The sequence below is a fragment of the Hippocampus bargibanti genome, linkage group LG04 (assembly GCF_051943395.1).
Source record: "Hippocampus bargibanti isolate YZ-2025 linkage group LG04, ASM5194339v1, whole genome shotgun sequence".
Lineage (NCBI taxonomy): Eukaryota > Metazoa > Chordata > Actinopteri > Syngnathiformes > Syngnathidae > Hippocampus > Hippocampus bargibanti.
The window spans coordinates 13,402,198-13,545,225 of NC_142737.1; the positions used below are offsets into that span (position 1 = coordinate 13,402,198).

General features: G+C 40.9%; 8 protein-coding genes and 1 long non-coding RNA gene across 20 annotated transcripts in view; 2 read left to right on the plus strand and 7 right to left on the minus strand.

Moving 5' to 3' along the window:
- ccser1 (coiled-coil serine rich protein 1) overlaps positions 1-18,787 on the minus strand; it is a 136,612-nt gene extending 117,825 nt beyond the window's left edge. For both annotated transcript variants that reach the window (XM_088994123.1, XM_088994124.1), the window contains exons 1-4: positions 18,597-18,787; positions 11,594-12,552; positions 8,891-9,278; positions 4,429-4,613 (exon numbers count right to left, since the gene is read on the minus strand). In XM_088994123.1, coding sequence (XP_088850249.1) covers positions 4,429-4,613; positions 8,891-9,278; positions 11,594-12,532 — 1,512 coding nt within the window. In that variant the 5' untranslated portion in view covers positions 12,533-12,552; positions 18,597-18,787. The remainder of the gene's footprint in view (positions 1-4,428; positions 4,614-8,890; positions 9,279-11,593; positions 12,553-18,596) is intronic.
- Positions 18,788-20,381: 1,594 nt separating this feature from the next.
- trim36 (tripartite motif containing 36) lies at positions 20,382-55,042 on the minus strand. Of its 4 annotated transcripts, none has more exons than XM_088994129.1 (15): positions 54,792-55,042; positions 47,735-47,969; positions 38,603-38,668; positions 36,306-36,368; positions 34,514-34,860; positions 33,201-33,347; positions 32,270-32,365; positions 30,756-30,893; positions 29,795-29,910; positions 29,399-29,520; positions 28,112-28,229; positions 27,832-28,034; positions 24,956-25,139; positions 24,745-24,858; positions 20,382-22,952 (listed from the first exon to the last, which is right to left on the minus strand). In XM_088994129.1, the coding sequence occupies exons 1-15, from the start codon at positions 54,852-54,854 to the stop codon at positions 22,598-22,600; spliced, it is 2,367 nt and encodes a 788-aa protein (XP_088850255.1). In that variant the 5' UTR covers positions 54,855-55,042; the 3' UTR covers positions 20,382-22,597. The 4 variants fall into 4 exon arrangements, with proteins under 4 accessions (XP_088850255.1, XP_088850252.1, XP_088850253.1 ...); XM_088994126.1 differs by lacking the exons at positions 47,735-47,969; positions 54,792-55,042 and adding exons at positions 44,784-45,018; positions 47,093-47,159 and having other exon boundaries at positions 38,639-38,668; XM_088994127.1 differs by lacking the exons at positions 36,306-36,368; positions 47,735-47,969; positions 54,792-55,042 and adding exons at positions 44,784-45,018; positions 47,093-47,159 and having other exon boundaries at positions 38,639-38,668.
- Positions 55,043-58,687: 3,645 nt separating this feature from the next.
- pggt1b (protein geranylgeranyltransferase type I, beta subunit) lies at positions 58,688-71,319 on the minus strand. Its single transcript, XM_088994139.1, has 9 exons — positions 71,186-71,319; positions 70,719-70,837; positions 70,408-70,472; positions 69,782-69,933; positions 69,319-69,451; positions 68,852-68,897; positions 68,272-68,456; positions 65,694-65,802; positions 58,688-63,081 (listed from the first exon to the last, which is right to left on the minus strand). The coding sequence occupies exons 1-9, from the start codon at positions 71,311-71,313 to the stop codon at positions 62,939-62,941; spliced, it is 1,080 nt and encodes a 359-aa protein (XP_088850265.1). The 5' UTR covers positions 71,314-71,319; the 3' UTR covers positions 58,688-62,938.
- Positions 71,320-71,634: 315 nt separating this feature from the next.
- Positions 71,635-85,296, minus strand: ccdc112 (coiled-coil domain containing 112). Of its 5 annotated transcripts, none has more exons than XM_088994134.1 (14): positions 79,024-81,516; positions 78,483-78,592; positions 78,055-78,176; positions 77,869-77,958; positions 77,126-77,201; positions 76,888-77,014; positions 76,688-76,807; positions 76,454-76,591; positions 74,568-74,668; positions 74,367-74,487; positions 74,168-74,299; positions 72,464-72,562; positions 72,269-72,387; positions 71,635-72,119 (listed from the first exon to the last, which is right to left on the minus strand). In XM_088994134.1, exons 1-14 carry the CDS (start codon positions 79,084-79,086, stop codon positions 72,089-72,091), a joined length of 1,449 nt encoding a protein of 482 aa, XP_088850260.1. In that variant the 5' UTR covers positions 79,087-81,516; the 3' UTR covers positions 71,635-72,088. The 5 variants fall into 5 exon arrangements, with proteins under 5 accessions (XP_088850260.1, XP_088850259.1, XP_088850263.1 ...); XM_088994133.1 differs by having other exon boundaries at positions 78,483-78,595; XM_088994137.1 differs by lacking the exons at positions 78,483-78,592; positions 79,024-81,516 and adding an exon at positions 85,177-85,296.
- On the minus strand, positions 85,176-112,331 carry fem1c (fem-1 homolog c). Of its 3 annotated transcripts, XM_088994131.1 has the most exons (7): positions 111,670-112,316; positions 110,876-111,515; positions 103,697-103,866; positions 103,420-103,608; positions 100,224-100,735; positions 97,276-97,452; positions 93,673-94,859 (listed from the first exon to the last, which is right to left on the minus strand). In XM_088994131.1, the coding sequence occupies exons 2-7, from the start codon at positions 111,417-111,419 to the stop codon at positions 94,595-94,597; spliced, it is 1,857 nt and encodes a 618-aa protein (XP_088850257.1). In that variant the 5' UTR covers positions 111,420-111,515; positions 111,670-112,316; the 3' UTR covers positions 93,673-94,594. The 3 variants fall into 3 exon arrangements, with proteins under 3 accessions (XP_088850258.1, XP_088850257.1, XP_088850256.1); XM_088994132.1 differs by lacking the exon at positions 93,673-94,859 and adding an exon at positions 85,176-85,293 and having other exon boundaries at positions 110,876-112,331; XM_088994130.1 differs by having other exon boundaries at positions 110,876-112,316.
- On the plus strand, positions 85,307-91,872 carry LOC148899098 (uncharacterized). 2 transcript variants are annotated; one of them, XR_016114688.1, is made up of 4 exons: positions 85,307-85,521; positions 86,778-87,556; positions 90,352-90,435; positions 91,244-91,872. It is a non-coding gene; the product is annotated as an uncharacterized LOC148899098 (long non-coding RNA). The 2 variants fall into 2 exon arrangements; XR_016114687.1 differs by having other exon boundaries at positions 90,352-91,872.
- Positions 112,332-114,020: 1,689 nt separating the features above from the next.
- tmed7 (transmembrane p24 trafficking protein 7) lies at positions 114,021-119,741 on the minus strand. The gene is made up of 4 exons (XM_088994140.1): positions 119,655-119,741; positions 119,192-119,399; positions 116,806-117,051; positions 114,021-115,261 (listed from the first exon to the last, which is right to left on the minus strand). The coding sequence occupies exons 2-4, from the start codon at positions 119,351-119,353 to the stop codon at positions 115,025-115,027; spliced, it is 645 nt and encodes a 214-aa protein (XP_088850266.1). The 5' UTR covers positions 119,354-119,399; positions 119,655-119,741; the 3' UTR covers positions 114,021-115,024.
- Positions 119,742-121,375: 1,634 nt separating this feature from the next.
- On the plus strand, positions 121,376-131,144 carry LOC148899100 (RNA-binding protein MEX3B-like). Its single transcript, XM_088994141.1, has 5 exons — positions 121,376-122,100; positions 124,927-125,165; positions 126,817-126,862; positions 127,833-128,521; positions 129,098-131,144. The coding sequence occupies exons 1-5, from the start codon at positions 121,530-121,532 to the stop codon at positions 129,497-129,499; spliced, it is 1,947 nt and encodes a 648-aa protein (XP_088850267.1). The 5' UTR covers positions 121,376-121,529; the 3' UTR covers positions 129,500-131,144.
- A 30-nt stretch (positions 131,145-131,174) lies between these two features.
- On the minus strand, positions 131,175-142,937 carry LOC148899101 (SMAD family member 4-like). The gene is made up of 10 exons (XM_088994143.1): positions 142,720-142,937; positions 141,499-141,809; positions 141,156-141,330; positions 140,802-141,056; positions 139,854-139,961; positions 139,703-139,753; positions 139,018-139,201; positions 137,782-137,950; positions 135,928-136,066; positions 131,175-134,405 (listed from the first exon to the last, which is right to left on the minus strand). Exons 2-10 carry the CDS (start codon positions 141,736-141,738, stop codon positions 134,194-134,196), a joined length of 1,533 nt encoding a protein of 510 aa, XP_088850269.1. The 5' UTR covers positions 141,739-141,809; positions 142,720-142,937; the 3' UTR covers positions 131,175-134,193.
- Between the last annotated feature and the right edge of the window lie 91 nt (positions 142,938-143,028).

The window sequence follows — 143,028 nt, forward strand, 5'->3', positions numbered from 1 at the left end:
AGTGAAAATAGGCTGGAGTAAATGTGAGACTGAATGTGGGTTTGTATACATCTGCGCCCTGATAGATTGGCAAACAGTCCACGGTGAACTCAACCTCTTGCCAACGTCAACTGGGATAAACTGTGGTGAAGACAAGTGCAAGAGAAAATGGACGAATGTTTCCTCTCCCAATAAATGCTTCACGCTAGTCGAAAGAACTTGGTTCAACTCTTGCTGTGGAGAAAAACTAAATCCATGCAACTCACAAGGGACTCGGAAAATCCAATATGTGACTTTGTTCAGCTCTCATCACCGCTGTTTGGACTAAAAACAATGCAACAGCCTCATTCCGTATTGATCAGCTGCACCGATACATGAGGGAGGGTGTGAATTGTAAGAAGCAGCTGCTGCCCATATATGAAATATTCAATGATACAGTTCTTTCTCAGTGAAGCTAATACAGACGCACTGGATTGTCAAAGAAATGTAAACCTTGAGAATGTAAAGCCGCAGCATGCATTTGAGGCTATGAGCCATTTCAACCAGTAGTATCAGCAGAATATGAGCCATATGTAGAACACACAAGGAATTTGTTTCCGGTAGAACACGCTGCACTAGTAAATAATAAAATTAGTAAATAAATAAGTAAATAAAAGTATGGCTTCTCTATGCTAAGATGTTGTTGTTTTTTTAACCTTGTTTATCCCGGAAGTGCCAAGTGGAATGACATCCACAATAAAGTGATGACAGTCCTGTCCTTTTGAGAAGCCATACTTGACATTTACAGTAGATTCAATACTTGGATTTGCAATTGTGTTCGGGCGTAAAGAAGAAATATTTGCAGTCATGAGAGCCTGGAGCATGCAGAACTGCAAACTAGCTTCCATATTTCCACCTTGTGTTTGATATAACGCACCCTTGGGGTGGGGTGAACTGAACGCCGACAAATGTAAAATCCATTTCTTGAACGAGGAGGTATAAAAAGGAACGTTACGCACTCGGTACTAAGGTCCTTCCTCACTTATTCACTTTTACAGCCTTTATTCTGTTTTAATCAATTCTTGCATTTATAAACCTTCTCCTTTGTTTTAGTGTGGGGGTTTGATATTTTAGCACGCTGCATTCACACTCACAAGTGGTGAGGAGAACTCACAAGTAATTCATTCAGATGTAACGGGATGAAAATAAAACTACTGTGTTTTAAAGTCACGGCACAGTGAGGGAATAAAATATGGAACGAAAAAACTGCTTACTCTGGCATCAGGAACACAAGGAACACATTTAATACGCATCTTATGTTGCACGTAAAATGGACCCATTAAAAAGTTTCAAACTCAGCATGAAAAGTTGAGTTTCAAGATAGAAAAGAAATGTATTATGTAGACCGACAGACAGACACAGACAGACAGACAGACAGACAGTGATGCCATAAAGCGCATAATTAGCTTTAATAAAGTTTTAATGATTCAAAAACTTTTCAAAGTTGTAGCTAAAAATCACAGCTCCTCGTTCACGGAGTGATGAAGCAGGGGACACAACAACCAATTGGAGCCAAAAGTTCGGCATTAACTGTGAATCAATCAATAAAAAAACTATTCAAAGCGGCGGGGCTCATACCAACAATAAATGCAGAAAACCTCTGGAGAAATGTTGTGTGTGGTTATCTTGTCAACTGCAAGTGGGCGCAATCGCTGGCGGGCCCGCTTTATTATTATTATCACAAAGAGGGTACAGCAAGTCCTGAAGAATGAATGTCTCTCTGTGTCTTTGTTTTGTCATATTGTCTCTATGCTGTCATATTATTTGTTATTTAGTTTTTTTTTGTTCTTATGACTTCGAGACGGCGCCGCGAGAGTGGCTGCCTTTCCAGCAGCTCATGTATTTTGTTTTTCTACTTCCATTCCTTTCATCACTTTGCTGCTGTGAAATGTAAATTTCTCCACTGTGAGACTAATAAAGGCATATCCAATCCAATCCAATTATCCGGCTGTCAAAGGTGACGAAAAGGTGGGAGAATCAAAAAAATAATAATGCGATAAGTATGACAAATATCTCAAAACTGAACCTCACTCCCGTCCCCAGCAACTAAAAGGAATGCCAAGACAACAACAAGAACATACAGAAATACATAAACAGATTATTTCATGTTTTATCTCAGTAAGTTTCATAAATATGTCTAATCCATCACTCCAAATTGATATATTAGGTGCGATTATCAGAACGTGGGCGATTGTGGAACAGCAACGCAGCCACTTAAAAAAAAAAAAGATATGTTGTCGACACAAATGGCGATTGTGATAAGCAATGAAAATGCAAATGTTCCCACTCTCTTCTTTATCAGTAAAGTCTTACCTGCGACCCTCCAATACCTTCACGCATGTATAAATTTTGAGTTTGGACAAAATTTCAGGAAACGTAAAGCTTCAAAGGTACATAATATAGAAAATGTACTTTTTGCAGTGGTGGGCCATCAAAGCCTGCAAAGCCTTCTCTGCTGGCCTAAAAGTATCTGAATCACAGACTAATGTGAATTCTATTTTGTCCATGAATTCTTATTAAATCATTCCAAATTGTCTTTCAGCTTCCTTTCATTGCTTTTCCCCCATTGTGCTGCTTAGAGATGTGGGCTTTCATATTTAAGCATTTAGCCAATCACAATTCAGCCATCATTTGTTACCATGGTCAGAAAAGGACGCCTTCACAATCAGTTCTACAGGCCCTGGAGCATAAAATAAGTGTCGATGAAACTGTTTCTTTAACCAATCCGATTTTGAGTTGGCAACCCAAAGCCTGCTGGAAGGCGCTGGCAACGTCAGAGTTTTCGCAAATTATGATTGGCCACTCACATGATTGGCTAGTCACTCGCAAACATATTTTTGTGTTGATTTAAGTGCAGTTTTTGTCAACCCACAATGAAGGAGGAGAAGAAATGGATTTGGTTGCAGATATACTGTTAAAGTCATTTTCAAGATGGACTTTTCAAGAATAGATGGACGTCAATAAGAAAAGTTGGACGGTTCGGCAGCGAGCAAAAATAGCAAATAATATTGCAATTTTATGAGGTTATCATGAATCCACATGTTCATAGTAAAATTGTCAACAGTTCAATTTCATTATTTCCTGGCCAACAGGACCCTCTGATAGACGTGTAGTAAATCAGATCACACTCACAGCTGTAGCACTACTGAAGGCCTAGGAGTGACACGCACGACCCGCCACTCATTTTTTTGTATTACTTGTATGCAAATGTTAGAGCCTTTGGAGAAAATGTCCCGTCATCAAATGTGACACTGGACACACTTTGTTTGTCGTATACCGTATTTGTATCGTACTTGTACGTATTTTGATCTTCTCACATTCTATCACCTGTTCGCGTGAGCCATTGACCGGTACGCTGCCATACGCTTGTCAGTTATAATGTGCAGGGTTTTGTTTGAAGTGACAATCGGTTTTATTATACAGTGATACCTCAGTTTACAAACTTAATTGGTTCCCATAAAGTGTAAGGCGAAAAGTTTGTCTGCCAAAAATTTATTTCCGATAAGTAACCATTAAAAATGAGAATAATCCGTTCACAGGTCCCCATAAAACATCATTTTCTACTAATTAAGCCTTAAAACTACACAAAATATATCTTATTGGACGTATAATAAATGCTATTGTATCGTCATTGAAGATAAAAGCTGTACTATATAAAGTCATTTTATTTACCTTTGTGATAGTAGTTGTCAATGGATGTCAAACTTCCAGGTTGCCTCTTGATGATAGTGAAGTTGCCATGCTTTCTCGGCGAAAATACCCTCACTCACAATGTAGACTGCTAGCTGCTTTTCGTTAATCAAATCAACAGAAGTTTTTCAACCTCCTTGAAAACAAACCACTTATGCACTCAAATGAAGGGGTGATGAAAACTAGTCCGCCAGCCACAGTGGCACTGTTCGACCGTGTGGTTTGGTGCTCTTCCGCCGAAAACTAGTCCGCCAGCCACAGTGGCGCTGTTCGACCGTGTGGTTTGGTGCTCTTCCGCCGAAAACTAGTCCGCCAGCCACCGTGGCACTCCGTGTGGTTTGGTTTATTATCTGAAAACAAGTTTGTATGCCAAGATTCTATTCTCGCAAATTTAATGTTTGTAAGGCAAAAAGTTCGTAACATAAAGCATTCGTAAGCTGAGGTATCACTGTATACTTGAAACGGTCAATGTTCATCTTATTTAATCGTTCACTCAATCATCATTAAATTTAAGACTGTGTTTCAAGAGTGCTTTATTGTTTCGAAACATCTGCATAAACGAAAGTGTCTAAAACAGTTAATGAAGCTTTTACAACGGCGACAGTTTATCCTCTGAAACTAATGATTCTAAATATAATTGATCACAATGGGAAATGCTCTTCTTATTACTTCCTGGGTGAGTGGTACCTAGGTTATATGAACAAACTCACATACACTTACCAAACTTCCCAGTTTAGAGGATGACGAGTTGTCCCTGTGTTTCAGGAGGCCGCATCCTTCCACGCTGGGGGCGTCCCGGTGGTTGCCGTGGATACGAGGACCGCCAGCCCCTTCTGAGGAGGAACGCAGGCGCCTCTCCAAGCGTATCACTTCGTGGTAGGGGCTGACACTGCTGCACAACGAGGCTGAGCAAAGGTACATGAACGTATTAAACATTTATTTAAAATGTAGTCTGTTTTTTTGTTTTATTTTAGTTTAGAATTTAAACTAAGAGAAAGGGAGCTCTGATAACGTGGCAGAGAGATGTATGGTTATAGTGAACAAAAGACAGCGGAGACAAACAGGAATGTGAAAAGAAATGCTTTGGAAGGGGTACACAGAGGCCTCCCACAGCACAAATTTGCATAATGAACAGTGTTTACAAAATGTGTGTGTGTGTGTGTGTGTGTGTGTGTGTGTGTGTGTGTGTGTGTGTGTGTGTGTGTGTGTGTGTGTGTGTGTGTGTGTGTGTGTGTGTGTACACTTCTTTTGTGTTCACAAAATAAAAAGTGAGGGTGCGTAATAGCATTTTTGCCCTCATCCTGAAGAAGCCTTTCAAATTTTAAAAGCATTCAAAAAAGGCAAAGAGGCCGAGACTCGCTTTTTACACTACGCAAGAGCCGTTGTCGTATTTTTTTAGAGAAACGCAAAGAGTTCATAGGAACATTCACCAAACTTTTCATTAATGAAAAATTAACATCAGATTTTTTTTGCAAATAAGACAAAAAAAAGATTTTATGTTATTTATTAGATTATATATTTTTATTATTATATGCACATCCTGAAACATCCAATGTTACTTATTTTCTACTCATTTGTATTTGTCTAAGTTTAGTCTAAGTTGTTACTCTATATATGTGTGTGTAGTTTATCTTATAACCGTACGTATTTGTAGGGTGTACTGTATTCAACCATTCTTATTTCAGTCTAAGATCATATTTCACCTTTCTATCTCGTAGCTGATAGGCCCCTTTTGAAATGATGTCAATCCCGCCCTCTGTATAAATAACATCTCGGGTGGGGGCAGACCAGAAGCTTCTACCTCACAATGTCTTTCCTGTCCAAGATTAAAAAAATCTTTCTGTTGATCACCTTGATTCCTGCTGATTTTACTACCATCTTCTAACACCGTGAAGACCCATGAAGCAGAGAAAACAACCCAAGAGGGTGGCACTGTCGGGCCCCGTTGGTCGTTTTAATCGATGGCAGTTAAAAGGACTCCCGGCATGTCCATTCAGTGTTGGGTCAATGTTTGTTTCACCCTGTCAGGTTTGTTTCATCTTGTCATGTTTTACTCATGGTTTTGTTTGCTACTTTGGACCTTTTTGTTGTCATGACTTTGCTGTATAATATGTTGTACCTGCTGACTTTCTTTAATACAATTCGGCAAATGCACCCTACTCTTCCCTTCTGCCTGCTTTTTTTGTGGCCCACCACTGCAACCGCCTTGGAAATCGTGACAGCGCCATTCCCAAAGTTGTTCGGGTTTTGTTTTTTTCTTGCCGATAAAGCGCTGGTCATAACTCTGGCAATGTTTTTCCCTTCCACAAAGGGGCAGCATTTGCCTTTTGTAGCTCAGATAACTCCAGACCCATATAACTAGGGAATTAACTCTTTTTTTGATGAAAGAAGAGAGTCTAAGGTTTCTTACGCTGCCTTGAATGTTTATGTAGTCCTAAAACTCAATATTCTGTGGGTCCTGCAATTTGAGTAAAACTGACAAAAAAACTGGCATTGGCGTGTACACATTTTTGCACGGCTGGCAGTGAATGGGTTAATAGTCTCACAAAGGGGAAATTTTCATTTAAAAAATGTTATTAAAAACAGAAACACAATTCGTATATTTCTTTATTTTGCACAAAAATAACAGTGATGGCCCAGAGGACGTGTTATAATTAATTGTTATGTTGAGTGGAGTGTGTCGTAACCTCCATGGCAGAGTCAGCATCGAACCCCCGAGACTGATTCACTGAACCACTAAGGTTCAATCGAACCGAGGTTAAGAAGCACTGCACTAGAGCAAGGGAATATTCACCAGAATTATTCACATTTTTTTCTGGCTGGATTTCTTTCGGGCAGTGCTGTGTTCTTGGAGGTTATCACATTTTCCTCACAGTTTAAAGGTTCTGAGTTTTACAGCTGCATAAAAGGGGCTTCTGTTACGCCCTAAGACTGCCAAAACTTGCTGTGTCGACGTTGCCCCTCCATTCCAAGTCATTGCCTTTTATATGCAACACTTATTTTCTATTAAAAAAGAAAAACAGATGGGAAATGACGGCATTTAATAGATAGTGACAGCGGGCTTTTTCATGCGACCTTAGAAAAAATTGGTTTGGTTTCCAGGCAGTGTAAAAAGGGGCTTCCGAATACGACCTCAGAAGGCTGAAAATCGCCTCGTCAACATTGTCCGGAACGATCCTTCGATTTAAACACCATGCCAAATCTTGACTTTTACAAGCCGCACAAAAGGGGCTTCGAAAACTACCTTGAAGGCCCGACCTTGGCAGATCAATGTTGTTCACCTCCATTCATATTCATATAGAAAAAGAGAAAAAATATTTGGGGTGGGGGGTTTCAGGAAGTGTATAAGAAGCTGAGACGAGGTGTTTCGTACTGATGCAGTTGATGTTTAAGTCATTCACTGCTATTCCTGAATGTATTATTTTTTGTTGTGGGGAGATGACGATAAACTGTTGGTCAGACCTCCTCTGGCAATTTTTCCCTACCACAAGGGGGCAGCATTTGCCTTTTGTCCATGTTAGCACTTAGTTACAGCTTCAGTTGTTAAAGCGCAATATAAATTTAGTTTTTTGTAAAGCCACCCTCATTTCAAGCTCATATATATATATATATATATATATATATATACAGTGATACCCTGGCTTACGAACTTAATTGGTTCCCAGACAGTGTGTAAGGTGAGAAGTGTGTATCCCAATAAATAATTTCCCATAGAAAACCATCAAAATGAGAATAATCCATTCCCAGGTCCCAATAAAACATAATTTTCTACTTTCTAATTTTCAAAGCCTTAAAACTACACAAAATATACCATATTTTATGTATAATAAATGTGCTATGGTATTATAATTAAAGAAATAAACTGTACAGTATAATAAAGTCGTTTTATTTACCTTTGTGATGGTCGTTGATGGCTTGATGGAATGGAGTGGCCGGTTTCATTAGCATTAAATACTTGATGAGGTGCATAGCCTTCTTCTTTCACCATCTTGAGGAATGATCCCTTGGAAGTGCTTTCTCGGCAATAATTTTACCTTTTTCCTTATCAATTTTGTTCTGTTTAGCTGGGTTGATAGCTTTTTGCATCAAGTGTACAGATGGCTTGTGCGGGTTATTTGTGGAGCCTGATTGATGGGATATTTTAACCTTCTAATCTACACTCTGATTTTACACTATCAAAGTTAAAACAAGTCCAAATTTCACTAGTTTCTATCCATTTTCTCACCATTTGACTTTTGTTTTTTGTTTCAAGCTGTCGTCTCACTTTTTGTGTGTGTGTGTGTGTGTGTGTGTGTGTGTGTGTGTGTGTGTGTGTGTGTGTGTGTGTGTGTGTGTGTGTGTGTGTGTGTGTGTGTGCTCACTCTCTCTGTCGTCTGACTGTCTCTTTAATGTTTAATTTAATGTTTAATTTAATTTAACCCCCCCGCCCCCTCACTGCTGCATTCTTGACCAATCACATGGCTTTAACCGAAGACGCCATTTTGTTTTTGGGAGAACAGCCTCACTCAATCTCTGCCTGTAACCCCCACGCCCTCACTGCTGCGTTCTTGACTGACTGGGGGCGGGGAATAGAGGACAAAACAGTCTGCCACCATTTTCTTGTTAGGAGAACGGGCTCGTTCGCGAACGACACATCACTCATTGTGGCAGCTCTGGATGTATCCCGAAAAATAGTTTATATGCCAAGGTAAAATTTTCCTCAATGTAACATTCGTAAACCGAAAAGTTTGTAAGCCAAGAGGTTCGTAAACTGAGGTATCACTGTACATAAAAAATACCTATTTTCCGCACTAAAAGCCATACCTACAAGCCTTCCATTTTTTTTAAAAGCTGACCTTGCGCCTTATAATCCAGTGCACTTTATATATGTAAAAAATTAAAATATATCATTCATTGAAAATGCACCTTGGGTAAGAGTAAGAGTAAGAGTAAAAATAAAAATAAAAATAAAAATAAAAATAAAAATAAAAATAAAAATAAAAATAAAAATTAAAAAATAATAATAGCATTAATGATAATGATAATGATAATGATAATGATAATGATAATGATAATGATAATTTAAAAACAGAATTCCTGCTGTTATTGCAATCTTGGTATCGGAAGTGGGAAAATAAGCATTGGTACACATTGCAAGGAAAATATTATACTTGACAGTTGAAATGGGTATTTTGCTTCCTACCTGTGTGCGGCTTCCTTAGATGACATGACCTGCTGTCACGACAACCACAAAAGCTTCCTCTTTCGTGAACTGACAGCGTGTGTCTCGCCTTCCTCTCTGTCTGTTCCGGGTACGAGCGGCAGCCGTCACTTTTTGGCACTACGGCCTCGCTCTCGCTGGTGGTCTCTGTATTCACCGACTCCTGTCCAGGCGGCCCAATCCCGGCCCCATCTTGAGTTTTTTTATGCTCCTTGTTCTTATCCGGCGATATTTGCTGCGGAGACGGGCAGAGTACGGCGGTTTCCGGTTCTGAGAGGGAGATGGCCGTCTCGTAGTCGGTGTTGTTGGTCGTGCTGGAGTCGGGTAGTAATGGTTTTTCAATGGCAGACGTAGCCGGAGAGAAGAAAACCTGAGAAGATAACATTGAACTTTATCTTGCATGGTCATGTTTAGTAATTTCACTACAGGTGTTTTTTTTTCCTTGTTCTCAGAAGAACATAAAATAAAACTCTTGAATTATGCCACATAGGTATAGGATGTGAAGGGCAGACGTTTTATGTTCTTTTAATAATAAAAAAAAATCTCATGCTGGTTGCTGACATTCGATTTCACACATTTCAGCGTAAATATTCCTCCTCCACCTTCTCTTTTATTTTTTTTGTTCTTCACATCCAAGAGCACCCGGGGTCCAAGTTACCCTTTTCAAATATCCCCTTTTGCGTGTTTATAAGCTGCAAATGTTATTGAAGTGGATCCTTGAAAGGCATCATGGTGGAAATAGAAGTGAATATAACTGACTCACAGTTTTAACTCATTCGCTGCCATTCCCGAATTTATTCAGGAATTGAAAAACGTGACAGGGAGCGCCATTCCCGAATTTGGTCGATTTTTATATTTGGAAAACATTTGTTTCCTGTATTTATATATTATATTTTGATTTTTTTTTCCATTCAATAAAGGTACATCTTATACTCTGGTGTGCCTTATATATGGAAAAAGTTTGAAAATACACCATTCATTGGGGGTGCGCCTTATACTCTGGTGTGCCTTATCAGAATCAGAATCATCTTTATTGCCAAGTATGTAGAACACACAAGGAATTTGTTTCCGCTTGATGGAAAAATTCTGAAAGTGGAGCATGTTGAGCTTGTTTTCAATGCATTCAGAGCTGACAAAATCTTGATTTTTCAGAATTTGGAACCCTTATTTGAAACATCCATCCATCCATTTTCCGTACCGCTTATTCCTCATTAGGGTCGCGGAGGGTGCTGGAGCCTCTCTCAGCTGTCTTTGGGCATGAGGCGGGGGACACCCTGAATTGGTTGCCAGCCAATCGCAGGGCACATAAAGACGTACAACAGTCACTCGCACACACACACCTAGGGACAATTTGTAGTGGTCAATCTGCCTGCCGTCCATGTTTTTGGAGTGTGGGAGGAAACCGGAGGATCCGGAGAAAACCCACACGGGCCCGAGGAGAACATGCAAACTCCACACAGAGAGGCCGGACCAGGACGTGAACCGGTATGCTAACCACTCGACTACCGGGCCGCCTAATCTGAAACATTTGGTGATTATTACTCTCCTGTGATGTGTGTCAAATTCATAAGACATTAGAATTTGTATACAGACGCTGTGTGTGATGCAAAGGGTCATTCGTAAGGTGAATTTGTTCATAAGTTGCTTCAGTGCTATATTTTGTATGGACTGTATGTTTAAGGCTTATATAAGTATGTTTAAGGCTTGTATAAGTAAGCTGTATTGGTTTGTACTGAAAAATAAAAAAAATATAAAATATACAGACGCTCCCCAACTTACGAACGAGATGCGTTCCGAACGGTCAATCGTAAGGTGAATTTGTTCGTAAGTTGCTTCAGTGCTATATTTTGTATGGAATATATGTTCAAGGCTTATACTTTAAATCCGGCAGACATTTAAACAGCTTCTTCTCCCAAGCCGTTAACTCTTTGAACAGTAGCCCAAATGGAACTGTATAGTGCCTCTTTGCAATTTTTTGATGATGATACTAGTGCAGTGTATTCGACCGGAAACAAATTCCTTGTGTCTTCTCCATACTTGGCAATAAAGATGATTCTGATTACTTCACATATAAGGTGCACCTGCTTCATTGAAGAAAATCAAGGCTTTATACACCAGAAAATATGGTATTTATGAATTTGTTGTGCGTTCATATGTAATATGTGGAGGAGATGAAACATGGTTTCCACAAATTCATAACGGCTCTTGGGGTGAAACGGTAACGGTAATGTGACCCACGCCAAAAAAATGACACATCAATGTTCTTTTTGTGACCATTTGCTTTGGTTAAGATTTTTGAACTTGTGCTTTGACTCAATTAAGTTTGGGAATTGCTGCTTTAAATGATGATGATGTTCTGGACGGCAGCCACACGCAAAGCTTGAATAAGTAACCTGTATTGGTTTGTACTGAAAAATAAACATGGTCTAAAATACATGGTCTGTAAAGATATATACATGTACAACCGGAGAGAATTCTACATATGTTACCACAAATATGTTCAGATGTACCGTTGTTCGTAACTCGAATGGGAGTCTCTGTATTGCAGGGATACAACAATACATTTATTACTTATTCTCAATTATTAAATTTATTTAATATATATAATTATTAACTGCAGTTGAAATCATGGAATGAAATGTTGATTCACGGTCAAGAACATTGAGCAAAATCTGCCATACTGACCTGTGAGGACGAGAAGGCCCCGCTGATTCTCTCTGGGACAGATGGACCCTCAGCCGAGAGAGTCTCGGTGGTCAGTGCAGACACAACGGCGGGTCCAGGACTGGGAGCTGGCAGAGCTTCGGCCTCAGAGATAGAGTCCTCAGTGATTGGGGTGAACTCGGAAGGGGTGATGGCCGTTGTACGGTCCTCTGATACCATGGGAGACTGGAGGGAGCTCTCCAGGCCGGCGTCGCTTGGACAAGACCCCGGGGTGAGACCTCCGGCACCTTGGGTGACGGGAGCAGTGATGACACACTCCTGATTGTCCCCTTGGGGTCTTTGGTGAGAAAATTGGTGGTGGGCCGAGAGGGACTTGGGCAGCAAGTGCTTCTTGTGTCGCGACAAGCGCTTGCTGCCGTTGCCGTATTCTTCGATGAAGCCCGAGTCATCGCCCTCGTTGACCGCCGAGCCACTGAGGCAGTTGATGAATACGTTGCGATTGGTTGTGGAAGAGGACGCAGACGACTTGTCGAAATCCTGCGTCTGAGAGCGGGTGATTTTCTTGTGTCGGTGGCTCCCGAAGCCAAAGGAATGTCGCGACTTTGGGTGAGCATCGCTAAAACCCACCGACTGTGCCGTTGTAATCGGCTGCTGGCTGTTCCCGTTGGCGTCAGTCGTCTGTGCCGGCGGAGGGGATGGCGCGAGATTCAAGTTGATGGGCTGGACGTGAGGGTGGCTGCTGCGCTTCGCCGAAAAGCTCAGCGATGGGGCGCGGAAGAGGCTCCGCCTTTTTCCAGTGCTCCCCGAGCTTGAATTTGTGCTGGAGGGAGATGAAGTGTGCACACAGTTGCCGCCTGATGACGGGGACGAGGGCAAGGAGTCTTGCCGCTTGCTGGTGCTCCGGCGGAAGATGGGCAGGCGGGAAACCAGCGTGGAGCGACGCGAGCCGGATTCACCCATCGATAGGCTGAGGGGGTAGTCTGCGGGCCACACAAAATACATAAATAAATGAATGGATGGATGGATGGATGGATGGATGGATGGATGGATGGATGGATGGATGGATGGATGGATGGATGGATATGGATGGATGGATGGATGGATGGATGAATGGATGAATGGATGGATAAATAGATGTATGAATACATGGATGATGGATGGATTAATGGATAAATAAATGGATGGATGATATGACTGGTGAGACATTCTAGACAGTTTGGACTAGCAGACATGAAGCTCAGGATGCATCATGTGATCAGCTTCCGATGCAAAATGCTCACCACAAACCTTTGGGGTTAAGTCTTCCGCCACCTGTTACCCACACCACATCCACAAAACAGAGACCGCTGTATATTTCTAATTTGATGTAAACTGACGCATAAAGCCTCCATAAAGCAAACTAAAGCTACAAAAAGTGAGGTTTAGGCATGCCTCAAGTGACACAATTCAGATATTTTGCTCTCAAGTGGCATATTTTGAATATTAATCTTGGCAGCATAAATGTGGTGGATGAAATGCCAGCAATGGGAAATGTAAATATCCTTCTCGGGCCTCCGCTAAATGTGAATAAAAATCTGCAATTTGAAGAAAGAGGAAATGATAAGGAAAACAGAGAAGACCCGCAGTGTAAGTCCAGCCTAACATGTTGCGAATCAATCAGAAAGTTGTATTTTCCCCGCTGAAAAGATCTTTTCCAAAACTTGACTTGGCCCAGATATGCCACCGGCGCAACGAGACGGACCATGTGGGTATGGCAGTAATCCCATTAACAGACAGACAAACACAAAGCAGCAAACATTAACTTGCAGCTTAAATGCCACGTTAACATTTCGCTATCACGCCGAAAGAAGCTTTATGGAAGCAAAATGGTCGACAGTGGATTTACCAACCCTTTTATAATCATACCGTTAAAAGTTCGATTACTCACATTTTCATTCTTTGCTGCGCTTTATCATCTGGAGACACCCAAAGCAGCAAGGGAACCAACTCAAGTGTTTTGGTTTTAGATCTGCCTGTAATAAGCTTACTTTAACTCCTTGTGCTGAGGTGCTGAGGTGAGTGCGTCACCTCCTCCAAAAGCAAATTTGATCAAGCGACAAACGATTTACAGTACAGTAAATTTGGCAGTCCCATCAACACTTTTCAATGAGGGGCCCACATGCCAAACATTGATTGGCATTCAAATGTCAAGTGGTATTTACGTCCAAACTGTTTGGATCCATTTGAGCGGTTACTATCCATGAATCAATCTATTTTACTCATAATGGATTGTGGGTGAGTTGACGACTACCCCATGTGACTTTGGCGGATAGGCAAGGTCCACCCTGAACTGGTTGCCAGTCAATCACAAAGCGATTAAAATGTCTGTCCAAAAAAATATAAGGGTATTATTGTGATTCTCCAGTGCAAGCTAACCTGGAAAATGTACTCTGATCGATCACCTTTAAACAAGAAACATCCTCGATCTGATTATACACAGATTACAGACAGATTGAGAGCGCAGGTTAGGAGTGGTGAACGACTATAGACGCTCCCCAATTTGCAAACGAGATATGTTCCGAACGGTCGTTCATAAGATGAATTTGTTCGTAAGTTGATTCAGTACTATATTTTGTATGGAATGTATATTTAAATGACAACCGACATCACTTGTTTTATGTCATCTAAATTACCCAAAAGACGCAGTATATTTTTAGTCAAATGCAAAACACCAATAAAAATGACTTAAAGTGTCCAAAATATGCAAAAAAACCAACCCGGAAGTGGCTAGTTTCAGAAGGTCCCGCCCCCTTGTTCGTGGTGTCACCCCAAGACGTCTTACCCTGCTGGAGAATCAAAACAATGGCTTCAGATTCGGAGAATATGCTTTTTTGTTACTCATCTAGTTATTAATATGATTCAAATAGTTCTGAAGAGGAAACCATACATGTTTGCAATTGATTAAAGAATTTATTCTGTGCCATTTTGAGGTATCTGGGGGCGGGAAATGTAGCACCAAAAAGAGGCAGAAAATGGCGACAAACCTCCGTGTAAGGAATTAATCAGCCCGTTTCCACAGGCTGTTTAATTCCTTACATAGAGCTTTGTCGCCCTCTTCTGCCGCTTTTTGGTCCTACACGAAGTTTTCAGACCAAACAAAGTACCGCAAAATGCATTGAGGTGATGCAAGATATGTCCTTTCTCAGTGAGGGGCGTTCCTTCAGTGACGTAGGGTGAGGACTCGTCACCAACTCAAAAACAAGACTTCCGGAATATTAAGCGCGAGTCTTAAAACGCAAAATATAGCTATATGCGGTGGAATCTTTGTAAAATACGCTCAGTAGAAGTCATTTGAAGCCATTTTACAAATTATGGACACAACTTGTCCGGAGACGTCGGTTGTCTTTAATAGACATGGTGAAAACTGGTTTACACCAACGCCTGAAACCTGAAAACTGGGTGTGAATTTCAACACACCCTGGACTGGCTGCCTGTCATATACATGGCACACATTGGCAACTATTCACACTCACAGTCCCAAATGTGAACTAAACATACATGTTTTAGGAATGTGGGAGGACTACCTTGCGAATATAACCTCCAAAAGAGATCTCAACCCAGATCTCCTGAGCGTGAGGCATTTATGCTAAACATAATTGTACCACGCTACCATAAGCAAGGTTACCAAAAATATATCTACTGTATATTAATAGAAATATTTTTTCAAATAATTTGTGACCCGCGTGTTAGGTTTACTGTGTTGTTTTGAATCAAGAGCTCGATAACTTGTTGGAGCCCTCTGCCATGTTCTGAATGATACCATATGTTAACAGATTAGCTGCAAATCTTGTCCCAGTACTTTGGCTGATGCACGAGCAAACACAAACACACACATGGTCAATAAATCACAGAGTGCCAACTTGCTGCCTATTTAGCACTGATTGTCATTTTCTGTGTGTGTGTGTGTGTGTGTGTGTGTGTGTGTGTGTGTGTGTGTGTGTGTGTGTGTGTGTGTGTGTGTGTGTGTGTGTGTGTGTGTGTGTGTGTGTGTGTGTGTGTGTGTGTGTGTGTGTGTGTGTGTGTGTGTGTGTGTGTGTGTGTGTGTGTGTGTGTGAATGTCTTAGCGTGCGTATGGGGTGTGACTGGCGCTTCCATAACAGGTTTGTGACTCTACCTCTTTGCAGACAGGATGCTTTCCTTGTGCCTATATCTGACATAACTAACTTCATAAAACAACAGCAGAGTAAAATCCCCCGTCCTTTGAAGTCACTTTGAAGACAGTAATGTAGAGGAAACAAGACGTTTGCAAGGAAATACTGTCATCTTGTGGTCTTCACAGGGCTTTACTGGATTACCAAATTTTCGGGACAGAAAGGCGCCGCTTTTTTTCCCACGCTTTGAACCCAGCATTTTTTAATGTGACGTAGTTTTATTTTTATTCAAGCCATTAATAGATTTTCCCAAAATCTCATCACAGCTGCCCATGAAATGACCAGATCAATATGCACACTAAATATTAATCAGCCATTTGCCATTGGGGTTATCCATTCTTTCTTTAGCCGTTAATGGATTTCTCTAGTTAAAGGACAACCGACACCTCCGGACAAGTTGTGTCCATAATTTGTAAAATCACTTCAAATGACTTCGACTGAGTGTATTTTACAAAGATTACACCGCATATAACTATATTTTACGTTTTAAGAGTTGCGCTGAATATTCACGAAGTCTTGTTTTTGAGTTGGTGATAATTCCAGACGTCATGTCACGGTAGATATTGTCACTGACCGAGAAAATGACACACACAATGCATTTTTAGGTACTTTGTTTGGTCTGAAAACTTTGTGTTGAACCGTGTTGATGGCGAAATTAGAAGGAAAACATAAATAAAATGATGGTGAATCGTGTGTTGCACCAAGACAATCAAATTCCCGACAGACAAATCAGCCCATATCCAACGGAGCTTGGGCGCCATCTTGTGCATTTTCTGGGACACTACATTTCAGTCCAGATGCCTCAGAATGACACGGAATAACTTTTTTAATCGATTGCAAACATTGATGCTTTCCTCTTCAGAACTATTTGAATCATATTCATATCTGAATGAGTAACAAGAAAGCATCTTCTCCGAATCTGAAGCCATTGTTTTGATTCTCGAGCAGGGCAAGACGTCACGTCATGAAGAAGGGGGCGGGACCTTCTAAAACTCGCCATCCCGAGATCATTTTGAAGTAGTTTTGGGACACTTTAAGTCATTTTTATTGGTGTTTTTCATTTGCCTAAAAATATCAGCCTGCGTGTTTTTGGTATTTCAGATGCTACAAAACGTTTTCCTGATGTCAGTTAGGAAACAAAGAAATGGTGTTGGTTGTCCTTTAAAGGTGTTCCATTCTTTGCAATATTAGTGTGTGTGTGGAGGGGGTTGCGGGGATAGACAGGGAAACACTCACTCTGACCATGATCATTTTGAAGAAAATGGATAATGTACCACAAATGCCACAAAAGTCACTAATAAACAGGCTCACATAATGGCTACACAAGCAGCAGAGCAGCTTTCCATCCCACAATAATCATTATTTCAACAGTTCAACATATTGACAGGGATCGCAAAATATTTTAGTTGCAGCCAAAATTGATTTCTGTCATCCCATCACAGGTAAATGTGCATTTGGGAAATCCTACTGTTGTAATGTATTGATCGATAATGTCATTGAACAATCGGCGATTTTTAAACTATTAAAGAATGTCAAATAAATGAAATGTTTAGAAAATGCACAGAATACACCTGACCAGGGGTGTCCAAAGTCGGTCCTCGAGGGCCACTGTCCTGCCTGTTTTCCAGCTCACCCAGGAGCAACGCACCTGATTCAAATGATCAGCTCATCAGCCAGCTCGGAAGCAGCATCAAAATGGTCCTGATGATTTGAATCAGGTGCATTGCTCCTGGGAGAGCTGGAAAACAGGCAGGACAGCGGCCCTTGAGGACTGACTTTGGACACCCCTGGTCTATAGGAAAGTTGAATAGTAGATTATTAGTCCTGTGAAATTGAAAGCTGTCAGATATGTTAAGGTAAATCCCTTAAAATGATTTTTAACTCATTCACTGCCATTCACGAATTTATGCGGGAATTGAAAATATGACAGAGTGCCATTCCCGAATTTGTTCGGGTTTTGTTTTTAATGCTTGGGTGCCGATAAAGCAATGTTTTCCCTTCCACAAGGGAGCAGCATTTCCCTTTTTTCCATGTGAGCGCTTTGTTCCAGCTTCAGCTCTAGTAAAAGCGAGATATACACCAATATCTATGTAGTACATTGGATTTTGGACATTTCAAGCTCATATAAGTCAAGACCCGTAAAATTTAGGAATCAACTATTTTTTTTCTGATGAAAGAAGAGAGTCTAAGAAATTTCTTACGCTGTATTGAATTTTTATGCAGTCCTAAAACTGCATATTCTGTGGGTCCTGGAATTCAAGTGACAATGACAAAAACCGTGGGACTGGAGTGGACACATTTTTGCACATGTCTGGCAGTGAATGAGCTTATTAGACTAGCTAAGTATTTTATTGTGTAACATTGCAAGACTGTCCAGGTATATGGAGGAGAAATATGTGGAGGCGTGGACTATACCACGATATTTTCCTATTCGGAGCACGTTTCCCCTCGCTCGCGAATAACGGGGGTTGACTAAACTGAATGTGACACCGATGTCAGGGCCCCCTTGAGCGGACATAAACGTCACCCCCATCCCGCTTGCCTGCACACCTGCCCGCCTCAACAAGTCCCTGGAGGCAGTCTTTGCACCTCGAATGCGGGCCGCTAATTCATTATACCAAGAGCAAATCACAACGCCGAATGCTTTAATCATGACAGAAGACATGCTCGGAGCGACCTTTCCCGAGTGCGGTTCCGCATCGACGAAGACACACGTCACGGACACGGGCGATAACACGTCACGATCGCTGAAATAACATGTCACAGGTGTTCAGGGGAAATAACACAGACCGGTAAGGCTGCCATTCTAGCTAGCCGGCCGCTAGCTGTGGTACCTTTCAACGGATTCCCAGCGCCTCTCCGGCTCGGCTCATAGGGGCTGTGTGGAGCCTCCAAGCGGCGACGTGAAACGGGGGCCGTCGGTAGGGTGCTGGCTGTGGTGCGGAGCTATCAGCTCACGATAACCTCGTTGTCCCACTTGACGTGGAGCGGATCATTTCTTTTCCTCCTGCGCTTCTGTTGCCTTCCGCGTTGAGGTGACAGCGATGTGACGTCACGATTCGGCCCCGCCCCTACTCTTGCGCTTCACCATTCGTCTCGTTCAGGTAGAATATGATTGACAGGTGAGGCTTTGGAGTTTACTAAACAATTATATTCACACGTATCATACTGCCTCCATGACAAAATAATAATAATAGGTCGGCAACATAACATAAAAGTCATGTTTCAATATTTTCATTTAAATAAACATTTTTAGAACACCCATTGATATCAAGACAAAAACATTAATCAGATCGGAGAAGAAGCAACAAGGAAAAGACCAAATCGAAAAAGCACCAATGTGTTTGTTTTTTATGGTTTTCCAAAAATATTGAAAAATAACTTGGGTATGATTAAATGATTAAATTATTTCATTTAAAATTGAATCGCCATGTGCAATATACTGTATAAGCATAATTTATCCATCATCGAAATTAGAACATTTTAATATACATTGATAATTCTCAGACCACACTTCTTATTAATTTTGTGTTAACATTAACATACATATATAAGTATTGTACTCCTTGACTTTCATCAATGTAATTAGATTGTCTTCGGGCAGTAGGCGGGTGCCACCCTGAACCAGTCGCCAACCAGTCGTAATGTATTGTATCTCCTAGTGTATAAGATGCACCCAAAAGCCTTCATTTTCTTCAAAAGATGACCCTGCGCCTCATAGACAGGTGCGCCTTATATGTGAAGTAATATTGAGCCAAATTCCTGTAACAGTGTCACTCTGTAAACTACTTCCTATTCCTGATAATTATGTAGTTTGTAAGTGGTTTTGCTTTTGAGAGTAACTGTACTTTATAGTTTTTTATGTTAGGAAGGACAGAGACCATTAAAAAAAGTTTATTTCATGACATCCTCACACATACACAAGAGTCCAGCCAAGAATACTTCTACTTACATTTACGTCACCCATACATGAACCCACTCCCTCCACCAACTTGAGGAAAACGTTTAGAAAGTAATTGTATTTGACATACTGAATATTAAAATTGCAACCCTAATTACTAATAGTGCAATTTAGTGTCATTCTAAGCAAAGCTAACCTTTTCTCTCCTTAAATATTATTGCACTAGGTTAGCATACATGTGTAACTGACATGCAATGGTAAAGGGCTAGCTAGCTAATGCTAATGCTTTTCAATCTTGAGTACACGAAATGCTTTACACTGTTACCACATTTACCGACTGATGACGCAGCATCAGGAGCAAGTATGGGCTCAGTATCTTTCTCAATGATACTTTGACCCAATGGCCAGGGCTAAAAACAAATTAAGAAAATAACCTCAAGTTTGGGACATTGCAGCATGCTATCTTTGCTTTATATTAGCTTGCCTGTAATTTTGGTTTTCAAATTGATGATTTTATCCTCAAAAATAAAATGGGGACAACACGGACATTCAGCTGTTGGTTACATTCCACCAGTGAAAGCTGCCCTGTCAGTTTTTAAATGCATAGAATTCCCCCCACCCTCCGGTGGAGATGCATGGAATCAAGTTTAGACTTTTTTTTTAGTAAAAAAAAAAAAAAAAACACTAAAGAAGTTTGCAACATGTCTACACGTTCAAATGTAAGAAAGAAGATTTATATAATGTATTTATTCATAATTAACCAAGTAGATGCTTGTACATATGAGGAGAAAATGTGGCCGCAAGTTGCTAATACAGTACTATTGTTAAAAAAAACAAAGGTGAATTTACAGCAGTCAGAACATACATTACAACACAATTGCACAGAAAACAACTTCATGGATATTGTGGTGGAGGTTTCCAGTGTACAGTATAAACACATTATATAACCCGATGTAAAAAGAGAAGGCATGTCGAAGGCGAACACTGAAAGTGACTAAAACAAAATAGTGGATCTGCAAACGTTTGAGAAAAAAAATCCAGTTTTAACAGTCAGCAGGTAGGTCATATTTTTAGGCAAAGCACCATTGGTACCCTAACACCCTCTTGAAATAAAAACTAACCATAAAAGTGTCCATGCTGCTCCACAACACTTAATTTCCCCAAGGTAAACTACCGTTTGTGATAGTGAGAGTAAACTGTGGTTACGACATTGAAGGAAGTCAACGGTGTGTTTTAAAAGGCTGCTTGATAGCACCAGATTTTTAGGCTGGATGTGTCTCGTGTTGACATTCTGACACATAAGTGAGTAATGCTAAATGACTTAAGTTATGAACAGTGTTGTAAGAAAAGAAAAAAAGTGTTTTCGGTGGTAAAAACAAAAACAAATTGACAACTGTTATCTAATTAACCCGAGTGCATGTGACACGAATAGTGTTCCAAAACAATTGTGCAACTCTCTCAAAGGATTGTTGAGCAAACCGAAATGAACTGAAAGGCACCTTGGCGCTAGCGCAAAAAAAAAAATTGCTACGAAGGCTTTCTCCCATCAGGTCCACATCGAAAAATATTCAACTGCTACACAATAACACCACCACCACCAATTACACGTTAGCAACAGGATTCCTCCCAATAAACATACCAGAATTAAATTAACAATTAAGAACACAACAGACAACCAGATAAAATTCACTCATGGGCCCAAATATGGGAAACCCTGCTCTGGAACCAGACGAGCATTTTTATGTTAAACACAAAAGATTTAAAATGGCTGCTGACTAAGTTAGCAGGTAAATTCAACATTAATTAAAAACCCGACTTTGGTACGATATTTCATGTCATTGCCTCGTACGCTGACACAACCAACAACAATCTCAGTGTTATCAGAAATTTTACCGACCGAGAGCCACCTCAACCAGCATCGGCCTCTTGTCAAAATAAACCTATCGTCACACACGTCAAACTGTCATATTTATGTTATCATAACATTCCAGCTCGGGTTTCACAGTTTGATAGTTGAACTGAATAATAAAAAAAGGACCCAAAATAAACCCTGCTGAGCGAATGGGGTAACAAAGTGTCATTTAAAATAGCAACTCAATTTTTAGTTTAGACCATACCCTGTTCAAATCGGCTTTCAACTAGCCAGGAGAACGCTCAAGGTAATAAAGCTCCAGTTAATAAAGCCCACTCAGTGATTCTTAACTGTTACCTTTGAGTTGATAGTAACAGAAGAGCTCCGGTTTTACATCTTGGATCAATCTAAGATGTCTAAACACGCCTGATGGACGGCTGTGGAATTGGAAATTATCTGGATTGTTCAGAAGAGCAGCTCCGCTTTCACAATTCAGATCAAAGATCTTATTGGATCCAATATATTCAAATGGACTTTGTCTTCAGCACGTCAGGGGGCTGCTCAATATATAGATAAAATGCATGCTAGCCATCATGCCAGCAAAGCATATTAGCGTAGCTTACACAATTTATTTCAAATAATTAAATGGGGCCAGGTCAACGTAATTCATGCTCTAGTGTCATATTTGTGTTGACCATAACCTTGGTATAAATAGTGTTCACCGTTTGGACCAACGACATAAAGAATCCAACTAAACAACCCAGGAGGACTCTAGTTTCGGAAGCCTGTGCACTGTAACTCGTTTCTTAAGTGTCATTACACCATACAAGCGCACTACTCTTGACGAATGAAACCTGCTCCAAGTATGTCATTCCAGGATTCATATTTAGAACCCTTGATTGAAACCAGCCTGTCATTGAAAAACATCATATTGATGTTGAGCATAAGATTGCAGATCAAGTTTTACAATTTGGACCAAAGACCATCAAAGCCATCAGAAAAAACCCTCCTTCCACATGTGATGCTAAAAGTAAACTCACTACAAAAGGTGCAAATAGAGCGCTGAGCGGGGTTTGTCACCCTCAGAAGGTGAGCCTCTTGGCAGTGACAAACTCCTCCAGTTGGACCTTGCCGCCGCCCATGAGGCCGAACGCCGGGTACATGATCCCCGAACAGTCCACTTGCCTCTCGTAGAGACATCGCATGTTGTCGGCGTCATAGAAGGACACGCGGGCGGCGTCGTGATCCAGGCACACGCCCAGACGTTGCGGCATGGGTAGCGCTCGGTTGCCTGGGTCACCCGAGGCAACTGAAGACGAGGGTGACATCTTGGGGATGAAAAGCTTGCCCATGCCTACGGTGAGGAGGGTGAAAGGTTGCGAGAGATCGTAGCTGGCGTCTTCGCTGCCGCTGTCGTGGCCGCTGTCGTGGTCGAACCTGGGCGGGAAAGAGTGGTTTGACGCATTGTAATAGTGCTGCTGTTTGGGTGAGCATGGTTCACTACTGTTTTTTCAATGAATAGTCAATTATTTGTTGTCAATAGTGACAACTGATGGACGACATTAATTCGGTTTTAGTTTGAAATGAAAAAAGAAGTCAATATGGTCACCTTCAAAAGTATTGGAACAGCTATGTCAATTCCTTCGTGTGTATACTGAAGACATTTGTTTTTTTTCTTTCTTTCAGTATTTAATAAACCTATCAATATATCGTAATCTTGATTATATTGTTCTTTGCAAATACCGTATTTTTCAGTGTATAAGGTGCACCCTCAATGAATGATGTATTTTCAAACTTTTTCCATATATAAGGCACACTGGACTATCAGGCACCTTCAATGAATGAAAAAAAGTTATCTAAACACAGTGATACCTCGGCTTACGAACGCTTTACCTTACAAACATTTCACCTTACGAACGCTTTACCTTACAAACTTTTCACTTTACGAACATTACATTCGTGAGAATATAATCTTGCCATACGAACTAGTTTTCGGCAAACGAACCAAACCACACGGAGCGCCACGGTGGCTGGCGGACTAGTGGTCGGCGGAAGAACACCAAAACACACGGTCGAAAAGTGCCACGGTGGCTGGCGGACAATTTTTTCACACCCCCTTTGAGTGCAGACGTGGTTTGTTATCGAGTGGAGTACTTTTGCTATTATGGGACAGAAAAAGACCCCACCACAGGCTAGTGTTAAGCCTAAGAAGACATTAAAGAAAATTACGATCGAGCAGAAGAAGGAGATCACACTGGCTGGCGGACTAGTTTTCGTCACCGCGCGGTTTGTTATTGAGTGGAGTACTTTTGCTATTATATATAACGATTTGCAATTATATATAACGAGGTGTGTGTTTGTGTGATTTAGCTGTCCCAGTACCATTACGCTAAGTCGACCATTGCTACCATCCATTGACGACTGTTATTTTGGTATTTACAAAGGTAAATAAAACGACTTTATTATACACACACACACACACACACACACACATACATACATACATACATACATACATACATACATACATACATACATACATACATACATACATACATACATATAGTACAGTTTATTTATTTACAATACAATATCACATTTATTCTACATAAAATAATGTATATTTTGTGTAGTTTTAAGGCTTATTTCGTAGAAAATTATTTTTCTAGTTTTCTGGGGACCTGGGAACAGATTATTCTCATTTTTAATGGTTTCTTATGGGAAATCAAAGTTTGGCAGATGAACTTTTCGCCTTGCACACACTTTGTGGGAACCAATTTAGTTTGCAAGCTGAGGTATCACTGTATATAAATAGATACATTTTCCAAATAAAAAAAAGGCCCACCACATTCTAAGGCTGTCTGTGGCTGCTGACAGTTGGTGCGAGACCTGTTGTGGCTCACTCAATATTACTTCACATATAAGGCACAACTGCATATAAGGCGCAGGGTCATCTTTTGAAGAGAATAAAGGCTTTTGGGTGCACCTTATACACGGGAAAATACAATAGTGTGAAAAGTAGGAACTCGTTTGTTCCCAGTAAAAAGAAAAAGTAACAGCACTGGGATACAATTATTATGGAATCCCTAAGCGAGATTACACGAGCACCATACAAGGGCATCTGTCTGGGAATATAAACTCTTTCCAATCATATTGCGTCTTATGTCACAGGCTTAGCTCGGAGCTTCACTGGTAAAATTGTGTAATATGCAGGATGGTTGGAATATACCTCGGACTGCTTGTGTCTCTCGGATTGTGAAACCACTCCAGCAGCTTTGTGTCCGAGGCCACGCCCACCTTGACCATATACGAATACGGCTCTACTTTGAAGGCCCAGTAGTGTCTGTAAAACATTTGGAAGATTGACGTTTCATGGCATTCATGGTTATTTGAGCAAATAGGGCAGATGCTACACAATAACTATTTGTGTTGCGGCGTACCTTCCCTGAGAGATGCCCGTGTCACCGATGATGTAGTCTAGGCTGACATAACCGCCCGTCTGCACACGATCCGCAGCGAGCAAGAAGGCTGTGCCGGCCATGCTTTCAACTGCGTCCCGCCGCTTGCTGAGAACGAGACGCTCCGTGCTGAAGCCACACTTGTCGTTGAACAGGAAGTCGAATACTGCGCGTTGAGAGAGACCACAGATACGATTAAAAAATGTGGATTGAGTCAGGAAGTAGTTCATCACTCAGCTGTTTTGTTGTTCGACCAAATACCAATTTGAACCCGTTTAAAACCCAAATGACAGACGCAGAAAAAAAATATATATCTCGTGACTGTAAAGGGTCCTGGAGAGTTTTGAAAGGCGCTCAGAAATAGAATGTATCATCATTATTATTATTATTATTGCACTGCATTGCATGAGGAAGTCTGGAGTGACGTAAAAGTATGTCAGAGCGGTGCAAGACATGTATCATGACTGTAAGACAGTTGTGAGGTGTGCTGTCTGTGTGACTGAGGAATTCAAGGTGGAGGTGGGACTCCACCAGGGGTCAGCTCTGAGCCCCTTGTTGTTTGCTATGGTGATGGACAGGCTGACAGACGATGTTAGACAAGAATCTCCTTGGACCATGATGTTTGCAGATGACATTGTGATCTATAGCGAGAACGGGGAACAGGTGGCGGAGAAACCAGACATGTGGAGATATGCCCTGGAAAGGAGAGGAATGAAGATCAGTCGCAGCAAGACGGAATATATGTGTGTGAATGAGAGGGATCCAAGTGCAAGAGTGATACTACAGGGAGAAGAGATAAAGAAGGTGGAGGATTTTAAGTACTTGGGGTCAAATGTCCAGAGCAATGGAGAGTGTGGAAAAGATGTGAAGAAGCGTGTCCAGGCAGGCTGGAGCGGCTAGAGAAAAATGTCATGTGTGATGTGTGATAGAAAGGTTTCATCTCGGATTAAAGGAAAAGTGTATAAAACAGTGGTGAGACCAGCCATGATGTTTGGACTGGAGACAGTGCCACTGAAGAAAAGACAGGAAGCAGAGCTGGAGGTAGCAGAGATGAAGATGTTGAGGTTTTCTTTGGGAGTGACCAGGTTGGATAGGATCAGGAATGTGTACATTAGAGGGACAATTCATATTAGAGGCTTTGCAGAGAGAGTCAGAGAGGCCAGACTGAGATGGTTTGGACATGTCCAGAGGAGAGAGTGTGACTATATCGGGAGAAGGATGCTGAGCCTTGAACTACCAGGCAGGAAACCTCGAGGAAGACTGAAGAGATTTATGGATGTGGTCAAAGAGGACATGAAGGTAGCTGGCGTGAGAAAAGAGGATTCACAAAACCGGGATAGATGGAGGACATTGATTCGCTGTGGCGACCCCTGAGGGGAAAAGCCGAAAGGAAAAGAAGATTATTATTATTATTATTATTATTATTATTATTTTTTTCTCATAATCTCCAACGCCAGACAAGTTTTAAAGGTGGACACATGAGGGTGCTATAACACAAAAGAACTACTCAGTTGGCTTACTACCATACTCCATCGTGTGTGGATACAGTATATTCATCATTGGATGGAATTAATTAACTTCTATAAATAGTTAGTAGGCCAACAGGATGACATCATAACATAAACGCACCCTGTTCAGTCAACCATTGTGTGGAAAGGGCAATATATGGTCTACTTCTGGGAAGTGCTCGGCACAAATGGGGCAGAATAATTCTAACGTCTGCCTACACATAAGAGCAGGGCTACGTTTCAAGTTGACACGTGACGATAGTATAAATGAAGCAGGAACTGCGTCTCGCCGGAAATATGAAGGTGCACATAATAGGCCAAAGAAGTGGTCCTGGATGTGTGTCCACCACATAAGTTATTACATTACATGAAAAATACGAGCCGTTCCGCATTGTTGCGAGTGGGATAGGTATGTCAGGTCCATCCAGCAAGTTATTATGGCATTTATAGGTAACATCAGATCTGAAAGGCCCATTTGGATAAATTTCATCTCACCTTTGTGAGAAAGAGAGCCACATTTTGCTGCTATGAAATGTAAATTTCTCCACTGTGAGACGAATAAAGGCAAATCCAATACAATACAATGGGCTCTGTGTGTGTTCTGTGGCTTGAAATTCCTCCTCATTACTGATGCTCAGTGAATCCTTCCACAATCCACATAGTTCAGGAATGCGCCAGTCACAACATATGTCAAAATCAAAGTCTTAGCAAAGTGACCGAACATCCCAACCGCATTGACTTGAAAGGATGATCAACCAGAGCTGATATTGAAAAATGTTAGTTAATCAAGAAGTCCAATCAGGGTTGCATTCGAATCCATCTGTTTGTGAAGAAGAAGCACCGACTGAAGACGTTGACTGCCACATTAGCATCTCACGCTAGCTGCTGCCCACGTGTTTCTTTAAACGGTCCCTCCCACACAATTCACCCCCACACACACTGGTTTGAGTCATGTGAAAGACAAAACAAAAAGTCTCCATGGTGATCTGCAAAACATCATTGTGCTCCGTTGCCTCTATTGTGTCCCTCAGAAATGAAAACCAAAACAGCAAAGCATCTGTCATCTTTTCATCTGCCTCTGAGTACAAAAAGGGGATGATCTGTTATTCCAGTCATTGATTTGACCGAAAGAGACATAAGAGTGACTTAAATAATGTGCATAATTATATTTAGGGATATGAATAACCTGCAGCAACGCCAAAACAACATGGCCATCAGGAATATTACATGCCATGTAATCAGTGGTAAGAAGTAACAAAACAAAAATATGTTGGATCATACTTAGTACAGTGCGGATAGTTTTGCCACCACCATAATAATAAGAGCATTAATGCATATGATGTTTCTTACCGGGTGCAGGTGGTGTATGGAATGTGACCTCGGGGCTGTAAGGGCTGAACACGGAGTTCCTGCAGGTGCGCACCCTGAAGGCATACAAGCTGTCGGCATCTAGGGCGGAAACGGTAGTGCAGGGTGCGTGGATGCTCTCCGTCGCTTGCCAGACGCCAACCTCTACATCATCTTGGGTCGGGGAATGCATTGGTCCGCCCAACCTGAGCACGGGGTTTAGCTCTATGATGTGCTTTAATGCCGATGATGTCAATGCGTTTAGTGAGCATGCGGGGCCCACCTGCGGTACTCCAGCAAGTGCTGGTCTGTGGGTTGGTGGTCGTCGGACAGCCGCCAGAAGATGGTGGCCTCATTGTAGACTCTGCTCTTGGACAGGTCAATCATTGGTGTGTCCGGAACTAAATCGGGGGTAGAGGCAAATCTCTAGATTAGAGGGAGGGGATCTGTCAAAGATGTTCACTCGGACATTGTGAAAAAAAGCTCAAACACAGGAAGATTGTCTTTTACTCAAGACGTCGGTTGTCCTTTAAGCATTATTTTGAAACATTCTGTCCAAAATAATGACATTCCCATATGAATTGCAGGACAGCTCACTGTTTAGATTTGGCTGACATTCTAATGAAAGCAAAACTCTTGACAGAGTTGATTACAACGTGTTTAGTACCAATATCTACAAAGTAAAACACTCAAGTATCAGCCATGCACGCGTTGACACTGAAGAAATAATGCAGACTGTTTTCACATTACTGACATAGCAAACACAGCTGAGGCCTCTTTGGCCCACCCCCAGTCCCATTTTGGGTGAACTCAAGTCAACAGCTGACAATTGCCACTGACCGTGAGCAGAGTGACAACCAGACTACAGAATTGTCATTTTTAGTTTGCTTCTTTCACCTGAGAGAAATCAAATACATTGCAATGGTCTACTAGCCTAATGTCATTTTTTTCAGCATGATTCAGATTGGAAATGTTTGCATAATTTTATTTTCATAAATGTTGAATTTATTGAATAATTCACCAATACTTTTTAAATGAGTGCATAATAGTTAAATGTACATGTGTTTTTTTATGAACAAATTATACTGTACAAAATTTTCTGAGAAATGGATCACAAACTTACAATAAAAGAGTAAGGCAAATGTGACATATTTAAAAAATGCTCAGTAGGGCAGATTAAAAGTAGCGGGTCAAATGTGGCGTGGCGCGCACTTCGGGAATTCATGCTTTTCACTTTCCGAATAAATTCGGGAATATCAGTGAATGAGTTAATTTAAGAGCATTGAATAACGTTACATAAACCTGTTAACGCCATTTCGAGGGCAATGAATGTACTGGTATTGACCTTCCGGACATTACTCTTAATGATTCTTGGATGATGATGTCGGATGGATGAAAGATATGAAATGAACTTGGTGAAAATACACCCTGTTTTTTTTTCTCCTCATTTATCAGCTTGTTAACCAGGCCTCAAAATTGATCCAGCATTGATCCGTCATTGTCTTATTTAAAACATGTGATATCTGCACTTCACTCCACGAGCTAGTGTTGAGTATGTTATGTGACCAACCTCCGCCGAAGCACAATTCTTTGAGGAGGGTCTCTTCTCTGGAAGTGTCCAGTACAAACTCATCAAAACAGGGGTCAGCTGACGGGTGGAAAGTCCTTAGAGACTCAGTGGCCTTCTGTATTCTGAACACACACATACACAATCTTGTACTTGTGGGAATTTGAGGCATTTTCATTTTTCTCTTTCCTAAAGGAGGATTAAGAATAACGCAAGAATGAACAGTATCATGTTCCTGCAAGTGCAAAGGTTCCATTCTTATCCAAAGCCGCTAACTGAGATCAATAAGCCATCTTAAGGTTGCTTTGGTAACCTGGCTCCACACGGTTCGGCATGTTTATGTTATTCAGTCTCACAAACAAGAGATATGTAACTTGAAAATGTTTTAAATATATGTACCTGACATGCAGCTGCTTGGCAGTCTGTACAAAGCACGATTGGTCAGTCTCTTTGAGTACCTCCTGAGCATAGCCCACCAGACCACTGTTCTCCAGCATGCCCTGGTACTCCTCCATCTACAAATATACCAATAAAAGCACATTAAACCAGAGGAAAAATTGCCTTTGATAATCAATTTGAGAACACAGAATAGGAATTTAATAAAATATTAATAAAAAAAAAAAATCAACTCATAAATAATAATATGCATCATTATAATTGGAAAAATTGCTGTAAAGTAAGAAGTAGAATTATTAACTCATTCACTGCCATTCATAAATTATTTGGGAATTGAAACGCATGACGTGTAGTGCCATTTCGGTATTTGTTTTTCTTGCAGGAGGGTGCGGATAAAGCGCTGTCAGACCTCTGGCAATGTTTTTCTCTCCCACGAGGGGGCAGCATTTGCCTTTTGTACAGCTGTCCCTATTTCAAGCTCTGATAACTCCAGACCCATATAACTTCGGAATTAAATCTTTTTTTTCTGATGAAAGAAGAGGGTCTGAGGTCTCTTACATGGCGTTGCATGTTTATGTAATCCTCAAACTCGATATTCTGTGGGTCCTGCAATTTGAGTGAAAACGACAAAAACCCTGGCACTGGAGTGGGCACATTTTTATACATTGTCTGGCAGTGAATGAGTTAAGAACAACTACAATAAACAATAAAACAAGTAAATAAGAAATTAAACTGGAATTCGAAATTTTCAATTACACCAACCATCCAAATAAATTTGTAAATAAAATTGATGAAAAGTATTTTTTAATCATAAACGCAGCAAAAATGAAGAATGAATACAAACATAAAAGACTAAAAATGCAAAATGAAGCATTATGAAAAAATGTTGAAATTATAAAAAAGACTAATAAATAGTTTGTAAAATATCACAATCAAGTGTGAGCAAGAATGCCCACAAACCTACCTGTGACTTGAGCTGTCCCATGCGTTGGTTTCGAGATTGCTCAATGGATTTGAGCATCTCCAATTTTCTCTCTTGCAGGGTCTCAAACAGACGGTCAAAGTGCTCAGTGGCCTGCCGCTCTGCCAGCTTCCCATTTTCCTTTGAAACAATCATGAAATATTATCAACGCTCCCCGGGATTTGTGAAACCGTATGTCTCTGTGCGCATTTTATTCTAATTCAAGCACATCTCAGGTTTCACAAGACAACCTAAAACTGCATGATCAAAATGTTTACAGGACGTCATCATCATTGTTGATCAACAGAAAAAATCCAGAATTGATTAATAGTCTAAATTGGCCTAAAATCCGAGGAAACCTTATCCATGCAGTGACCATTTAATCTCGATTACAACAAAAATGTGTTTTATGACACTGTGGCTTTGTTTGCACAAAGGAGTACACACTCTGACATGGGCTAGTCTAACCCTGACGTGGCATAAAGGAACTCCATCTGCAGTTTCCTCATTTGTGTGGTTTCGCTAACGAACCTGAATGCCTTTAACATACAGTAGACAATTACACATTGCTATTCAACTCAACGGACAGGTTTTCAAACAAGATGGTATACTTTATTCCCTTTAAAAGATGTGTGTGTGTGTGTGCTATAAAAAAAATTGCACATAAGCCAAAAGCCTTAATTGTCTTGAAAAGATGACCCTGTGCCTTATACGCAGGTGTGCCTTATATGTGAAGTAATATTGAGCCACAACAGGTCTCGCAACGACTGTCAGCAGCCACCGACTTCATTGCCCTCTCTTATTGTAGAAGAAATAGCGCATAACCATGGGCTCTACTGTAACGCCTTATAATGTGGTGTGCCTTATATTTGGAAAACTTTTCTTATTCATTGATGGTGCGAAGTCATGCATAACATGACGGGAGTAGCTGGCAAAGGTAGTGGGCAGTGTGCGGAGAGTCTATTAGAAATTTCTGTGCCCTTGTCTTGGTTCTTGCATTGTGAAAGTCCTTAAGAGTGGGTAGGGCGGTGCCAATGATTTTTTCCGCTGTCCTAACTATCTGTTGAAGTCATATGACTGTAAAGTGCCCTGAAGAGTTTTGAAAGGCGCTTATAAATGAAATGTATTATTATTAATGATCATCATCATCATCATTATTATTATTATTATTATTATTATTATTATTATTAGAACCTCAGCCTCTACTGTAGCACATTATCATGTGGTGTGCCTTATATTTGGAAAATGTTGTTATATTATATTTGGAAAACATTTTTCATTCATTGAAGGTGCACCTTAAAGTCCGGTGCGCCTTATATATAGAAAATGTTTGAAAATACAATATTCATTGGGGGCGCGCCTTATACCCCGAAAATATGGTACATGAAGTATAAAAAGACTAATTCCAACTCAGTTGAGCCAAAAAAATGATATATGATATATAAATAAAAATTGCCTATCATGATCATCATTGAGCTATCATGGCAGGCTGTCGCAAGGGGTTTGAAGTTGCGTACCTCTGTCTGACTAATGAGCTGCTCCAATCCAGTAATTTGACTCCTAACTTGGTCCTCTTTGCTGATGAGGTAATGGATACTCTTGGCCAGCTTCTCCTGTGAGAGGACAAATGAATGTACAGCAGGTTTTTAAACCATACTCACCAGACACTAACAGGCTCAATACACTTGTCGACTATAACCATGTCCATTATCTGCATATTCTTCACAACACAATGCCGCATTTATGCTCCCAGCGACCGAAACCTGAATCAGGGCCAAATGATACACCTCAACCGCAGTTTGACAGCACAATGAACACACAGACATAGGGAGGACAAATGCTTGCGCCCAATATTAATGCACCTCCACTCAGTTGATTAAATTTCACACAAACTGTGACCAGATGACAAGTCTCAACTCGTCTCATGTTCAGAGCGCTCTACAGTTCAGTCTTTTCCAGCTGAAAATACGATTCTTTTTTTTCCACAACCTACATTTTATATCAGATATTTCACTGTCAGCATTTTTCATGACATTTACAGCAATGGCATCATATGTGGGAAAGGAGAGCCTTTTCTTAAATGGGTAAAAAAAACACAATGAACAAGGTACAGTACTCAAATATAAATGTGTCTACATAACACGCCGCCACATCTTAAAGGCGCGTAGTTAACAAAGACGCTGCAAATGCTCCAGAAAATTCCATACAGCCATTTTTTGGTGTGTGTTTATTACATTTAATAAGTTTGAATACGCTCATGTGTTTCAATCATCTAGGGATGGGGAATACCATGGCTGCAAGAATGGGACATATGCTTCCTTTCCCAGGTGTTAAACCATTAAACCTGTTCTTCGGGTTCTTTTTATTGACAAATTGTTTGAAGTGATGCGAACTACTCGTTATAAGGAAAACGTTCATGTGACACAAAGCCTCCTGAGTGTTCCATACCTTGAGAATTTTGTAAGCGTTGCTCATGGATGTGACCTTGTGGTTGGCGTGGGTGCCTCCAAGTTTGCACAGGTGGCAGACTGGTCGCCTGCACACCTCGCAGTACATGTTCACCTTCTCCATCTCATGCTCCGGACACATGAGAACCTATGAAATTTGCCAGAATGGAACAATGTAAAGAATACAATGTCTTTATAGAGCACAACAAAAATGTTAAGAACAAGTACAAGTGAAACAGGAATAAGCTTGAGACATGTTTCCTGATTCTTAAAATAGAAACTGAATTCAGAATTCAACAAACACCAAAAAGAGAAGTGCTGTCATCTCAAAATTCCCATAGTCTCGCCTCATATTGTGTCATTAAAAGGTAATGAACTGCTAAAACAAACCACAACAGATAATGACATACACAGTTGGATTGGATATGCCTTTATTAGTCTCACAGTGGAGAAATTTACATTTCACAGCAGCAAAGTGATGAAAGGAATGAAAGTTATGTCACAAATATCCTTTACACAAGTGTTGCTGTGAATACCGTATTTTCCGGTATATAAGGCGCACCGGAGTATAAGGCACATCTCCAATGAATGGTGTCTATTCAAACTTTTTCAATATATAAGGCACACCGGACTATCAGGCGCACCTTGGATTGGATTGGATTGGATTCCTTCAATGAATGATAAGTTTTTCTAATATAATATATATTCTTTTTTCTTCCAAATATAAGGCACATCACATTATAAGGCGCTATGCTATGGTAGAGGCTGGAGTTACACACTACTTCTTCGACAGGGGGAAATGAAGTCGTGGCTGCTCACAGTAGTTGCAAGACCTGTTGTGGCTCAATATAACTTCACATATAAAGCGCATCTGCAAATAAGGCGCAGTGTCATATTTTGAGGAAAATCAAGGCTTTTGGGTGCGCCTTATACACCGGAAAATACTGTAGTAAAAAAAACAGAACACAAAAATCATATTTGAAAAATCATCTTGTCAAAATATCCTTAAAAATTCAATGGCTGACAGATCATTTCATTTGGCTCAAGCTAACCTTAACTCATTGTTAGCATACAATCTAAACCCAATGAAAATGCATGACTTCAAAATACTTCCTTGATAAAAATGAATACATTGCTATTCAGCAGGGATTTTGCGCTATTTAATTGCATCTTGTGGACACAACAGAAACTGAGTGAAGGCTCAACGTCCGTCCATCCATCCATCCATCCATCCAATAAAAATATACTCTGTGGAAGTTCAGCGTAAAGTAAGAGTTAGTAAGTAAGAGTGTTAAAGTATTTGGTGTTACTTGCCTTAGGCCTAAAGTTGGTGGTGGGGCCCACATACTCGTGCTGGGCCTTGGGCGTGCCCCACGGGTGGTGTATCTTGAAGCACTCGTTGCAATAGCTGGCTTTGCAGTCCATGCAGCTCTTGGTGGCCTCCTGCTGCTGCGTCGGCTTGCAGATGTTGCACATGATGGCGATTGCAGCGCGGGCCGCCTGCCGGTAGCGTTCTACGATGCTCTCCAAAGTGAAGTTGCGGAAGAGCATGCTAATGCCACGCTCGCCCAAGTCAATGTCGTGCTGGCAGCCCGGGCACGGAATGGTGGTGACCCGAGGGGTCACGGATCCTCTGCGCCAGCCCGGGGATGAAATGGAGCCTGGGAGAGGGAGGAAAAGGAGTGAGCAATTCATGTAGAAGTTGGCATTCACAGCTTTTGTATTGTATTTGGGATTTTGTCTGAGGCCCTATTTGTGAATCCCATACTGTATTGTACTGTATTGTACTTGTGGCCATTACATTCGAAACAAAATAAGTCAACTGCTTCAAAAGATACCATCCCTTTTGCACTCACAAAAACCTGGATTGTAACCAATTCTGAATTGATCAATGTTATTTTGTCACGTGTTGACCTTTATATCGGTAACTTCCAAGACTATTTTAAGTAAGTTGCGAATCAAAACCACAACACCTATTCAGAATCAGAAAGCCTTTAATGGTCCCACAATGGGGAATTTTGCAATTCGGGCATCAAATCCATCTCAAATTAAGTTGGAAAGGTCTTCCTCACACCTAATTGCCGTTGAGTAATTGAACATATTTTAGTGGGGGAAATACAGCAATTAGGGTGAGGAAATGCATCGAGTGGCCAAGTGCAAATATCAAATACTACCAGCTACTATCTGTAACAGAAAGTCTTGGACTGTATGATCCATAATAATACATGTTAAAGTCCAAAATATTTACATTGTATCGCAGAAAGCTTTTCAAGTGTAAAAAATGTGATGCTAAAAAGGGTTATTGAGTTCAATGTCATTCTCAGTGGCAGCAGGTAAAAGGAAAAAAACACTTAAAATAGTAGCACATTCACAAATAGGGCCTCAGCATGGTCTCCTCATTTTATGCTCAACATCTCTTGACCACTGCTCCTCACGTACGCGGATGCATGTCACGGAAAGCACAACACAATGCATCATATCAAGCATATCAGGCGGCTATCTTCGGACCACTGACGCTCATTGAGAAAGATGACAAGCGGTCATATATGGAGGGAGAAAATGGGATTTTGTCTTTTTTTTTTAATGTTGCATGTCATTCAACATTCATAACAGTGGCAGACAAAAAGTGTTGATTGCGAGCTGGACCAGGCATGAGCAAAGCAGTAGGTTGAATTACGTTAAAGACAGTGGAAATGCCAAGTGTTAAAATTCACTAAAACCTTGTGAGACTTAGGCACAAGAATAACTAGGAAATCAATGATTGTGAAGAAAGGACCCCTCCACTGTATTAGCTAATGTATCCATTTGTCCAGTTGGCACATAAACACTTAGTGTATTTCCACATATGCAACACAAAGTCCTCTTAAAGCAACAATGCTTTCAAGAGTTAATATTTTTTTTCTCCTATACCGTGCTTGTTATCAATGCAGCGGCATCCTAACAAGTGAGGCGCGCACACATCACGGACAAGAAAGCAGTGAGGAAGAACACAAAACACACACACACACACACACACACACACTCAAAGCCACAAAACTCAATGGACGACTGGGCAAACAAACAAAAAACACAAAAATAAAAAACATTGACAAGAATATTGCTTCACGTTTTTGGGGAGAAGTGAGGAGTGCTGGATTTATCTCAGTATTTCCGCTTCGTTTCCGTGGACCTGAAAATTCAATCAAACACTCCTCAGGTGAGGAAAAAACACTGTGGAAAGCCTAAGGGGACGTGGGGTCATGGGGGGTGAAGCAGTGACGAGAGCGACAAAAGGGTGAACTACATTGAGTGCGAATATATGTCGTGCGGTGGTGAATAAGGTGATGAAGCGTGACAGTTTGAGACCCGCGGGCTGACGCGGCTGCCAGAGTGCAACCGCTGATCATGACAAACTCAATATGATGATGAGCATGATATAGCTCCCGTACGACAAGTGCGTTGACAGTGCTTGTACTGTCAACTGGGATGATTCTCAAATTTTCTGTTATTTATTGATTTATTTTAGTATTACTAATTCCACGTGAATCAAACATCTGAAGATGGAGGACACTGATTCACTCTGGCAACCCAAGAAGGGAAAACCGAAAGGAAAATACATTTATTTATGATGTATTATCCATCCATCCATCCATCCATCCATTTTCCGTACCGCTTATTCCTCATTAGGGTCGCGGGGGGTGCTGGAGCCTATCTCAGCTGTCTTCGGGCACGAGGCGGGGGACACCCTTAATTGGTTGCCAGCCAATCGCAGGGCACACAAAGACGAACAACAGTCACTCTCACACCTAGGGACAATTTGGAGTGGTCAATCTGCCTGCCATGCATGTTTTTGGAGTGTGGGAGGAAACCGGAAGACCCGGAGAAAACTCACACGGGCCCGGGGAGAACATGCAAACTCCACACAGGGAGGCCGGACCGGGACGCGAACCGACGACCTCTGCACAGTGAAGCCGGTGTGCTAACCACTCGACTACCAGGCCGCCCATGATGTATTATTTATTATTGAAATTGTTTTGTTGTTGTTTTTTTTTTTTTGTTAAAATCTAAAATGTTTCTTTTTTTAACTTTACATTTTTTTAAATTTAAAATGTAGATTTTTTTGAAAGTGTTAATTTGTTATTTTTTTTAATTTGTTACATTTGTTACATTTTTAATTGGTTAAATTTTTCATTTTTGAAATTTTAAACGTTTTAATGTTTTATTTTTTTAATTTTTTTAATGTTTAACTTGTTAATTTTTTAAATGTGTTAATTTTTTAATGTGTTACTTTGTTAAATATATTTTTGTTGTTTTTGATTTGGTTTATTTTGTTATTTATTTTTTATTCATTTGTTATTTATTTATTTATTTAGATGTACTTATCTATTTTTTTATAGGGGTGTTTATGTATTTGTTTTTTTTTTACGTGTCAGCCAGAGGAGACCAGGACAGGGAGTATCATGTCGATATCAAAAGGATGGGAGACTCTTGGAATGTTCTGAACTCCTGCTTCCATACCAACATATTGAGGAAGGATCTCTGCATGGATTTAACTCGATTTCTCTTTTTTTCATAAATGTGTCTGGATTTTTTTTGGGGGGGAGCTATAATTTGTTTATTTATTTTTAATCAAAGTAACAAAAACTATGCTAGGAAGAAGGCTCATGAGCAACTAAAGCGCAATTAAATATTGGCAGCGCCTTCCCGCAAACAAACCCTCACTTATCTTCAGTTTTGTTGCACTTGGCTTGCAGTGACAATTCCCTCTCAGCACGCTCTAAACAATTAGCGGCCGTTTTTGTGTATTTAATGCCACAAAGTGCCGATAAGCTTACTGAGCAGAAGACCCTGAAGGTACTTCTGTCAAGAACAGCAAGAAGATGGGCGAGCCCAAATGGCATCTGTGTGTTAGTTTAGACTTGTCTGTTTCAACACAAACCCACATATGTTGTTCAAGTAGACTTTTCCTGTCATTTGTTTTGACAAGAGTAAAGAGGATGGATGCAATCGTTGGCATCTGTACCATTAAGGCATTTTGAACCTGATCTCCAACTGTTCAATTCAATCGTCCTAGCAACAGAGAAGATAGAAATTGTTTCTTCTCCTTCATTTGTTTGGCAGTTGTCAACCACTATGTAATGTAAAACTGCCACCTACATAACTGGAGTGAAATATTAGCAACTGTGACTAATGAGTAAGTTTAGAAGCTTGGCATCCTCTTCCTAAATGTCATTCAACAGCCGGATTTCTTGTACTATAGTCCTGATATATATTTTAAAAAATAAATCAGTTTATCTAATGTGAGTTTGGAATTGTGTTTGGTAGTGACAAGGCTTATAAAACAGGAGGGAGTGAGGACTAGCGGAGAAGTAACACTCAAGCTGGGATTTCACAAAGAAGGTCCGCTGTCGACACTGTACTCACTACTACAGTAACTCAACAGCCGGAGGCCACTTCTACCTCGATTTCCGAGCGACCTTCGCACTGAGGCTGGAAGCAATCAACAAAAAGAAGTGACAATAAAATATGAAACAAAAGCATGAACGTGTGGGTGATCGTGTCATCATGAAAACAAGTCAGTGACAAGAAAGTGGTTCAGAAATCAAATGAATAGTGTAACAGCTTTGAGTGGAATACAAGAACAGATGATTGAACATTGTGAGTAAGCAGAGAGCATCATGGTGCATTCAGGAAGTGGCCACATTGGCATTTCGCTCACACTTTGATAACGTTAGATAAAAAAAGGACAAATTGATTTGAAAAACAGTAGTGCAACAATGATCACAATCCAACATGACTGAGCGTGAGTGAGAAGCGGGTGAAAGTAGCCCAAGCTTGTGACATCATATTGATTTTTTTAAATTAAATCATTCAATGCCAGATGTGCAAAAATGTGTCCGCCCCAGTGCCAGGGTTTTTGTCATTGTCACTCCAATTCCAGGACCCTCAAAATATTGAATTTTAGAACTACATAAAAATCAAAATGAACGTTAAGAAAGCTTCGACTCTCTTCTTTCATCAGAAAAAAAAGCTAATTCCTAAATTATATGGGTGTGGAGTTATATGAGCTTGAAATGAGGGCAAACATGGAAAAAGGGAAATGCTGTCCCTTGTTGATGGGGAAAAAACATTGCCAGAGGACATGGCCAGCGCTTTATCGGCACCCAAATAACACAAACAACAACAAAAAACGAACACATTCGGGAATGGCGCTCTACGTCATATTTTTAATTCCAGAATGAATTCGTGAATGGCAGCGAATGAGAAAAATAAAAAATACCTGTAAAAAGTACTGTTTTTTCGATATAAAATCTGGAAATAGTGAAACCTTGCGAATAATTTGTGGTTCCTTGCAAATACTTTCCGGTTCCAGTAAATAATCAGAGGACACTTCAATGGGTACACCTGAAGAGTGTCAAGCAGTATCAAAATGTCTTACTGGGATGTCCTGAGAAGGTACAACTATAACCAATGACGTGTCCGTGCAAAGTCCATGCAAGACAAGAATAGATTCATTATAAAAGAAATATTTGTTCCTTGTTAATGTTGTGATTTTAGTTTGTTTCTCTAGTCTCGGTGAAACACGTACCTGTGCGCTGGACCCCCAACTGAAGGACTTATTGAACTGTTTTCATGGATAATGTTTTTGGGCAGTACCAGGATATCCCTGTTTGTTCAAGAAAGGTTTTTTTTTTTTTTTGTTGAATGCAGCTGAATGACCATCATTGATTCACGGTTTTAGCTATTCATGGGCCAGCCTGGCCCCAATCCACCCCAAATAACAGAAATCCGCTGAATTGACAAGCAGGGCACATTTGAGCATTTTCCCTTCCATGGTGATCAAAATAAGCAAAGGCCCAATTATTGGATGGCCCAAAGGTAACCCTGAGTGATGATCCTGCGGAGGGAAGTATGTTCAAGGGATTTTTTTCCTTCGCAATCTTTCTGGGAAAACCAAGATTCGATTATTTTAAATGTGTCAAGGATTTACAATGGTGAGTCATTTAAGGTGGTAGACATAACGGTTGTGATGTGAAGTCGATTTTTTTTTTGGAGTAATATTTCAGATTTTCCCGGCAGCAGGGAAGACTTCGCTTTGATAGAGATCAGCCTGGGTTTTTGAACAAAAGATGAACAATTAATAAATCGAATTTTAAATAACCGTATTTTCTGATGCATAAGGCACACACAAAAGCCTTAATTTTCTTTAAGATGACCCTGCGCCTGATACACAGGTGTGCCTTATATGTAAAGTACTATTGAGCCACAACAGGTCTCGCAACTATTGTCTGCAGCCACTGACTGCATTCCCCCCTGTAGAAGAAGTTGTCCATAACCTGAGGGGAGTAGCTGGAAAAAGTAGTGGGCAGGCTGCAGAGGGTCCAGTAGGATTTTCCATGCCACTGTCTTGGTTCTTGCAGTGTGCAAGTCCTAAAGAGTGGGTAGGGCAGTGCCAAAGACTTTTTTTTCCCGTCCTAACTGTCCGTTGAAGTCGGATGACGTCTGAAGTCGGAAAGTGTCCTTGAGAGATTTGAAAGGTGCTTAGAAATGAAATTTATTGTTATTTTTAGAACCTCAGCTTCTACTGTAGCACCTTATAATGTGGTGCCCTTTATACTCCAGTGCACCTTATATATGGAAAAAGTTTGAAAATACACCATTTAATTGGTGTGCGCCTTATACACTGGGAAATATGGTAGTTAACCCAAATTAAACAATAAAATCAAGCCGTAGTTAGTATATGTGGTGCCTTGTTGGTCATCTTCAGCCATAATATTTTGATGGAAAACAAAGGACGAGCAGCATTATTCAAACCTCTTACACCACAGTGAGGCCCGTCCCAGTTGCAATCTCACAATAAATAAACAGCCAGCAGGTCGCATTCCATTCTTCTCCTTCGACTAATCCCTCATTTATTCCTTACAGTCGTAGCCCAGCATCGTCATGACAACCGACTATCCGAGCAGTGGTGGTTGTCTTGTTTTTTCAGTGAGGTAGCTAGATCCTAAATTGCGGTCGTTAAACACAAAGATGTACTGTGTGTGCTTTTTTTGTAATCATCTTATTAAAACAGAACTTGGACATGTATAATCCTCAGTAGAATGTTTACAGTCATCTAATGCGGGAGCTAAACACGCTGGTTCAGAGTTTACATAGAGGGGCGTTGCCCGTGCAAGGCGAGCAGATTGAGGGGCCTTCAGTTTGTCGAGAGATTTGCTTATTCAAAAATGGAGGTTTTTGGTTTCATGTGTCAACTCGACACATAATAAAGTCATTCAGCCACCATTTGGAGTGTCAGGGTGAAGAATGTTCCCCAAAGAGACCTTTTTCTTTTTTTTTTATTCATTTCTGCTGAGCACCTTCATTGCGATGGCAACCACTTGGAGCTTGCTTGGTCTTGCTAGTGTTACACTGGAGACTGAGGAGTACAAAAATGCAGCCAACAGTACAGAGATGGACAACTGGAGGTTCACGGGCAGCTGCCTGTGGCTCGCACCCATTCTCTGAGTGACCCCTCAAATAATCCCCCCACTACACCTCCTCCAAACTTTTTAATTAAACGTCAGCAGATTCACTTGGAGTTTTTTTGTGTGTGTTTTGTTTTATGTGTGTGTGTTGAGGGGGAGTTGTTAAAAATAACAAAAAATAAAATAAATTAATAATAATAAAATAATCAAAAATTTGCAATGAATTTCAATATGCCTTAATTATACGCACACTTGGGATATTGGCCGGCTGATATATATTTGCTTTTTTTGTTAAATTGCCATTTTTGCCAAAATTATGGCTTCCTCCATCATTTAAGTTGCCGACGCCTACTCTACTAATTTGTGACTCTGTTTTTTATGTTACACTCTGTTGGGGTAATTTGCAATACGAACATTTTTAAACATCTTTTTGCATCGTTTGTTTTTGTTTTGGACTTCCTGATACGTCATATCCTGCCTGCCTTTACATGATGTCACATCCTATCACATCACATCCTGTCCGTCTTACATAAATGCTCTCCCAGCGTGTCGATCTCTCTCTTTTCCTTTCTGTCTCTCCTCAGCGGACCTCACAATGTTCCTGCTGTCTACAAGATTAAAAAAACTTATTCTGTTCAACACCTGGCTTCCTGCTGATTTCACCACCCCACTTCTAACACCCTGAAAAGCGATGAACCAGGAACGAACAATCACTTTTAACCCATCACATTCATTACAGTACAATTATTTAAAAAAAAACGTACCAAAAATAATTACAACTAAAACAAAGCATTTTGAACAAACTAATCCAAACAAGCTGTAAAAAAATTACAACTCACTGAATGTTAAGATTTTAAAAAAATCTAAAAATAAAATCCATCCATTTTCCGTACCGCTTATTCCTCATTAGGGTCGCGGGGGGTGCTGGAGCCTATCTCAGCTGTCTTCGGGCACGAGGCAGCGGACACCCTGAATTGGTTGCCAGCCAATCGCAGGGCACACAAAGACGTACAACAGTCACTCTCACACCGAGGGACAATTTGGACGAGAAAAATCCAATACAATATCAACTCTGGAAGAGACTCAGGTCGAATCAAGGTGAAAATTGTGTATAAATAGACAGGCCTCCATGGCGACTTGACCATTGGTTATGTCAATGAAGGAAAAAAAAACATTTAGCGTATTTTCCAGTGTATAAGGCGCACCGGAGTATAAGGCACACCTTCAATGAATGAAAAAGATTTCCAAAAATCATATATAAATAGATATGTTTTCCAAATATGAGGCACACCACATTATAAGGTAGAGTATGGGTTACGCACTACTTCTATGGGGGGGAAATGGAGTTGGTGGCTGCTGGCAGTACTAGTAGTAGAAAATCAAGACTTTTGGGTATGCCTTATGCACCGGAAAATATGGTAAGTGGAGACTAAGGGCGATTGCAGCAAAGTGGAGATTGTTTCCGCCACTAAGTTAAACTGAGCATGTGTCAATTCAAGTCGTGGAGATGTTACTTAGGTGACTATTCTACAAAGCTATGGTTCAATTGGGGCGACTGTTTACAGGGAGATAAAAGGCAAGGCTGTGTGTCCCTCAGGATAATATCTAAAAACAGCCAACGTAGGCGGGGAAAACAAAAGTGTTGTGACAAGTTCAAAACACTTTAACATTCCTTCACTCGTCACTGTTTGCCGATTGTCTGAGGTAATTTGACATCCCCCACCCTTACTTAAAAAAACAGATAGAAGTAATGACTCAAGCTTGAGCTTGTCAAAACTCAGCAGACCTACCTCATATATATATGTCTCCTACTTAAGAAACTAGACAGGATTAGCGCAAAATAAGCGATTCAATCATTTGTGTTCATCAAAGTAGGACAAGGAGGAGGAGGGATGCATACAACGAGTGGCCCACTTTTGAGCTTGGCCTTTTGTCTTGAGCCTTGTACACTAGAGCCCCAAAAGTCCAACACTTTGGAATTGTACTCATATTATGGAGAAAAAGCAGATTGTGAAAATCAAAAGAGCATACCAACATCCAGCAAATCATGTTTTTATTTCTTCTATTTGTGACTCTCTTTGGAAAAAATGGATTTACCTTTAAAGGACAACCGACACCTCCGGACAAGTTGCGTCCATAATTTGTAAAATCACTTCAAATGACTTTGACTGAGCGCATTTTACAAAGATTCCACCGCATATAGCTATGTTTTACGTTTTAAGATTAGCACTGAATAATCAGAAGCCTTGTTTTCGAGTTGATGACGATGCCCTACCTGACGGCACGAGTTGATCGCGAAATTAGAAAGAAAACTACATAAATAACACGATGGTGAATCGTTGTGTGTCGCAGCCAATTGCGGTAACACGCATAAAGAAGGTGTCAGTTTACACAAATTCCCAGCGGACAAATCAGCCCATTTCCAACAGAGCTTGTGCGCCATCATGTGCATTTTCTGGGCGCTACATTGGAGTCCAGGCGGCTCGAATTGATACGGAAGGACTTCTTTAATCGATTGCAAACATTTATGCTTTCCTCTTCAGAACTATTTGAATCATATTCATAACTGGATGAGTCACAAGAAAGCATCTTCTCCGAATCTGAACTCTCTGAAGCCATTGTTTTCATTCTGGACAATTCAAATTTCCCCATTGTGGGACAAATAAAGGTTTTCTGATTTTTCTGATTCTGGAGCAAGGCACTGTGTGACCAATAGTGACGTCACAAACAAGGGGGCGGGACGTTCTGAATCTGCCCTGTGCCGAGCTCATTTTGTGGCAGTTTTGGGACACTTGAATTCATTTTTATTGGTGTTTTGCATTTGGCTAAAAAAAAAATCAGCCTGTGTGTTTTGGGGATTTTAGATGCTATAAAACGTTTTTCTGATGTCAGTTAGGAAACAAAAAAATGGTGTTGGTTGTCCTTTAAAGTTAGGATTTTATGTAACTTATTTTAGAATTTGCTACGCATTTCCTGTCAACATGGTCACGGTTATCCGTTGATTTTTGAACTGAGTGATTGACATTGTCAATTTGAAAAGTTGACACTTTCTGCACATTTGACTTCAGGGGGTGCACCATGATGCCATCTCACAAACTTCGCTTGATAATATCACGCCCGTCTCATTGCAGACTGACCTGATCGCACCAGTTTATCCAGCCTTTCCATGGAGGGTGAGGGCACACGGGACCTGGGGCTGCCCGGTAACGAGCACTCTGAGCTGCCGTCCAACGAGTCGTCATAGTTGAGCATGAGAAGCTCTCTGACACATTTGTGGCACACACTGTGCTGGCAAGGTAGGATGAGAGGGTGCGTGAAGAGCTCCTTACAGATGGGGCAGATCAGCTCCCGCTCAATATTCTTGATGGGAACCTGCGGGTGGCGAAAACCATTAACAATCAATTTCAACGGGAACTTGCAAGAGGGAAAGTTATTAACAATCAATCTCGACCGATACCAGATACCCGAAACCATTCCCAAGTTTTTCACAATCATGACCGACTTATTCACCAAATATAGTAAAACCCAAACACTGGTGACAAAGGACGATTTGATCCTCTCCTCTTTCATCTAGAACTGCTTCATGTAACAAAGAGGGTACAGAAAGTGCTTCAGAATTAATGACTCTCTGTGTCTTTGTGTTGTCAAATTATTTGTTATTTACCTTTTTTTGTTCTTTTGACTTCAAAATGGCACCGCGAGAGTGGCTGCCTTTCCAGCAGCTCCTGTATTTTATTTTCTACTTCTCTCTGTCCTTTCCTCTTCCTTTCATAATTTTGCTGCTATGAAATGTAAATCTGTCCACTGAGAGATTCATAAAGGTAAATCCAATCCACATTTTGTTTTCAATTTGGGACAAAGGTGTTCCAAAAATAATATTGAAAGGAATTTCAAGATTTTTAATCATCCATGGTTCATAATCACCAAAAGGTTCACAAAGTCTGGAGAAATCACAGCATGTAAGCTGCATGACCGACAAGCAACATTGAATGCACACTGTCCAACAGCAACAACCTTTCCACTGAACAAAGCGGAGCTGTGAAAATTAGAATCGCCCCAGAGCTGTCCAAGAATGACAGTCAAATGGCAATGATATTCCTCCCAAATAAAAACAGTGCTGGCATATTTGTGCTGCCGAATAGGCGCAACCACTGAGCAGTCTCCTCCTTGATGAATGTTGTGGCCAAAAATGCTGAAATATCATATCCATTCCACACAACGCACAACAACTCCTGTATTTTGCTTTTCTACTTTCATTTCTTTCATAACTTTGCTACTGTGGAATGTAAATTTCTCCACTGCGAGACTAATAAAGGCAAATCCAATCCAATCCAATCCAATCCAATCCAATCCAACTCAAAGTGACAAAAGAAAACACAAAAAGCAAGGGTGAGAGCGCTTGGTGATGGCAGCCTACTCGAGCGCCATCTTGGACTTAGACAATGACACTCAATATACTTCAGCACATCTGGAAGCGCAATTTAAAATTTTACAAGCAAATTTACAAGCAAAGCCATTTGTCAGTTATACACCACCACCTTTCCTCGGACTAAACTAATTTTAGAAAAATGTATTGTGATCTGATGAATCCGTCTCGCAAATTGTTTTTTTGAAATTGGGAATATCGTGTCCTCCGGGTCAAAGTGGATAAGAATCTTTCAGACTGTTGCGCACGCAGAATTCAAGTCAGTATATGTGGCTGTTAGTGCCAGTGGCATGGGTAATTTACAGACTACAGAAGGCGGCGTTAATAATGAGAAGTACATATAGGTTTTGGACATTTTTTCTTCCCATCTAATCTTTTTTTTCATGGATGTCCCTGCTCATTTCAGCTAGAAAACGCCAAACCATCTTTTGTATGTGTTACAAAGAGTGGCTTTGTAGTCGAAGAGCACAGGTAATAAAGAGACGCATGTTGTAGACACACTAATTTCAAGTACGAGGGTGTTATTTTATTTTTATTTAAATTTTTATTGACAGGTTCAATGCAGATTAGTTGGTTTAAATCCCATTTCAAAATAGCTATTTTGTGTGCATACTATCACATAAGGGTGACCAAATGGACAAGCATGGAGCACACTTTTGCCAGTGTGACAATTAGTTCCTAGTTTGCATCGTGTCTTTAGTTTAGCGTGGTTCTCTCACATTATATAAGGGGGGGATTAAGTCGACTATCTAAATATAGAAAAAAGAACACGTGAAACGTGTTTAGCTCACGTTTACCGTGTAAACGTTGACTTTCACGAGATAATTACAATTAATTTGGAGATGTAACCATTCACCAACCATTACAAACACGCCATCGTTTTTCAGAGATTAAATTCCGGTTTAATAAACGCAAATTCGAATATTAATTTGAATGTGCTTATTGTTTTGAGGAGAAAATGACAGTATTCATGTTATGTCACTACAAAAGTATAATCAAACTTTTCCGCAAGTGACTTACCCCGTGTGTGTTACTTGGTCCCATCACCGCAGTCATGGCGAAGGAGTGAATTAATTTTACTTCCCACAGCTATGGATGAGTCACAAGAAAGCATCTTCTCCGAATCTGAACTCTCTGAAGCCATTGTTTTCATTCTGGACAATTAAAATTTCCCCATTGTGGGACAAATAAAGGTTTTCTGATTTTTCTGATTCTGGAGCAAGGCACTGTGTGACCAATAGTGACGTCACAAACAAGGGGGCGGGACGTTCTGAATCTGCCCTGTGCCGAGCTCATTTTGTGGCAGTTTTGGGACACTTGAATTCATTTTTATTGGTGTTTTGCATTTGGCTAAAAAAAAAATCAGCCTGTGTGTTTTGGGGATTTTAGATGCTATAAAACGTTTTTCTGATGTCAGTTAGGAAACAAAAAAATGGTGTTGGTTGTCCTTTAAAGTTAGGATTTTATGTAACTTATTTTAGAATTTGCTACGCATTTCCTGTCAACATGGTCACGGTTATCCGTTGATTTTTGAACTGAGTGATTGACATTGTCAATTTGAAAAGTTGACACTTTCTGCACATTTGACTTCAGGGGGTGCACCATGATGCCATCTCACAAACTTCGCTTGATAATATCACGCCCGTCTCATTGCAGACTGACCTGATCGCACCAGTTTATCCAGCCTTTCCATGGAGGGTGAGGGCACACGGGACCTGGGGCTGCCCGGTAACGAGCACTCTGAGCTGCCGTCCAACGAGTCGTCATAGTTGAGCATGAGAAGCTCTCTGACACATTTGTGGCACACACTGTGCTGGCAAGGTAGGATGAGAGGGTGCGTGAAGAGCTCCTTACAGATGGGGCAGATCAGCTCCCGCTCAATATTCTTGATGGGAACCTGCGGGTGGCGAAAACCATTAACAATCAATTTCAACGGGAACTTGCAAGAGGGAAAGTTATTAACAATCAATCTCGACCGATACCAGATACCCGAAACCATTCCCAAGTTTTTCACAATCATGACCGACTTATTCACCAAATATAGTAAAACCCAAACACTGGTGACAAAGGACGATTTGATCCTCTCCTCTTTCATCTAGAACTGCTTCATGTAACAAAGAGGGTACAGAAAGTGCTTCAGAATTAATGACTCTCTGTGTCTTTGTGTTGTCAAATTATTTGTTATTTACCTTTTTTTGTTCTTTTGACTTCAAGATGGCACCGCGAGAGTGGCTGCCTTTCCAGCAGCTCCTGTATTTTATTTTCTACTTCTCTCTGTCCTTTCCTCTTCCTTTCATAATTTTGCTGCTATGAAATGTAAATCTGTCCACTGAGAGATTCATAAAGGTAAATCCAATCCACATTTTGTTTTCAATTTGGGACAAAGGTGTTCCAAAAATAATATTGAAAGGAATTTCAAGATTTTTAATCATCCATGGTTCATAATCACCAAAAGGTTCACAAAGTCTGGAGAAATCACAGCATGTAAGCTGCATGACCGACAAGCAACATTGAATGCACACTGTCCAACAGCAACAACCTTTCCGCTGAACAAAGCGGAGCTGTGAAAATTAGAATCGCCCCAGAGCTGTCCAAGAATGACAGTCAAATGGCAATGATATTCCTCCCAAATAAAAACAGTGCTGGCATATTTGTGCTGCCGAATAGGCGCAACCACTGAGCAGTCTCCTCCTTGATGAATGTTGTGGCCAAAAATGCTGAAATATCATATCCATTCCACACAACGCACAACAACTCCTGTATTTTGCTTTTCTACTTTCATTTCTTTCATAACTTTGCTACTGTGGAATGTAAATTTCTCCACTGCGAGACTAATAAAGGCAAATCCAATCCAATCCAATCCAATCCAATCCAACTCAAAGTGACAAAAGAAAACACAAAAAGCAAGGGTGAGAGCGCTTGGTGATGGCAGCCTACTCGAGCGCCATCTTGGACTTAGACAATGACACTCAATATACTTCAGCACATCTGGAAGCGCAATTTAAAATTTTACAAGCAAATTTACAAGCAAAGCCATTTGTCAGTTATACACCACCACCTTTCCTCGGACTAAACTAATTTTAGAAAAATGTATTGTGATCTGATGAATCCGTCTCGCAAATTGCTTTTTTGAAATTGGGAATATCGTGTCCTCCGGGTCAAAGTGGATAAGAATCTTTCAGACTGTTGCGCACGCAGAATTCAAGTCAGTATATGTGGCTGTTAGTGCCAGTGGCATGGGTAATTTACAGACCACAGAAGGCGGCGTTAATAATGAGAAGTACATATAGGTTTTGGACATTTTTTCTTCCCATCTAATCTTTTTTTTCATGGATGTCCCTGCTCATTTCAGCTAGAAAACGCCAAACCATCTTTTGTATGTGTTACAAAGAGTGGCTTTGTAGTCGAAGAGCACAGGTAATAAAGAGACGCATGTTGTAGACACACTAATTTCAAGTACGAGGGTGTTATTTTATTTTTATTTAAATTTTTATTGACAGGTTCAATGCAGATTAGTTGGTTTAAATCCCATTTCAAAATAGCTATTTTGTGTGCATACTATCACATAAGGGTGACCAAATGGACAAGCATGGAGCACACTTTTGCCAGTGTGACAATTAGTTCCTAGTTTGCATCGTGTCTTTAGTTTAGCGTGGTTCTCTCACATTATATAAGGGGGGGATTAAGTCGACTATCTAAATATAGAAAAAAAGAACACGTGAAACGTGTTTAGCTCACGTTTACCGTGTAAACGTTGACTTTCACGAGATAATTACAATTAATTTCGAGATGTAACCATTCACCAACCATTACAAACACGCCATCGTTTTTCAGAGATTAAATTCCGGTTTAATAAACGCAAATTCGAATATTAATTTGAATGTGCTTATTGTTTTGAGGAGAAAATGACAGTATTCATGTTATGTCACTACAAAAGTATAATCAAACTTTTCCGCAAGTGACTTACCCCGTGTGTGTTACTTGGTCCCATCACCGCAGTCATGGCGAAGGAGTGAATTAATTTTACTTCCCACAGCTATTTAGTTGATAAAAAAAAACAAATTTCTTCGGTGTCCCAACACAAACAGCGTGAGTTTGGACTGCAGTTAGGCAAAGTGCAAATAAATACTAAGCCACGTGAACTTTTCGTCACGACGATTCAGGAGCAGAGCCGGTAAATTGAGAGTTAAAATAGTCGACGCTTTCTGCGGCTATGAAGGCAGCACGTGGGGGCGGGGGCGCTTTGTGAAGAAAGGGGTATCTCTATGGCAACCACTGTTGCTTTCAAGAGCATCTCGTAAGCTTAAATACTTTTGATATCAATCTTATAGTATTTTTTCAACTGTCAAACGGAGTAGAAAATCTGTGGAAAATGAAGTCTGTCGGCTCTAAGCGTTGAATAAGTAAGATGACAATTTTTTGGACACTGCAACACAGCGTGTTTCAGTGGAGTGCTCGCAACTATGAGGCACAGAAGTTAAAGATAATGAGAAACGCTCAGCACATGGGTGGTTTACGTGGTCACGGTCAAGGGACACTTTTTGGATACACTAATCAGTACAAGAAATATGTAAAATATGATACATTGTGATATTTGGTGGATATTTTCAGAGGAATTAAATGAACATTTTTTATTTGTGTTGTGGTTTGCACCACGACGTAATGTTACGTTATACAGTGCTTAATTTCTTCTATTTCAAAGTGCTATTTGTTCTTAAAGGACAACCGACGCCTCCGGACAAGTTGTGTCCATAATTTGTAAAATCACTTCAAATGACTTCTACTGGGCGTATTTTACAAAGATTCCACGGCATATAGCTATATTTTATGTTTTAAGACTCGCGCTGAATATTTAGGAAGTCTTGTTTTTGAGTTGATGACGATGCCTGACGTGACGTCACGTCTGGAACGCCCCTGACCGAGAAAGCGACACACAATGCACTTTGAGTACTTTGTTTGGTCTGAAAACCCGAGCTCAGACTATTTCATTAATTTCCCTTTGATTTTTTTTGGGGGGGGACGTCAGACCGTTCACACTAAAATGTACTAGTGCATAAATTCAAAGCAGAGAACGAAAGTGCGATATGAGACAATAAACCCTCCTCCTTCCTCATTATCCTGTATCATAAACTCCTCACAGTAACCGGGTGAACTGACTCACTGCACAGCTGCTGCCAAGTGTGCCACATCCACCACTACATACACAAGAAGAGTGTGCACTCTGCCTGCAGCACTGTGCAACTGCTGCACAAGCACACAAACGAACTCATCTCATTACAACTTTCAGGCCTCCAACTCAACAAATGCCTGAAATAGCAACATGCTGCTCTACAATTGAACTTTAAATAGATGAGTATCCAGGAACGGTGTCAGAACGTGAGATGCTTTGAGAATACTTTCAGAGGTCTATTTTTAGCCTTTTCAGTGTAAAATATACAGCGGGGGACACCTTGAACCAGTTGCCCGCCAATCACGGAGCCAAATAAAATAAATGAAAATTAACTCATTCACTGCCATTCACAAATTTATTCTGGGATTGAAAATATGACGTAGAGCACCATTCATAAAGCTCCGATCAGACCTCTGGTAATGTTTTCCCTTGGACAAGGGGGCAGCAATCCCCTTTTTCCCATGTTAGCGTTTTGTTCCGGCTTGAGCTATCACTATTAAAGCCCTATCAGAATCCAAAGCAGAAAACCTTTATTCGTCCCACAATTGGGAAATTTGCAGTCTACAGCAGCAATTTGAAAGGGGATGGGGTGGGGTTGGGGGTGAAAGGATAGAAAACAAGATATTCTAAGCATAGCAAAATACATATATAAACCAATATGTATCTATTGCATTGTATTTTGGACAGCCACCCTCATTTCAAGCCCATATAACTCTAGACCCATCTAATTTTGGAATTAACTCGTTTTTTTTTCTTATGAAAGATGAGAGTCTAAGGCAGGCATGGGCAAACTACGGCCCGCGGGCCACATACGGCCCGTTAGGCTTGTCAATCCGGCCCGCCGAATTTGCCCAAATTATAGTACAAACAGTGTCTAAAACTCATGACAAAAAGCTAGCGAACAACAGGGCAGATAACTGAAAAGTTGCCTGCCCCATTTTTCCCAACTTGAAGCAAAATGAGACCAATCCCATTAAGAAACATTGTCACAAAGTATGAAGTTTTTTTTTTAAATCAAGAATGCACCAACTACAAATGCTACCTTGCTTAATTTACGGCAAATGCGCATGGCTGTAAATTTTGCTACAGTAGTCGATTGTCATTGTGGTGCACAATGCAACGTTTGCATTGATTCCTACGAGCCACTAAGCCTCTTTCATAAGTCTCACGTACACTTTACAGTCACGGTTTAATGTAAATTTACGTTTTGTAGCGTCACATATGTTGTGAGCTTCTTTTGAATCTTTCTTCTAGTTTGAGGTTCTGTGCATCTATTTTGGAAAATGACATGCAATTGCACGACTTTATAACGCTTGCGAAAGTCCGGAAGAAAGAAGCAGGCTTCTGATTGGCTGCCGAGCCGAGTATGCAAATTTCAACTGCAGGTAGTCTATGTTTGTTTGCTCGGCGACGGTACACGTGTACTGTTTGCGCGTGAAGGCGAGAGCGTCAGTGAGGAGTTTGTTGAGCGCGCGGTCAGGACAAACCATCTATGATTTGGCGGAATTTAACACAAGTAGGTATTATTGAGCTTGAATATTTCGTTGTGTAATAATATGTTTTGAATGTTGAAAGTGATTCCATTTTTCAATAAATGTTGATTTCTTTGCCCCTTCGATGGAAACTTAAAAACAGACGCAATCTTGATAAATCACAGTGCATGTTATTTTAATCTATTTCCATTTCCTCCTCCAAGTATCTGCGAAATAGTATGCAAACGCCATATTCCTTGAGACAAATTTATTAACTGATCAGGGATATTTTTCACATTTGAAAGACAGTTAATAAATTGGGTTGTAGTGTTTTTACTGTGCTATGAGGTTTGTACATACTACATTTAAAGGACAACCGGCACCATTTTTTGTTTTTGTTTCCCACTGACATCAGAAAAACGTTTTATAGCATCTAAAATACCCAAATCAGGCAGGCTGATATTTTTAGTTAAATGAAGAACACCAATAAAAATGACTTCAAAATGAATCCGGAAATGGTCAGTTTCAGAAGGTCCCACCCCTCTGTTCGTGACGTCACGCCAAGACGTCGTGCCTTGCTCGAGAATCAAAACAATGGCTTCAGATTCGGAGAAGATGTTTTCTTGTTCTTGTTCTTCTGAAGAGGAAAGCATAAATGTTTGCAATTGATTCTAGGAGTCCTCCCATATCAATTCGAGCCGTCAATGACAGCAATGTAGCACCCAGAAAAAGCAGAAGATTGCGCCCAAGCTCTGTTAGAAATGGGCTGATTTGTCAGCTGGGAATTTGTGTCAGCGAATATCAAATAGTTGTCTTGGTGCAACACACAACGATTCACCATGGTGTTATTTATGTGTTTTCCTTCTAATTTCGCCATCAACACAGATCAACATGAAGTTTTCAGACCAAACAAAGTACCCAAATTGCATTATGTGTCGCTTTCTCGGTCAGGGGCGGTCCAAACGTGATGTCACATGGGGATCGTCATCAACTTGAAAACAAGACTTCATATATTCAGCGCAAGTCTTAAAACGTAAACTATAGCTATATGCTGTGGAATCTTTGTAAAATACGCTCAGTCGAAGTCATTTGAAGTGATTTTATAAATTATGGACATAACTTGTTCGGAGTATTTCCGGCCCAAACACTCCCTCCAAATGCTCCTGGCCCGGCCCCTCTGTCAAATTTTAGAACCCAATGCGGCCCGCGAGTCAAAAAGTTTGCCCACCCCTGGTCTAAGGTTACTTACGCCGGCTTGAATATTTATGTAGTCCTAATACTCAATATTCTGTGGGTCCTGGAATTCGAGTGACAATGACAAAAACCCTAGCACTGGAGTGGACACATTTTTACAAATGAAATGTATTATTATTATTATTATAATTATAATTATTATTATTATTGTTGTTGTTGTTGTTATTGTTATTATTTTATTGTTGTTAGTGTTATTGTTGTTAGTATTATTATTATTATTATTATTATTATTATTGCACACCTGGCAGTGAATGAGTTAATATGAATGAATACATTGATTTAACGTTTTACGTTGTAATTTTAGTTTTTTAATGATATTTAAATGTTGTTTTTTTTTGTTTTGTTTTGTATTTTATGTATTTTTGTTCATTTTATAGTGGCGGTCATAAAATTGGGAACAGCTTTCAGTATGATGCAGTTCAACCCACCCGCATATAGTCAAAATAAACCTACTGCAAAATGAAAATTGATTCTTGTAAAGATAGACTATTTGGATTCATCGTTTGCATTTGGACTCATTGCTCTACCTAAAAAAAGTAGCCGGTAGACATATTGTGCATCACATGACTAATCATAATGTTCAACAATGACAGCATCCGATTATTCTACACGAGTAATGGATGCAACATGACAATTAATAATATAAAAATGACGTCAACAGTCAAAAGGGGCGAACATTATATCGATTGTATCGTATTTAAATGGGCATAAATCAAACCGATGTGACATAAACGGCACCAGTCAGGCTTCTATGCGGCCGGGAAACCAGACGATACACGACAAGACGCCGTCTGCACTTCCTTTCGCCGGCAGTGAGACTCACCTCGCCCCGCTCGATCCGTTCCACAATGCTGGCGAACTCCGTCATGTCCTCAGAGTCCGACATGGCTGCTAAATGACGAGGAAGAGGATGATGAAGAGGATGATGCAAGCGCGGGAAATGTGTTAAATATTACACACGCGTACAAACACACGCGCACACGCACACGCACGCCTTCCCAACAGCTGTGGTTTAGATCAACATGAGCCAATCCCATCCACACTCCCTCCCCGCATGTTTTCTCCAGTACATGCGCAGACATCAAGAAAATATTTTTGATCTTTCATATGCAATGTTGACACCTCCTTCCTGTATGCCGGCAACCCCCCTGAGCAGAGACGTCTCCTGTCACACAGAGTTCCTTTGACTGAGAATGAATGAATGGTTCCATTCTTTTCTGCTGATCTCAATTATGATTTTTTTAAAATTTTATTCACACTATGGAAGAACAAAGAGGACGATGATTTTCTTCAGTTTGGCGTTTCCCATTTTGCTGGTTATCAGAATCAGAAAACCTTTATTCGTCCCACAATGGGGAAATTTGCAGTCCACAGCAGCAATTTGAAAGGGGTTGGGGGATGAAAGAATAGAAAACAAGATATTCTAAGCATAATAAAATAAAAACATCAACTGTATACTGTAAATGTGCAAAACCGTGTCCTAAAAAACTGTACATAGTGCAAATATCAAGAAAGGCATATTGCTATACGATGTAGCTGTATTGCATGAACCCATATTGACAGTACAAGTGTCCAGTTTTTGTTTTTTCACATGTGAATATTGAGAATTGCGAAGCCTGACAGCAGTCGGTAGGAACGAGCGGCGGTACCTCTCGTTCTTGCAGCGTGGGTGTAACAGTCTCTGGCTGAAGGATCTACCCAGTGCTGTCAGGGTATATATATTGCATTGTGGCATTCATTATTTGTTATTGGAATGTAATCATGCAGGTATATGAATCGATCTAGACTGTGTCTTATTATATATGATTGACATACTGTATCAACATATTGATCGCCTTTTATTAGTGGTGGGTGCTATTCAGTAGTGCTATGTCTGGATCAATCCAGATTGAGAAAAATGTGGTGTGGTTTACTAAGTCCACTAGAGAGTACCGTTAGCAAGGAAATAACTGTCAGAACTTTCATGATCTCCATTTTTTCAGTAAACAGTAAATCTCCAACCAAATCCATTTCTTCTTCTCTTTCAGTCATTGTGGGTTGACAAAACTGCCATTAAATCAACACAATACATTTGCTTTTGCATGTGCTAGCTCTGGCCAGTGTGTGGCCAGTATGTTCTTGTCATGTGACTATGATTAGCTAGTGACTAGCCAATCATAGTTTGCGAAAACTCTGACGTTGACCAGCGCCTTCAAGAAGGTATCGGTACCCCTTTTGGGTTGCAAACTCAAAATCTGATTGGTTAAAGCAACACATCGGCCTGCAGAACTGATTGTGAAGGCGCCCAGGTCGATTTCTGACCCTAGTAACAAATGACGGCTGAAATGTGATTGTTTAAATGCTTACAGGACAACCGATGTCACTTTTTTGTTTCCTAACTGACATCAGAAAAACGTTTTATAGCATCTAAAATACCCAAAACACGCAGTATGATATTTTTATTCAAATGCAAAACACCAATAAAAATGACTTAAAGTGTCCAAAATCTGCAAAAAATTGAGCTACGAATTGGGCATTTTCAGAAAGTCCCGCCCCCAGTTTGCAATTGATTAAAGAATTTATTCTGTGCCATTTTGAGGCAACATTGGGGGGAAATGTATCACCCAAAAAGAGGCAGAAAATGGCATCCAACCTCCCGTGAGGAATTAATCAGCCCGTTTCCACAGGCTGATAAATTCCTTCCATGGAGCTTGGTTGCCCTCTTCTGGTGGCTTTTTGGTGCAACACAAGGTTTTCAGACCAAACAAGTACAGCAAAATACATTGACGTGATGGAAGGACTGCTACAATGTGCCTGTCTTTTTTTCGGTCCGGGGCGTTCCTTCAGTGATGCCACGTACGGACTTGTCACCAACTAACCAACAAGACTTCCTGAATATTCAGCGCGAGTCCTAAAACGTAAAATATAGCTATATGCCGTGGAATCTTTGTAAAATACTCTCAGTAGAAGTAATTTGAAGTCATTTTACAAATTATGGTCACAACTTGTCCGGAGACGTCGGTTGTCCTTAAAATATGAAAACCCACGTCTGGAAGCAGGGCAAGAGGGTAAGAGTAGGGAAAAGAAGCTGAAAGACAATTCTCAATTATTTAATCATTCATGGACAGAAGAAATTAACATCAGCCTGCAATTCAGATATTTTTAGGCCATCAGAGAAGGCTTGACGGTCCGCCACTGCCTTCTATCCCTTCACATACCCATCTACATTTACTCATCTATAAATCGATCCTTCCCAATGTAAGGGAAAATGAGCCATTGTATCAGGTTTAGCACTGAGTTCCATAAGCCACAATGTGCTCTAATGTATTACACGAGTCGGTCAAACTCCCCTCTTTGCATGTAAGAGCACCAGCATGTTGTGTCAGTGTGAGTGAGCACTTAAGTTTGTGATCTCAATTTTTTGGTATTTTGAAAATGCCACTTGTTCAAAGTTCCCAGATGGCCTCTATGGCTCCATGGCGCATTGCAGACGCATACCAGACACAGCAGTCTGCGATAACAATCATAAGTCACCTACTTACTGTCGCTACTATCCATATACATCGTACTGTGGCGGACCGTCAAGTAGTGCAAAGCCTTCTCTGCTCGCCTAAAAATAAAGCCATTTTCAAAACAGACTATTCAAGAAAACAATGGACATCGTGAAGAAAGGTCGGTCAGTTATTTCCTGGCTAATGGTACCGTCTAGTAGACTTGTAGTAAATCACATCGCACGTTTTTTCAGCCTGGATTGATTCAGACATAGCACTACTGAAGGACTAGCGATGAAATCCACGGCCCGACACTGCATTGTACTGATAATAAATGCCATAGTACTTTGGTAATCAACATATATCCTAATATTCCCTGTTAGCAAAAAGCTCTAAATTGAAAGGTAAAAAGAAACGAGCCCTGGGGAATACAGTTGTTCGAAGTTGTCCAGTCTCAAAAATTGTTCATATTGCCTGCAAAAATGGCACTGCAGTGGCCTCCTATTGCACTAAATAGACAAGAAATATTGCATTGTGATTCACAGACTAAGGTGGATACAGGTTGCACAACTGCAAAGGAATAATGGATTTTGTCGGAAAAACTTTAAGAGGTTTTGAGTGTCACCGGAGATGAAATCCAGAGGAAGAAGGCCCCCTTTTTGAAAAACAGGAGCATAGTCAACAATGTTAAAGACTACAATGTCTAGTACAACACCTGAGTGGTTTTTAAACCATCCCTTTTCCTGCCCTTTCATATCCCGTTGTAGTCGTAGTGGCTGTATTGGGTTGCATGTAGTACAAAAGGACGTCAGAACCACACCCGAACACAGCTGTCTTGACGTTTTCAAGCTGGGTTGAGCTTAATTCCCTTAGGAAAGCGCAATGGAAGATGTCATGCATTTTTTTTACTTCATAGTTCAGTATCGGTCAGTTTGTGTGTACATTGTGATGCGGGGGTTTTGAAAATTAGGTCGTCTAACGAGGAACAAGGTTTGTCATGGTTGAGAGATAGAAGACAGAAATAGAGGAACCGGGTTACTTTTATGAATAGTGAAACGCACAAGCAGAAGACAAATGTCTCCAATTGTTGTGGGAGTCATGAAAAAGTGATGAATTTGGATATGGAGTCTATTATAAAAGGGCCTTATTTGAGGAATTACATCAATATATTTGCTAAGCTTAATGCAAAATGGTACACTTCACATTATATTTATGACTTGAGTATTCAAAAGAAACCAGACACCAGACGGGACGGGCACCTGGACGTATTTTATTTCCCATACAGTATTTGCAGCTGGACATGGAAATCCACAAAACTTGTTTGCATTTCCATTCGGTTTATCAACATTTTTTTTTACAAATCATAATTTTTTTTTAATGGAATTTCATGTTATATTGTTACATCATGTACGTATATCAGTGGCTGTATGGCATAGAGTCGCTTAATGTCAGCAGAGAGGATCCATCTGCAGTTAAAGGACAACCGACACCTCCGGAAAAGTTGCGTCCATAATTTGTAAAATCTCTTCAAATGACTTCTACTGAGCACATCATATAGCTATATTTTACGTTTTAAGACTCGCAGCCCATTTGCAATGGCGCGTGTGCACCATCTTGTGCATTTTCTGGGCGCTACATTGGAGTCCAGACGGCTCGAATTGAACTTCTTTAATCGATTGCAAACATTTATGCTTTCCTCTTCAGAACTATTTGAATCATATTCATAACTGGATGAGTAACAAGAAAGCATTTTCTCCAAATCTGAACTCTCTGAAGCCATTGTTTTGGTTCTGGAGCAAGGCAGTTTGTGAAGGAGTATCCTGGCGTGACGTCACGAACAAACTTTATGAATCTCACCAGTTCCGAGCTCATTTAGTGGCAGTTTTGGGAAACTTTAAGTCATTTTTATTGGTGTTTTGCATTTGACTAAAATATTATCCAACATGTTTTGGGTATTTTAGATGCTATAAAACGTTTTTCTGATGTCAGTTAGGAAACAAAAAAAAATGGTGTCGGTTGTCCTTTAAGTGCTGAAAGCATTGAAGGGATCTAAGTCAGCGATCAACAACCCCTCAGTCAAGAAATGCATTTGGTACCAGATTAATGGCATTGCAGGGAAAATGCATCAAAGTTGGTAGAGCGGAGCAAAAGGAATCCTATTTTATCAGACAGAATCATGTTCCCGAGCTCCAGCAGTTGGAAAAGTGGAACTACACTATGCAGATTCTGAACACACACATGCGTACGCACACACCAAATCTATTTGTTGAGATTTTTTAAAATGTTGTATTTGAGAAACTTGCTGATGATAAACATATTTTTAGAAGAAAATGACAGAAAAGGCTTGAGGTCTAAGGCAAAAACTGTTTATGAGTGCATTAACACATTCACTGCCAGATGTGCAAAAATGTGTCCACTCCAGTGCCAGGGTCTTTGTCATTTTCACTAAAATTCCTGGACCCACAGAATATTAAGTTTTAAGACTACATAAACATTCAATGCAGCGTTAGAAACCTTAGATACTCTTCTTACATCAGAAAAATTGGTAATTCCTAAGTTATATGGATCTGGAGTTATCTGAGCCCTCCCCCTCGTGGGAGTGAAAAACATTGCCAGAGGTCTGACTAGCGCTTTATCGGCAACCCTTCCGCAAGAAAAAACAAAACCCAAACAAATTCAGGAATGGCGCTCCACGTCATATTTTCAATTCCTGAATGGCAGTGAATGAGTTAAGCTTATTTGACATAGCCAACCAAGACAGTATTTAACGCCTTCTTCGGGGGTCGGCATTCAGTTTATAAATGACTGACAAGAGAATTTTTGGCCAAAGTCCTACGATCAATTGTATGCCTTCAGAGGTAACATCAGAGCCATAAAGCCGCTTGCGTTTAGGTCATTTTTCTTAGTTTCTGCTTTCCACTCGTCCTGTCACGTTGAAAGCAATTGTGACTTGTCCGACAAGTACTTCCGACATCTTCTTGATACCTGAGTGCGGCAAAATCCCACTCAGCTGCATGGTGTTAATAAAGCAGACATGGATGACTGGTGGAATTGCAGTTAGGGGTCTGCTACTGTAATACTGTTGGACCATAGACACCTGGAGCTCTTACTACACCCAAAACGTGATTCAAACTATTCATTTTCATTTCCGGCAACCCCCCCCCCCCCCAAAAAAAAAAAAGAAGACAAAAAAATGACGTAGAATTTGTTGTTGAAAGCAAGTATCAGAACCGAAAACGCATTTTTTAGAAGGATTCCACAACCCCAATGACAATAAAACAGTGATTACTAACCAATGTGCTATGAGAAACTATCCAATTTAATAAACCTGTTCTTAAATTATGTGTTCCTTACATACAGTTCAGAAAATGATGCCAGTCATGTAAAGGGACAGTCAGGTCAATTAAATGGTGGCACTAAATAATTAACCAGTGTGTGCAGAATATGTTACATTTTGGTTTAGAGGTGTGCAGTATTTTTTTAACTGTATACACTATGCCATGGTACTATTAAGGTTAGGTATCACACTGTTATAACATCACACACATTTGGAGTAATATCACACCCTTACTGTTGCATTTTTAAGCGGACAAATATTAAGACATTTGTGGGATCTCCACTTTTTTTTTCTTGTAAAGAAGGCCATTGTTATCATTCCCCCAATCATAAGGCTATAAAATGAGTCTGGTGGAGCAGTGAGGCATTTGCCCGCCAGTATACGTGAATAATGGATGCATCCAATTACTTATTCATCCCGCTTCACTCTCCTCCTTCACAAAGCCTGCTCCAGAAGAAACTGCAAAATCATCCAAAAGTCCCTTGTTGGTGAGGATTAAGGAAGTCGAAGTTAAGTTGATGACAGTTTGGCAAAATTGGTCCGTAAGGCTTCATTTACTTCATATCAATATACTCTATATTGTCTCGGATTCACTTGGCAAAATTGTTCAGCGAAAAGCTGCTGACAGATGGACATAGAGAGCTTGCAGCTTGACAAAACAAACAACATATGGAAGTGTTGGTAGAGACCACATAATTACAGCAAGGGTTCTAGGAATGAGCCTTGTGGGACTCCTGTTTTGAAAAAGATGAGACTAGAGATGTCTGATACTTGTCCACTGCTTGTCTCTACCCACCAATACTTATGGGGGAGTTTTACTTTGAGGAAATCTTTGACAACCACGCTGCACTGAAGGATTCGGTCAAAAAGCGACAAGCTAATAAGAGAGCACAATGAAGGCCTTCAGTATTTACGCTATGATATAGGGAGGACTTGTATTCCTGAAGGGCCAATGCAGCAAAGTGGAGACTGTGGAGTGTTACAACAGCATCCAGAGCTAAGGCACTGCAACAACGTGAGCGGACATTAGCATGTTTGTTTATTTTGGGTCATTACTAGCTATGTACGCCGAAACATTACAAATGATGGTTCTGAAACCAATGCGGCATCTGTTTGGAAGGCCAGCTCCTCAAATTAGTACCTAGTGCTCCCTGGTTTGGCAAACCAAGTCGGTACTACGCAACGGAGAACGGTCTTCTCAGTGGTGCAATCCAGATGAGGTGCGGCAGGTATAAGTAGTCAAGTGATTCAGGATTTTAGGGATTTAAAAATGCTAATTTTTGTTTGTGAGTTGTTTGAAGAAATGATCAGTAACACTGATCAGAACAGCAGCAAATTGAGCAGGATATTGAGCCAACATCCACAACTAGCTGCCTCCAATGCCAGGTCAGTTCATGAGTCCTAGTTTAGTTCAAACAGAAGCAATAAGTATATCTACAATAGGTTTCATTTTATAGTTACTTGCCCAATGTCTTTGTTTCCACTTTGTTATCAAAAGTCAAAGACTGAGCCCCTGCAGCTGGTTCTTAGCCTCAATTCCACCGGGTATACTGGTGCTACAATGCTACACCTGATCAATCCTGCACATTGGTGAACTTAGCCAAAGGGAGAATGAGCGAGAGAGAGGCCAGTGGGAGTTTGAAGGGTTCAGACTCAGGAGATCAAAACTGGTGGGCTTGAAACAAAGTAGTGAGCTTTGAAGAAACCCCAGGAGTCTTGTAATAAGGCTGATGATAACTGTTCTTGTGGAAAAAAGATGTTGACTTGATGTTCTTTGATGATGTTCAAATGCACTACTCTGAAGAATCTGTTTCTACAACGTTTCAGGTCCATTCTAAATGATACTGATCCTATAGGGTGAATAATGGTAAATTTACTCCTGCTTAGCGAGAAACCGTACCAGACTGTTCTCCTTTACTCAACGTTAATACAGCATGAGAAAGTTTGGGCCCTGAAGCGTCTTCCGATTGTTCAGGACTTCCGGTACTTATTGTTTTTAACGCGCAACACTCACTGCAGTCTGTTGATCAAAAGGCAGCTCAACGGTCACTCAACAGCAAGGCGTTGTTGCAAAGTCGCCAAGGAGCCAAACACTCCTCAGTCTTCAAATAACAGTAGGCTCAGATTTGACCTGGCGGATGCTCCTGTCAGCCACAGTTGCCGCTATTGTCCCCTCCATGTCTGCTGCAGCTGGCGAAGGTGCTCGAAAGCCCGCTGGGTGATGTTAAGCGCCGGGTGGACTTTCCTCAAGCTGGGCTCTCCGATCAGGGACAGACCGCATAGGCCTAAGTAAGCGTGCAGTGGATCTAGGGGTGGAAGAAAAAAAGGGATGAAAGCGGGGAGAAACGAGGGCAGCGTACTGCGAATAAGCGGAAACGCCTGCTTATGTCATGTCAGTCGACAAAATTGTTTAACGGAGCTGAACTGCTTCTGGCACGAGAGTCAGTTTCCTGTTGATGCTAATAAGAACAGTTCGAGGAATTCAGTGGCAATATCAACAGGGAAAAGTGGGGTTTTCTCAGAAGCAGGTTTTCTTTGAGTGATCGAAAACGCAAAGAACCACTTTTCTTCTAGAGAGAAATTGATGAGATTTACTTTGTCGAATTAATTAAATCCGGATCACAAATTTGGCAACCACCATTACATTAACCTGCACCATTGTAATATCTACTTATGATTTATCTCAGTATGTATTTATTAATTTGAAGCTCTTCAGCAGTCAAGCATCAACTGCAGCTTCTTTCATATCAGCCAGCTGGCTAAACTAAAGCCTGAAGATCCTCAAGGCCATTTTGAAACAGTAATTAATGACGTCGAAGATGGAGCCTGAGTAGGGAGTCATCAGCAAGTGCTCTCACGAGCCTTGCTTTTCTTGTTGTTTCGAGTTTTTGTGCGTCATGTGGAATGGATACGGATTGTTTTTCAGCATTTTTGCCCATGACATTCATCAAGGAGGAGACTCTGCTGACGGTTGCACCTTTTCGGCAGCACGAATATGCCAGCACTGTTTTTGATGGGGGAATGTCAGTGCCATTTGACTGTCATTGCTGGACAGCTCTGGGGCGATTGTGCTTTTTTGCGCCTGTAATATGTAGCATTTTCACTGCCCCGCATTGTTCAGCGGAAAGTTTGGTGCTGTTGGACAGTCTGCAGGTGGATGGATGTGCAGACGTGTACATTCCACCATGACGTTCCGTGATGCACAGTTGAAAAGGACATTTTGATCCTCTCCTCTTTCATCTTCAACTGATTCATGCAACAAAGGGGGTGCAGAAAGTGTTTAAGATTGAATGACTGGGTGTCATTTGTATTGCCACATTATTTGTTATAACCTCTAATACGGGTCCTGTATTTTTGTTTATCTACTTCTTCCTTTCCTTTCCTCTTCCTTGAATCACTTTGCTGCTATGAAATATAAATATCCACTGCGAGACTAATAAAGGCTAATCTAACCCAATCTCAGATGGATTACTGTCAGGCAATCCTCCATTAAATGTCTCCAGTTGGTACAGAATGCTGCTACTAACCTTTTAATAATAATAATACATTTAATTTATTTTGAATGGTACTCGTGAGAGGGAGCATATAAGTCAGAGTCTGCAACCCTTCACTGGCTTCCTATACATTTTAGAGTTATTTTAAGACCATTTTGTTTATTTTTTTCCAAATTCATTAAGTGGGTTTATGCCACCTGGCCTCGCTGGGCTTGATTGTTTGTTATGGTATGAATTATTTTTGCTCCTTGTACAGTGGTGTTTGTTTTAAAGTGCTCTATAAATACAGTTGAGTGAAAAATTTTGTTGAGTCACCCTAGTCTGCATTTACTCAATTAAACAACCACCAAAACACACAGTAGCCTCCCAAAAGGGAGGACCCTCCTTTTGTTGTGACTCCTCTCCTTTGAGCGCCAATGAATAATTCAAAAGTGATAGCCATGTGACCCTGGTCCCCTGGGATTTGCTGAGGCCCATAAATGGACTTGTAATTGAATTATAATGACATGACAGATGATTGGAAGGCTGCATCACAATCACCCAGTGCACTTGTCAGGATTTATAGCATCCAATCCACAAGATGCAATAGACCTGAAACTGTCACTGGAGCAATAAAAAAACCAAGGGTACTACACAATCAAACAACACATAAATAAAAATCAGTCATGTGATTTAAAGCGGAAGAATTCATTTGAGGCTATCATAATGGCTTTATTACCAATTGATGCTGTTTACATGAAAGTTTTGGAATATCCTAACCGTTTCGAATCAATCAACCACTGTGAAATAAAGATACATGAAAAAAAACTAAGTCAATCTACAAACCTGCTTTTGATCAATTCTGCGATTATCACCAAGGTAAAAATGTTTGGATTAAGAATTTCTCCTTTTTTATTTTTACATGTACAAAATCAATCTTCATTATACTATACAATAGAAACATCAAAATAAATGGATTTAGAGTAATCTCTGACCAATACTCCCGTCACCACACCCCCTTTGAAAAAAACAATCACAAGCTGTACAAATCCGCCTTCGTCAAACAGTCCGAATTATTTTTTTTCTGTGAGCCTCAGATTTGCTTTCATCATTTTGTGTGCAGCAGTCAAAATTATAAGCATCTTAAACTCCTTGCATCCCCCTTAAATCATCGCCTTTGGTGATATGTATGAGGTTAGTGAATACAACAGTCGCTTCACCCAACTGGCCTTTGTAACGTGAGCTCTTCCATCCCTGGCTACATCAATTACACATTTGAAGGACGCCCGGGTGCACACGCGCAAACACGCACGAACACATACAAATGCACAATCATGCATGGGCTGGTCAAATTCTAGGATCACAGAAGGCGATTTTAAAAGGGAACTTGGAGAAAATAATTTGAGCTTTTCCATAGCAGATAATGCTACACAACAATCACGTACCTGGCGAGCAGTCTGGCCACTTAGCAAAACCACCAACCAATCGATCTTGTGTGGACAGAATGAAGGTCCGGTTTTTGTCAAAATTGGTGTACTGGAACACATCTAAAAGCTGGAACAGCAGTCGGTATTTAGTACATATTAAGAATATAAAAGATGCTGAACATTTTGGTCATTTATAAAAATAAAGTCATTGCACCTCTGGCATAGTTGTGACCTAAATCTTCACACATTAACTACATTGGCTGGATGGCGCCTCGATGCATCCATGGCTGACTCATTGGCGTTTTTAAGTCAAAATCACTTTTATTTTGGGATTATGCGGAAACTGCCGGCATAATTATGACCCACATACGTGTTCGGCAGATCCTCCAAAAGTGGGATAATTTGGTTCAACCATTTTGTTTCTGGTAAAGAGAGCCAAATAAGTCCAACGAAACCATGATTGACATGTGGTTTGTGAGCACACAATGTGGCAATGTGTCATGACAACCACAGAAAAGGAAAAAGGTCCTCACTGCAATCACTGCGAGGAGTGATTCAGAAACGCCCCTAAAACATGACTTGGCAAATAAATACCTGTAGTTTGTAAACACCTTCATTTCCCCTGTCCTTTACATTGACAGCCCTTTTTGAAGGGAGAGAAGTGCTGACCCCTCCTCATATTTATTTATGCTTTTCATTTTTGTGCACGTTTTCAGGAATGGGTCTGGATTGAAAAAAATTGGAAACCGACTTGCCAGTATTTTGTGGTTTTGGTGTTCTGTACCCATTTTTCAAATGCGTGTTCACTAGACATATTGTCATTCACCGCTGTCAAAATGGCCTTATCATTTTGCGGCATTTCCAGAAATGTGTTTTTCCAGATTCATTTGCTTTATTGTTTAAGACGATGCATTTATTGCAGCTTAAAGTACTGGAAATATCCTCCATTTGTTTTTTTCCCTTATTTTCCTCCCCAAATACAGTAAAGTCTCGTTATATCGATATTCAAGGGAATCCGAAAAATATTGATATAACCGGGACTATCGATATATCCGACCCTGTTTGCATGTAATTTTCTCCGTGCGTGCATAGAAATAGTATCGATATAACCGGGACTATCGTTATATCCGATATCGATATAACGAGACTTTACTGTAGTTTGTATTTGCTTTTATCATCTTTGTTTGTTATTTTCTTTATTATTTTATAGTATTACCCCAAAAAAATTAGCCAACTTTGTTTTCACATTATATTTTAACATTTGATAATTCCAACAAACAGCTGGCCTTACATGGTGCATAATTATTTGTGAACGACACAAACTATGGTTTTCTTTTTGTTTCTTTTTTTTTTATTATTTAGTTACAGAGAGGGTCTTTCATTTATTTTATAACCAAATCTGGACCTGTGTTAAAAGTGTGCAAATACAGACACTTCCCTACTTATAAAGATTCGAGTTATGAACAATGGTAAATACAAACATTTTTGCAGTAACACATCTAGTATTCTCTCCAGTTGTACATGTACATATCTTTATAGAGCATATATTTTATTGAATGTTTATTTTTCAGTACAAATCAAACAGGTTACTTATACAAACCTTAAAGGACAACCGACACCTCTGGACAAGTTGTGTCCATAATTTGTAAAATCACTTGAAATGACTTCTACTGGGCGTATTTTACAAAGATTCCACCGCATATAACTATATTTTACGTTTTAAGACTCGCGCTGAATATTCAGGAAGTCTTGTTTTCGAGTTGATGACGATGCCTGACGTGACGTCACATCCAAAACGCCCCTGACCGAGAAAGCAACAGATAATGCATTTTGGGCACTTTGTTTGGTCTGAAAACTACGTGTTGATCCATGTTGATGGTGAAATTAGAAGGAAAAAACATAAATAACGCGATGGTGAATCGTTGTGTGTTGCACCAAGACAGTATACTATTTGATACTAGTTGAATTCCCAGCAGTCAAATCAGCCCATTTCCAACGGAGCTTGTGCGCCATCTTGTGCATTTTCTGGGCACTACGTTGTAGTCCAGACGCATCAAAATGAGATGGAAGAACTTCTTTAATCGATTGCAAACATTTATGCTTTCCTCTTCAGAACTATTTGAATCAAATTCACAACTGGATGAGTAACAAGAAAGCATCTTCTGCGAATCCGAAGCCATTGTTTTGATTCTCGAGCAAGGCCTGGCGTGACGTCACGAACAAGGGAGCGGGACCTTCTGAGGTCATTTTGAAGTAGTCTTGGGACACTTTAAGTCATTTTTATTGGTGTTTTGCATTTGACTAAAAATATCAGCCTGCGTGTTTTGGGTATTTTAGATGCTATAAAACGTTTTTCTGATATCAGTTAGGAAACAAAAAATGGTGTCAATTGTCCTTTAAACACACTTACAGTATATAACCTTAAACATACTTATATAAACCTTAAACAGACATTTCATACAAAATATAGCACTGGAGCAACTTACGAACAACCGTATCTCATTCGTAAATTGGGCAGCGTCTTGTATATTATATGAACATGTGCATATTTGAATGCTTGAAGAAAGAAAAATAACCAAAGACCATTCGTGCATACCTCGAGTGTTGCGCCAACCCAAAAAGAGTAGCAGGTGTCAACGGGCTTGTTTGGGCGTCCCTGGAAGCCACTTTGCTGCCTCATGATGCACCAGCGGCGGATCCTGTCCAACTCCCGTCGACTCAATGCACCCTCCAATCGACCCATCAGACATAAGGAGGCGATGGCGCAGTACGTCCAGCCGCCTGCGTGCACCAAGACATGTAAGAGTCATCTCAGTATCTTGTAATGAGAGATGAATCTAAACAGATTTTGTAAGTGTAGTTGCAATATTTGCACACTGTACTAATAAGATATTTTTGAGCTGGGATTAATAAAGACAACAGTGATGGGGATTAATTGATAATCCTACCAACCAATTACTAGGACTGTGACAACACACTTTCATTGTAAAGGACAAGTCAGTGCTTGTGGTTCCCAAGCTTATTTGAACCGTTCTCCAATTATTGGTGAAAGTAATATTACACACACACAAAAAGTGAATTGTAAATTGGGGTTGCATCAAAAACACAACATGGCTAGTATGAACACATTGACATTGTCAAACAAAAACTATGTATAAAGCTGTTTTTTTCCTCACCATGTGACTCTCGCCCGGCTCCCTGACCAAAACCGCTATCGTACGACTGTTAGTGGGAAACAGAAGAGAAAACATTAAGTGACAAAAAACATTTTCCAAGATAGTGCCCCTTTGTAAAATGGTCAAAGAATGAAATTCCTCTTTATTTGTATCCATATTTGCTTGCGCTGTTTTACTAATGGTGAATAAAAAATGATTTTGCACAAGGTCCTACTCCTAATTCTGATTTTAACTGACAAACAGATCTTACTCAATAATACTTTTCTGAGGAACTAGAAAAACCTCTGCAGCTGTTTAAGCATCGTGACACCTTCCATTCATTATCAATGGAGGCGTTTCATTGCAGAGTGCCATCCACCAGGTAGGTGGCCTCATTTAAATCTCAATGTGGTGAATGGAAACAATTGGTGTTTCGTCTTGCCTTTCACTGATATACGACTATGGACGCGACTGCTCGTATAACTCACCAGGCTTCCTCGAATGTACTTGATGGCCTTTTGGACATCCATGCCTGACCAGTCGTCTAGCATGTAACAGATACTGGCTGCGCAGTAGATAAAACGGATGTCGTTTTCGCTCCCTTCAGGCACGGCATAAAAACTACAAGGAACAAGATGTAGATTTCATGAATTGCCATTTGCAACATGCAGCCAAAAAAACAAATAGATCAAATAAACATCACAACTTTCACTCCAGAAAAAAAAAAAATCACAAACACCGTTATTCATATACAGACATTAAAGCGTTAATTTAGGAGCCCAAAGTAAATCACTGAATCATTTGTTGGCAATGAAATCAAGGTCTCATTATGTTAATCTGTTGTGAATTCGGTCATGTGGCTCCTTGGAAAATTTGTAGAGCATTTGGGGGGGGGGGGGTGAATGCCTATAATCCCTAATTACGTATATGTGTATGCATGTGTATGCCAACCTGCCATCATCTAGCTGCAGGGCCCTGAGGCCAGCCAGACACGCCTGCTTGTTGACCCGACTAAGGTCATCTCCCAGTATGAGAAGGGAGCAGAGTCCAGTGTAGGTCATGGCGACATGGCCACTGTCGTACGGGTGTCGCATACCCAAACCCTGAATACAAAGGTGACAATCAGTAAAGTGCCAAGATGCTGTAATAAGAAAAACGTAGGCATTAGTGGTCGCTGAAACACGTTCGGTAGTGAGGAAAAAAAAGTAATAAATTGTTCCCTGTTCTGTGTAAACATCCAGCAACAAGGCATGGTTGGGGGTAGAGAGAAAACATTTCGGATGAGGCGGTTGACCCCCCATTGCCCAATAGTTGTAGCCAACTCAGCTGAGTTTGAAAAATAAATCAAAGCTTATGCCATTGATATGAATTAGACTGCACAAGTCAGTCAGAACAGGGCACATGCAAAAAAGGTTCAAGGACCAATGTAAGAATTTGAACACTATGTCAGCCATTTTGCTTTGAAGCAATAAATTCCACGAGTTCCTTTCACTTTAAAAGAAAAATAAAAAACAAGTTTACAGGAGCCCACTTATCTCTGCCCACCACTTTAACATTGATGACATATGAGACGCTACCTTAGTGCTGTAAGGAATTCCGATGTGTGACGACCCTCGAAAACCACAACGGCTGAGGTTGGATTCTGGGGAAAGACAGACAGTGAAATATTATACATTTAAAACTGGAGTCAATCATCCCAAATGTTGTCTTCTAAAACCAAGGTGGGTGCATGAGCAAATCTGGGTATCACCAGAGCACTGCTGCCATCTACTGACTGTAACTACAACGTTAAAACCCCAAAAAAGTTGCTACCCTACTTCAAATTAGAAAATGAATGCGTCATGATTCCGAGGTTGTGTAAAACATCCGAGCAGTGGGTTTTACTCACGGTCTTCAGTTGGAAGAACCTGCAATGAGTAGATCCACTCGATCATGTAGTTGCTATCAATGACATCTAGAGCATCGAGCACATCCAAGCCAGACAGAGCGAAAAATAAGATTGTCAACCTGGAAATAAATGTCACATTGACAAGTTGAAGACGCGATGTGAAAGGATTATAATGGTGCGATAAACATAAATGGCTGAAAAACATTTATCAGATAGTTCTTCTACAGAGAGACCTTGAACAACTCAGAGGAAAAATACCCATAGATGAATTCTAAAGTAACATTCTAGTCATGTAGTAACAAAAAATTACTGGAAATGAAGGCAGTTTGATTGATGGTGTAACAAGTTCCTGTTACTGTCATAACTTCATTAGCCGATATTAGCACGCAGGGTAAATAGCGCAGGAGGTTCCATTTTTTAAACAGAAAATGCTATCGTATAAATCCACAGCGTTTTTTGTAACTCACCTGGTGGTCTCCAGAGAAGCATACATCTCGGGCAAAACCTGCATGGTCCTCTGAAAAAAACGTACGTGTCTGTCTCGTAGAAAGTCGAGTTGCTCCAGCTCCTCGGGCAGACTCTCCTCTTCCGCCATCTTTCTTTCACTTCATATCCGGCAGAGAACTTCCGTTGTGGATGCTATTAAAATGCTAATGCAGCAAAGAGGCAGGATAAATTTTCACAATAAGAGTACAATGTTGTGAAGTTTTACTACAGTGTAAGAGGCTGTACGGGGTGTCCCGATCTACGATTAACAGTGTTCTGACGCCAAAGTGTTCAATTTAGTTTTAGCCTGGACTATTAACCCACATTTGTCATTTTTTTGTCAAATTTATGTCAGTTATTTGCTGTTTTTGTCAAAAACTTCAGACGGGAGACAATTGGAACTGTCAACCATCAAATTGGAGGGCACATATGGAGAAACAACAAACCTATCTTTATTTGTATGGCGCTTTCACAACAACTCCTGCTGTAACAATGCACACTATATAAAAATTTACATAAAACAACAAAATAAGATAACACAACACCGAACATTGGCTGGCAACCGGTGTTCTCATTCCATGTAAATCCGCTTCAATTCCAAGCGATGATTCAGTTCCAAATACGCATCCGCACTTCACACAAACTTGCTAACCACTAGTGAAACCCATTATTTATTGGACGCAGCGACGGGTAATTAGATACAGTAGTGGAACAAAAAAAACAATTCACTTTCATGAGCACAATGAGATAGACTAAGACCAAAGAAACATTTTGGAATCATGACTGACTACAAGGAAGAATAATCATCGTCAAAGCTCTGCAAATTTCCCCATTGTGGGACGATTAAAGGTTTTCTGATTCTGATTTCTGAATGCTTTCAGTCTTCAGAGCTCCAGTCTCCAGCTGGGAAAATCTCTGAAAAAAATAAAAATAAATACAATTTAGGTTATAAAGAAAATCGTAAACATATTCGGGGATGACTAGATTTTTTAAAATGCCATTAAACAAGTGCTAAAGTGTAATAATTACGAGTCAGCATAATGAAAGTGTTACAGACGATTGACCTGTGAGGCATGTGGAACACATGTCCTACTCCTGACGGTCTCGTGCTTTTAATGCGCTCCTCCCATCCCTTGGTGGGCCGTGTCAACCTAGATGGGTCTCGAACTATGTGGCCGTCCACCTACACAAGGAATAAAACAAAAATTTGAAAAAGGTAATACAGTATATAGACTTTTTTTATAATCCACTGTGCTCACTTTCTCCTTGAGCTTAGCCACGATCCTCTTCTGACGCTCTTCATCCTCTTTTTGCCTCAGCAGCTTCTCCTGGCGCTTGGCGTGCACTCGCTCGAGATCCTGCAGTTTGTTCAAATGACATCATGCGTGTTTGTTAATTTTAAAAATATTTTAAATAAATTCTAAAAATATTTTAGAAATACAGAAAAGAGAGTGTTTTGTTTTAAAACTAAAAGTGCAGGAAGTCCTCTTGGCTGATGGCATGTCTGGAAAAAAATAATGACTACAATTTGGACATCATCATTCCTCTTTTATCGTTTTGCATTTCAAACATGGGGGGGGGGGTGCTGGCTACCTAGCTGGCTACCTAGCTGGCTACCTAGCTAGCTATCTATTTGCTGTCTATGAGCTATCTGGCTGGCTAGCTACCTAGAAGCTATTAGCTATCTAGCTAGCTTGCTATTAGCTAGCTGGATAGCTCAAATATTACCTAGCTGACTGGCTCAAATATATGGAAAGCTATATGGCTATCTATTAGCTAACTATCGGCTGGCTGGCTAGCTTTCCATCTATTTGAGGTTTTCCGGGTTGAGTGAACGCTGGAACGTGTGGCTGCCGCTGCTCACCCACGGAAGAAAACTTATCCTGTGACTGTAAAGTGACCTTGAGAGTTTTGAAAGGCGCTTATAAATTAATTGTATTATTATTATTATTATTATTATTATTATTATTATTATTATTATTATTATTATTTTAACCCTTTCAGGGATAGGAGTGACTTACAGTGGACGGATTTGTGTTTTCTTCCGTTACAGAGTGCATAAAGGATGTATTTTAATCATTCACTGCCAGAAAATATGCCAAATTGTGTCTGCTGCAGTGCCAGGGTTTTTGTCATTTTCACTGAAATTGCAGGACCCACAGAATATTGAGTTTTAGGACTACATAAACATTCAATACAGCGTTAAAAACCTTAGACTCTCTTCTTTCATCAGAAAAAAACTAGTTAATTGCTAAATTATATCGGTCTGGAGTTATATGAGCTTGAAATGATGACGGCTGTACAAAATACAATGCAAGACATTGGTTTATGTAGCGCTTTAACAAAAGCTGAAGCTGGAACAAAGTTCCAAAGATGGAAAAAGGGAAAATGCTGCCCCTTGTGGAAGGGGAAAAAAACATTGCCAGAGGCGATGTTCAGCGCTTTATCGGCACCCAAACAAGAAAAAACAAAACCCGAACAAAATTGGGAATGGCGCTCTACGTCATATTTTCAATTCCCAAACAAATTTGTGAATGATAGTGAATGAGTTAATCATTGTAAAAATCTTAACTATACTGAGATTTATTTTTGCTCCAAATTATGGCCAGTGTATCCCAGCACTCACACACACATTTTTTCCCATGAATTTTATATTTGCTACATTTGAAAAGACTGAAATGGTCGCTAGTTCCCTGTTCAAAGTAGCATCAGGGTTGTTACAAATAATAATAATACATGTCATTTATAAGCGCCTTTCAAAACTCTCAAGGTCACTTTACTGTCACGTGATAAGTTTGTCTGTGGGTGAGCTGCGGCAGCCACACGCGCCAGTGTTCACTCAACCCGGAAGTAACTCAAATAGAATAGTATGACAAATAGATAGAAAGCTAGCTAGCAAGCCAATAGATAGCTAATAGCTAGCCAGCCAGGCAGATCTCATGATTCCGAACTGTGTTCGTTACCCTTTGCATCAAGTACTGGATAGCTTTCGTTGGCTTTCTTCTCCTTTTCAAACTGTAGTCACCTTCTTCTCCTCTCCCCACTTGTAGTTCCTCCCCGGCGCTCATCTTGGCCTCCCCTTGACCAGACTGCTCCTGTTGGTCAAAACGAATCCATTCCATAGTGTGAATCTTCAACATGGTATTGGTGCTTGTTCCATACCTTGGCAAGTCTGTTCTTGTGGATGTCTCGTGCTGATCTCTGGTTCTCTGTCTGCTCCTCTTTTCTTCTTTTGGCCTCTTTTCGCGCCTTCAGTCGCTGAGCCAACAACTTCTTCTCCTCACTTGAAGAAAGTACAACACAATAATGTGTCACAGTGCTTTTCTGTTTGGACTTTTGCTCCCTTGCTTGTTCTGCAGGCACCTTGTGGCTTTTTTCCTCTTCTCGGGTTCCACCGCTTCCGCCTGCTTCTTTAAGTGCCTTTGGCGTTCCAGTTCCTTCCTGGTCTTCCACCTTCGGATGGCCTACACATTAAAAGCATTTGATGGGATCTTTTAACTTTTCTTATTGGAATATATTCATTTAGGTCTTTTGACTTCAAGATGGCGCCGCAAGAGTGGCTGCCTTTCCAACAGCTCCTCTATTTTGTTTTTCTACTTATTTTTTTCCGCTCAGCTTCCTTTCATAACTTTGCTGCTTTGAAATGTAAATTTCTTCACTGCGAGACTAATGAAGGTAAATCCAATCCAATCCAAAAGTGAACTGAACTCTAATTTGTATGGCCAATCTTGTGATATAAATAACTCTTTAACTCATTCACTACCATTCCTGAATTTATTCGGGAATCGAAAATATGACGTAGAGCACCATTCCCAAATTAGTTCGGGTTTTGTTTTTTCTTGCTTGGCGGGCCAATAAAATGCTGGCCAGACCTCTAGCAATGTTTTTCCCTTTCACAAGGGGCAGGATTTCCCCCTTTTCCATGTTAGTGCTTTGTTACAGCTTCAGCGGTTGTTTATGCGCTATATATACCAGATGTATTGCATTGTATTTTGGACAGCTGCCCTCATTTCAATCTCATATACCTCCAGACCCATATAATTTAGGAATTAACTCTTTTTTTTTCCAATGAAAGAAGAAAGTCTAAGGTTTCTAACGCTGTATTGATTGTTTATGTAGTCCTAAAACTCAATATTCTGTGGGTCCTGTGATTTTAGTGACTATGACAAAAACCCTGGCACTTGAGTGGACACATTTTTGCACATCTGCCAGTGGATGAGTTAATGATATAAATTTTCATATCAATGGAACAAACAAACAAAAAATAATGTATGAGAACTTTGACACAACTTTGAAATATTTAGGAGTGTCAAAAATGGATGATAATTGTTAGGACTTATTTAAAGGACAACCGACGTCACTTTTTTGTTTCCTAGCTGACACCAGAAAAAAACATTTTATAGCATCTAAAATACCCAAAACACGCAGTATGATATTTTTATTCAAATGCAAAACACCAATAAAAATCACAAAGTGTCCAAAATCTGCAAAAAATTAAGCTGCGAATTGGGCATTTTCAGAAAGTCCCGCCCCCAGTTCGTGACGTCACGCCAAGACGTCTTGCATTGCTGGAGAATCAAAACAATGGCTTCAGATTCGGAGAAGATGCTTTCTTGTTACACATCCAGTTATGAATATGATTCAAATAGTGCTGAAGAGGAAAGCATACATGTTTGCAATCGATTAAAGAATTTATTCCGTGCCATTTTGAGGCAACATTGGGGGGAAATGGATCACCAAAAAAGAGGCAGAAAATGGCGACCAAACTCCGCGTGAGGAATTAATTAGCCCGTTTCCACAGGTTGATAAATTCCTTATATGGAGCTTGGTCGCAACATGACGATTTCAGACCAAACAAGTACAGCAAAATATATTGACGTGATGGAAGGACTGCTACAATGTGTCCTTTTTTTCGGTCAGGGGCGTTCCTTCAGTGACGTTACGTACGGAATCGTCACCAACTCAAAAACAAGACTTCCCGGAATATTCAGCGTGAGTGTTAAAACGTACAATATAGCCATATGCGGTGGAATCTTGTTAAAATACGCTCAGTCGAAGTTATTTGAAGCCATTTTACAAATTATGAACACAACTTGTCCGGAGACGTCGGTTGTCCTTTAAATGTTTATGTCTGGACTCCATTATGATTATGTGCTCATTTCTGCCACCTACAACAACTTGTTCTTAAGTTGCCATTTTGGCAACTTGAGGGAGCCATTTTGGCATTTGGCTTCACATTCAGTCATTACCTCTCTCCGTGTGTCCTGCAGGTCGATCAGCTCCTGGTACCATTGTTCGTGTTGCTCCATTTCTTCCTGACTTTTACTAGGTAGATACAGTGAAGCCTCTTTCCTGAAGCCAGCCCGCCCACCACACTTTGTCCACACCTGTCAATCAAGTTGATGACTCAAGGTAATCCGAGATGCAATTGAGTGACAAAAAAAGGTCACAAGGCAAAACAGGTGTAAGCGCACGGAATGTACCTTTAGAAAGGCCTGATGATCAAATTCCTCCCAACCGCCGCAGACGCCTCCTGTCTTTTGAAGGAAAGTTTCCAGTCCCCGCACCTCGGCGGGGAGGTCATAGTCCAAGGCTTTGCTCTTCTGTCAAGACAACAGCAGAGCTCAACAACATTCAACAGAGATTAGAAAGAAGAAAAGGAGGAAGAGGAGAAGACATGAACCTTCACAGGTGAAACAACAGTGACTTTTGAATCCGATGTGCTGGATTGACTCCAAATTTCGACCTTCTTCTCATACGCTACCATCTCCTGTGCGCACACGCTTTCCTTCTTCAACAACTCCCCGAAGCTTTTAAGGGAGCCATTCAATTGTATTTATTATGAACAGTACATATATTTCAGTGTCCGTCATTTTAGGCGTGAAAATTTCATGTGCGTAAAAGGATTCTCGTGTTTTTACCATGAACGCTGCTCGTCCTTCAAATTGTTGATTGAACATTCCACTTCAGCCATTATTTCCTTCAGCTTCTCAATCACTGCAAAATAAACAAAAGTTATCATACTTTATTAGTCTAACTTTAAAGTAAATGAATCAAAATCTAAACAAAAAATAAATAAAATGAAACTAACTACAGCTTGCATTCTATGAAACAAATTAATTTCAGGAGAAATAGTGATGATAAGAAAAAGTTTTATTTGTCTCACAATGGAGAAATTCCCAATTAACTCATTCACCACCAAACGTGCCAATCCACAGAATATAGAGTTTTAGGACTACATAAACATTCAATACAGCGTTAGAAACCTTAGACGCTCTCCTTTCATCAGAAACAAAGTTAATTCCTAAATTATATGGGCCTGGAGTTATATGAGGTTGAAATGAGGGTGGCTGTCCAAAATACAATGCAATACATACTACATACAGTATTGGTTTATATAGCACTTTAACAACAGCTGAAGCACTACAATGGAAAATGGGAAATGCTGCCCCCTTGTGAAAAAGAAAAAAAAACATTGCCAGATGGCATGGCCAGCACTTTATTGGCACCTAAGCGTGAAAAAAAACCAAAACCCGAACAAATTCGGGAATGGCGCTCTACATCATATTTTCAATTCCCGAATAATTTCAGGAATGGCAGCGAATTAGTGAACAGCGCCATAATTGTGGAAGTGAGAACAGAAGAACCACCTTTTCTCACTTACATTCTGCACTTGGTTTCATGTTTATCAGTTGTTGCTGAAACTCTCTGACACCATCTTTAATTTTGGCCAGCTGCTTCCGCAGTTGCATCTCTGAAGGACAAAGCAAAAATACAACAAATCAATACAAACACATTAACATTCCCGAGAGCATGCTCAAGGTGGCGTGATGTACATTCTGTGACTCACTTTTTGCACTTCTCTGTTCAACCAGTGCTTTCTCATACTCGTCCAGTTCTGTTGCCATGTCGGTCCATCCATTTCTCTTGCACTGGACAATCAGCCACCTGTCTTTTTCCAACTTGTCAATCCTGGTGTAAAAGTAAACATTATTGAGCCACAGTTGCAAATCAACTTAGATTTTATTTTGTTTTCCTCAAAAGTCTCAAAGAACTCCTGTAATTTAAGTTTTAGTGAGCGTCTAAATTGACAATTGTACTTTGCTTTTTCGATGCCAGTAATGCAAAGATGAGTACAACAATCATAGGTACCGTAATAGATGTATGACATACTGGAGCAAAGCGGCACATGTAACTCTCTCCAGGCAGCTCCATAAGGATTTCAGTCCCATGCGTATTTAATTTCCAATGGTGAAAAAAAGCCTTTATTGAACTTACAGCCTCTCGTTGCTTTTGGCTTCCTTTAGAAACTCCGTGGCTTTCAGTCTTGACTCTCTCTGTTTCACACTGCCTAGATCAGCAGGGGAGGATGAAAGGTCCAAATCCCCCTGCTTCATGCAATAATTTGCAAGCCAAGCGCATCTCAATAAGATTTATCTCAATGCATTCACAGAAAAACGTGATAAAAAATACTAATTATATGTAATATGGCATCACACAAGAACATCAAAACAAAAGCAACTAACGACAACTGTACAATGTTTTAAACGTGTGTATAACAAGGATATAATTTTAAAAGTACAAATATTAAGTCAAATCGGCGATAACTGGTAATTTTTTGTTTGCTTGAACTTTTAGCGTTAGCGTTAACAAACCTGCGGGGTTATAAATTACTCCTTACTTTGTACACGCCCTTTTTTTTTTTACAAACTAGGAAAATCAATCGGAAGTTAACATCCTCTGCTGATTTGTAAGCACACATTACCTGCTACAAATAAGTTAAATAATGTATTTAACTAATGTATGTCAACGACTTAACTGTGATCGATACAGAGGATTGTTGACGGGCGGTTGCTAAGGCTGCCATGTTGGAATAGGGCATTCAAATGAGGCAAACGGAAACACGCTTTACGGAGGCGGAAACTAAGAGCTGTTGCGTCTAATGTCCAGCAGAGAGCGCCGAATGCACAATAGTCATGCTTGTCTGTTAGATGTCGTGTGGGGAGAACACCAGATTAAAAAAAAAACAATGTGATCTTTACAAATCTAAAATAATCATAGAGCTTTGAAAGTATTTCATTTAGATTTTTTAGGGGGGGTCAGCTCAAAAGATTTTCCAAGTGTTAGCAAGCTAAACAATGGATGGTTTGGTGGTGTCAAGTTAAACAACCCATTAGTAACAACCCACATCAAGCAATATAGCAAATTAAAGCCCTTGACGAGGACTTTCTTGCTCTGCAACTATGTTGTGTATATAAAATAACAATTAAACAGCAAATTAACTTATATAGATAGACTTCCACGAGGCTTCTTGCGGCAGCCGTTTGATGTATCAGGCAGGGCCAGCAGCTATAATACAAGTCAAGTGACAGGCACCAAGAGTATATATAGACACTAGATTCCATTATTGAGTGCACATATCGAGGATGTGGTGTCTCCCACGGGAGCTGTCACATTGCTGCAAATAGCAGCCGCTCCTCCTCGACAACGACCATTTCCTATCCTTTTCGTTGGCTGAACCAAATTGATATATGCCACCCGTCTGGAGTGTAAAAACACATGTCACTAATTAACCGAGAAAGTGTCTTGCCACTTGGGGACAGGCACGTGTGTACTGACATGACCACATGACAGATCTGTGATCTCTATAGCAAATTTGCTTATGGAGATCTGCTTATAGTTTCTTATAAATGTCCTGTGCCTTGCACAACTCAATCTGCTACAGGAAATTGGGAAAGCTGGGGGAAGTTTGAATTGTCCAAAAATGTAGAAAATAGAGGTAAACCACCGAAAATGTTTAATGTGTATGTTGGCATTGGAATGCAAATGAGCTGAACAATTTACGTGATATGTAATTTTTAAATTTGAACAATTTAATGTTGGAACAGTTCAAACTGGTCCTTATTTTAATTTTGATGTTGCTCTTTTACTTCGAAATTTGCAACAAACAAAAAAAAAAGAAAAAGAAAAAACTAACAAAAAAAGCAAGAAACCATATTGTATCGTTTATCAATGCGTATGTGGAACTGTCGCGGCTTGGAATTGAAGCGGATTTACGTGGGACAGGAGATGTGAGACAATCTCTTTTCATCAATGGATGCTACAGCGTAGTCTTTCAACATTTAGTGCACATTCCACCAAGACGTACCTGATCCACTGGTGAAAAGGACGTTTTGATCCCCTTCTCTTTTATCTAGAACTGCTTCACGCAACAAAGAAGGTGCAGAATGTGCTTAAAATTGAATAACTATCTTTGTCTTTGTGTTGTCATATGATTAGTTTTTTTGTTCTTTTGACTTCAAAATGGCGCCGCGGGAGTGGCTGCCTTTCCAGCAGCTCCTGTATTTTGTTTTCTACTTTTTTCTTTCCTTTCGTCTTCTTTTCCTAACTTTGCTGCTGTGAAATGTAAATTTCAATGATGCCTCGTGTCATATTATTGCAATAAAATGTCCCACATTCAACTGCAGTGTGAACTCAATGACCCAGCAGCAACCCAATGGCAACCCAAGTGAACCTCCCATTTGGATATGTTGTGTGTATTTCTGTATTTCAAAACAAGCAGCGGTTTGTGGCCTTGTTTCATCAGGTTGGAGCGTCAGACAGAAAAGACAATGAATGAAGGCTCGAGGGAGTAACGATGACAAGAGTGCAAAGCAGCAGAGGTGGGAGCTGTTTCTGTTTGCGTGAATGCCGAATAGGAACTCCGAAGTGCACAGGTGCTGCCACTCGACACCCCGCTGTCATATGAAAGGAAGCAACATTGGCGCCATCCATGTGGTGACAAGTGCACTTCCACTGACAGATATTCAACTGCTTTCAAAAGACCACTTGTGAGTTTTGGTAATACACTCTCCCTCACTACCTACACACCTGTTTTAACAGACTGAAAGATTACAGACCAAGCCACCCGTATCCAACTACTTATCCAATTTTCTTGACAGACCCTAAAATAAGGCAACTTTGATTCATTTGTTGAATGACATTTTTTTTAACCCTTTCAGGGAACGTGATTACTACAGTGGACAACTAATCACCCATTACCGGGTGCATGAAAGTGTGGAGAAAAAAAACGTGTGGTCACATACAATTTAGAAAATATTTTCAGCCATTTTGAGCCACATTGCATTGCATTCAATCAATTTTAGTATTTGACCACTTTTGATAAATGTAAGAAATGTAAATTTCTCCACTGTGACTAATAAAGGCAAATCCAAATCCAAATTGAATGACACAATGGACCTTGTAAATCAGATGTGCAACGTGATCATTTCTAAAATGTTAGCCACATTGTATATGTGATTTTACTACTTTTATTTAACAAAAATACATAAAGAAGGGTTCCCCCTCCGACCCATTGTTTGTAGCATTGACTCCTCTACATACAATGTAGCCAAATATTTAAAAACTATTTTAGCTCCGTTGGTTGGTAACACAGAATACCACGTAGAGAACACCACAGGGTTTGTAGAGAGGATCAAAGACCTCATATTGGAACCTGAGGAAACTTTGGCATCATACGATGTGACTTCTCTCTTTACATCTGTCCCAACCCCAGCAGCAGTCTCAGTGGTGAGGACGAGGCTGCTGGCGGATGTTTCTCTGCATGAAAGAACCAAACTGAAACCGGATCACATCTGCCAATTATTAGAAATCTGCCTTAATACTACGTATTTTCAATTTCGGGAAAAATTTTATAAACAAATCCATGGTTGTGCTATGGGCTCACCAGTTTCACCCATAGTGGCTAATCTTTACATGGAAGAGATGGAGAAACAGGCCCTCACATCCTTCCCAGGGACAAAACCTAGACACTGGTTTAGATATGTGGACGATACTTTTGTCATAATTAAGAAACAAGAAATTCAATCCTTCACAGATCATCTCAACTCTGTAGACTTCAACATTAAATTTACTCGTGAGGACATTCAAGAGAACCAACTAGCCTTCTTGGATTGTAAAGTAATTATAAAAGAGGACAGAGCGCTAAAAACAGAAGTCTTTAGGAAGGCTACGCACACTGACCAATACTTACTTTTTGACTCTAACCACCCTTTACAACATAAACTAGGAGTTATCAGAACCCTCCAGCATAGGGCTAAACTAATACCAACTAGCACTGAAGGTAGAGAAAAGGAGTCAAAACATATCAGGAGAGCACTCACTAACTGTGGGTACCCTCAGTGGTCATTCAACAAATGTCAGAAAGAAAGAATAGCGAACGAAACCAATAATTCTCAAGATTCTAAAAGGAGAGGAGTAGCAGTACCGTACATTGCAGGAGTTTCTGAAAAATTACAAAGAGTCCTTTGGCAACATAAAATTCCTACTTATTTCAAACCGATAAACACGTTAAGGCAAAAATTAGTGCATCCAAAAGATAGGCTACCAAATGAAAAACAAAGTAATGTAGTTTATTCCATACATTGTAAGAATGAAAATTGTAAAGAGCAGTACATTGGGGAGACTCAACAAATTCTCAAAAAAAGACTTTATCAACATCGCAGGGATAATACTAGTGGGCCTCAATCGGCAGTACATTTGCACCTAAAAGCTACTAACCACTCATTTGACGACAATGAGGTTAAAATCTTAGCGAAAGAACATAGATGGTTTGAAAGGGGGTAAAAGAGGCGATTCTTATAAAACAACAAAATCCTTCATTAAACCGGTCTGGTGGTGTGAGGTTCAATTTGGATCGTTCATACAATAGCCTGCTCAGGCAAAACAGGTTAGGCAACTTTCGCAATGCTGATGAGGGTCGTTATGCTGATGAGGTGATACCGGGGGGAGTGGGTGTAATAGGCCAATCGTTAGTCAGGAATGTAGGAACAATCAGTGGGGCCACAGGGGGGGGTCCCGCGCCTCCCCCAACCTGAGAGTAGGGACCTATCATAGCTGTGTCCGGCGCCACCAGGTCTGGACATTAGGGATATATAAATGGGGCCGATACGACCAGTCAGACTTTAGTTCGCTGACGAAGCCTCTTGGATAGGAGGCGAAACGTCCGAAACCTTCACTTTTGTACAGATGACGGCTGAAGAAACCTTCTCATCGATACTTTTATTTAATGTATTCATTTGATTATCTATAGATGACAGCTTTCAAAATCTAAATTCAACGGACAGTTAGGAGCGTGGAAAATCCTACCGGACCCTCCGCACCCTGCCCACCTCCTTTTCCAGCGACTCCCCTCAGGCAGGCGCTACCGAACCATGCGCACCAAATCCAGGAGACATTTAAAGGACAACCGACGTGTCCGGACAAGTTGTGTCCATAATTTGTAAAATGGCTTCAAATGACTTCTACTGAGCGTATTTTACATAGATTCCACCGTGTATAGCTATATTGTACGTTTTAAGACTCGTGCTGAATATTCCGGAAGTCTTGTTTTTGAGTTGGTGACGAGTCCGTAGGTGACGTCACTGAAGCAACGCCCCTGACCAAAAAAAAAAGGACACATTATAGCAGTCCTTCCATCACGCTTTGATCCTCTCATCTTTCATCTAGAACTGCTTCATGTCATCACAAAGAGGGTACAGCAAGTCCTGAAGAATGAATGACTCTCTCTGTCTTTGTTTTGTCATGTTGTCTTTGTTTTTTCATATTATTTGTTAGTTTTTTTTTGTTCTTTTGACTTCAAGACGGCGCCGCGAGAGTGGCTGCCTTTCCAGAAGCTCATGTATTTCTTTTTTCTACTTTCATTCCTTTCATCACTTTGCTGCTGTGAAATGTAAATTTCTCCACTGTGAGACTAATAAAGGCAAATCCAATCCAATCCAATCCAATCCAATGCATTTTGCTGTGCTTGTTTGGTCTGAAAACTTCATGTTGCACCAAAAAGAGCCAGAGGAGGGCGACCAAGCTCCATATAAGGAATTTATCAGCCTGTGGAAACGGGCTGATTAATTCCTCACAGGGAGCTTGTGGCCATTTTCTGCCTCTTTTATGGGACGCTACATTGCAGTCCAGATGCCTCAAAATGACACGGAAGGACTTCTTTCATCAATTGCAAACAGGTATGCTTTCCTCTTCAGAACTATTTGAATCATATTCATAACTGGATGTGTAACAAGAAAACATATTCTCCGAATCTGAAGTCATTGTTTTGATTCTACAGCAATGCAAGACATATTGGCGTGACGTCACGAACTGGGGGCGGGCCTTTCTGAAAATGCTCAATTCGCAGCTCAATTTTTTGCAGATTTTGGACACTTTAAGTCATTTATATTGGTGTTTTGCATTTGAATAAAAAATAGCATATGGCGTGTTTTGGGTATTTTAGATGCTATAAAACGTTTTTCTGATGTCAGTTAAGAAACAAAAAAGTGACGTCGGTTGTCCTTTAAAGAGCTTCTTTACCGTCACCATTAACTCTCTAAACGGTAACCAAAATGTAACTGTATCGTGCCTCTTTGCAATTTTGAACAACCCTGTGGAACAGCATCCCGTTATAATCATCACTTGAATCACTGTTTGCTTGATGTTTTGCACATTGTCTCACAGTTGTTCCTGAGAGGTACCGCTTACATTAAGGAATTAGATTAGATTAGCCTTTATTAGTGTCCTCCATAATTATTTGTCATGTCTTTTTTATGATGATACGAGTGTTCTACTGGAGACAAATTCCTTGTGTGTTCTATATACTTGGCCAATAAAGATGATTCTGATACAGTCATAAGTGGGTTTTCGAACGTCTGTTATCGGCCAAATCGTTGCGTGGCCAAAGCATACCTGAAAACGCCAAACGTCAAGCCGCAGCTTCCTCACATGAGATAGTGACGCTTGATTGATGCAAATCTGACTTTTTTGTTATTTTTGCATACTGTATATCATTTTTATGTGTACAATATTTTAGAAGTGATGTTGGGAGATAACATATGGAATATTATTATTTGCACAATTAGCCCAAAAGGCAAGTAAAGGCAAAGCAATGTTTATTGTGAGCTGTCATTTGCAGCAGGATCACACTCACCAGTGACGGACACCAGCAGCGGGTTGGAACATCTATCATAGTCTCTCTGGACACTGGATATGCGCGTGTGCGTCATGACCATGACAAGTTGTTTTTAACACGAACCAACTGCACTCCCTGCGGTGTGAGGGTTTAAACATAAGTGGCAATTTACAGGATAAATGCTGATAAATATTGAATATAAAAGATGAGATAGACAAAATTCAGATGTCCCTTTTCTGTAACACCATTCAGCATTTAAGTTGTGGGTGAGCTGGAGTCTGTCCTGGATGAATTGCAGGGTTAAGGCATTTTCACACTGCACTTAGCACAATGCGGTGTGGGGTCAACAAAGCCATTCGTTGGGTAAGTGTGGCGGTGGCACAATGATTCAATGTCCTCACTGCCTTGATCTATCGATCTATCTATCTACCTATCCATCTATCCATTTATCTATCTGGCTATCTGGCTATCTGGCTCGTTGTGTCTGACTGCCTGTCTGTCTATTTATCTATTTTTTTGTTCTTTTGACTTCAAGATGGCGCTGCGAGAGTGGCTGCCTGTCCAGCAGCTCATGAATTTTGTTTTTCTACTTCTTTCATTCCTTTCATCTTCCTTTCACAACTTTGCGACTGTGAAGGTAAATACTACTAATAATGCTACTAATAAAGGTAAATCCAATCCAATCCTTCCATCTATCCATCTATCAATTATTTTGTCTCAAGTACAGCTCGATTCCAAACATTTAAAGCAGACCGACTTGCTTTTATATGTCATTGTTCAAATTGTTTGGACAGACGAACGGGTAAACAGGTAGGTAGATAGCTGTATATAGCTAGCTCGATAAAGATAGACAGATAAAAACACATGAATAATCTGAAAATTATTAGAATGGTTCTAGACAATCCTAAAAATCCAATGAAAAGGTTTCTTCAGCCGTCATCTGTACATCTTTGAAGGTGTCGGACGTTTCGCTTCTTATCCAAGATGCTTCGTCAGCGAACTAAAGTCTTGCTGGTAGTGTCGGCCCTATATCCCTACTGTCCAGACGTGGCGGTGCCAGACTCTGCTATGGTTGGTCCCTGCTCTCAGGTTGGGGGGAGCAGAGGCCTACTCCCTGCAGCTCCACTGATTACTTCGATTGTCCTGACTGATTACTTATGTTGTCCTGCCTGAGTATGAGGTTTACGACAGGCCTGATATCCCCATCTGCACTGGTATCACCTCACCAGCATAACTAAGCCGACGTTGCCTAAGCAGTCTGTTGTAATAACGATCTAAATTGAACATCACCCCACCATGGTGGTTTAGTGTAGGATTTTGCTGTTTTATGAAAATAGCTTCCTTTACTTCCCTTTCAAACATCTATTTTCTTTCGCTAAGATTTTAACCTCATTGTCGTCAAATGAGTGGTTGCTAGCTTTTAGGTGCATATGTACTGCCGATTGAGGCCCATGAGTATTATCCCTGCGATGTTGATAAAGTATTTTTGAGAATTTGTTTAGTCTCCTCACTGTATTGCTCTTTACAATTTTTATTTTTACAATGTATTGAATAAACTACATTACTTTGTTTTTCATTTGGCTGCCTATCTTTTGGATGCACTCTTTTTTTTCATGTAGGGCCGAAACTACCAGCAAGACTTTAGTTCGCTGACGAAGCATCTTGGATAAGAAGCGGAACGTCCGACACCTTCAAAGAAGTATAGATGACGGCTGAAGAAACCTTTTCATCGCTGGACCACTCCTGTACAACTGAGAGCATACACAGACTTAATTCTAAAAATTGTTGACTTTGATCACAAAGAAGAGAAAAACTCCAAATTCAGCCCGCTTTCTGTCGTGTGGCTTGATGTAACTCCAGAAGCAACTGAAGAAGCCTTTTGAGAGAAGCTGAAATGTTTTCAACATCAACGTTGACAAGCCTTTGATTTAAAGAGCTGTTGATAATCACGTGACTGAACTCCAATCCAATGCAAGATGTCTTTATTTTATGTAGCGCTTTCACAATCAACGCATGAACGGAAAATAGTTATTCTGGAGATGACGAGATTAATAACGATGGAAGAGAATGTGGGTGTCGAAGAAGCACACCACTTCATTTCTGCCAACGCTTGGATAGCAAAAGCTAAAATTTTCCTATATTCGATAATAGTCTGATATGACGGTTCAAAAAAATTCTCATTTTGGACGATGCTGTTGTCGTTCGTAAATAAAAAACTTGGGGCCATCCACCTCATTTCATTGATGCTTTCAACAACAGTGGACTGAATGTCATCACTTTAAATGTGCCTGCTCGCTTTCCCAGTTGGTTCACAGTTGTGGAGTGCAAACATCGCAGAAGTTGCGGGAAACGACACCGTCGGATTAAATTGTGGATTTGTTTCCTGGAGATCGCTCGGGTAGGTCATCTACAATGTATTAAGGTCCCAGCTTGGATTTGGAGGTGTGAATTCTTGTGGTTCAGGTGTTCATGTCGATCAGAAATGATGTTTGAAACTGCTCAGGTTTTTTTCGTCCATTATATTAAAACGATTAAGACGAACAAAAGAAGCGGATATTCAGTGTGACAAACTTTCACAAGCCCAGAGTTAGTCACTTTGTAAAGCAACATCGAGACTTTTAAAGACTATGTATGTTCACCTCTTGACTTCTAAACTGTAGGGGAACGGTCCCATAAAAATGTTATTTTCACTCATTGAGGCAAAAATTCATTCAGTCACCAAATGGCACATAACCAATTCATCCGGCCAGATCTGTGCATGCAGCGCATGCAGCGGACACGTAGCCCTAAGGTCATAATTATGCACAATTAATTTAATGATTTTATTCAATGTTTTTTATTATTACTTACTAAATACTTGCTTGTTTAAATTCATATTATAGTGGTAACCCAATGATCATTCACTGCCATTCCCGAATTTATCCGGGAATTGAAAATATGACGTAGAGCGCCATTGCCAAATTTCTTCAGGTTTTGTTTTTTCTTGCTGGGGGTGCCGATAAAGTGCTGGTCAGACCTCCGGCAATGTTTTTCCCTTCCACAAGGGGGCAGAATTTGCCTTTTGTCCATGTTACAGCTTCAGGTGTTATTAAAGCGCTATATAAATAAATATGTATTGTATTTTGTACAGCCGCCCCCATTTCAAGCTCAGATACCTTCAGACCCATATAATTTAGGAATTAACTATTTTTTCAGATGAAAGAAGAGAGTCTAAGGTTTCTTACTTACTGCATTGAATGTTTATGTAGTCCTAAAACTCAATATTTCTCAATGATTCTGTGGGTTCTGGATTTTGAGTGACAATGACAAAAACCCTGGCACTGGAGTGGACACGTTTTTGCACATGCCTGGCAGTGAATGAGTTAAATGTGGATTTTGAGCAAATTAGATTATTTTCATGAAATAGCTGGTTTAATAATTTGACAAGTTATATAGTCACAGAAAAATGTTGATGGTTACATAAAGCCATTCCCAAATAAAATATAACGATGAGTCATGTTTTTCCTGCAAAGAGCAAATGAAATGATGCAGGTGGAGCCCACGTTCGCTGCCGACACCAAACCACCTGCGCCACACAGCTGAACAGGTGACTCATTGGGTCAGCCTACATTCCTCTATTGCCTCTGATAGGGTATTCCTTATTTTTCCTGACCATCAAATCGTATTGCACAGTCTCCTCAGAATATTTTACTTATGCGACTTACGCTTAAGTATTTTGTAAAAAGGTGCTGGAATAAATAAAAACAACAGCTGTGACTGAAAGCACAGCATGTATGATGATGACTTATTTACAGCACCTTGATGATGCATCTGTCATTTAAATCCTTCGCTTCACTTTGCAGCACATGCCCGTTTGAACACTGTTGCTAACCAAAACAGCAGCACCAAAGTGTTAGATTTGAATCTTTTCAGATTAAATTGGATTGGATTTGCCTGTATTAGTCTCGCAGTAGAGAAATTTACATTTCACAGCAGCAAAGTTATGAAAGAAATGAAAGTAGAAAAGCAAAACACAGGAGCTGCGACGCCGTCTTGAAATCTTGTTCTTCTTCCGGTTCAGTTCTTCATTTGTGTCCTTTAAGCATGTGTTTTGGTTCATTTGAAACATCCATCCATCCATTTTGTGTAACGCTTATTCCTCATTAGGGTTACAGGGGGTGCTGGAGCCCATCTCAGCTGTCTTCGGGCACGAGGCGACACCCTGAATTGGTTGCCAGCCAATCGCAGGGCACACAAAGACATACAACTCTCACACTCACACCTCGGGACAATTTGGAGTGGCCAATCTGCCTGCCATGCATGTTTTTGGAGTGTGGGAGGAAATCGGAGGACCCGGAGAAAACCCACGCATGTCCGGGGAGAACATGCAAACTCTACACAGGGAGGCCGGACCGGGACGCGAACCGGCGACCTCTGCACTGTGAAGTCGGTGTGGTAACCACTCGACTACCGGGCCGCCCTTACATACATACAACATACATATCAAAATTGAATTGACATTGAAAATTGAAAGTGAATATTTACTTAGCTATTCTTTTTTAAATCGCGTTATTTATGTTTTTCTTCCTATTTCGCCATCAACACGGATCAACACGAAGTTTTCAGACCAAACAAAGTACCACAAAATGCATTGAGGTGATGCAAGTTATGTCCTTTCTCGCTGAGGGGCGTTCCTTCAGTGACGTCACGTACGGACTCGTCACCAACTCAAAAACAAGACTTCCTGAATATTCAGAGCGAGTCTTACAACGTAAAATATAGCTATATGTGGTGGAATCTTTGTAAAAAACACTCAGAAGTCATTTGAAGCCATTTTACAAATTATGGACACAACTTGTCCGGAGATGTCGGTTGTCCTTTAAGACAGCTTTTATTAAAATAAAAAAGAAATGTTAAAACAGATTGCCGTGCTAAATGTTTTTTTTTTAATTAATTGTTGTTATATATAAAGAATGTCCACCAGGGTTGCCCTCCGCCCCCTCCATTTTTAACACATCAAATCTAGCCCCTTTTACAAAACGTTTGGACACCCTTGACCTATCTATTGGAAAATATCTCATCTTAAAACAATGCCAAACATCCATGTCATGTTTAGCAAGAACTTTGGTGAGTCTAAAAAGAAAATCCGCCGGATACAGCGGAAGATGAGAATCACAATATTTCACCGCAACACATTTGTCTTTCTGTTTGCAGGAATTCCTGTACAAGTCTGAGACAGCTCAGGGAAATTGAATAGATGAGCCCAGAGCCTGGGAACAGAGCAGGAATCTCCCACACGTGAGCAAAGTCAACAAAAGCGCACTTTGCACTCGCTGAAAATATCCCCCCGGGCGGGTTCCTCAACCAACCGATATGTTTCTTCAGGTTTCAGCAAACGCTCAGGAGTCATTTCAGTGTGTGCATGAATCTATGCTGAGCTATAAATACTTGTTTGCTGCAACGCCTTGGAAAGGGACACCCGAGCATGCAACGTTCTCAACTTTTCTTTAAGATGCAGCCTCACTAGGTGGTTCAGGGTGTTGCAAAGTGGGGGTCACGGCCCTAAAATAAGGCAACACTGGGTTCATTTGTTTTATTATTATTTTTGAACCCTTTCAGGGACTTCTGTGTAAGCTCATACAGGAGTGGTCCATCGATGAAAAGGTTTCTTCAGACGACATCTGTATTTCTTAAAGGTGTCAGACATTTCGCTCCTCATCCAAAAAGCTTCGTCAGCGAACCTTTCAGGGACTGTGGTTACTACAGTGGACAACTAATCATGTTACCGGGTGCATGAAAGGGTGAAATAATTTTTTGGAGGTCACACGCAATTCAGAAAGTATTTTCAGCCATTTTGAGCCACATTACATTGCATGCATTCAATCAATTTTAGTAATTGGCCACTTTTTCATCTGTGCTGTATGTCATGCATATTAGCATATTTGACAATAAAGCTGACTTTGACTTTTAACAAATGTGAGGAATTGAATGACACAACTGATGTTGCAAAGCAGGTGTGAAACGTGATCATTCCCAAAATGTTAGCCACATTCTGCATGTGATTTTACTATACTTTCCTTTCATTTATTTATTTCGTAATTTATAGATGACGGATATCAAAATCCAAATTCAACAGACAGTTTGGACGATGGAAAAAATCATTGGCACCGCCCTACCCACTCTTGAGGACTTGCACACTGCAAGAATCAAAACGAGCGCAGAAAAATCAACTGGACCCTCTGCACCCTGCCCACTACCTTTTCCAGCCCTCAAGCAGGCGCTGCCGATCCATGCGCACCAAATCTAGCAGACATTTAAACAGCTTCTTCCCCCAAGCCATTAACTCTCGAAACAGTAACCTAAATATAACTGTAGAGTGCCTCTTTGCAATTTTTGTATGATGATACTAGTGCAGCGTGTACTACCGGAGACAAAATCCTTGTGTATTCTATTCATACTTGGCCAATAAAGATGATTCAGAATTTTTTTTAAAGCCTTGATGTGGATCGCTTGGCATTTATTTGTAATTATCCAGCAATTAGACTGGTCAACACATTTCTCTTAATGCATTTTTTAAGAGTTGCAAGGATACATAAGATGTTTTTTTTGTTGCATTGATTCCAAATCTACCCTCATTTTTTTCCGCACAACCTACCAGCGGAGTTCATCTTTGATCTGCTCTTGTGGCTTTAACAGGTTGAGAATATCACATGACTGTTGCGATTGTGTTGTCGTTCTTCGCCTGGTGTGCTATGAATACAACAGATGTCACTTGGAGACAGTGTAAAGACAGAAACAGTCGAGTGACTGAGTCCCCAGCAGGTACCCACACGTGGCAACCCACGGCTTAAATGTAGGGCACCTTACCAACTGGGCATTTATTCTCCACTAAATATAGACAAAGCCCCATATATAACGTGAGCTCAGATCAGTGGCAAAAAGCCACAGAAGCTACAACTAGTAGAAGACGGAGGTCCTGATTTAATGAGATACCAAATTGCTTTCTCATTCTCAAATGCTTCTGGTCTACAAACAACATTTGAAGTGATGGAATTGGAAGTGATAGTGGAAAGCGAACATGTAAATTTCCATCCATCTATTTTCTGATGCGTATATCCTCACAAGGGTGTGCTAGAGCTAATCCCAGCTATCTTTGGGCAGTAGGCAGGGGGATTGCCAGCTAATCGTAGAGCACACTCACACTCGCTAGCTAGATATCTATCTCGCAAGCTATCTATCTAGCTATGTCGCAAGCTATCTATCTAGCTATCTCGCAAGCTATCTAGCTATCTATCTAGATATCTCGCTAGCTATCTAGCTAGCTATCTATCTAGATATCTCGCTCGCTATCTATCTAGATATCTCGCTAGCTATCTAACTAGCTATCTATGTAGATATGTCGCTAGCTAGATATCTATCTAGATATCTCACTAGCTATCTCGCTAGCTATCTAGATATCCTACTAGCTATCTATCTATCTAGATATCTCGCTAGCTATCTATTTGAATTACTTCCAGGTTGAGTGAACGCTAGCGCGTGCAGCTGCCGCTGCTCACCCGCAGAAAAACTTGTCCTGTGACTGTAAAGTGACCGTGAGACTTTTGAAAGGTGCTTATAAATGAAATGTATTATTATTTCTTTGTCATGGTTGTGCACGTGTGCAAAAACAGAACTGGCGGATGTAATCTTCAAAGGCAGAAAGTTGGCAGGTTGACTTTTTCCATTCATTGTCATCGTCATTTTTCCTAACACCATTTATTACGGCTGATGTTACTTTTGAAAGTGACATTTTTCAGGGTTGAGCTCATCCCCCCCTCATTTTAATTTTGTTTGTAACAATAAGAGAAAAAGGACCAGTTTTTCCAGCCAGTCTAAAAAGAGTTTCTGCTACAACCATATAGATGCAAGAAAAACTGCCTTTTCAACTTTGCCCTTTTGCCACAGCGCTTCATGAAAACATTTGACTTGACAAAACAAATCTACACAAAGCCCAACAAACACACACCACACACATAGCTTATCTCACGATAATGCATGTTTATGTTTTGATGAGTCACTAAGTTCACAGCTGACCGGCCGTGAATCATGGCCACGTGACGTCTTGCAAGCTTTATTTATATCACGGGTGGAGTGTACAAACCGCCACGTGACGTAAAATTACACCAAAGGTTCATTTTCAAAATAAGAGAGACTTTAAACGGCTGAATCACTGCTGCTTTCCTTGTTTGCGGTTGAATTGCAACAGGCAAGATGGAGAGCACGTTTTTATCTTGGTCGCTTCTAGGAACCAAGTGGACACCTATGCACTCGGAGGTCGGTCGACGTGCTAACCACCCCAAAAAAATAAAATAAATGGGACTTGAGCAATTTCATTCGCTTCAAATGAAAGTTATAAAAAAAGTTGCACATTTGAGTTTAGATTGAAGCAATTTCCCTTGTAAAATGCATTGTGTAGCTGTGCAGAAGTGTCTTTGTAAAGTAGCCATTCAAAAATTGACAGTGAGAACTTATAGAAAAAAGGAGCAGGGGCGCACACAAGTGCAACATGGGTTTATTTTCAAAATGATTCAGTAAGATGCAAACACAATTAATGCTGTGTCAAACCTTAAACTCCGCTGTCAGTAAAGTGCTGATTCAAACCAAGTTGCCGCCATGAGTCGTCATTTTTGTCCCCCTCCATTTCACACTATCTAGTTGAAAGATAAACAAGGTGTGGAAAAACAAACTATCCACTTTGACATGATGTAAAAAGCCCTTTTTTCTTCTTTAAGCTATTCAAAAGCCACACATCCCATTAAAAATGTGAGAATGTGCAAATATGATCATTCGCAAAGCTTCACTGTCGAGAAATGAAAAAAAAACAGCGGTGGCGGCCATCTTGGAACACAGACGGCCATTTTGAGATTGGACAAAAACGTGAGTCCCGACTGTGGCGATGAGGTAAACAAATGAGATATAATGCACAGACGAGTCAATGATGAAAAACAGTCACTTTCCAACAGCCGAGCCTGTGCATAGAAGGAATTGAATAAAGCACTTTTGGTGTTAAGCGGACCCTGCACCCCCACCTCCAAGTCAGCCTTGCTTTACGTAAAGCTGTTTTTAATGGCTTTTTCTGTAGAATGCACACCAACTTTGTAAAAAATAAAAAAGGAAATGAAGAACATGATTGTGAACTTTAACAACCATGATGGGATTAGGGAAAAAAAATTAAAGACCTGAAAAGTCCCCGCAAAATAAAAAAATCAAACAAAATAAAACCACACCATTTGTTTTTGTTGCATGGAGAAAAATCTCTCAAGTGTTGTTCTGCAGTAATAAATAGCATCTGTGTGAGTGTGCCATTTTTTTCCTCTGAGAAAAAAAGGGAAAAATCAAAGTCCAATCCAATCCTGTTTGTTGCATTGATTTGGAGTTCAAGCCGCCATTTGGTTTTCCATGCAACCATTTCCAGTCATTATCTGTGGAGCAAGACAAAGGCCTCCAGTTTTTCCGGGATGTTCCCCTGGTAGCGGAGGCCATGCTTGACGATGACACGTGCGGCTAGGCACTGCAGTGTGGTGTGGTTGATAGGTTGGATGACGTTGCGCGCTAGCTCCTTTTCGTCCAGGAGCTCGCAGGCGGTTTGTTGGAAGGCGTTGGTGCTGTCAAAGTGAGCGCCGCCTGACACCAGCATGTTTATGATGTCGGCGTGGCCGTTGGAGGCGGCTATGTGGAGTGGGCTGGTGGGACAAAGTGGTCGGGGATTAAAAATAATATGTACAGTGATACCTCGGTTTACGAACCCCTTGGCCTACCAACTTTTTGGTTTACGAACGTTAAATTTATGAACATTTTACCTTGGCATACGAACTATCTTTCTGCTGCCACAATGAGTAATGTGTCGTTCGCGAATGAGCCCGTTCTCCTAAAAGAAAATGGCAGCTGGCTTGTTTTGGTCCTCCATTCCCCGACCCAGTCGTCGGTTAAAGCCACGTGATTGGTCAAGAACGCAGCAGTGAGGGCTGCGTTTACAGGCAGAGAGAGAGGGAAGCCATTCTCCAAAAAAGAAAATGGCTGCGGATATTTTTTGTCCTCTATTCTCCGCCCCCAATCTTCAGTTAAAGCCACATGATTGGTCAAGAACGCAGCAGTAAGGGGAGGTAGTTTAAACATTAAAGAGACAGGCAGACGACAGAGAGTGACAAAATGGTTAGAAAACAGTGAAATTTGGACTCGTTTCAACTTTGATAGTTCGACGGCAGAGTGTAGACTGCAAGGTTAAAATTCCCATCAATCAGGCTCCACAAATAACCCGCTCTAGCCATCAGTTCGATTTGAATGAAAAGACAAGCTAGGGAACCAGCTATGAATGATGTGTGTCTGCTTGCATCTGTCTGCTTGCATCTGTTACATTTTCACAACTTCCAAGATCAACCTGGGTCCAACCCAGAGCTCCTTGAGACACTTTATGCAAAAAGCTATCCATTCCATCAAGCCATTAACGACCATCACAAAGGTAAATAAAACGACTTTATTATACAGTACGGTTCATTTATTTAATCATAATACTATAGCACAATTATTATACGTAAAATAAGGTATATTTTGTGTAGTTTTGAGGCTTAGACAATTAGAAAGTAGAAAATTATGTTTTATGGAAACCTGGGAATGGATTATTCTCATTTTAATGGTTTCCTATGGGAAATTAATTTTTAGGATACACATAGAAAACTTTTTTATGCAGTGATACCTCGGTTCTCGACCGGCCGTTCTCCACCTGCTGTCAATTCTCTAATTACGGACACGGGGCATTTATACGGTTCGCGATCACCTCGCCAATGCCGGATGATTGACTCAACTCACCACCGTACCTGGACTCTTCAAGACCCTGGCTTCCTCCAGTAGTATCAAAAAGTATTACTGAATTCAACGTTCAACTCAATATCATGTTCGAGCAGCTAAAACACCTTTCCACTTGTTACATACAAGTCACAAATATTTAATTTTTAAGTACAATTACATTTCATATTTTAGAGGACTTGAACTCATTCACTGCCAGACAATGTGCACATATATGTCCACTCCAGTGAGAGAGGTTTTGTCATTTTCACAAAATAGTTGTAGGACTACATAGACATTCAATGCAGTGTATGAAACCTTATACAGGTAACATCTGACTTATGACATCTAACATCTGACTTATAACTCTGACTCGACTTATGACCACCCGTACTTACAACCTTGAGAGTTTTGAAAGGCGCTTATAAATTAAATGTATTATTAATATTACAGTAAAGTCTCGTTATATCGATATCGGTTATATCGATAGCACTGCTTATTACGATACTAATTCTATGAACGCAAGGAGAACATTTACATGCCGCAGGATCGGATATATCGATAGTTCGGTTATATCGATATTTTTTCCGACTCCTGAGAATATCGATATAACGAGACTTTACTGTATTATTATATTTTTAAAAATTTAATTCTACGTCTGGCACCGCAACGCGCTAGCAGGCTGGCAATGCGTACGACAATTTTGGCCAGCCAGTCAGCATCTCACTCTCGCACAGCAATCGACCGTGTGATGGCACCAGAGGGGGCAAAGTTTGCGAGTCATTTAGTCTCCGAGTTTCTATTCAACATTTTGAATGTATTTCGACTTGCGACCATTTTGACTTTCGACCGTTTGGTCGGAACGGAACTCGGTCGTAAGTCGGATGTTACCTGTACTCTCTTCTTTCATCAGATAAAAAAGTTTGTCAACTTTATTTGGTTCTGGAGTTATCTGCAGTGAAAGTGGGGGCGGCTGTTCAAATGCTGCCCCTTCATGGGAAGGGAAACATTGGCAGATGTCTGACCGGAGCTTGATCCGCAACCCCCCCCCCCCCCCCCCACACACACACACACACACACACACACACACACACACAAGAAAAAACAAATTGGCGCTCCACGTGATGCTTTTCAATTCCGGAATAAATTTAGGAATGGCAGTGACTGAGTTAAAAACATTTAGGGAACTTTTTAAACTCGTGTGCTTGCTAAAAATTCAGCAACATGATATTTCAAACTGAACATGAAATTGAAGTACTGAATTATAGTAATTAAAAATAAAATGAGGAACGAACGATCAGATGAGTTGAGACAAACCTGTTGTGGTCATCATCTCGACTGTCGACGTCGGCGCCGCACTCGAGCAGGATGGCGGTGACGATGAGCGAGGGGAATTTGCAGACCGGGTAGCGCCCCACGCAGGTGGTGTTGCGGTCGGCGGCCAGGTGAAGTGGACTGAAGCCGTTCTTGCCCCGTGGCTGCAGTTTCAGAAATCTGCACGTGTGCAAAGGGAAGAAGCAAAAAATAAAGGGAAGAAGCAAACAAAAAACAACAAGAAATAAAGGATCTTGGGTTGTGGTATCAATGTATCAATGAACGGATATCCAGTATTTAAGACAAATCAGGAAAAATAATTGATCGCATATTAAAAGAGAAATTAATAGTTTCTACCGTTTCTGATGTTTTCAAACTTCTAGTAGGCTAAAAAAGTCCGAGATGGCGCCCGAGTAGGCAGCCGTCAGCAAGTGCTCTCATGAGCCTTGCTTTTTTTGTTGTTTTTGTCTTGTTTTGTGTTTTCTTTGTCACTTTGTGTTGCTGGGCGTCGTGTGGAATGGATACAGATTGTTTTTCAGCATTTTTGACCATGACATTCATCAAGGGGGCGACTGTGCTGAGTGGATGCGCCTTTTCGGCAGCATGAATATGCCAGTACTGTTTTGAATGGGAGGAATGTCGGTGCCATCCGACTGCCATCCCTGGACACCAAAGGGGCCATTGTGCTTTTTTGTGCCTGTAATGGGCAGCATCTTCACAGCCCCGCTTTGTTCAGCGGAAAGGTCGGTGCTGTTGGACAGTCTGCAGCTGGATGGATGCATGGTTTGAGGAGCCCGCGATAAGAAGAAAGGAGCGTCAGCGCAGAGCGCCGATGCATATGTGGGCTGTGACTGTTGCGACTTGGAATTGAAGCAGATTTATGTGGGACAGGAGATGTGAGACAATCTCTTTTCGTCAATGGATGCTACAGCTGCGTGTTTGCTTTCAACATTTAGCTTGTAGTCGACGTGCACGTTCCACCATGATGTCCGTGATCCACTGGTGGAAAGACGCTTTGATCGTCTCCTCTTTCATCTAGAACTGCGTCATGTCATCACAAAGAGGGTATGAAGAATGAATGACTCTCTGTGTCTTTGTTTTGTCATGTTGTCTTTGTGTTGTCATATTATTTGTTATTTAGTTTTTTTTGTTGTTCTTTTGACTTCAAGACGGCGCCACGAGAGTGGCTGCCTTTCCAGCAGCTTATGTATTTCTTTTTTCTACTTTCATTCCTTTCATCACTTTGCTGCTGTGAAATGTAAATGTCTCCACTGTGAGACTAATAAAGGCAAATCCAATCCAATCCAAAATCCTCACTTGTATTTGGATAGTCGGGGATGAAAAAATTCCATCTGCATATGCAGTAATTTTTATGAAAAGAAAAAATTTTGATCCATCTGCTAGTACCATATTTTCTGGTGTATAAGGTGCACCTGAGTATAAGGCACACCCCCAATGAATGGTGTACTTTCAAACGTTTTCCATATAGAAAGCGCACCGGACGAAGGCACACCTTCAATGAATGAGAAAAAAAGTTTTCAAAATGTAAGATATGAATATATAAAACTTTACCAAAATAAGGCACACTAACATGAGGCGCTATATTCGAGGCAGGGGTTACGCAGTACTTCTTCTATTTATATTTATTTATATAATTGCATTTTCTGTGTAGCTCTCTCTCTTGATTCTATTTATCGTTGTATTTTATGTATTGTATTCTATTTGTGATCATATTTTATTTATAGTACCTATGCTAGTCTGTGACTGTAAAGTGTCCTTGAGAGCTTTGAAAGGCGCTTAAAATGTAATGTATTATTATTATTATTATTATACTACAGGCAGAAATGGAGTCGGTGGCTGCTGACAGTCGTTGCGAGACCTGTTGTGTCAATATTACTGGACTTCACGTATAAGGCAGGGTGATCTTTTGAGGAAAATCGAGGCTTTTGGGTGCGCCTTATACACGAAATATATGGTACATCCCCAAAACATAAGCCAGAAATTAGTGTGACGATTTTTATAGAATGCCATTTTTTTATTATTTTGCATGGAACACTAATTGTTTTTAAACAGGGACATTTACAATATATTTCTTACTTAATACAATCTTTGAATTTGTATTTTTAGCTATTTACATTTTAATTGATTTTTTTTATTATCACTTAAAATGTTTGGGAAATTATTTTTCAATAGTTGAAGCATTTCTTGACAGATTTTTTTCCACAGACCAAATTATGAATGTACTTGTCTGATCCAGTTTTTAAAAAAACAGTTATAACATGCACTTTTTAAATTACTAAAGTAATTTAAAGTACTGTATTTATCCATTGGTTAATTCATTTTACAGAATTACAATTTGCACTTTTCAGATAACTTTGACATGCATTTTCATTTTGCTCAAATGTAAAGTTCCGTATTTTCTGATATATATATAAGGCGCACCCAAAAGACTTGATGTTTGTCAAAAGATGACCCTGCGTCGTATACACAGGTACGCCTTATATGTGAAGTAAAATTGAGCCACAACAGGTCTCGCAACTACAGTCATGAGCTATCGACTCCATTTCCCCCTATAGAAGAAGTAGTGCATAACCCCAGCCTCTACCATAGCGCCTTATAATGTGGGGTGCCTTATATTCGGAAAACTTTTCTATATTATATTTTGAAAACTTTTTTTTCATTCACTGAAGGTGCGCCTTATAATCAGCTGCACCTTATATATAGAAAATGTTAGAAAATACATCGTTCATTAGGGGTGCACCTTAAACTCCAGTGTACCTTATACACCAGAAAATCCGGTACATTCTGTCCATACGCTAAAATATATTTAGTTTCTGAGTGGAAAATGCGAATGGATTTGACCAATTTCAGCATCCTAAAACTAAAATAGGATTTTGAGCACAATCTCATTTGCCTCGGTACATGCTGTGCAGGCTAGCCCTGGACCGTACCTATAGATTGTCTCCTTTTTGAGGTGGTCCTGCTCCGTAGTGCACGGCACCTTCTCCAATAGACAGATGAGGTGCAGGATGATGGACAGTGCCTTGCTGAGCTGGGTGGGGTCCGGCGGTAGCGAACGTCTCTGGCTGATGGCGCGGTCGATCTCCAGCACGCTTTTGGACAGGATGCCCATCAGGTCCTCAAAGGACACGGACGTGCCCAGTAGGCCCTTGGCACGATCCTGCAGCATGAAGGAGAAGAGCTCGGCGAACGACAGCAGGCTGGACGCCGTCATTGGGCTCAGGGGGTCCAGGTTGCTCTGCTGCATGTCCAGGGCGTATTTCCACAGGTTAATACAGCGCTCAAAGTTGCCCGAATCGGCGTAGACGGCGCCGCGGTATCGGATGTAGTAAGACGTGTCCGGGTGCTGCGGGCCCAGGATTCGCTCGCGGATGAGCAGGGCCTGCATACGCATCTCATCGGGATCTGAAATGAGTCCATCTAGTTCCTCTCCATTTGACACCTGGGGAAACGGAAGGCAGGGTTACTCCCCAATTTCCAAAGCATGCAGGGACCATTCCAGACCCTCCCGAAATTTCTTACACAGTTCGGATCCTGAGTTTGGAGGCCAGTGTAAGCGATTGAAATCACGTGGTTTCTTACTACTAATCAGGCGTTCCACCAGGGCCTTTCACGTCTTTATTTACTTGCAGGCCCAGATCTACACTTACAACTCATGTGAAAACTGTTAATAAATGGTCTTTCAGATACCCTGAGTCATCGAATCAGAATCAGAATCATCTTGAATGCCAGGTATGTAGAACACACAAGGAATTTGTTTCTGGTAGAAAAAAAATTGCAACGAGGCACTATACAGTTCTATTTGGGTTACTGTTTAGAGAGTTAATGGCTTGGGGGAAGAGGCTGTTTAAATGTCTGCTGGATTTAGTGCGCATACATCGGTAGCGCCTACCTGGGGGAAGTAGCTGCAAAAGGTGGTGGGCAGGGTGCGGAAGGTTCAGTAGGATTTTACGCGCCCTTGTTTCGATTCTTGCAGATAAGATAATATATTGCAGCAAGATTCATTTGAGACAGTCATAATTGACACAAAATTCACATCTTGACAGGATACATGAAAAAACTAAAAACAACCATGTGGATGGATGCCAGAGTAGGAGTTCTGTGCTCCCTCTTACAATTATCAGTCAGGAGGTGAGCAGCAGCATTCTGGCATTCAGTTTTTTCTTCGACTAGGAGAGGTAAGGGGGTGATTTTGTTTTTAAGTTGCTCTATGAACTTCAAATTTGCAACTCATCTTATGGAATGCCCTGACAGAGGAGTGTGGCTTAATTACAAAAGATGTGTGCCGTCATCATTGGGTGTGGACAGAGCCGTGAGGCTGAAGTTTAACGATTGACAGGAAATTCAGGTGTCACTTTGCATCCTGAAATTTGGTCTGCATGCCAATAATGACTGAACTCACAAAAAAACGGCATCAGCTTGTTCAGTTTAACTCATTTACTGCCATTCCCAAATTTATTAGGGAATTGAAAAGCATGACGTGGAGCACCATTCCCAACTTTGTTCGGTTTTTGGTTTTTCTTGCTGGGGGTGCCGATAAAGTGTTGGTGAGACCTCTGGCAATGTTTTCCCTTCCATGAGGGGGAAGCATTTGCCTTTTGTCCATGTTAACGCTTTGTTACAGCTTCAGGTGTTATTAAAGCGCTATATAAATCAATATGTATTGTATTTTGTACGGCCGCCCCCATTTCAAGCTCAGATAACTTCAGACCCATATAACTTAGGAATTAGCTCTCTTTTTCTGATGAAAGTGCTTTTTGTATCTATGGAGACTGATAAACCTTTAAAGGACAACCGACGTCTGCCGACAAGTTGTGTCCATAATTTGTCAAATGGCTTCAAATGACTTCTACTGAGCATATTTTACAAAGATTCCACCGCATATAGATATATTTTACGTTTAAAACTCGCGCTGAATATTCCGGAAGGCTTGTTTTTGAGTTGGTGACGAGTCCGTATGTTACGTCACTGAAGGAACGCCCCTGACCAAAAAAAGGACACATTGTAGCAGTCCTTCCATCACGTCAATGCATTTGGCTGTACTTGGCTGGTCTGAAAACTTCGTGTAGCACCAAAAAAGCCTGTTTCCACAGGCATGGAGCTTTGTCACCCTCTTCTGCCTCTTTTTGTGCTACATTTCCCGCCCCCAGATACCTCAAAATGGCATGGAATACATTCTTTAATTGATTGCAAACATGTATGCTTTCCTCTTCAGAACTATTTGAACCATATTCATAATTAGACGAGTAACAAGAAAGCATATTCTCCGAATCTGAAGCCATTGTTTTGATTCTCGAGAAAGGCAAGACGTCTTGGCGTGATGTCACGAACTGGGGGCGGGACCTTCTGAAACTGGCAACTTCCGGTTTTAAATTGAAGTACTTTTTAGACACCAAGTCATTTTTATTGGTGTTTTGCATTTGACTAAAAATATTCTGCGTGTTTTGGGTATTTTAGATGCTATAAAACATTTTTTCTGAAGTCCGTTAAGAAACAAAAAAATTACGTCGGTTGTCCTTTAATTTTTCTGAATACATTGTGTTAGATTATTTTGAAGGTGTTTTATTTTAGCCTGATTCAGCCTTCCTTGAATTCACTGTAGTAACTGTTATCATTGTCTGATACAGTTTGGCACTACATTGCAAATTACTGTATAGTGATACCTCGGTTTACGAACGCCTTTGCTAACGAACGTTAAATTCACGAGAATTTAATCTTGACATACAAACTATTTTTCAGGAAACACACGGAGCGCCACAATGAGTGCTGTGTCGTTCGCGAACGAGTCAGTTCTCCTCACAAGGAAATGGCAGCCGACTATTTTTTGTCCGCTATTCCCCGCCCCCAGTCTTCGGTTAAACCCGCACGTGATTGGTCAAGAACGCAGCAGTGAGGTGGGGGTGGGGGGTTACAGAAACACAGAGATGAAGTACTGAAGTGAATGTTTATGCAGTCCTAAAACACAATATTCTGTGGGTCCTGCAATTGGATTGAAAATGACAAAAATCCTGGCACTGGAGTGGACACATTTTTGCACATCGTCTGGCAGTGAATAACGGATAAATGGGAAAAAGGTTGCTGCATGAAATTATGTTCTCCACTATTGCTTAAGTTTTACCGACTCACCTCCCGGGCATAGTCGTATGCCATGATCAGCTGCTTGGGTTCAGGTTTATGGACCACGTTGTTGCTGTCTATGTATCTTAAGTCCATGGCTTTTTTCCAGTATTTCAAGGCTCCCAGCAGGTCTCGCTTTTTATCCACAAACGTGGCCCCCAGGAGCTCAAGGGCGTCGATGCGCTCCTTGTGGCTCGTCTAAGAGAAACCGAGACGTCCATTGTTTTTCTTTTCTGAAACAGCATCAAAGGCAAGACAGCGCATAGGCTTGGTTTGAAAGTCTCACCTGGTGATGCGCCGTTAGGTAGTCGACAATGTTGGTGTGACCCGTGACACTGGCGGAAAGGAGCGGCGTCATACCGTAGCCATCTTGCTCCATGGACGCCCTGTACTGCAGCAATATCCGCATGATCTCTAGACTGCCTGACTCGGCGCAGTCGTGAAGTGCTGTGTTGCCTGAAAGATGAACACAAAACAAAACAAAAAGAGCTGAAATTGCAAGAAGATTGAATTGAAAACGTGGAGCACAAAAGGAAGACTTAAATTGAGTGTTGTTTTCTCTGGCTTTATGGGCCAGAGAAATGGGCGGGCATGATGAACCATAAATGTACAAGTAGCAGCAATTCTATCTGTTGTTTTCAAGTGGATGGCATAGTTGATTCGTTCGTAACTTGCCTGAAGTTAGCTCAGGGAAGCTGAGCTACACCAATGCAGAGCACAGCATGGAGCTCAGTTGGAAACCAAGAAGCAACTCCTTTTGCATTTCAGAATTGATTTTCTCAGTTTTGGCTCACAAGGAAGCCAATTTTAATTTACAAGACTTGTCACAGCGGGGAAATTCTCACTCTCACTTTAAACTAACAGGGAGAAAGGTTTGCTTCTGCGTGGCAGCCAGGTCGCGTGAAAAACCTGGTGAGCCGGGGATTTAAGACTGTGTGGTATTTATTCTGAGCAAGTGGCAACAAGCATGACAATGTATTGTGGCAGAGAGACTGAAAGATACACGTTCAATTGTTTTGACGCATTTAACTCCTTCACTGCGAGACGATGTGCAAAATCGTATCTACTCCAGTGCCATGGTTTTTGTCATTGTCACTCAAATTGCAGGACCCACTGAATATTGAGTTTAAGGACTACGTAAACATCCAATGCAGCGTTAGAAACCTTAGAGTCTCTTCTTTCATCAGAAAAAGAGTTAATTCCTAAGTTATATGGGTCTGGAGTTATCTAAGCTTGAAATGGAGCCGGCTGTCCAAAAGGCAAATGCTGCCCCTTTGTGGGAGGGAAAAACATCGCCAGAGGTCTGACCTTTATCGGCACCCCCCCTTGTAAGAAAAACCAAAATCCAAACAGATTTGGAAATGCACATCATATTTTCAATTCCCAAATAAATTCGGGAATGGCAGTGAATGAGTTAATTTGGACTGAAGTGGAACTAATTAGCTACATTAAATATTAGAAAAAAACAAAAGTGAGATGAACAACCAGATGAAATAACAGCATTTTTTTTCCTTTTTTTTTTACTGGGATTTTTAAATAAATTGTGTATCTCACATCGTGCACCGTCTTGGATTCAAACTTTTCGTATTTATTTTGCTTTGTTTTTTTTTCTGTTCTCTGCAGTCAGCGCGCCATTAGAAATGAGAAATAGGTCTAAATAATGGTTTCTACATTTGAAAAAAAAACAAAAGTACATGTATTTATTCATTTATTTATTTATGCTAAAATGCATGATTTGTTCTTTTTTCTCACCTGTGTATTTATTTTACACCGGTAGTCATTTATCTGGGACTTTTGTTCTCATATGAAGGTATGAAAGCATGGAGGCCAATTCAAGTTTCCAAAGGCTCCACGTGAGAAACTGGAACAGCTGCTTCCAGCAGAAATACGATTACATTTCCAATTTGGAACTGACCCATATACCAAAGACCATTTGCAATATTTTTGGATGTCTCAGCATGAAAAAAATGAGAGGATGTGAAAGAGATTTGACATCAAACTTGTTTTCAGTGGACTGCCTGCAACAATGGAGTTATTCATGCGATGGCCGATTTTGTGCAAATGCATTTGAGGATTAGTGTCAACAACAAGATTGTATCTGATTTAGGAGTTGGGGATGTTCTTGATGACACAGACGTCTGTGTGATGACCCCCCCACTTCTTGAGGCCAACCCCGATCTTGGGATAGCTAACATTCCCAGTTTGAGAGGGCAGGAGCGGTAACTTCTGACTGTGTACTGAAAAGAGGAAGACGATGCCCAAATACCAACACATGAAACTTTTTTTAAAAAATCAAATGTTTGCTTTATTCAGTAAAGCAGACGTTTGAACAAAGATTTCAAAATCGGAATAAATAAATCTTTGTTTTGGAAATTCCTGAATTTCGGTTCATTTGTCAATTTGCACACTCGGCATGGCAGCCAATCAGAAGCCTGCTTTCTGCTTCCGGACTTTCCCGAGCGTTATAGGAGATGCCAGAATGACGTCGTTTGTTATGATCACGTGATCGGCCTCTAACTTCCGGGAGGCCGATAGCCAGGTGAACACAACAGTTGTCAGCGAGTGCGATCATTGTTTTGTAAGCTTATGCCTTTCATTTTCGGTTTTGATGAATGAAAGTCTGTGCCTTTTGTACAATGGTGATATCGTGTGTGGTTGTTGGCTGTACGAACCGTTTTGTGAAAGTACCGATCGCTGAAGAAATCAAACCGGTTCGTTTGGCAATTTGCATACTTGGCACGGCAGCCAATCGGAAGCCTGCTTTGTGCTTCGGACTTTCCAGAGCGTTATAAGGTCGTTCATTTGCATATCATTTTCCAAAGTAGATGCACAGATTCTCAGCCCCAGACGAAAGATTCAAAAAAAGCTAACAAAATTTATGACACTACAAAACGTCAACGTACATTATCCCGTGACTGTAAAGTGTCCTTGAAAGTTTTGAAAGGCACTTAAAAACTAAATGTATAATTATTTTTATTAAAAGCATCATGGAAAAAAGAGTTCACGTGGCTTGTATCGATGCAAAGCAAACATTGCATTGGACAACTGCAAAATCATCAGCAATGGATATTTCCGCTAAATTAAGCAAGGGAGCATTTGTAGTAGGTACATAATTAATGAAAAAAAATCCTTCATACTTTGCAACAATGTTTTTTTTTTTGCGATTCGTGGTCTTACTGTGTTTCAAGTTGTGAAAAATGGGGCAGGCGACTTTATGGCCGGGCAGGGAACTTTTCAGGGAGTTGTTCAAGCTTCAGTTGTTGCTAAAGCACTATATAAACCAATATGTATATGTTGCATTGTATTTTGGACAGTCGCCCTCATTTAAAACTCATAACTACAGACCCATATCATTTAGGAATTAACTCATTTTTTTCTGATGAAAGAATAGAGTCTAAGGTTTCTTACGCTGCATTGAATGTTTATGTAGGTAGTCCTAAAGCTCAATACTCTGTGGGTCCTGGAATTTGAGTGACAATGACAAAAACCCTGGCACACATTTTTGCACATCTAGCATTGAATGAGTTAATAGCATAAATCTATTTCATTTTGTTTTCTGGGGATTATCCAAAAATATGGTCCCAAAACAATATTTGGATATAGATTAGGGAAACTGTTTTTTTTTTTTTAATTGCTGGTTAATTCCTAGTCTTTCCCATAAATTCTTGACGTTGTAAATTCCCAGAATGTCTAAAACCTAATTGCTAATGACCATGTAGTTGTTTGTCCAGTGTTTTGGTTCTTCTGTAAATAAAATCTCAGTTGTTGCATATAGGTTGCTAATTTTCACATTAAGCGATGCCTTCCGCATGTGATATATATCCACAAGGCTAAAGAAAACCAGTTATTGACAGTTTTGTATGAACTTGAGTAGACATACAAAGTGTTTGCAGACACGCCTAGACTTCAAGATGACATACTTTGTACCACGACAGCCTCTTTTTAAGAGTCATGCTATCGCTAGGCGTGGTGCTGGTTCAATTTGGTTTACCTGTGCAATCACAAAAGTTGTCAACATGAAAGTACCCTGTTACCTAAATAAAATATAAAAAACCATCAGGGAGAAGTTCCAGAACTCCCATCACCTTATTTAAGCCAAGCGCAACAGAAGATGGATACCTATATCAGGTTTTCATTTAATGCTCATTCATTTTTAAGTGTGAGGTGATAGAACCGCGCTACTAAATAAAGTAACTCAGAGTGCCAACCATCACTCCGTGTGCAGCCAGCTTGTCTCATTATCTGTCCATTCATCATGATATGAGAGGGGGAACTATTTCTAACTGTTCCTGATTATAATAATGTTAAATAAGCGTTCCCTCACCACCTCTCTGACCGTGCAACTGTTTTTTTTTATTTCACAGCCATTACTAGAGGGCAGGGGGGTTGGTTTTTCTTCGGTCATACAACGTTGTTGATGACGTTTCAAGGTTGGAAACACCACCAGCGGAATTATCGCCTTACTTATTTTTTTGTTATAGACAATCTCAAACTTGCGAACAAAATGCGTTCCAAACGGCCGTTCGTAAGGTGAATTTGTTCGTAAGTTGCTTCTGTGCTATTTTTGTGTGGAATGTATGTTTAAAGCTTGAATAAATAACCTATTTTGGTTTGTACTGAAAAATAAACATTTAATAAAATATATGATCAATAAAGATATGTACATGTACAACTGGAGAAAATACTACATAGGTTAGAGAGAGAGAGAGCTCTCGCAGTGCTTCACGTCGGCACTACTCGGAAAAAGGGGTGCAATAAAAAAATCATCAGCATCTCTGTCCAAACATTTTTCGTAACTTGAATGTTCGTAAGTAGGGCAGTGTCTGTACACTGATGGAGCGCTGTCGTGAACGCCCAGTCTGAGTACACTTGTAATTAGGCTGGAGAAAAACATTTGGTCCTATGTTATCAAAATACCCAACATACAACAGTTGAGGTTTCCAGCGGCGTATAATGAAACAGGAATAATGAGAGCTGGGCAATTATTCAAAATGTATTTTGGATTTTAAGTTCTCACACAAATAAACGGGAAAAAAAAGATAATGTGCAGAAGAGCCTAGTGTTGAGAAAATATCCTGAATGCCCCATGATGATTGCGAAGAAAAGCGAGTGACATGTGATTCTGGCCATCCCGTGATTGCTTTATGCCGTTTACTGACAGAAGTGTGTGTGACACCACACAAAAGACATATAGCTTTTTCTAGCTAGCTATCTATTAGTTAAATAGCTATCTAGCTAATTGTAACATATAATAATGAGACAGAATCAACTTAACACAACCAGCTATCTAGGTAGCTATCTATTAGCCAGCTAGCTTTCAATCTATTTGAGTTACTTCCGGGTTGTGTGAACGCTGGCGCGTGTGGCTGCCGCCGCTCACCCGCATAAAAACTGATCCTGTGACTGTAAAGTGACCTTGAGAGTTTTGAAAGGCGCTTAGAAATGAAATGTATGGTATAGAAGAAAACAGTACAACTTGATTTTTTAAACACATTTCATGGACATCGTTGTTTATCTGCTACTTGGGGAAGACCTTCCTTGATTAGTTGACACGTTCCAGATAAAAATATCCACCAATCAGCTCACGCTGGGTTACAAATTCCAAAGGGGATATCCAAGTTGGCACATCAACATTACTGAGATGCTATGTATTATACTGAAAAGGAGGAAGAGTGCAGGAAGGGTTTATAAAGGCTTGTCAATGTTCTCATTTATCCAGATCATTCAATTCTTGGGCTGGCTCGCTAGTTCGAGGAAGTTGGGCGAGTCATTCAAACATTCCAGTTACGATCAACGGTACATACAAACATTTTTGTATCAACATATGTATCGATGAGAAGGTTTCTTCAGCCGTCATCTGTACAAATTTGAAATTTTCAAATGGACCACTCCTGTACGACTGAGAGCTTACACAGACGTATCAACATATGCAGTATTCTCTCCAGTTGTACATGTACATATCTTTATAGAGCATATATTTTCTTAAATGTTTATTTTTTTAGTACAAACCAATAAGCCTGAAACATACATCCCACACAAAATATAGCACTGAAAAAATTTACGAACAAATTCGCCTTACGAATGACCATTCGGAATGCATTTTGTTTATAACTTGGGGAGCGTCTGTATTGTATTGTATCATATTCCTTCCACAGTGTATTTCAATAGTCGTCAATACCATATGTTATTCATTTTATTAAAACCAGATTCTTTTCTTACAGTGTATTGTAGGTGTTCAAATACCTGACATGTTTCGGCGTCTACTTTCGCCTTCGTCAGAGTGTCACGGATGTTGTTGTGACGCGCCTTTTTCAGCTGGTGTTGCTATGATGGCGTGATCTACCTGTCAAATCTGACAGGCAAGTCACGCCCCCCGCTGTCCTCTCGTCCCTCCAGGATACTGCCCCAGGTAGTAGAGAGCATGTAAGCTCCCTCATCCCTGTTGATGGTCCTTGGTCCTCGCTTCCGGATTTCAATAGCCTCCCTGATCCAGCGCTGATGTTTGTTTTCTTCGGTGCGGATGACTCTGGCCTTCTCTCAGTCCATGATGTGATTTTCTCTTTTGCAGTGGTCTGTGATGGCTGATTTATGCTGTTCCTGTTGTGCTTGTTCTTTTATTGCTCTTGATTGTATTGTTGCTGTCTCCTTCTCACACTACTTTTCTTGTATTAAAACTCCTTCCTGTCTCCCCGATGCATGATTTATTGCATGACTTGCATGGGATTTCATATATTGAGTTGCATTTATTTTGTCCTTTGGGTGTACAAAGAGCTGTCGGAGAGTTGTGTGTGTGGGTTGACCGGTGTGTTTATGTTGTGTTTTCTCAGTGCTCTTTGTATGCGTTCTGTGATCCCTCTCATGTATGGTAATGTTACCATTCCTTTGTGCTCTTGTTTGTTTGCTTTTTCTTTCTCCCCTGTCTTGTGTTGTTTTTGTTTTTGAGCTGCTCTGCACCTTTAGTTATTGCCCACTGAGGATATTGGCATTTTTGTAGTGTGTGTTGTATATGTTTTTCCTTCTGTGTTCTGTCCTTCGGGTCCGTGATTATTGTGGTGCGTTCATGTAATGTTCTGACGACTGAAAACTTATGAATAGTGGGGTGTTCAGATGTCCGAAACATGTCAGGTATTTGAACACCTACAATACACTGTCTGTAAGAAAAGAATCTGGTTTTAATTAGATATCAAGTAGACAGGATGAACTTAGTACAACTATATGAGTTTCAGCTATTGGGAAGTGGGTCGGGCTCACTCACAAAAAAAAAAGTTGTTTTAAATACAGTGGATAATCTGCTGATTGGACAGATCTGTTTTTTGAATGTGGTGATCAGCTGAGAATGTAAAGCATACTAATTATCTTTCTGAGAATGGAACTGCGGACCATTAAGAGGGGATTTCTGGTTTGCAAGCTTCTTCTCAACAGTACAAGAACGTGGGGCATACTCAGTTAAATGCCTTGGGCTTACCTTTGACACTCTTCCTATTGACGTCGGCTCCTCTCTCCAGCAGGTACTGCGCTATCTCCTTGTGTCCCTTGTAGCAGGATATCATGAGACAAGTGTGGCCGTGCCTGTTGGCCACTTCCAGGTCGGCTTTGTGCTCCACCAGGTACTTGACGATGTCCAGGTGTCCGTCGAAGCAAGCCGCCCGTAGCGGGGTCGAGTTGGTCAGCGTTGTGCTGTTCACCGAAGCTCCGTGGCCGAGCAGCGATTGTACCACCTTCAGGTGGCCGGCAGCCGAGGCGGCCCAGAGCGGCGGAGCGCCCTCGATTGTCTCCCCGTCGAAGTTGACCGAGCCGCCGACTTCGACGGGCGCCCGGCAGCACTCGAGCAGGTACTCCACCAAGTCCAGGTGGCCGTAACGTGAAGCCATGAGGAGCGGCGTGGCGCCGTTGGTCTTCTCGCCCATCAGTTTGATCACCTCGCGTACATCTTTGTTCTCCAGGAGCTTTTCCAGCAAGCGGAGCTTCCCGTCCCTGGCCGCGTTGAACACCGCCGTCTTTAAATCCATGTTGAGGTGCGGAAGAGCTTCCGAACCAACTCAAGGGGAGGTGAGCCTTTTGTTGACAGCTCGGCTCAACGATGCTGCTTAACGTTACTTCTCTTCCTAAAGAGTCCAAACGTCAGAAAATCACCCGTCTCGGATATTTTTAAACTCTGTGTCCCGACTCGCCCAACTTCCTCGAACTAGCCAGCTAGCCCAACTAGCTTGGCCTAGCCTAGCCTCTCTGCGGCTACCTTTGGTGGTTTCTCGCTCTTACCCCGAGAAATGTCTCCGCCACCTGGAAGCACTGCCTCCGTCCGAGCTACTTCCCACGCGGGTCATGGTTCCGATACATTACTCACGTGACGTCGAGCACGGTATTTCCCCGGCGACTGGGAACGGCAGAAAAGGAAAAATCCACCCCTACCACACAACAACAAGAACAACACCCGCCTAGTGTTGACGTCTTTCGGTGTCCGTTTGACTCAACGAAACGAAACCCAGATGATCGATCAGTAATAAACAACGAAAGTGGTCGTGGAAAGCTGGCTAATGATCTCAGCGACGAGCGGGGGGGTTGATGACGGTGAGTTAAACCGGGGGAGGCGGATGTCCACCCACGACTTCACCGAGCGATCACGACTCGGTTGTGTCGAATAGCTGAGCTGCGAACAGCGCTCCTCCTTTTCTCTTTCAGGTCAAGTGTGATTGACGTGCCCACACACCCAATCACAGAGCGGCAATTATACAGCATATAAACCAATAGAGAACCAACAAATATTATTAACCGAAATAATCTAATAAAGTGTTTCGAAAAACAAGAAAAACGTTTTGCATCACAGTTAAATCCGTTTAATGCTTGTTTTGTACCATTTACCTCAGATCTTTAATCACCGCCTCTTGTGTTTTGGAGAATGATATGGATAATGGGAGTATTTCGTCCTCTACAGGAGAAACAAAGCATCGCAAGAGAAATATTGTACGATTGGTCTTTGGTACGCAGCGATGATCGACATTTTGAGGTTCTGGATTTACGATGGTCAACGGCAAATTTGAAACAGCGATGTAAGAAAAACATGTTGCAAAACATGAATACTGTAAACAAAACCTCGAAAGCAGACAAGCAGATAGATACAAATCACCCTCACCCCACAAAGGAATTGTTATGCTCTCTCCCTTCCAGAACTCTTTCCTTTCCTTTTCTTATTGCGTTTGCCTTTTTCTGATTTCTTTACCCGACTCCACCCTAGATCTGCTTTTGTTCTTTTCTCCCCACCTACATTTTTCCTTTCTATTCATCCTTCACTGAGACTCGCTTTTAATTTTGGATGGTTTTACGAAAACGACTTTATGGTTGATTTAAAGAGTTTGATGTTTCTCTTTATTTGTAAGTAGGTTCGTTGTCAGATCTTCCAGGCAGATGATGCGCAGAGCTTGATCGTGGCGTAGAGTCGAGCAAGTCGTGCTGTGAAACTCCGTGCGATGCTGAGCAGGTCTCTGCGAGCGGTGCGTCTGACTGGGTCTGAGTCCGAGATGAGTCTGAATCTCCCTGTCCCACGACAGCTGCTTTTATACCATTGTCAAGCCTGTGATATGCGTCAGGGCGAGACGCACATCAAGGAGATCAAGGAATTGAAAGACATTAAAGCTTAAAGCTGCGGTGCGCACCGGTGACGCCACAGATTCCCCTTTAATAACTTCCCGTCCATCCCACTCCACTTTGTTTACTGTTGTCCATAAATTATTTGGCATTACTGATTTAAGTGAAACAATGAAAATGACAGTTAATTGCGTCACAGTATCAGTTCCATTTTTTTTCAAGAGGGCGGTGTATAACATTAAACCATAATGAGACACCCACCCATTCACGTTTCATTTACATTAGAGGTGCAGAAGGCAGTGTAATGTAGGTCAAGACGGAATGAAGAAAAATCAGTTTTAAGGGACAAAGGATGTGAGGATGGATGGATTAAAACAGATGTGACAGAAGGAAAGAGGGCAACAAGGACAGCAGAAAATGAACAAGGATGAACAAATCACTTTTCTACTTTCATTTCTTTCATAACTTTGCTGCTGTGAAATGTAAATTTCTCCACTGCGAGACTATCAAAGGCAAATCCAATCCAATCCAAAGGATGTAAAGTTAAAATGAAAAAGATGCAGGTCTTGGGGGACAAAAGAGACCATGATAAAAAGAAGCAAGGAGGGAAGTAGCTTCAGGAAGGTAAAACTGTTTGGAAATAAATAGGTTTGAGGGGAAGGAAGGTGGAAGAAAACAGCTACCAACCATCCACCCATTATCTGAACCAATTGTCTTTAGGTTTCATTTCAATGTTTTGTATTTATGGCCTAGGAGTCTGTTTCATCCAAATATTTATTGTAAGTATGACCACATTGTGGTTTGCATACAAATTCAGCACGACTGCATTGTAAACCAAGACGGACTGTCAAACAATGGGGTAAATTACAACATGAGGACAACAGTATTGAGGGATTAGAACACTTAAGGGTTTTGTTCACATATTTTGGTGTTGCACGAGGATTTTAGAGCAAATGGCTTCTGATATATATATATAAAAAACAGGCAGGTTTCACAGGTTTCTGGAAAAAAATGACATTCGGAGTAAACACACTTAAACTGCGCGTTTATTCAGTCATTCCAATAACTTAACATGTCCCCAGAGTGCCCATGGAACAGAATGCTAATTTATTTTCAAGGGGAAAAATGGGGGGGGGGAAATCAACCATCAGCACTCACATCCAGTCATGTAAAACAAACAGGAAGTTTATGAAATCACAAGGAAGGGCTAGCTTTGCAAAACTGTGTCAAACAAAAAGACTAACTACAATATGTTTGATAATTGGTTTCAAACAAAGTATTCCCGGTTGTTTGGAAATGTTCTGATTTTCACTAAATTGGATTTGAAAAAAAAAACCCTAAACAAACAAATGAAAAAATAAAGGACGGACTTTGACTTTCAAATTCTTTTAACAGGCACACATGAAGCGTTTGAAAATGCATTATAAAGCGACTTGGGATGTTTGGGTAGCATCAGGCCATTTTCTGCTCAGCCACAATTGTGACTGAACAATTCAGCTTTATGAGCAGTTCATAATTGTGAATAGCAAAGGCAGACTACATAACTGTAACACAAAGGAGTAATTTGACGCTGTGATTTCTACTTTGTATTTACATTAAGGTATACAGATCACTATTTTTACAGTCTTTGCGAACGAGAAAATATTTTGGGATGGGGCATCTGTACGTGTGAGCGCTGTTGGCATGACCTTCCCCTTCTTTAATTCCCATGTCATTTAACTGAAAGCGACTTATAAATCAGAAACATAGGACAACATTAAAAGCGAAAAAAATGAATTTCAATACTGAAGGGGCATACTTTTGCCACCCGTGTTCAGTAGTAGTAGATTTTAAAAAGCACAATCATTTTTGTGTATGTCCACCACTCACCACCATAAAGAAGACTTATTTGCCTACAGATTCTTTAAACAGTATCTGAATAAACGTGTGAAATGATTCAAATCTCTTTGCTGTTCTAAGCCGTTCTATGAAGACAAGCCCCCCACCCAAAAAAAAACAAAAAACAAAGACAAAACAAGACAACAGGCGGGGGTTACGATCCAACACGGGTGCAGGTGGTCTTCTTATCGGAGAAGAAACTCCGGAGGTGGACCACCTGGCTGATGCTGACCACCAACAGGACCAGGGCCTCGCCGATGGACCAAAAGGCCACGCGCATGTTCAGATCCTCAGCGCGGCTGCGTCCCTGCGTCTCGCGCAAGCGGAAGTGCGTCTGGTAGTCGATGATGGACTTGAGTGCCTCGTGAATGGACACACAGGCCGACTCCAACTGAAAGATTAAGATGGGATATTTTGGATGGGAATGAATAATTTCAAACACAGAATATCTGAAGTAGAGGAAGACAAGAGAGATATATGATCCAAACACATCTCATTTTGAATGTGGATGGACACTTTGGCCCCCTTTTGTCTGAGAAGGGGGCCTAATTCTAAAATTGATGGGGCACAATTTTACTCGATTGAAGAAGTATACAAAACTGTTTGAAATAAACCAAAATACATTCATTGGAGGATGATATTTCTAAATTGCAAATAAAAAAAGCATTATTTAAGTAAAATCTATTTTTGTAATGTACAACAAACAATTTTAATTCAAGTCAAAGAATGTATTCATATATAAAATAAACAGTTTCAATTTTCTTTAGTTACTACACAATCAATCTGCGCTATTTAGATATTCAACGGTATTACAGAGAAGACAAAGAGAACAGACATAGCACAATATTTCTTACGAGTGTCGATTTGAACATTTATTTGCTTTGAAGTTTTCCAATGTGCAGCAACAACACTGAAATAATTCCCATTATCCACTAAATTCGAATCATTAACGGCAGTTCGCAGCAACGAATTGTCACTACCTTCTGCAAAATTGTTTCTTAAAAAAGCGCGAATATGTTTGTTTGCTGCCTCTCTTTAATGTCTTTTACAGTTTTACTCATGTTTTAACGCTCCGTATTGTTACCATCCGCCATGTTCGATGTGAATACTGCAATGCACCATGGGTCAATGAATATTTGATTATCTCTTTCAGCAGTTTCCGGCAGATGATGGAAAGAGCCCAAGATATCCTCGCCGACGACTTTGGAACGCATCAAAACAAATGCAAGATGATTATGGTCAGATATTGGTACGGCAAGATGGCAGAAGATGAAAGTTAAAACCTCTGAAGGAAAACGAACAGCTTTTAATTGCTGTTTAAAATGTGTTTCTTTAACCATTTTAACAGAAGTATGTCAATTGTAGCGCGGATCATGTAGCAATATGCGCAAATTGTAATAGACTTGCGCCGGTGCTGGCGCAGTGGAGTTACAACTTTGGGCCAGTGGCTATAAACATGCGTAAATTGCGCAAGGGCGTGGCCCATGTGCATCCAATCGCAAGACACATCGACAAACCACAATTCACGCTGCTGGACGGTTTTGGCTTCAAAGGAACATAAAGGCATATTTTTGGAATTTGGGAGCAAGTCAGAATACTATGGAAACTTGGTTCAAGGTCCTAGCATCAACTAGTAAACATTGATTAGCAAACAGCTTGCAGAGATAATACATTAATTTGAAAGAGAAAGAAGAGGAACATGGAGAAAATAGATGAAAAAAATACATTGTGAAAGTTCAAAACTGAAATGATCTGAATGTGAATGAACAGCATGTTTGGCGGCCTTTTACATTCAAGAAACATGAATACTTCTCCATTGCTGGAATTAATTCCATGGCCATCGCCCACAGTCGATTGATATAGGCTCCCACTCATCCAGCACCCAAACAAAGACAAGAGTGATGGAAATTGGATGGATAGTTATTATGAACTCACGTGGGTGAGGGCGGTGGCCCTGTTCTCGTTGGGAAATAGAGGTGGGTCGTCCCCGACTTGAAAGTCAAAGTAGACCGTCTTGTGGGTGAACGTAGAGAACTCGTTGCTGAAGCAGAACTTGTATGCACCGTCCTTGGCAGCGGTGAAGGTGAAGCTGTCGTACTGCTTCTTTACCTCCTTGAAGAGTGTTGTGCCTTCCGGGTCTTCCAGGCGGCAGTCCACGTCATAATGGCCGCCGGTCACAACCTATTATGAAGAAGGGAGTGGCAATAACCACATCGCTCCCACCGCTCGCAACTTCACTTGGAACGCTCCATTTATACCACGGACCAGCATTTATACAGTGATACCTCGGTTCTTGGCCATTAATTTGTTCCAGGACCCTGTTCGAAAAGCGATTTTTTTCAAACACCGAAACCATCTCTTTGCTCCTGTCACTTGCGAGTTGACAGCGGGGGGCGGGGCTGCCTCTCCCGGCTGTTCTCCACCCGCTGTCAATTCTCTAATCACGGACACGGGGCATTTATACGGTTCGCGATCACCTCGCCAATGCCGGATGATTGACTCAAATCGCCACCGTACCTGGACTCTTCCTTCGATGCGCGAGTGTATCCGGTCCGAGGCATTTTCCCTGCGTCCCGTAAATTTATGTCATCTTCTGGGATTGCGTAATTTTGCACCCTCGTGTGCCGTAGTAAGCGGGTCGGATCACCCCCTGCCTTCTTACTCGCTGTGTTTTCTTTTATTTGTGAATAAACATCCTGCTTGGGTAGTATAAGTCTCTGCCGCCTGCTTTGGGATCCAAACATTCCACTACGTTCCGACGAGCCAGCTGCCGTCACTCTCGCTCGGAACGTGACAGCTACGGATGACTCGGCTACAGGATGTTCCTTTCTCTTAAAATATATATCCAATGACACTTGCTCTCACTCCCATAGCCACATCACTAGATTTCACAGCCTCCTTATTCTTTAATATCGTACTGATCGTAGATTTCGCCATGCTGTACTCCCTCGCCAGATCACACTCGCACACCTCCTTCATATTTTGCGATTATTTCTTTCTTAAATGCAATAGTTGTACGCACTACTTTTCTTTTGTCACTTTTAGCAGCACTTACTTTCTTTGGAGGCATGATTAGGGGCTAAAACAATTCGTACACCTATATTAAACGCTAAAGCAAAACGCAGCACGTCCGCAAGCGACAACAGTTGGTCACGGAGAGAGCGATACACCCGTACGCCGCTCCGCGCCCCACCCTCGCGTACGCACTCATGCGTAGTATTGGCGTTCAAACACCGATTGGTGTTCGAACTACGAAGCAAGAATATCTCGAATATTTTGTTCGAACTCAGATTTGTTTGAACTTTGAGGCGTTCGAGAACCGAGGTACCACTGTCTATGGATTTAAAAAACGCATTGATGCAACACTGGTGTGGATGCGTCTTAAAAAAATTGAAGAGTGGATTAAAACGCAAAGTTTACATAAACAGTGGTATGTAGAACAAAGTACGTCTTTTTTCACTTGACTTTAAGCTTATAATTGTGCAACTATAGCCATTAGCAGATCTATCAACGAGTGAATAATATTAGCAGCTCCTCAAGAGTGAGCCATCAATAACTGTACAGTGAGACCTCAACTTACAAACACCTTATCTTACAAACTTTTTGTCTTACAAAAGTCAAATTTCTGAAAATTAAACCTTATAATCAGCACTATTTTCATAATACACACCCACCACGGCTGGCGGAGTGATCTTCGGCGGAAGCACACGACCGAACAGCACCAGAGGTTAAGTTCCCAACAGTCCTTATGGAAGGTGACTCTCCTTCCATAAGCCATCAACGACCATCAAAAAGGTAAATAAACTTTCTTTTACAGCACAGTTTATTTCTTTAATTACAGTCATGTAATGCGCCTCTCTTTCCAAACAACAATTCCCTTTGACCTTCGACCTCCAACGCCATTCCATCAAGCCATCAATGACCATCACAAATATAAATAAAGTGACTTTATGATACAATGCAGTGTATTTCTTTCATTACAATACAATAGCACATTGATTATACATAGAATGAGGTATGTTGTGTGTAGTTTTAAGGCTTATTTAGTTGAAAAGTATATTTTATGGAAACCCAGATTATTCCCATTTTAATGGTTTCCTATGGGAAATTTATTTTTGAGATACACACTTTTCGCCTTACACACTCTCTGGGAACCAATTAAGTTCGTAAGTTGAGGTCTCGCTGTATTTGAACAATTAGACTACGTTCAGACGACCTTGCTAATTCTTCCGCTACGTCGCTGACGTAAGAGGTTAATTGTGTCGTAAATCCTGATAGTCCCGGTTTTTGGAAAGGCCATTGAATAAACGAACCTACACACCTGGAATTCAAGCGTACACTTTGTTCCAGTGGTAATGTCCTCATAGAAGCACTGTTTGGCGTTGTCCGGCAACTCGAACGTGAGCTCGGTGCCGAACGCCCAGCCGCACAGGAGAAGCTGGGCCCACACCACTTGTAGCATCACTCGCAACGAGCTGTACATTATCTTTTAAATGGCTAGAGGTCAAAAGGGAAGATGGGTGAGGTGCCTGTGAGGAAAAGAGAAGAGAATGGAGGAAATAAGACAAAAAAACAACCCTGGATCTAATCATTAACGGTGAATTAGCTCAATGCTAACAGGCTACGTCTGGCCTCGGCGTTATAGAAACAAGACAGCACATGAGCACAAGAACGGGCGGACATACAACACCACGCTTTTTACGCACTTATAATTTACCACACGTTAATTCGCAACCCTGCAGTTATGCATCAATAGTTTTTTTTTTAAACCGTTAGCCACTCACCTCTGGTGTCTTACCCGGATGCGACTAATTCCAGTAAACGTGATTACAAGATGGACATGCCAATTGGCCCACGTTTCCTAAAATCCCGCCTTTTCTTGTCTCTCATTGGTCATAAATAAATATAGGCGTTGCCCAGATGACTATATAATTTGACGCCTATGCAACAACGTGGCCGGTAAAATCATAAACGACAAACCTCCATTGACAAACGTGGTCAAATTTCATATATTCCTTCATTCATTCATTCATTCATTCATTGTCCAATCAGTTTAATTCTCACAAAGGTCGCGGGGGCTGCCGCAGTCTATCCTAGCCGTCATCGGGAATAGGCAAGGGACACCCTGTACCGATTGCCAGCCAATTACAGGGGACATGGAGATGAATTGCACTGACACTCATTAATAGGGACAATTTAGAGCATTCAATCAGCCTGCCAAGCATTTTTTGGAACGCACGAGGAAAGTGGAGTACCCGGTCAAAACCCACACATGCCCAGGGAGAATGTGCAAACTCCACACAAGGGATAATGGAGCGGGGAATGAACCCACAACCTCTACACTGTGAGGTCGACACGCTAATCACTGGACCTCCATTTGTTTTATGACCGTAAAACTTGTGTGTTTTTATTTTTCGTTATTCTTTGTTACAGGGTGGTGTAGAGTCGAAATAGTGGCCAGAGTCACATAAAATTATAATTTGTAGTTACCAATTATGTAAGTGTATATCTTCTTGTTCTTCTCTTGGTTCACTCACGAATTTTGAACAGTTTTAAAACTTAGTACTGTACCTAGTACAGTTGTCGGTTACCTTCATACGGACCCTCTATATTACATTGCTGCAATAAATGAATTAGGCGTGCAAGAGTACAATTTTACATAAATAAGTATGTAAGATCCTGAGAAACAAACGTCCATTCACCAACATACAAGTTATCTTCTTATCTACTTTAAAATATCCTACCCCAGGATTGGGAAGCGTTTCTGGATAAGGCTGCAACTCAAAATGAAGTATGGATTGATGTATGATAACTTCTTACTTGTCCATCCTTCATTCGAGAATCGAGATCTGTACTGCTGACTCCAACTAGTTTGTCAAAATAGGCTCGTAACGAGCATAAACAACAAAAATAAATGGTTTTAGAAAAAATATTCCCCATCCTTGACTTTATTTAGGTGTGTTTGACATTGTTGGCAATAAGAATTGTTTGTGGCCGATGCATTGGGATTTGTGGCAGCCTATACCACCAGCTTTTTACCAAAAAAAGTATCACATTAAATAACTGGAACAACTAGTATAAAATATAATGTATATCATGTTTAACCAGCTAGTTTGAATTCCAATTGTTTTGTTATGCTCTGGTGGGAAACGTTTGTTTCTTTTTTCTTGTGAGTACTAGTTGATTATTCAAAGAAGGACATTTTGTGTGCAGATGCGTTTTTTCTCCCTTCTAGTTATCAAAACATAGGCTGTAAAGAAGTAACAGCAAATCGAAATGCTTCCTTATTTATTTATTTATTTATTTACTTTCGTCTTTTTATATGTCCGTGCGTTTATGTTCAGACTGTGAGTACCTGTGGCCTCTCATCTCTTTCAAACCAAAATATTATATCGCCATTAGTACTGAATCCATACAAGGCGTGACCTCAAGTGTCTGTGCTGAGCTGGTGACAGGAACACGTCGTTTGACCTAGAATTCAACTCTCGCGAGAGCAAAACTGGGCGAGATTAACGTGCTCGTGGGTAAACTGCCCAGACAAAACAAAAGCCACACAGTACGCACATTTCAACCACCTGGCGCTGGTCGCTTGTTATTCGCATTTTGTTTGTTTGTGCTTCCTTTCCCGGATTTCATATTCTTGACAAAATTGTGCAACGATGCCGAGCAGCACGTCTTTGCTGGAGGCCGATGAGGGAGAATCTGAGGTCTCACCGCCGCCGCTAGTGCACGCTTTCGCCGGCATGGGCCTCGACGAGCACCTTGGCCCCCAAAGTCAGACGTCTTCCGAGCAATTGGATGAAAGCTCAGCCTTATACCAGCATCACCTCATCCCGGCGTCCCGATTTAACCTCCTCGGTACGGTCCTCGATTTGAAGCCACTGCAGCATCGACCACCTTCGGGAGACGAAGGAAACGTCACACCCGAGGACGAAGATCCACAAGTTCCAACCACGTCGGGGAGCCCGTTGCTGTCGCAGGCCCACCAATATATGCATTCTTCGGGGCAGGGCGGCTCTGTGTTGCCGTCAGCTTTGGAGCAAGTTGAGACGGTGTTGCTCTACCATGGAGACGAACGGGGGGGTGATGCCGGCGTGTATTGCGGAGAGCCGGGCGGTGGCTGCTTTGAGGCCGAGGCATCGCTCCTGGCTCGCCGGAAAAGTGTCAACACGACTGAATGCGTGGCCGTGCCCAGTTCCGAGCACGTCGCGGAGATCGTGGGTCGACAGGGTGAGTGTTTCTCGAAGACGTTCGAAGGAAGTGTACTTATTATGAAATTCTACAAAACCATTGTAACCATGGTTGTAAATTGGGCCGTGGCGGTGCTATCCATCGAGCTAACATTTAGCTTGTAACTTATTGTTGTAATTAGCACGTTACAACACATGGTTTACTGTCTTTATTTGAATGGAAAGTTTTTCATCATCACAGACAAGTTGCCATCAATCGAATGCACCCATGGCATTCTTCTCATACTTGACACATTTTGTTTTCTTCTGTTTTTTGACATTGATGCTTGCATGAGTGTGGCTAGCCTCGTGAGCGTGGCTCCAAAATGGGTCAACCCAAGCGCCTCCCGATTCGAACCAGAATCGACTGAAAAGCTTTCAAAGAAAGTTGTTAATGAATCAACATACACTCCCACTCGAGTCGTCTATTTTTGTCCTTGCTCTCACGTCTTTTCTCGATGTTTTTAATCTATATATCGTGTGCTTTCTTTTGTCTTCGAAGACCGCAAGTTGCTTTGCCACATCAGCCCCTTGTGTAGTTTTTCATTGTAGGTCTGCGTGGGCAGTCCTATGGTTTCCCACGTTAAATTCAACATAGAACACACGTATTCTTGACCATACAGCCTGCTTGCACGTCTGTCTTTTGTTGAGCTTTGTGTTGGGTTTTTTCAAATGATTAAAGAGCTGTGTTGGTGCGCCTGCTGATGGGGGAGGGTGCACACTGTTAACACAACAACAGGAAATGGCTGGAGTCAACCACAGCTTGAAAGGAATATTTAATCCTCTCGAAATGGCATGAGTGTTTTGAGAGCTTTAAATTGCAATTCAACGATGACTTCTCATTTATTAACATCATGGAAAAAAAATCATTGGAGTGACCGCATCACTCAAACCTTGTGGTTGTCAAAGATTTAACACCAACTACAGTTGTGCACTCGGTGAACATCAGCCTTGCAATAAAACATGATATTTTTATTGAAATGCAAAACACCAATAAAAATGACCCGAAGTGTACAAAATCTGCAAAAAAATTGAGCTGCGAATTGAGCATTTTCAGAAAGTCCCGCCACCAATTCGTGACGTCACACCAAGACGTCTTGCATTGCTGGAGAATCAAAAAAATGGCTTCAGATTCGGAGAATATGCTTTCTTGTTACACATCCAGTTATGAATATGTTACAAATAGTTCTGAAGAGGAAAGCATACATTTTGAGGCATCTGGACTGCAATGTAGTGTCCCAGAAAAGAGGCAGAAAATGGCGACCAAGCTCCCCGTGAGGAATTAATCAGCACGTTTCCACAGGCTGATAAATTCCTTATATGGAGCTTGTTCGCCCTCTTCTGGCTGTTTTTGGTGCAACATGACGTTTTCAGACCAAACAAGCACAGCAAAATGCATTGATGTGATGTTAGGACTGCTACAATGTGTCCTTTTTTCCGGTCAGGGGCGTTCCTTCAGTGACGTCACGTACGGACTCGTCACCAACTCAAAAACAAGACTTCCGGAATATTCAGCGCGAGTCTTAAAATGTAAAATATAGCTATATGCGGTGGGATCTTTGTAAAATATGCTCAGTAGAAGTCATTTGAAGCCATTTTACAAATTATGGACACAACTTGTCCGGAGACGTCAGTTGTCCTTTAAGGCATTTTTATTGACTAAAAATATCAGCCTGCGTGTTTTGGGTATTTTAGATGCTATAAAACGTTTTCCTGATGATTGTTAGGAAACAAAAAAATGGTGTCGGTTGTCCTTTGAAGCGCTATATAAACAATATTCTGTATTAGTTGTATTAAGTTCATCCTGTCTACTTGATATCTAATTTAAACCAGATTCCTATCTTACAGACAGTGTACTGTCGGTGTCCAAATACCTGACATGTTTCGGCGTCTACTTCCGCCTTCTGTTTTTATATTACAGTAAAGTGTCGTTATATCGATATCGGATATATCGATAGTCCCGGTTATATCGATACTATTGCTATGCACACACAGAGAAAATTACATGCAAACAGGGTCGGATATATCGATAGTCCCGGTTATATCGATATTTTTTCGGACTCCCTTGAATATCGATATAACGAGACTTTACTGTATTTGTATTGACTGTATTTATATATATTAAATATTCTGTATTTTGGTTTTCTACTTCTTTCATTCCTTTCATCTTCCTTTCATAACTTTGCTGCTGTGAAATGTAAATGTCTCCACTGTGAGACTAATAAAGCTAAATCCAATCCAATATGGATTGCTCGCATGTAATGCATTGTATTTTGGATAACCACCCTCATTTCAAGATCATATAACTCAACCAAAAAACAGCCATGCATCTCATAATCCGGTGTGCCTTATGTACGGAAAATGTTTTTTTTTTTTTAAATATGTCATTCATTGAAGGTGCCCCTTATGATGCGGTGCACTTTATGTATAGAAAAGGTTTTCAAATATGCCATTCGTTGAAGGTGCGCTTTATATTCCCGAAAATATGGTAATTTAGGAATTAACTCTTTTTTTCCTGATAAAAGAAGAGAGTCAAAAGTTTTTTACGCCACATTGAATGTTTATGTTGTCCTAAAACTCAATATTCTGTGGGTCCTGGAATTCAATTGACAATGACAAAAGCCCTGGCACCGGAGTGGACACATTTTTGCATGTCTGGCAGTGAATGAGTTAATAATCTCAAACCTGTATTTGCAACATCTGTAACCAATGCATGGCCACTTTTGTGTTGACAGAATGAATATGTTGCTGACAGACACATTTCACTTCACCTTTGAGCACATAATTATCACTCATAAAACCCTTTTTAAAAATGTCTTTCTCCCAGGTTGTAAGATTAAAGCACTCCGAGCCAAGACCAACACGTACATCAAGACGCCGGTGAGGGGCGAACAGCCGGTTTTTGTTGTGACGGGACGCAAGGAAGACGTATGCATGGCCAAACGGGAGATTTTGTCAGCCGCCGAGCACTTCTCCCTCATACGGGCGTCTCGTAACAAAGCCGGCTCTCTGTCTGTGGCGTCCGGGCCGGGGATCCCTACTTTACCCGGACAAACCACCATTCAGGTAGTGGATAATAGTGCATTCTCCTTGTTTTAAATCTCATACCAGCTGTGTTTTCCAACCACTAAGCCAATTTGACAAAAATACGTCCAGTTTCAGTGATGAATCTGGGCCCTTGCGCCATTTACGCATTTTGACAGACACTGCCGCAACTTTGTAACTCCACCAGCACCGGCGCACGTCTATTAGAATTAAAATATAAATATTAAAATATCGGGCGGCCCGGTAGTCGAGTGGTTAGCACACCGGCTTCACAGTGCAGAGGTCGCTGGTTCGCGTCCTGGTCCGGCCTCCCTGTGTGGAGTTTGCATGTTCTCCGGGTCCCCCGGTTTTCTCCCACACTCCAAAAACATGCATGGCAGGCAGATTGACCACTCCAAATTGTCCCTATTTGTGAGTGTGAGAGTGACTGTTGTATGTCTTTGTGTGCCCTGCGATTGGCTGGCAACCAATTCAGGGTGTCCCCCGCCTCGTGCCCTAAGACAGCTGAGATAGGCTCCAGCAACCCCCGCGACCCTAATGAGGAATAAGCGGTACGGAAGATGGATGGATGGATTGTTAAAATATCTAGACAGTGATACCTCAGCCTACAAACTTAATTGGTTCCCAAAAAGTGTGTGCAAGGCGAAAAGTGTGTCTTCCAAACATTAATTTCCTATAGGAAAACATTAAAAATGAGAACAGTCCGTTTCCAGGTCCCCATAAAACAGAATTTTCGACTAAATAAGCCGTAAAACTACGCAAAATATAACTTATTTTATGTATAGTAACTGTGCTGTTGTATTCTAATTAAAGAAAGAAACTCTACTGTATAATAAAGTCGTTTTATTTACCTTTGTGATAGTCGTTGATGTAGTTGCCTCTTGATGATATCCGAATGAAGTTGCCGTGCTTTCTCGGCAATAATACCCTCACTCACAATGTTCTCTGCTAGCTGCTTTTCGTTCATCCAAATCAACCAAAGTTTTTCAACCTCTTCTATTGCCTGAGACCGTTGCTTATACAACACAGAAACACCCTTAGCCACACGTACCAATGGTCGACTTAGCATACTGGTACTGGGACGCTAAGTTACACAAACGCACACCTCGTTCGTTTTTCACAATGATCTCCTTCTTCTGCTCGAGCTCAATTTCTTTTGTGTCCTCTTCGGCTGAACACTCGGCTGTGGTGGGGTCTTTCGGTCCCAAAAAAGCAAAAGTATCCACTCCATAGCAAACCACATATGCCACGTAAGCACTCAGAGAAAGAGTGTGTGGAAAAGTAGTCCGGCAGCCACGGTGGCACTGTTCGGCCGTATGGTTTGGTGTTCTTCCGCCGAAAACTAGTCTGCCAGCCATTGTGGCGCTCCGTGTGTTTCCCGAAATCTAGTTCGTCTGCCAAGATTATATTCTTGCGAATTTAATACTCGTAAGGCGAAAAGTTTGTTAGCTAAAGTGTTCGTAAACCGAGATATCACTGTATATTATTTCAATAAAATCATGCTGGTGTGCTGCGGCGCAAGTGGTTGGGCGTTTTAAGACAAAAACGGCATTTAACGTTATGAAAGCAGAATGAGTTGACATGTTTCTTGATTTGAGTCTCGTAAAAAAATTCAGGTGTACCAAAAAAAATCTGTTAAATACTTTATGTATTAACCGTTATTTTCCTGCAGGTGCGGGTGCCATACCGTGTCGTAGGACTGGTTGTGGGTCCAAAAGGTACATATTGTACAAGTTTATATTATTAGTCAACAGCAATAAGAGTTTTTTTCATTGTATTGAATTTACTTACAACAGTTTGAAACGAACCTTGCTGTCAAGAGCCAAATGCTGATTAGTTAATGTCCCACAGAAGTTTGTAATTGCTTATGGATGACACAAGATAGCGGCAAAGCACCTATAGCGGAGACTTGATGTTTACTGTGGTGTGTAACGCACAATAATAATAATAATAATAATAATAATAATAATAATAATAATACAGTAATAAGAATAGTTGTGTTAAGTTCATACTGTCTACTTGTTATCTATTTTAAACAGATTATTTTCTTACAGACCGTGGCTTTTTTAGGTGTTCAATTACCTTAAATGTTTCGGCGTATACTTCCGGGAAGGCGGAAGTATACGTCGAAACATGTAAGGTAATTGAACACCTAAAAAAAGCCACTGTCTGTAAGAAAATAATCTGTTTAAAATAGTAATAAGAATATTCCAGCTTCTCTGAGAGAAACCACAGAAACTTAAAATCTTGGACTCCAGCAATTTGCGCAAAGCTGTTTAATTTCTTCCCTTTGACATTAGCACATAAACAAACAGGTGTTAAAGTCAAGGCCTGCGGGCCGAATCTGGGCCGCCACGTCATTTCATTCGGCCCGTGAAAGCAAATCCATCTTGTGAAATTTCATGATTTTTGCTCAACCAAAATTTCAAATTGTCGTATGTAAACCACAATAACAGTCATTATTCTTTATTTGAGATTTGAAAACTAATTATTCATTAATTTGTTGTGTGTCTATATATATATGTGGAGGAGATGAAACATTGTAATGGTTTCCCCAAATTCATATCGGCCCTCGAGAGGAAACCGTAACTACAATGTGGCCCTCGACAAAAAATGAGTTTGAGATCGAGTCACGTAAATGGGGATACTTGCAAGCACCACTGTAATGTAAGGTCATTTGTGCTATAGGGGCAACCATCAAGCGCATCCAGCAGCAGACGCACACCTACATCGTCACGCCGAGTCGTGACAAAGAGCCGGTGTTTGAGGTGACGGGTATGCCGGAGAATGTTGACCGTGCCCGCGAAGAGATTGAGGCGCACATCGCCCAGCGCACGGGCAACTGCGGCAGTGGCGTGGAGGCACCGGGCGCCGACAACAACGACTTCCAATTCAACGGCACGGACGTCAGCTTCGACAACAATGGTGAAGCCGGGTGGTTCGTCGCGGGCGGCGTCCTCCAGGCGAATCTGAGCGGCGGCCAGCGGGCTAACGCATCCGGCGCTGGCCGCATCTCTTCCACCTATCGCAACGACAGTTCCAGCTCCCTGGGCAGCGGCTCCAGCTCCACCGACTCCTTCTATGGAGGAAGCGGCGGAGCTTCCAACCGCATGGCTGACTTCAGCCCCACTTGCTCGTTCAATGCGAATTCCAACAACAACAACAATAACAGCAGCAATGACAATCCAGGGGCTACGAGCTTCTGGTTCGGAGACAGCCTGCCCGCGGTGGGCTGCGAGGAGCCCGCAGCGGCGGCCGCGAGCTCTTCATCGGGATTCGAACCCCTTACAGTCTCCACGGGCGGCGTCCCACCCCACAACTGGAGCCCTTTTGTGGACCACCAAAGTCTTCAGGCCTTGGACGCACGGCCCGCACAGGTAGGTGGTGCTTGGATTTACAAGTGACCGTGTGAAACCCTCATTATGGCACGGAAGCCGAATTTCAACACCTGATATTTGTTTCGAACCCTAACCCAGGGTTGCATCTGGGCCCTTGGGCCATTTACGCATTTTGACAGGCACTGGCGCAACTTTGTAACTGCACTGCGCCACCACCGGCGCAGGTCTATTACGATTAGCGCATATTGCTACATGATCAGAATCAGAATCAGAATACCTTTATTCGTCCCGCAATGGGGAAATTTGCAGTCCACAGCAGCAATTGAAGAGGGATGGGGTTGGGGTGGGAGTGAAAGGATAGAAAACAAGATATTCTAAGCATAACAAAATAAAAATGTCAACTGTGCAAATGTAGATGTGCAAAAACCGTTCTATAAACAAGACTGTACATAGTGCAGAATCAAGAAATGCATTTAGATATATTGCATCCGTGCCACATATGACATACTTCTGTTAAAATAACTTCAACTTTAATTTCAAAAACTGAAATGAAGGCTTGAAATCAGGTCGTGTGTCGTGTGTTTGACCTTGCGTTGTTGTCATGAACGTTTCCAGACGAGTCAGCCCGGAACGCCCCGTCTCTCACCCACCTTCCCCGGGGCCGACGCCCTGGAGCACCCCCAGGCGCTGCACATGCTCCGCCCTCCGTTTGGCGGCGGCCACCGCCCGCCCTCCTACTGCTCGGCCTTCTCTTCCTCCTCTGGCGACAGCTCGTCCTCGTCCCCGCCCGAGCCCTCCCTGGCCTATGTGGCAGGGGCTCCGGCGGGTCCGGGTCGCCGCCCAGGCCCCGATATGTGCATCCGCTGCCTCGACGGCCGGGCGATGGCCGCCCTGGTCCCTTGCGGCCACAACCTCTTTTGCGCTAAATGCGCCGCCCAAATCTGCCAGTATCCCGACGCCACCTGCCCCGTGTGCCTGTCGCCCGTCACGCGGGCACTCCGGCTTCGCAATATGTGACTGCCCAACGGCCAAATCTTCAAATGTAGCGACCAGAAAATGTTTCAAACGATTTAACCGTCTTTCCTGTTTTGTTTTGTTTTTGTTTTTATTGAGGGGGCGGAATTTGCAGCCGACTCTCATGATCGCCACCCTCCACACGGGGGTGCAAATGAGCATGTTTACAAATGGCAGGACTCCCAACCGTATCGTATTAACTAGTCGTATTATACATTCGCACATCATATACTGAAGCGGCATGAAAACCCGCCTTTTCTTTTTTTTACACTCCACTGGGCGTCAACTCGTTACCTTAGCGGTGCTATATATGTATTTTTTTTTCTTTAATTAGGTCCCAGATTGCTAGGATTCACTGCACCAGGATCAAAGTCGTTTACAGTTAAAACTCGTGCCTGAAATTAAGTTCCGAAAAGAAAATCAGATGGCTTCAAAAACAACCTAAAGCGTGGCCTTTTTTTTTGTTTTAGGCTGATGTAATGTATACATCAGGTTTAAAGTCTTAACACTTTTTGTTTGCTTCCGCATTTTTTTGTTTGTTTTTTTGCGCATACTTAGTCTTAACATTCCTTTTCCAAAAAAAACTGCTGTTAAATGTAGGAACAACTTCTTGAATGTTCTCCAGTGTTCAGATTTTAATTTTAGTTTTAAAATTGACCAATTTTCTGGTTCTGCCACCAGGCCTATGCAAGAGTCCGCCTGGGTTAGGAAAACCAGGGCGAGGAAATAAAATGAGGGATTTGATGGTACTTTTTCATTGGGGTGAGGGGGGACTATGTTTATCCATTCCTTACACCCCCAAAATCATCTTTATTTTGACGCATGGGACTGTTGTTGGACGTTTCTGAGGGGAAAGTGCCTGGATTGTAGACACTACACAAATACATTAAATAATTTGCCTCCGTTTTTTAGGGGTTCGTCATTCGAGTCCATTTTATGCTTCATCACTAAGCCGCACAAAATAAACCTCCAGGTTCTCTCCCCTCCAATCTTTATCCGTCCGTTTTATTTTTAATGTTTTATTTCGATGAGAGGGTGAATGCAATATACACGGTCAACCCTCATCTATATTGTATTATATTAAGGACTGAGATATACAGAAGTTAATTTTTATTTTGTTACATTTCATATTCTAAATATATGTATCTTGACAAAGTATCTATATTCCAATGTTTACAATAAGATTTTAATTTTTCTACCTTTACTTTGCGAGGGCGATAAATGAATTTGCAATGCTTCGTAGTTAGATTTGTTGGAACGCCACCACTGGATATATGGAATGTGTGTGCACAAGCATGTCTGTTTAATAAGAAAAAGTACAATTAAACCGATGAAGATATGAGCTGCCTGCTAATGCGTGTTTAAGAAAGTGTACATTTTTAGTAGCCTTTTTTTTGTGCTAACTTTACTACTTTATGTATATGTAGGGGGCAGGTCTTATGGCATATATATTATACAAATCTCAATTCAAAATGGGGTGGAGGAAGGAGTAAAAAAAATCTGACTATATTTTATAAAGGGGCCTTTTAAGTTATTGCGGCCAAAGCACTGATATTATTATATATATATATTTGCTGTAAAGAGAATTTAAGAGTTTTATTTTTCTGATATTAAGGTTACTTAATAAAGACGGTTTCATTTAAAGCCACATTGAGTCTCTTGATTGTATCACTGATGATTTGATTTATTCATGTAACATGAGTGAGTTTAAATGCAGGACCATTTACATCAGCATGCACTACAATGATGATATATATTTATATTTACATATACCCGATTAAAAAAAAAACATGTCAGACGAGCTGCAGCAGAAACATCAGGTGTTGGTGACAAGTTGGGAAACAAAATGGCATCCTTAGTGTTCAAATACAAACGCACAGCTAAGTCAAAATAAAGTGCTAAAAAAATTAGAAAAAATTTGAGGAGGAAAAACAAAATCAATAAAATGTATCACAACTGCCAGGAAATGGAGATTTACAGCTGGTATTTTGTGAACCGATAATACACAAGAGGATTTGTCACTGGCCACAACATTAGGTACACACAATCTCTTGAGATAGTCAACTTTCTGACTTTACATTTTAAACAGTCCCCAAAAAGACTCGCACATACCTGTAATTCTCTATTGATTCATTGAAAGTCTCATCGAGTCAAACCTCAGTTTTCGACCAAAGCTGTTCGAAACTCGAAACATCCGATTACAATCAATGTCTACTTTTTTATCGTGATTGAATAATAGAAACACGCCTGCTCACAATGGAACGCTACATGAGGAAAATGTTTGATTTGCAGAAATTCCAGCCAAACACGTCTCTTTTTTGATAATAAAAAAAATGTTCAACAACACACGCGTGAGTCAAAATGAGACATGACACATAGAAGTGATGTGTAAGGAAGCGGATGGGAGTCCAGTGGCGCATTCAGGTGCACTCAGTTTGGCCGAGAAGCAAATTTTGGTTGTAAGCCGAGGCATAGAAAACCCAAAATTTTTGGTTGAAAACCGAAATGGTCGAGAACCGAGACGTTCAAACACAGAGGTTTGACTAATTTTTTTTCTTGTAAATCTCACCTTTTTTCAAAACTCTATTTGAGTAAAACGTTTACTTTTTGTAATATTTTCACTCTATTCTCAGAAAAATTATAAATAATATCCGTACCCTTTTGTTTTTTTAATAATTGTCTTGTAAAATTACCATTTAATTCCATTTAGCGGTGGCTACATTTTAAACTGACAACTACTCTGAAATCATCATAATAGTCCTGCGTTGTTCTAAAATTACTTCATTCTCAATAAGACAACTGTACGGTACTTTTATAACTAAGTGGCGGTAAAATTGCAACTTTATTGTCACAATTATTCTCTGTTGAAATTCTCTAAATATTACCCATTCTTGAATAAAACAACAATAAAAAATAGGACTAATCTCCATAATATTTTAAAACTTGAACTCTATATTTTTGGGCAACCTATCATGCTTTTCCTGATAAAATTCTAACTACAGTGATACCTCGGTTTCCGAACCCCTTGGCTTACGAACGTTTCGGTTTACGAACATTAAATTTATGAAAACTTTACCTTGACATACAAACTATTTTTCGGGATACACACGGAGCTGCCACAATGAGTGATGTGTTGTTCGCAAACGAGCCCATTCTCCTAACAAGAAAATGGCAGCCGGCTTGTTTTGGTCCTCTATTCACCACCCCCAGTCGTCGGTTAAAGGCACGTGATTGGTCAAGAACGCAGCAGTGAGGGGCAGGGGGGGCGTTACAGACAGAGAGAGTGAAGCCATTCTCCAAAAAAGAAAATGGCTGCCGACATTTTTTTTGTTCTCTATTCCCCGCCCCCAGTCTTCGGTTAAAGCCACGTCAAGAACGGAGCAGTGAGGGGAGGTGGTGTAAACATTAAAGAGACAGGCAGATGGCAGAGTGACAAAACGGATAGAAAACAGTTAAATTTGGACTCGTTTCAACTTTGATAGTTCGAAGGCAGAGTGTAGACTGCAAGGTTAAAATTCCCATCAATCAGGCTCCACAAATAACCCGCACAAGCCATCTATCTGTACACCTGATGCAAAAAGCTATCAACCCAGCTAAAAAGAACACAATTGATGAGGAACTCGGTAAAATTATCGCAGAGAAAGCACCTACATGGGATCATTCCTCAAGATGGTGAAAGAAGAAGGCTACGTCCCTCATCAAGTGTTTAATGCTGATGAAACCGGCAACTGCATTCCATCAAGCCATCAACGACCATCACAAAGGTAAATAAAAAGACTATTATACAGTAGTTTATTTCTTTAATTATAATACCATAGCACATTTATTATACATAAAATAAAGTATATTTTGTGTAGTTTTAAGGCTTAGAAAATTAAAAAGTAGAAAATTATGTTTTATGGAGACCTGGGTACGGATTCTTCTCATTTTAATGGTTTCCTATAGGAAATTAATTTTTGGGATACACTTTTTGCCTTACACTGTCTGGGAACCAATTAAGTTCATAAGCCAAGGTATCACTGTACTTTGTAAAATACATCTTTTCTCCACATAAAAAGGTTTTATTCCTCTTGTAAGATTTACATAATGCCACTTTATTTCTTTGGCAATATTATAATTTATTCCTGTCGAATACAGGAATTTGTTTTTTAATGTTTCAGTGTTAACCCATGTTTCTCTACTGCTCATGCACTATAAATTATAAAGGATCTGTCATTGTGAGAGTTTTGAAAGGCGCTTATAAATTAAATGTATCATTATGATTATTATTATAAATGCATCTTTGTTAAGTTAAAAGTCAAACTTTATCACCATTACAGACTTCATTCCTTCTCATAAAAGCATATTCTACTTGGACAAACATTGGTAAGGGAATATCCATATTTTTTTTTGTAAAATAAATGTTCTTCTCTTTACAATGTGGCCCTAATACTCCCCAATATTTGTTAAATATTTATGCATGTGTACCTAATGAAGTGGCTGGTAAAAACAAGGGAGTTGGAGAGAAATCGCAAATGTTTATCGTGTGGGGAAAAAAACCACAGCACTCCGGTCAAGTCCAGACGTCTGACCGATCCAGTTTGTCCTTTCAGATGAAATGTCTCATTTTGGGTTAACACTACAGCACCGTCAAAACCCACCTGACGACAACGACGAGAACACCAACAGGTAAATTGAGTCCCTCGGTCGTGAGGAGTTCAGTCGAGTGGTTGGGGGTCAGCGATAGGCATGGTGTGCAGCACCTCGTCCAGCAGCTGCAGGGCACGGTGCAGGTGGATCTCGATCCAGCATGGCGTCTCCTTGATGCTCTGCCGAGGGTAGTCGGGCCCCCAGCCCTTTACAAAGCTCATGCGCAGGATGCACAGACGGCGGAGATCGTCCACACCGATGCCGGCTGCCGCCGACAGACCTGTGGATGAATGTGAATCTCAATTGAGCCATTGTGGCGGCGTTCCACAGCCGGCATCCTCATGTATATATATATATATATATATATTATTTATATATATATATTTATTTTATATATATATATATATATATATATATATATATTTTGGGTGACTTGTCTTCACAGAGCATTTTCGAGTTGTCATCAGTATTAATATAAATAAATGCATACAAAAAAAGGATGTTTTTGTTCGATAAAATGAGATTTTACAGATACAGATGTTCCCCAACTAAAAAAATAGGTTCCGAACGGTCGTTCGTAAGGTGAATTTGTTCGTGCTATATTTTGTATGGAATGTATGTTGAAGGCTTATATAAGTATGTTTAAGGTTTAAATAAGTATGTTTAAAGGACAACCGACACCATTTTTTTGTTTCCTAACTGACATCAGAAAAACGTTTTATAGCATCTAAAATACCCAAAACACGCAGGCTGATATTTTTCGTCAAATGCAAAACACCAATAAAAATGACTTAAAGTGTCCAAAAACTACTTCAAAATGACCCCGGAGATGCAGAGTTTCACAAGATCCCGCTCCCTTGTTCGTGACGTCACGCCAGGACGTCTTTGCCTTGCTCTAGAATCAAAACAATGGCTTCAGATTCGGCGAAGATGCTTTCTTGTTACTCATCCAGTTATGAATATGATTCAAATAGTTCTGAAGAGGAAAGCATAAAGGTTTGCAATCGATTAAAGAAGTTCTTCCGTATCATTTTGAGGCGTCTGGACTCCAATGTAGTCCCCAGAAAATGCACAAGATGGCGCCCAAGCTCCATTCGAAATGGGCTGATTTGTCTGCTGAGAATTTGTGTCAACTCGTATCAAATAGTAGTCTCAGTGCAAAACACAATGACTCACCATCGCGTTATTTATGTGTTTTCCTTCTAATTTCGCCATCAACACGGATCAACACGTAGTTTTCAGTCCAAACAAAGTACCCAAAATGCATTGTGTGTCGCTTTCTCGGTCGGGCGTTCCGGACGTGACGTCACGTCAGGTATCGTTGCCAACTCGAAAACAAGACTTCCTGAATAGTCAGTGCGAGTCTTAAAATGTAAAATATAGCTATATGCCGTGGAATCTTTGTAAAATACGCTCAGTGGAAGTCATTTTACAAATTATGGACACAACTTGTCCGGAGGCGTCGGTTGTCCTTTAAGGCTTGTATAAGTCACCTGTATTGGTCTTTACTGAAAAATAAACATTTAATAAAATATATGCTCGGGCACTGCGACGAACTGGGCAGAGGAAGCCACCCCGGATGCGGGGCGGATGATGGGCGAGCTCTCACAGCGCCTCACGTCGGTATTAGCGGCGGAAAGAAGCACTACTCGCAAAAAGGCGTGCAATACAAAATGTAACTTACAGCATCTCTGTCCGAACATTTTTTGACATACCCGCAAAAATGTTCGTATGTACCGTTGTTCGTAACTCGAATGTTCGTAAGGACAGACGTGCGTGTTTGTATTCAGATCCAGACTTACTGATGGCGGGTGCAATTCCTCCGACCGAGCCGGGTCCAGGGATGTTTCCGGCCACGGCTGCTGCCTGCGCTGCAGCTGCCGCCTGAGCCGTCGCCGCCTGTTGCTGCATCTGCCTGTGACATTGACGCAAGTCGAACACCTGGCACAAAACAGGTAAATATTGTTAGGCAAAAGGAGGTTCATGCTAACAGCACAGTGATGTTTAGAACGTGATGTCGTTGAGAAGATGTTTTTGGCTTTGGGAGTCAAAATCACTTGCAACGAACAGCACAGAATAAAATGAGGTTGTCGCCATAATTGATTTGAATCATCTTCTATTTCTGAATACGCAGCAGTTTTGGTAAGTGAGGAAGAAAGGGAACAGTTGTGTGAGAGAATGCCTCGGGCGGCAATGCATCAAAAACCGACCTCCATATGGAAAGGATTTCACCACGTGGGCTCAATAAACCTTTAGAAAACCATGAACTCATTCACTGCTATTCCCGAATTTATTCGGGAATTTAAAATATGACATAGAGGGCCGTTCCCGAATTTGTTCGGGATTTGTTTTTTTCCTGCTTGGGTGCCAATAAAGCGCTAGCCATGGCCTCTGGCAATGATTTCCCTCCCACGAGGGGGCAGCATTTCCCTTTTATTCCATTTTAGCGCTTTGTTCCAGCTTCAGCTGTTGTTAACATGCCATATTAACCAATCTGTATGTATTGCATTTTATTTTGGACAGCCGCCCTCATTTCAAGCTCATAGAACTTCAGACCCATATAATTTAGGAATTAACTCTTTTATCAGATGAAAGAAGAGAGTACAAGGTTTCTTACGCTCATTGAATGTTTATGTCGTCATAAAACTCAATATTCTGTGGATCATGGAATTCAAGTGGCCACATTTTTGCACATCGTCTGGCAGTGAATGAGTTTATGTTTACAACTTTGCATTTGTTCAGCAATTTATATTAGTATCCCAATATCAATTTCCACTGTAAGTGCTTTCTGTATCTATGGAAAGTGATAAACCTTTAATTTTTCTGAATGCATTTTGTTAGATTATTTTTGAAGTTTTTTTTTTTTATTTTAGCCTGATTCAGCCTTCTTTGAATTCACTGTAGTCACTGTTATCGTCTGATACAGTCTGGGACTACATTACTTGAGTGAACGCTTGCGCGTGCGGCTGCCGCTATAAAAAAATATCCTGTGACTGTAAAGTGTCCTTGAGAGTTTTGAAAGGCGCTTATAAATGAAATGTATTATTATTATTATTGCAAATTACACTGTACAGTGATACCTCGGCTTACGAACGCTTTAGCTAACGAACGATAAATTTACCAGAATTTAATCTTGGCATATAAACTATTTTTCGGGAAGCACACAGAGCACCACAATGGAACAACAAGGAAATGGCAGCCGACTATTTTTTGTCCTCTATTCCCCACCCCCAGTCTTCGGTTAAACCCGGACGTGATTGGTCAAGAACGCAGCAGTGGGGGGCTGCAAATAATGATAGGCAAACGACAGAGAGAGAAAATTGATAAAAAAAAACACAGTGAAATCATCCATAAAATAAGGTATATTTTGTGTAGTTTTAAGGCTAAGAAAATTAGAAAGTAGAAAATTATGTTTTATGGGGACCTGGGAACGGCTTATTCTCATTTTAATGGTTTCCTATGGGAAATTAATGTTTGGGATACACACTTTTCACACTGTCTGGGAACCAATTAAGTTCGTAAGCCAAGGTATCACTGTATTGTGTTTTAGTTCATGTTTAACATTACCTCCCAAATTCATTCGAATCTGGTTTGTGTATACACCCTGCTTGTTAAAAAAATGTTTTCATTGAAAGTGTCAATTCTGAAGCGTTTACCTTAATGTAAGCACTGGGGTAGATCTTGTGGACGGCATCCCCAGGCGCTCGTCCGGCTTCGCGATCCAAATAATAGCTCTGCACGAAAACGGCGTGGTCGCTGAGGCAGCGCACCCACACGTCGCCCTCGCCTTTGCACTCCAGCTGCACGCCTTTGCCGATGTGAAGCCTGACAGATAAGTCAAACTCAGTCGATGGTCTGAACTTTCCATGTACACTTGTGCAATGGTTATACCTTGATCCCTGAGCTTCATTTATTCCTGACCAAACTCCTAATCCAACTGACTACACACATTACACAAGCCTCCTTGTGACCAGGGTAGTAGTAAGTTATAACTGTATGTTTTCAAACAGAACAATACAATAAAATTTTATTTTCCTTTGCATTTCCATTTATTTAAATAAGGAGAGTTGATTTTTGATAATGCGAGTTTGGTCAGACAACAAATCAAGTCAAAGTAGCACTCTACTATTACTACTTTAAATGTAGTGACCGTCAAGGCCTGCAAAGCCTTCTCTGCTGGCCTAAAAATATCTGAATCACGTACTGATGTTAATTATATTTTATCCATGAATTCTGATTAAATAACACCAAATTGCCTTTCAGCTTCTTTTCAGTACTTTTCCCCTGTTGCGCTGCTTCCAGACGTGTTTTCGAATTTTAGCATTTTAACCAATCACATTTCAGTCATTTGTTACCAGGGTCAGAAATCTACATGGACGCCTTCACAATCAGTTCTGCAGGCCCTGTCGCCTCAAATATGTCGAGCAAACTGTTGCTCTAACCAATCAGATTTGGAGTTGGCAACCCAAAAGGGGTACCAATGCCTTCTTGAAGGCACTGGTCAACGTCAGGCTCTGATCACAAGCCTCTAGTGACAAGAGCATAATGGCCAGAGCTAGCACATTGTAGCGAGATGCATAAGCAATTATATTGTGTTGATTTAATCACAGTTTTGTCAACCCACAATGGCTGAAGGAGAAGAAGAAATGGATTTGATTGATTTACTGTTAAAGCCATTTTCAAGATGGACTTAAAAAAATAGACATCATTATGAAAGGCCGGTCAGTTATTTCCTGGCTAATGGTACCCTCTACTGGACATGTAGTAAATCACACCACACTTTTTTTTCAGTCTGGATTGATTCAGACGTAGCGATGATGCCCACGGCCTGCCACTGTTTAAATGTGACCTGTACGGTTAATCGCGGTTCAGTGAAGGCCAGTGGGTGTTACCTGGCTCGCTCTATGGCCTCCGTGCGATGGACGTTGCTAAGTTGGCCTAGACAGAATCGGTCCCCGCCCGATGGGTCCACGTAGCCGTCCACGGTCACGACGGGGCACGATGACGGCACCTTGAAGGTCTCGCCCACCTGTAGGTCCATCTCGAAGTAGGCGATGGAACACCAGTAGTCTGGAGCTGCAACACAGTTCAACCTATTAACTGAAGCTCTAATGGCAGAACTGGGAGGGGGGAATTACCCTACATCATACTAAAATATATTAATCCCGTCAAGTTATTAATTGGCAAAAATCGATCTGAATAAAATATTAAAAGACAAATATAGGTGGAAAACAAAATATATATGTCAAAAAGCCAAATATTTCATTGTAAATTAATAAATATCCATCACATTTCCTCAAATTGTTGCAATTGACATGTCAATGCACATGTCAATGATTTATAAGTGCCTTTCAAAACCATAAGGCGCGAGCGACAGTAGAGGCTTGGGTTACGCACGACTAATTCTACAGGGGGAAATTGTGTCAGTGGCTGCTGACAGTAGTTGCGAGACCCGTTGTGGCTCAATAATACTTCACATATAAGGCGCAATGTCATCGCTGGAGGAAAATAATGGCTTCTGGTTGCACCTTATATACTGATAAATACGGTCATCTACATTCTTTGTTTGGTTCTCACCAGGATGGTTGGAAATGGGCGGCTGAAAGGCAAACTCATCGTGGACTGACCCTGAGGATGAGAGCCAAGCAATGGATTATCACCATTTTTGAAAAAAAAAAAAAAAACAAAAAAAAAACTATTTTGCGGGTTTGCGTGTTGTCTGACTCACAGTAGTGTGCCGGCTGAGGCATGGGAGGGTGGTGCTGCAGGTGACCGTTGCTGTGGTGCGGTGTATTGGGAGTGAAGCTGTTGTTCCTTGACCAGACGGTGTTGCCACCTAAAGTGAGGGGGGAGGGGTGTTTTGTTTATACCACAAATATTTTTCTGTATTTTATGTAACATTTCTTATTAAACATGGCAGTTTTATTGAACTTGTTCAAATTAAATATTCTGTTTAAGTAAAAAACACAATTTTAAAAAAAATCACACTAACATTTTAAACGGCAAAGAAAAAAAATGATAAGAGTGACCACAGTGAATTTAAAGAAGGCTGAATCAGGCTAAAATAAAATAAAAAAAACGTTCAAAAATAACCAAAACATTTATTCAGCGAAATTGAGGGGTTATCAGTTTCTATAGATATAAAAATCACTTGCAGTAGAAATTGACGTTGAGATACTAATATAAATTGCTGAACAAATGCAAAGTTGTAAACATCAATTCAATCACTTCCAGACGATGTGAAAAAATGTGTCCATTCCAGGGTTTTTGTCATTTTCACTCAAATTGCAGGACCCGCAGAATATTGAGCTTTAGGGCTACATCAACATTCAATGCAGAATAAAGAACCTCAGAGTCTCTTCTTTCATCAGAAAAAAACAGTTAATTCCCAAGTTATATGTGTCTGGAGTTATCTGATATTGAAATGGGGGCAGCTGAACAAAAGGCAAATTCTGAAATGCTTCATAGGAGGGAAAACACTTCCAGAGGTCGGACCAATGCTTTATCGGCAACCCCCGCAAGAAAAACCAAAAGCCGAACAAATTCGGGAATGGCGTTCCACGTCATGGTTTTCAATTCCCGAATAAATTTGGGAATGGCAGTGAATGAGTTAAACAGGTAGATGAAGCGGATCCCAAAAAAGAAGATGCATCTTGAGAGACAAAGAGAGCCTTACCAGCTGATCCTGTGGCGACAGTGGGGAACGATGACGTGGAGGCAGAAGTGGATGCCTCGGCGGGCGGAAGCATGTTGGTGGGGGCGAATAGGTCGGAGGGTCCCGGGCGACCCCCCGACGGAGGGTGCTGGATGGTCTGCATTGAACGGCCCTCATCCATGACGGGCAGGCTCTGAGGGCCATCAAAATCATGCTCATCTTTGACCATCAGCGCTGAGCCAGGCCTGGAGCTGGTTAGATTCAGACCTGATATGTCTGGTGGGGAGTTAAAGCAAGAAATTATGCCTCACTAAGTGATAATATGAATAATATCAGTGACTAGGTGGTAATATTGAAAAATATGAACAGTCTCACCTATGCCGGGTGAGACCACCCGCTCGTAGTGATAGGGATTAACACAGACGCTGTCGGCCTTGAGGTCGAATGCATACTGACAATATTTAACGTGCTTGAGTTCATTTTTGTGCAGATCCGGCCAGCGCCACAGCTTGGCATAGACCACATGTGGGAAACCCTTGCGTCCAGCCACCTGGAAGAAGAGGCACACGCAAAAATAAACACAAAAATAAATAATTCATGGGATCATCAGATATCATTTGAATTGACATATTCCAAATCGATGAATATTAAGCAACTATTGAGATGTTTAATAATGCCCATATGAAGGTACTTTATGATAACGGTCCATTAAACCCACCTGCAGCCGTCCATCCAGCGTTCTAGGGATAGTGACACACTTGCTCGGATGGGCGCCATTGGTGGTGATGGCGGTGATGAGTGAGTCCAACTCATCCTTTTTCTCCTTAAGTTTCTTCACCAAGCTCTCGATGGCCCTCTTGGCAAAGCTCTCACTCTCGCCACCCTGCCGGTGGCACATAAGGCTGTGCACGATGCTGAGGCAGGCATCGTTGCTGGTGGGCGTATTCGCGATGGACATGTCGGCTTCGGAAGACGAGACACTCTGCGACAGGTGGGCTTCTTCAATTCGAGAAACACACCATCAGGACGCTGATGGGAGATAGGATACATCAGATTCAATGAGTCATCTTCAATGGTTGCCAGCCAATTGCAGACCAATCACACTCCCATGCACACCTTAAAGCCTTCAATCAACGTAAAATGCATGTTTTTGGAATGTGGGATAAATCTGTACAACAGAAACACAATACACACAAGAAGGCCAAAGGAGAGCTTGGAACCCAGAAGCCCAAGACCACTGGGCAGGGATGCTATCCACTAAGTTACTATGCGGCAACATGAATCTGTATGTGTAAACATCTTACAAGCAGACGTGCCAATAGCAGGAAAATAAAAACATCCGGGCACCTTACGACGTCGCCGATTCTAATAAATCGTTGCCACATTGATTAAGGAGGGAATATATGAACAGTTAACCCGAGTTTTAGCAGTTAAAAACACTGTTTGTCACACCATATTAACGCAAAGTTATTCAAACGCAAAACAATTACACAACATTGGAAAAAGAATTTAGCCAAATTTACAGAAGAAATGCATCCGGTGAAAGCGACAAAATAATAAGGAAAAGATTGCTCCTATTCTTCAAAATAAATGCCTTTCACTCGTACCACACGTATCCCTTCCCAGAGGGCGTCATGTGAGATTTAAGATGGAATTATAATATTGTAAAGATATAGGTAAAATGTAAACACGTAAACCTTAGCTTTAATTTATTTTTCCGCGTTTTAAAGTCACTGCAGTCGGCGATGACCGGAAGAAGTCATACTCATTAGCATATTTTGACCAACGCCTGCTTAAAAAAAACTAGCTAAGCTACTCCCTCTTCAGGTTCACTCAATGTATAAATCATTTTGATGCAAGGCATTATTGGTTCACTTGAATGATCATTGTAAAATTTATCGTATCCTGTTCTTTATCTGTGCGTTAGGCCAACACTTACTTTCCCCAACCTGGCGCTAGCTGCTACGGCAGCTCCTTTTTTTCGTAGAATTGGTCGCTCCTTTCTTCGGTAGAATTGATGTTTAAGATTCACAGGGGTAACCACGTGTTCTCGAGTATAAAAACAACAACATAAAATAACAAGCACGATCCCTACTTAAAACGAGTGGTACGAAGGGGGAGGAAAAAAATCTCAGCTCTCCTCTGGTAAGTTCTCATCCAGTGCATTGGTTTCTTCTTCGTCTTTGTTTTGTGCTGGGATTTCGTAGTCAGTGCATCGGGTGTAATAGTGCCCTCTGTGAATAGGAGG

What these genes read in the sequence shown, in the direction of transcription:
- LOC148899100 (XM_088994141.1), top strand. Translation starts at nt 121,530, where the DNA reads ATGCCGAGCAGCACGTCTTTGCTGGAGGCCGATGAGGGAGAATCTGAG. An exon ending in ACTGGTTGTGGGTCCAAAAG is followed by an intron (nt 126,863 to 127,832) that starts GTACATATTGTA and finishes TTTGTGCTATAG; the next exon opens with GGGCAACCATCAAGCGCATC. An exon ending in TGGACGCACGGCCCGCACAG is followed by an intron (nt 128,522 to 129,097) that starts GTAGGTGGTGCT and finishes GAACGTTTCCAG; the next exon opens with ACGAGTCAGCCCGGAACGCC.
- tmed7 (XM_088994140.1), bottom strand. Translation starts at nt 119,353, where the DNA reads ATGTACAGCTCGTTGCGAGTGATGCTACAAGTGGTGTGGGCCCAGCTT. An exon ending in AGTGTACGCTTGAATTCCAG is followed by an intron (nt 117,052 to 119,191) that starts GTGTGTAGGTTC and finishes TCTTCATAATAG; the next exon opens with GTTGTGACCGGCGGCCATTA. An exon ending in GGGCCACCGCCCTCACCCAC is followed by an intron (nt 115,262 to 116,805) that starts GTGAGTTCATAA and finishes TTAATCTTTCAG; the next exon opens with TTGGAGTCGGCCTGTGTGTC.
- pggt1b (XM_088994139.1), bottom strand. Translation starts at nt 71,313, where the DNA reads ATGGCGGAAGAGGAGAGTCTGCCCGAGGAGCTGGAGCAACTCGACTTT. An exon ending in CTGCAGCTAGATGATGGCAG is followed by an intron (nt 69,452 to 69,781) that starts GTTGGCATACAC and finishes TGTTCCTTGTAG; the next exon opens with TTTTTATGCCGTGCCTGAAG. An exon ending in GTGGCCAGACTGCTCGCCAG is followed by an intron (nt 63,082 to 65,693) that starts GTACGTGATTGT and finishes TTCCACCCCTAG; the next exon opens with ATCCACTGCACGCTTACTTA.
- ccdc112 (XM_088994133.1), bottom strand. Translation starts at nt 79,086, where the DNA reads ATGCCCTATTCCAACATGGCAGCCTTAGCAACCGCCCGTCAACAATCC. An exon ending in TGAACAGAGAAGTGCAAAAA is followed by an intron (nt 77,959 to 78,054) that starts GTGAGTCACAGA and finishes TTTGTCCTTCAG; the next exon opens with AGATGCAACTGCGGAAGCAG. An exon ending in GTGTTCCACATGCCTCACAG is followed by an intron (nt 72,120 to 72,268) that starts GTCAATCGTCTG and finishes TATTTTTTTCAG; the next exon opens with AGATTTTCCCAGCTGGAGAC.
- trim36 (XM_088994129.1), bottom strand. Translation starts at nt 54,854, where the DNA reads ATGTCGGACTCTGAGGACATGACGGAGTTCGCCAGCATTGTGGAACGG. An exon ending in GCTGTTGAGTTACTGTAGTA is followed by an intron (nt 36,369 to 38,602) that starts GTGAGTACAGTG and finishes TTGAATTTTCAG; the next exon opens with GTCCACGGAAACGAAGCGGA. An exon ending in AGAATTGTGCTTCGGCGGAG is followed by an intron (nt 28,230 to 29,398) that starts GTTGGTCACATA and finishes CCCCCGATTTAG; the next exon opens with TTCCGGACACACCAATGATT.
- LOC148899101 (XM_088994143.1), bottom strand. Translation starts at nt 141,738, where the DNA reads ATGTCCATCGCGAATACGCCCACCAGCAACGATGCCTGCCTCAGCATC. An exon ending in CGCTGGATGGACGGCTGCAG is followed by an intron (nt 141,331 to 141,498) that starts GTGGGTTTAATG and finishes CTCTTCTTCCAG; the next exon opens with GTGGCTGGACGCAAGGGTTT. An exon ending in TGTCGCCACAGGATCAGCTG is followed by an intron (nt 139,962 to 140,801) that starts GTAAGGCTCTCT and finishes CCCTCACTTTAG; the next exon opens with GTGGCAACACCGTCTGGTCA.
- fem1c (XM_088994131.1), bottom strand. Translation starts at nt 111,419, where the DNA reads ATGGATTTAAAGACGGCGGTGTTCAACGCGGCCAGGGACGGGAAGCTC. An exon ending in ACCTAACGGCGCATCACCAG is followed by an intron (nt 103,609 to 103,696) that starts GTGAGACTTTCA and finishes GGTTTCTCTTAG; the next exon opens with ACGAGCCACAAGGAGCGCAT. An exon ending in CGAGATGATGACCACAACAG is followed by an intron (nt 94,860 to 97,275) that starts GTTTGTCTCAAC and finishes TTGTCCCACCAG; the next exon opens with CCCACTCCACATAGCCGCCT.